At 48.7% G+C, this 120,119-nt stretch overlaps 1 protein-coding gene across 1 annotated transcript; it reads left to right on the forward strand.

Annotated features, from left to right (window-relative positions):
• Positions 1-19,601: 19,601 nt before the first annotated feature.
• NUDCD3 (NudC domain containing 3) lies at positions 19,602-95,513 on the forward strand. Its single transcript, XM_075346278.1, has 7 exons — positions 19,602-19,663; positions 27,774-27,974; positions 28,051-28,301; positions 71,588-71,723; positions 90,736-90,879; positions 92,602-92,790; positions 94,845-95,513. Exons 2-7 carry the CDS (start codon positions 27,783-27,785, stop codon positions 94,953-94,955), a joined length of 1,023 nt encoding a protein of 340 aa, XP_075202393.1. The 5' UTR covers positions 19,602-19,663; positions 27,774-27,782; the 3' UTR covers positions 94,956-95,513.
• Positions 95,514-120,119: the final 24,606 nt, after the last annotated feature.

The raw sequence follows: 120,119 nt of genomic DNA on the forward strand, positions 1-120,119 counted from the left end.
CACCTCAAAGTGCGGAAACCTGGTATCTGCCCTGGGTTGTTGGGGTTCCCCATCAACAGGTTGATGGGGTTTTCCATCATCCCTAGCCCAGGTCAAAGTAGGGTCTCGGAGTTGTGCAGTACCAAAATTGTCGCCCAAGACATTTAAGTCTGACAATTCGATGGCAATTCCTCTATTTTTCCTTAGCCATTACTTATACAGGAGTTGTCTCCCCTTCCTCAACTAGATTGGAGGTTACCACTACAGCCAGCACCTGCTCCTCAGGCTCACAAGACTTTTGCACCCCTTCTGTAGAACATTCCGTGGCCTTTACAGGCATTGACTCATGTTCTTTAGATGGCAAAACTGCTGGCCGTAGGGCCGAGAATAATGGAAAGATCCTACCAACTATCAGTTCATAGTGCAGATTTGCAACCACCCCATCTCATGGCATTGTCTCTCGGGAGGTGTATTTATTATCACTAGAGCTCTGGGAGTCTTTTAAGTCCCTGTGAATGCACAACACACCAAATTTCCAGCAGATGAGCTCGGCAGGTTGCACCAGGTTATCTCGCACCAAGATCACGAGGCCCCCTGAGTCCAGTAGGGCCACAGCCGGGATGTCCTTGACCTCAACACAACACAGATGTCCATCAGTGAGTTCTTCTGGATGTCACTTGCAGAAACCCTTTTAGCATGCAGAGATTGGCGTTAACCAAAGTTTGTGTCCATGGGCTCAGCAAGATGGGGGTAATCGGCTTTTACATGGCCCGGCTCCTAGCATCTCCAGCTGATTATGGGAGCCCATTCCCTCAAATAATACTTGAGTGGCTCTGCTCAACAGGTTGGGGGAGGGGACTTACAAGACCTTCATGTCACCCTCTCTGGAGTCCCTCCCTTGAGGTCCTTGGAAGCCCCATATTGCTTTATAAGGTCCACCATTTGGAGCACATTATTAGGAGATGCCTATCCAACCCAGCGTGGGTGGGGGAGGTTAAACTCCCACTAATGTACCCGATATACTGATGTATTCTACTGAACTGATGTACAATATAAGTGACCTTTTTATTTTCAGGGCTGCGGTGTAGTGTCACAAGACGAGTCATGGTTGGAAGATATCAGAGTAAAGGATCAGCATAAAGGTCTAATCAGATGGAGAATAAACAACCAAAAACAAATCAGATAAAACGTTGGCGGTAGGTTACTTGATGTAAAAATCAGGCAGCACATTGACACTTCACACAGTGTAAGGTGGCAGCAGGACAGGTCCAGGACGGGTAGTATGTATCACTGAGTTGGCAAGCCTCGGTGATGTAAGACTGGGTGAAGTTGGCTCCAGTATCTGTAGTGCTAAGAGGTGTTTTTTAATAGGTCTGGATTTTGAGTCTGGGATTTTGGAACGGCCACTAGGGGTGGGTGGGACTGGCCATTCCCTTAAAATCCAGTTCCCTGATTTGGAACAAGCGAAAAAAGGGAGTGCACCTTTCTCATTTGCTGTCTGTGAGTCATTTCCCATCCTCTCATCTTCTCTTTCTACTTTTTCCGTTTATTTTTTTAATACATTTTTATTTTTCTTGTTTTATTTTATCTCAATTTTATTTTATTTTCATTTTGTTTTATTGTGCGTAACTCACTCTGGTTCTTGTTTTTCTTCCTCTTTTCCCTTCTTTCCTTTCTTCTTTTTCTCCCTTTTAACTTTTTTCTTTTCTTTCTTTCTTTCCCTCCTTCTCAGTCAATTCTCATCTATCCTCCTTTCCCCTTTTTCAGGTCTTCTTCACTTCCCTTATTTCCTCTTTCTTCATTTTCTTTTTTCCTCTTCTCCTTGCTTTCCCTACTTTATATCTTTACTTTTTACTTTCCTCTTACTGGTACTCTCCCTCATTATTTTTTTAGGACATCATTCAGTACCTTATGCCCTCCATGTACTACACTAGAATCTACAAATTGCATACCAACCTATTGAATTGCATTTAAACTGTAAGTCTTGTCACCATGTTATAAAATACCATGTTGAATGTAGATGGTCTGAGGAGCACATTTCTTAATTAACGTAAAAAGACATAAATCCATGTGACACATTCATTCCTGCTTTGGATGTGTCAGAGGTCATCATAAGTTTGTATTCCCATAGTCTCCTGTCTCTCTGGGACTTGAAATTTCCTTTCAATACCAGCAATTTCATGTCCATGATGCTGTGGTCTGGGTTACAAAAATGTTTGGCCACAGGTAGATCTATCCTTTTTTTCTAATTGTGTGGCGTTGAGAATGGCCACAACAGTTTGTCCTCTTGCCATAGTGATAGTTCTGCTTCACATAACTTGTCTTATTTACTGCTTCATTCTATGTCCTGTTGTGTATAAATATATGACTCTTGAAATTTTGTTATACTGAGCCTAATGAAGAGACCTGAGTAATCCCGAAAGCTGCTGTGTATTACCATCTTTTCAGTTAGCCATTAAAAGGTATCAACCACTGAGGACTTTAGTTCTTTTAAACAATTTTTTAAGTTTAGTATATGCATTCACATACTGTATGTGTACTTTTTGTTTATTTGGGCGTTTCATTTTGTTTCATTAACAGTTATGTTCTGATGAAGGCTATGTTGTAATAGCCAAAATGTCGACTACTTGTGATTGCAAGAATAAAATTTTTCAAAATCTACTATTTGAGTGCTGAGTTCACTTCATGTAGAGAACCTCATAAGGCATACTTTAACCCTTGCCCTTTAGGACACCAAGGAATATGATAAACTCAAGGCAGTGATTATGGCTTTGTTTGGTGTAACCCTGGCATGACGGGTGCACCACTAGGCCTATCATGGGGACAAGCCTCCCCATTCACAAATGTTTATTCTCCTGCATTTGGTACAGAAATGTTGCAGCCAGAGACTTGTTCCCCAGACAAAATGGTGGAGAGCGTAATGATGCACCCGTTCATCCACTACCCTACTGGCACAGGCCAGTTCAATGTTGGGTAGCCCAGGGAAATCTGTGGCACCCTAGTGATCCACTTGCCAATGTATAGTTGCCCTCCTCACAGGGGGTGATGTTATGCCTGGAAGCAAGAAGGGGGTCTCCCACGCTAGGCAGCACCAGCAGTCAACATATTACTGACTCCAGGCCAGAAAGGGGGAGCTCAAGAACCCGGTTTAAGGGGAGCTCCCCTATACATTCTGGTCTGGGGGAGGGGTCAGACACATGGAAGAGGAGAGCAGAGCAGAATCAAGCAGATAGTCTCTGGAGAAAGAACCTGGGGACCGGAGCAGGAACAGAGCTCGCCTCAGAGCAGAGCGTTAGAGACAGGACGCCGGAGTCTTTGGTTGTTTGGGTACTGAAGTCCCAGCAGCTGAATCCGGAAGGCAAGAGACTGCATGTCTTCTGGCCACACAAAACACCCGAGGCACAACAGCATAGTAGAGCCCGGAGTCGCTACCAGAAGAGCCGCACCTCTAAAAGGCTCATGCAGCCTGACAACACCAGGAAGAGGGCCACAGCATAGCTTTAAGCAGCAGGTACCTACACAGGACAGGACATAAGGAAGGCCTCTGAACCCACCTGCCTATGTGGATCCCCAATTGCTTCCAGGCTGCCTGGACCTCCGTTACCATCCAAACTACTTTCCCTGGCCTGCACCATTCACTACCAAGTAAAAAGGTAAAGGAAACTACAGTCCCTGTGTCGTCCAGTTTTTGACTGTGTCTTCGGTCCTGCACTCCAACGTTAATTCCTCCATCATAGACTATAACGGTTGCCCTGGGGCCCTGCTCCACCTGTGGGGAACTGTACCATCATTGCTGCATCACCATCTGCCCCAGCGGTTCCATTCAGCAGCGTCAGCCATACATTGCCGAATACCACAGGTGGCGTCACGACTTATCCCCTGTAAATATCCCTCATTTAAACAACACCGACAGGGTCATGGAGTTGGGCCCTGCCGCCGTGACCTCCCAACAGAACCGGCTCGGTTCTGAGTGCCCCACGGCCCTGGTGGGCTTGTCAGATCCCTAAAAGGCAGATAATGTGGTGGGTCTGGTGGAGAGGTACCTGGCAGTCTAAAATTGCCTAGGTAGTCAATGGGGTTTACTGTCACCTCACTAGGGTTCCCAAAGGGGGGGGGGGGCTGATGCCCAAAAGAAAGAAACAAAATCATCACCTGTGGGATTTGCAAAGCCACGGGAAGGGTTGGAGCTGGGTTTAATCTTTGGACATTATCTATTGGAGGTGTCCAATTGTCCCATAACCTCAGGGCTAATGGACCACAAATCTGGCATTGCTACTACCTGACATAACCTGCCTGCACTGCTATTCCTCATCCTGGTGAGGGGCCTCAAGTGTGCCAAGTATCTGTCAACAGGGTGCAAGTGACTGGTTTCCTGGACTTTGGAACTTTGGTGACACTGACAAGGGCCACACTTCCACATCAGTTCATCACATGGAAGATGGTGGGCATCAGGTTCATCAATGGAGACGCCAAAAACGTTCCTGTGGTCCAGGTCGACATAGCACAGACTGTGGATCCGCATCCCACAAAGTGGGAGTGGTAAAAAACTTGCAGCCTATGATTATTGGACTTAACTTTCCTTTATTTTGAGACATGTAGGGGAAAGTGATGTCGTGAAGCCAATATTCCTGAGCTGGAAGTGTCCAGGGAAGTCTTTGGAATCACCCAATTCAGGAACTTAACTGAAAAAAGTAAATGAGCCAGGTAAAAGATCGCCTCATCATGGCACCAAAAGCATGTATATGTCCCTCATTATGGGCCCCTTCCTGGTATATATGTCCCCCATACTGCTGCTGTCCTAATGCATTAAAAAAAGAAAACATTCTACTTACCTTATTCTGCTCCCATGACGTGTGGCGTTCTCTTCTGTAGCCAGCACAGTGGCAGGCAGCTGACATTGACGTGCCTTCTATAGCACTGCATAGCGTCACTGCCATGCAACCGTAATACCTGCTACGCTGACCTCAGCTGCCAACCTCTGGATGGCAATGTGTACTGCGGAGCAAGGACCTGATGAGCTTCTGTGCTGCAATATACAGTTAGGTCCAGAAATATTTGGACAGTGACACAATTTTCGCGAGTTGGGCTCTGCATGCCACCACATTGGATTTGAAATGAAATCTCTACAACAGAATTCAAGTGCAGATTGTAACGTTTAATTTGAAGGTTTGAACAAAAATATCTGATAGAAATTGTAGGAATTGTACACATTTCTTTACAAACACTCCACATTTTAAGAGGTCAAAAGTAATTGGACAAATAAACCAAACCCAAACAAAATATTTTTATTTTCAATATTTTGTTGCAAATCCTTTGGAGGCTATCACTGCCTTAAGTCTGGAACCCATGGACATCACCAAACGCTGGGTTTCCTCCTTCTTAATGCTTTGCCAGGCCTTTACAGCCGCAGCCTTCAGGTCTTGCTTGTTTGTGGGTCTTTCCGTCTTAAGTCTGGATTTGAGCAAGTGAAATGCATGCTCAATTGGGTTAAGATCTGGTGATTGACTTGGCCATTGCAGAATGTTCCACTTTTTTGCACTCATGTACTCCTGGGTAGCTTTGGCTGTATGCTTGGGGTCATTGTCCATCTGTACTATGAAGCGCCGTCCGATCAACTTTGCGGCATTTGGCTGAATCTGGGCTGAAAGTATATCCCGATACACTTCAGAGTTCATCCGGCTACTCTTGTCTGCTGTTATGTCATCAATAAACACAAGTGACCCAGTGCCATTGAAAGCCATGCATGCCCATGCCATCACGTTGCCTCCACCATGTTTTACAGAGGATGTGGTGTGTCTTGGATCATGTGCCGTTCCCTTTCTTCTCCAAACTTTTTTCTTCCCATCATTCTGGTTCAGGTTGATCTTTGTCTCATCTGTCCATAGAATACTTTTCCAGAACTGAGCTGGCTTCATGAGGTGTTTTTCAGCAAATTTAACTCTGGCCTGTCTATTTTTGGAATTGATGAATGGTTTGCATCTAGATGTGAACCCTTTGTATTTACTTTCATGGAGTCTTCTCTTTACTGTTGACTTAGAGACAGATACACCTACTTCACTGAGAGTGTTCTGTACTTCAGTTGATGTTGTGAACGGGTTCTTCTTCACCAAAGAAAGTATGCGGCGATCATCCACCACTGTTGTCATCCGTGGACGCCCAGGCCTTTTTGAGTTCCCAAGCTCACCAGTCAATTTCTTTTTTCTCAGAATGTACCCGACTGTTGATTTTGCTACTCCAAGCATGTCTGCTATCTCTCTGATGGATTTTTTCTTTTTTTTCAGCCTCAGGATGTTCTGCTTCACCTCAATTGAGAGTTCCTTAAACCGCATGTTGTCTGGTCACAGCAACAGCTTCCAAATGCAAAACCACACACCTGTAATCAACCCCAGACCTTTTAACTACTTCATTGATTACAGGTTAACGAGGGAGACGCCTTCAGAGTTAATTGCAGCCCTTAGAGTCCCTTGTCCAATTACTTTTGGTCCCTTGAAAAAGAGGAGGCTATGTATTACAGAGCTATGATTCCTAAACCCTTTCTCCGATTTGGATGTGAAAACTCTCATATTGCAGCTGGGAGTGTGCACTTTCAGCCCATATTATATATATATATAATTGTATTTCTGAACATGTTTTTGTAAACAGCTAAAATACCAAAACTTGTGTCACTGTCCAAATATTTCTGGACCTAACTGTACTTTAACTGAATGTGCGTCCTCGGACACACATACAGCTGAAGTAGACGCTGTGGTTGGCTGGTCCCCCTCCCGCATGGGCCAGGTCACGGTCACATCCTCTGCAATCATAATGCCCTTACTTTTAACCCCACAATTAGTGGAAACTTGGAGAAAAGTAGATATACTGTATGTTTATAACTCTATTGGTGGACATAAATGAGTATAATTTGATTTTGATTTTTATGTACTGTTTTAGCCTTTTTAATATAAGGTAGGGTGGCGGCCCTATTATATACAAACTTGGCGACTCCCATAATGTTCAGAAGGTAAAGAAGAGACCTACATTCAAGGAAAACTTGGAAATCATTCAAAACTTCATAAAATATTTCTTCCATAAGAATAATGTGGAAGAAGCTTTCAGGGATTAAAAAAATGCCATATTTAGTCTAAAAAGTTGGCAAGTATGATTTATATAGTGCCATTTACTTAAAGGAGTTTCCTAAACAAAGTCTCCACAGAGTCTCCACCAATGTTACCGGTGTCTGTTAATGTCCGCAGCACTGACATCAAGTAAACAGGGCTGAAGTCAATAACCAGCAAGTTGACGGCACAAGTCGCTGAGCTCACAGTAACTGGCAGGCCAAGGTGGCAGCGAACACAAGACTATGGGCTCTTTTTTGTAGACTTCTTTGCCCAGGACCCAAAGAGTAAAACTTGTTTTAACTTGATGGTTGGCATGTATAAGCAGAATATAGAGTATTGCAAACATATAGCTTCAGACCTCTAAAATGACAATAATGTCATTTAAGGTCACTTTACACGCAGCGACATCGCTATTGATGTCGCTCGTGAAAGCACCCGCCCCCGTCGTTTGTGCGTCACGGGCAAATCGCTGCCCGTGGCGCACAATATCGCTTGGAAGCGTCACATGTACTTACCTTCCTAGCGATGTCGCTGTGGCCAGTAAACAACCTCTTTTTTAAGGGGGAGGTTCGTGAACCGTCACAGCGATGTCACACAGCAGCCTGCCAAACGGAGAGGAGGGGCGGAGACCAGCCGCATTTACGACATGCCCACCTCGTTGCCGGAGGACGCAGGAACGCTGTTGTTCGTTGTTCCTGGGTGTCACACGTAGCGATGTGTGCTGCCTCAGGAACGATGAACAACCTGCGTCCAGAACAAGGAACGATATTTGGGAAATGAACGACGTGTCAACGATCAACGATTAGGTGAGTATTTCTGATTGTTAACACTTGCTCATAGGTGTCACACGCAACGACGTCGCTAACGAGGCCCGATGTGTGTCACGAATTCTGTGACCCCAATGACACGACATATCGTTAGCGATAATGTTGCGTGTAAAGCCCCCTTTACAAGTAGCAAAAGGTAGAGAAAAGCAGAAAAACAACACAACTAGTGGCATCATAGACCAGGTATATAAATATCAAGACTTGTTATGAAGAAAATGCAAGAAATTATGTCATGAAAATAAAATAACAAAATTCCTTTTTAATTTTTAAAATGAACCTGTCACATGGATTGCATCTCAATACCACCACCATGTTATTTCAGTCTTTTAAAGGGAACTTGTCAGGTGCAATATGCAGCCAGAACCATGAGCAGTTGTGGGTGTATATTGCTAATCCCTGCCTAACTGTCCCAGCCTATAGTAGCATAGATAAAGACATTTTTAGAAAAAGTATTTCTAAAGATTTTTTATGATATGCTAAAAAGCACAGGGACTAGTCGCAAGGGTGTTATTTACCTTGGCTAGTCAGCCCTCTTAGCATGTTAGCAAGCCCCCTGTAGGAGTGCTAACATGCTAAGGGGGCCGACTAGCCAAGGGAAATAATGCCCTTGCGACTAGTCCCTGCGCTCGTTAGCATATCATAAAGGATCTTTAGAAATATTTTTTCTAAAGATCCCTTTATCTATGCTACCTACTATAGGATGGGACTGCTAGGCAGGGATTAGCAATATGCACCCAGAGCTGCTTGTGGTTTTGAGTGCATATTGCCCCTGATAGGTTGCCTTTAAGGCCTGTGCTACAAACAACCTTTTATAGAAGCTTTAAAAAGTCAATATAAAAAACTAATGTCACGCTGTGACTACTGAGGTTCTGCCAAGAATAAGGGAATTCCCAAGCGAGCGCCACAATAAATAGGGTACATCAGAAACACGATAAAAAGGTGGGCCATGGCGCTAGGGAGAGGAGAGCGGTGTCACCTCTAATGCTCACCTGAGGCTGATTCCTGTGCTTCCTAACGTCCCCATATGAGTCCTTTCACCCCATCGCTGATCATGCGCCTAGGCCTTGGACTCACCCTGGTTAGGGAGAAGGCTGGTTAGAGCACTATTCTCACCACTGGAATAATCCAACACAAGGGTAGAAAGACAGACAGGGGGAAATAGATACAAATAGAATACACTAGCAACTCCAATACAGCTAACACCACAGCTACGATTTTCACGAAATGTCAGCTTCTTCCGGAGACTTCCGCCTTCCAAAGTGGACAGCATAGATATCAGAATCTATAACCAACATCAGAAGTTAAGACACGTGACTATTTATAGTAAAGGGGAGTGGTCACAAAGAGCTGTACCTGAGATTAAGGCTCCAAAGGATAGCCAGATAGGAAAGAGTCCTTAACCCCTACAGCACCGAAAGAAAGCAAATACATTTTAGCATAGGATGCAGACCTGTGCACAATAAGGCGTTGTGACATTCTGGTCCCAGACTTGCCGGTTATCCCGCCAGGCAGGGCAAATCATGACAACAAACTGAAAAAATATCACATTTAGCTTTCAATAGTCATCTGGGCGGCCCCTGCTGATAAAAAGTCACACTATAGGACACTCATAGACACATCATGAAAACAATAGGCGTCATTCTATGTTGGACAGAATGATTGTTGACAGGAATCTTGTCACAGTTTATGCCCCTTTTCAGGTCACCCCTTCCATACCTTTTCCACTCCATTGAAAAAAAAAATACTTTCGAAGGATTCAGCACAGTCAAGGAGATCTCCCCTTTTTTGAAAGGCACCATGATGTTTCAGGAGCATTGTCAACCTTCAGTCGTTCCATCGGTATGGTAATAGAATAATGCCCAAACCATAACAGGAACCCTAGCTACATTTCTGATGCCTGCAATAATGCCCAGAGATGGTATTTTGCTGGCCTAGTTGGGTGGTTATCTATTTCTACAGATTTTAGAATCCCCTATGCCTTCACAGTATATTATAGGCTTTAACTCTATGCTATTTTCAAAACCAATAATAATATAGGTAATAAAAAAATAAAGGCAAAAACAGCATTGCCATCTACAGGCTACATACAATATTACAGATTTTTGGCAAATATAAAATACATGTTATATGAATTTTTCTAGACAAACAATTAAGTTCTGTTCATTATTTGCTATCCATCAGGTCATAAAAGATGCCCGATCCATCACAGATCCTGTTTCACACGTCTGACTTTCATAGGGAACGTATGGACTGTGATGTCTGGACAAGTTGCAGGTCTCCTGACCCAAAGTCAACAGACTCCTACGAGTCTGGTGAGCTCAGATCAGGGGACCCGTGACAGCTCTGGACAACATGGTCCATAATCGGACTGGGAATGTCAGACCCATACACCCAACAAAGGGCACTTAAGTAGAAGCATGTAATAGTGATTTCCTCATCTCAACTAATTTATTAAAATAAAAGCCAACTACAGTGGTGGGTATACCCCCATCCAAAAAGTCAATGTCTCAATAACTTGTCCTGTGGCCTTGAGCATCAATTACAGCTGACAACAACGTCTCCTGCTGGTCACAAGTGGAGTTACTGTCTGCGGAGGCATGGCATCCCACTCTTCTTGAAGGACGGCCCTTGGGTCATTGAAGTTCTGGGATACAGAGTTACGGCCGCTACACGGCAAATCAGCTGAGCGCATAGATTTCCTATAGGATTCAGGTCTGGTGAAAGTGCAGGCCACTCCATCTGAGGTACCCCAGTCTCCAGCAGCCATTTCCTAGCGATACGATCTCCATGAGTTGGAGTATTGTCATCCATGAAGATGAAATTAGGCCTGTGTTGTTCATGTAGAGGCACAATGACTGGATCAATGATGTTATTCCAGTAGTAGCGACTTGTCACTGTACCATTCCCAAAGTGTAGGGAAGTTTTGTATTGACTAGACACACCTGCCCACACTGTAACACCACCACCACCTAAGGTTCGTCTGGTGACAATAGTGGCTGATGCACAGGGCTCTTCTTGAGTCTCCAACATCGTTGGCAGCCATCATTTCTGCTCAGCATGAATTGACTTTGATTTTCAAATGTGAATAACACTGAGGCCCTCTGGTCTCTCGTCCAGCAAGACAAGGACGCCTTTGGCTGCTGATATGATCAGGTACCCTTGCTAGCCATCTAACACACAGACCACACTGATGTTAACTGTTTAGAATGGTCTGACGTGACACTTGGGTGCCTCTGACTTCCCTGAAGTTGTGTGGCATTCATCATCTGGTTCCAAAAGACATTGTTCACAATGAAGCAGTCATCAGTGTGGGATGTGGCCAAAGATTCTCTCTTATTGGATGGCATGGGGATTAGGAAGGACCAGGACAGCAGGATATGCAGGAAAGCAGGATATGCAGGACAGCAGGATATGCAGGACAGCAGGATATGCAGGAAAGCAGGATATGCAGGACAGCAGGATATGCAGGACAGCAGGATATGCAGGACAGCAGGATATGCAGGAAAGCAGGATATGCAGGACAGCAGGATATGCAGGACAGCAGGATATGCAGGACAGCAGGATTTGCAGGACAGCAGGATATGCAGGAAAGCAGGATATGCAGGACAGCAGGATATGCAGGACAGCAGGATATGCAGGACAGTAGGATATGCAGGACAGCAGGATATGCAGGACAGTAGGATATGCAGGACAGCAGGATATGCAGGACAGTAGGATATGCAGGACAGCAGGATATGCAGGACAGTAGGATATGCAGGACAGCAGGATTTGCAGGACAGCAGGATATGCAGGAAAGCAGGATATGCAGGACAGCAGGATATGCAGGACAGCAGGATATGCAGGACAGTAGGATATGCAGGACAGCAGGATATGCAGGACAGTAGGATATGCAGGATATGCAGGACATGCAGGACAGCAGGATATGCAGGACAGCAGGATATGCAGGACAGTAGGATATGCAGGACAGCAGGATATGCAGGACAGTAGGATATGCAGGAAAGCAGGATATGCAGGACAGCAGGACATGCAGGACAGCAGGATATGGAGGACAGCAGGATATGGAGGACAGCAGGACATGCAGGACAGCAGGATATGCAGGACAGCAGGATATGCAGGACAGCAGGACATGCAGGACAGCAGGATATGCAGGACAGCAGGACATGCAGGACAGCAGGATATGCAGGACAGCAGGACAGCAGGACATGCAGGACAGCAGGATATGCAGGACAGCAGGATATGCAAGACAGCAGGATATGCAGGACAGGAGGATATGCAGGACAGCAGGACATGCAGGACAGTAGGATATGCAGGACAGTAGGATATGCAGGACAGCAGGATATGCAGGATAGCAGGACATGCAGGACAGCAGGATATGCAGGACAGCAGGATATGCAGGACAGCAGGATATGCAGGACAGGAGGATATGCAGGACAGTAGGATATGCAGGACAGCAGGATATGCAGGACAGCAGGCAGACAAGCAGAGCAGGAAGCACCAGAAGACAGAGCCAGGAATTTAGACATACTCACATTCTGTAGATGTATAGTCAGTCCTGGGCTTGCAACAAACAAATTGTTAAAGGGAACCTGTCAACTTCCCCAGGCCTCACAAACCACCACAATGTAATTATTGCTATCTTTACACCCTTTATTACTAACAAGGCCCTTTTTCAGTTTTATTGATTACTGCATAGGCCAACAAAAACCACACTTTTACTGCAGTGGCTCTTTGCAAATATCTTCATCCCTGACAATGCACAGGTGTACGCTCGGCTTACATCGGCACACTGTGTTTGCCAAGAAGAGCAGCAGTGAAACGACTCAACCAAGCGTCTTGAATTCTCGCAACAAGTTGTGTCAGACATCACCGTTGCCTCCCTAGGCATGCGCAGTGCGCCAATTAGGTCGGGGTGCCTACACCCGGCTATTCGCGCATTGCCAGGGAGGCAGAGACTTGCAACAAGTTGGCGGTGAAGGCATTTTTGAAAATCATGTTACTCATGCCTATAGGGGTGTAATAACATGATTATTAGGACAGCTAGTTTAGGGAAATCAACTTCCACACTAGTCACCCACTAATTAACATATTGCCAACACAGTTATAAAGTTGTTTTTTTTTCCATATGCAATAATCAATAAGTCTATAAAAAGTGCTTTTATGAAGGTCATAGACATAACATTAAATACAGCACATGGTGGTAATTTTCGGAGCCTGGAGGAAGTTGTCAGGTTCCCTTTCAAGACAGAAGTGTTTGCTATCAGCAGAAAGATGGCCCTTGGCAGGGACAGAGGCAACGGTGATGAACAGGCTAACTGAAAACTTGCTCGTAGACAAGACACACACTCCTGCAGCAAGGTTTGTAGTGTGAACACCACCAGAGAACAACTTGTTATGCTTACAGCAGATGAAAGGTTAATAAGGAGGTCTGAGCCAGGAAGGAAATGTAAAAGGTTTTGGAGAAACAAAAAGGAGATTGCTGTAGAGATGATTTCCATCTGAGAATTGAACGGTGAGGTGAAGTCCAAAGATGACAGTAAAAGAACACAAATAAAGATGAGCGGAACCATTGAAGTTCGGTTCGGCAGGGTTAGCCGAACTTGAAATTAAGTCCGGTTTGGGACCCAAACTTGACCTGAACCCCAATGGGTTTGTTTTTATTTGGTGCACACTACATGCGATTACGCTGTTGTTACCCCCAGTGTGAGTCGATCAAACAATGCAAGTGGCTCGCATACACGAGCACAAGAGAAGTTCATATGGAAAACACCTGAATTCCGAACCCGAACTCAGTTTATTCATAAAAGTCCGAACACCAAACCTTGGGTTCACTCATCTCTAAACACAAAGCTTTCTTAATACTAAGGGGTACTTTACACGCTGCGACATCGCTACCGATATATCGTCGGGGTCATGTCGTTAGTAACGCACATCCGACGCCAGTAGCGACATCGCAGCGTGTGACACCAAGGAGCGACAATCAACGATCGCAAAATCGTTCTAAAACGGTGATCGTTGACACATCATTCATTTCCTTAATATCGCTGCTGCCACCGGTACGATGTTGTTCGTCGTTCCTGCGGCGTCACTCATCGCTATGTGTGACACCGCGGGAGCGATGAACATCTTCTTACCTGAGTCCACCGGCAATGTAGAAGGAAGAAGGTGGGCGGGATGTTACATCCCGCTCATCTCCGCCCCTCCACTTCTATTGGCCGGCCGCTTAGTGACGCCGCAGTAACGTCGCTATGACGCCGAACGCACCTCCCCCTTGAGGGAGGGATTGTTCGGCGGTCACAGCGACGTCGCTGACATGGTATGTGCATGTGACGCTGCTGTAGCGATAATGTTCGCTACGGCAGTGATCACCAAATGTCGCACATACGACGGGGGTGGGTGCTATCGCGCTCGACATTGCTAGCAATCGCTAGCAATGTTGCAGCGCGTAAAGTACCCCTAAGACACAGATAGCTGTCTTGGTCAACCTCAGAAAGCCTACGGTGATGATTTCACAGGAGTTACTCAGGGTACTTGAAAAACCCAGTGTGGAAAACCACAAAGGGTGAGGATTATAGGGGAAAGGAGCTGGACCTGGCCCTAGATCTGAGACAGACGGGTAGCATTTACTATATATTATCATAGCTCCCAACCGTCTCAATTACAGAAAGACTGTCCCGATTTTCAGACTCTGCCCCCTGTCCTGGCTGTGAGTTGTGATAAACAGCCGCTGTGAAGGTCCAGGCTATGAATCAATTGTCCATATAATAAGATCATCTGTGTTTGTATGATTATTGTTCAGATGCTGATGTACATACCAAGATGCGCCTCTGGAATGTGTCATTGAAACAAATTATGCTAGGCTGAGCAATGCAAGTATTCATATTATACTGAGAGAATTTATAATCCGTTGATTCTCACCAGCTAAGATGTATGGTCAGCAAGGTGTTAACAAAGATAATGAAGCCAAAATGTACAATGAACAAAGAAGTATTCAGTAGCTGGTTTGAACTGGTATTAGGAAGCCAGTAAGAGGCTAATGACGTACTATATGAACTCTGCTGTTTATCTCTGACCAATCAGGGACAATGTTGAACTGAATAACTGTGTGTATTTTATAATATACGGATTAGAGGAGCATTGAGCCTCTCCCGGATAGAGACACATCTCTGTGTGGTCATTTTCCCTCCTACATACATCTGCGCAGATTTGATTTGTACTCCAACTCTGTGACCCTGAAGACCCCTTAGCGGTCTCCCCCGACACCACCATGGCCCACTTTGCTCCTGGCCAAGCCCCCTCTTGCTGCCAGCCATGCCTCCCTCTGTCTGCCCCTTCTACCTAGGATCCTCACGTGAACAGTTCATCTCAACTTGTAGAGCGTGCACCACATCAAAAACTTCTGTCCTCCAGTGTTTGAGGTACTTTGAACCAGCAGCCAGATCGCCATGTGCCTGCAAAAGAAGGGAGCAGTGGTGATTACAGCACTTGTGTCTTCAACTCAAGGTCACTGTGTGCCTGCTGGAGACACAGCAGTGAAGAAGCAGACACAACCGGGCACTCAGAGAAAGCAGCCAGAACTAAACACTAGAGATTAGCAAACCTGTGAACGTTCGGTTCGGTGGGGTGAGGCAGGAATCTCTCTGCAGATAAATTAAATAAACAATTCTCCTCTTCTCTGGTCTCCCCAAGACTCAAGCTCGTGATTCCTTGTCCATAAGCAGCAGCTCTACCATTGAGCACCTGCCCAGATAGAGAGATGGGAGGATTTGCTAAACTTGACCTGTAGTGCAGGCATGGAACTCAGAAGCAGATTATACAGGTACATAGAGATACATCTGTACACAGCAGTGTATTTCTATGTCACTTATTCTAGAGGTTAAGAAATAATCAGATTGTTTTGTTCAGATAAAATTACTAATAAAAAACAAACAGAAAAAAATTCAAAAATGTGAATTTCTTTCTAATTGCAAAAGTGTAATTTTCTCTTATTGTGCATGTTCATGGGACTTGAATCACCAAAACCTCTACAATTGCAATTAAATGTTTGAGCCCCAGGATTTGATGACATCACAGGGAGGACTTTGTATATTTGAAGCTGCAGTGCAGGTGTGGTGCCCCTGAAGTTTCAGTCGCCACAGGGTACTGCACCTCACTTAAGGTGTGGTGCTCAACCCGGATCCAGAGGAGCTCGGTACCGGTTTCATCACTTACACAACTCAAATACACAACCAGGATGCCCTCCCTACTGGCGACCAGGCTAGGGTTGGGTCATAAGGCAGTCTCCAAACATGGGGGGCAGCCACCCACTAGTGACAGGGACTCGGGGGAGGAGCAGCCACTAGGGGGAGTTAGGAGCCGACACAACAGTTAGGGAGTTCTCTAGCAGGAGAGAAGCAGACGGTGTCACTGGTGGGACACAGGAGTTCATACGGTTGTCGAGGGGAGAGCTTCATTGCTCCCTAGGTACTGGCGCCACACAGGGTGCAGGACCCTAGGGAAAATCATTCTCCATGTTGGTTTTTCAGAATCTGCCAAGACGGGGAGATTGCAGGTCTCCCTGGCCAACACAGTGCCTGAAGCACAGTGCCATATAGGATCCAGGGCCTGGATCCAAGAGAGGCCCCATTGCGGAACCTCGGCACCTGAAAACGAGACGAGAGTTTTCACTCAACACGGACTGGGATCCCCAAGTAGCTTTAAGCCACTGGGATCCACCTTACACGGCGCTAGGAGGAAGGGCCCACCGACCACCACACAGGACTGACCTCCAAAGGAGTCCAGATTCGACGGGGCCCATCACAGCAGTGGCCAGTACTTCAGCGGCAGCAACCGGGTCACTTAAAGAACTGTAAGTAAAGACACCTGGAACCGCAGTTGCTGATTCGGACTCTTATTACCGGCGCTGACATCCCGTGCCTCGACGCCAACGGCCACTGCCATCACTACTTCCCCCCATCATCCTCCCCGGGGCCCGCTTCACCTGTGGGGAGCAATACCATCTTTGCTGCTACTACCATCCGCCCCAGAGAACAGAGACAGCAGCGGCGGCTAATCCCTGGCCGCGTACCACAGGTGATGTCATGACAATCATCCATCTCCTATCCCCCTTTTATTGTGGACACCTCGGGGCATGAAACCGGGCAGGCCACTGTGTCATCCCAGACCTCCGCACCGGCCCGGTGACGAGTAAACAGGTACGAGACCCGACCTGGACCCCCTGTCCCCTGGGTGCTACACAGGCCCTGACTCCACAGCCAGATTTTACTGGTACATAGAGATACATTGTACATTGCAGTGTATTTGTATGTCCCTATATTCTAGAGGAAGAAAGAGTCAGACAAACAGACAGGGAGAGAGAGAGAGAAATAGACAGACAGACAGGGAAAGAGACAGACAGACACAGAGACAGGCCAAAAACACACTGCCGCATAAAAAAAGTACGTGTGACACGGTCCGTTTTTCGGGTCCATGTTCCGTTTTTTTTGGGCCTTATTCCGGTACGTATGACATCTGTGTGATGGCGTATGCTATCCGTGTGTGCGTATGGAATGTCCGTGTGTGCGTGTGGAATGTCGGTGTATGTGTACGTGAAATGTCCGTGTGTGCGGTAAAATGTCGTTTGATACATACCCGCTGACAGCTGACAGATTGCACGATGAAAATGAACTCGGGTGAACTTCTCCCGACTTCATTGTCATACCGCGGCTCGGTCTGTGTCGCGTACTGATTAGCGGTCACCCGTGAAGGACTCACTGGTGACCGCTAATCCCCTGAGTGACTTAAGTGAGCAGCGCGCTTAGCGCTGCCATCACTCAGGTTACCCACGACTAGCTGGATCCTCCACCCGAGACCGCAACTCACCTGTGACTTAATCGCTGTCACTCGGGCGACTTGCTGTCACAGTTGGAGGATCCAGCGGTGGCCGCGAGTAACCTGAGTGACAGCACAGCTGATCGCGATACTCACCTCAGTTGCTGCGTGGAGCTGACAGGAGCGACGGTGCTCTTCTGCAGATCCTGTGACCTTCATGAAGCAGAGCTGGAAGCGACGCGGGACCTCCGTGGATTACGCCGGACATGGATGGGTATTTTGGGCATAATAAATTGGTGAACGAGGGAATTTATTATTGTTTTTTTATTTCATATAAAGGATTTTTTCACTGTGTGTGTTTATTTACTTTAACTTGCAGGTTAATCATTGGGGGTGTCTCATAGACACCTGCAATGATTAATCTTGGATTTATTGGCAGCTATGGGCTGCCATTAACTCCTTATTACCCCGATTGCCAACGCACCAGGGCAAATCGGGAAGAGCCGGGTAGAATCCAAGAACTGTCGCATCTATTGTATGCGGCAATTCCGGGCGGCTGCTGGCTGATATTGTTAGGCTGGGGGGCTCCCTATCCTGAGAATACCAGCCATCAGCCGTATGGCTTTATCTTGGCTGGTATCAAAATTGGGGGGGACCGCACGCAGTTTTTTTTAATTAATTATTTATTTATTTCACTGCACAGTATAGACCCGCCCACAGGCTGCTGTGATTGGGTGCAGTGAGACAGCTGTCACTCAACGTGGGGGCGTGTGTAACTGCAACCAATCATAGGCGCCTGTGGACGGGGGAAGCAGGGAATACGAGATTGATTAATGAGCGGCCGGCATTTTCAAATGAATTGAAGCCGCATATTTTCAGCACAGCTGTTCCTCGCCGCGCTGGTGATCGGGGATTGGTAAGTATGAGCCGGGTGAAGAAAAAGACCGAGCGCCAAAGTAAGTATGACCGAGAACAGCAGAAAAAAAGGTTAGTAGACTGACTTTAATAAAAAAAAAATAAAAAAATAGATCGCTCGTTTAAAAACGCACACGGACGAAACGTGCTGAACACGGACATACTCAGTGTGCCGTCCGTGCAGGCACGGACCCATAGACTATAGCGGGTCCGTGCCTGCGTGCTGACCGACAAAAACGGACATGTTGTCCGTGCGGGAAAACGCACACACGTACTTATCACACGGACACACGCCATTACCCATAGAATAACATGGGTCTCCGTTACGTGCAAAAACGTACCAAACACGTACCGGAGGCACGGATGTGTGTTGCGGGCCACAGACAGACAGACAGAGGGACTGATACAGAGACAGAGCGAGATAAACAGACACACAGATGGACAGACAGACATATATATATATACACGATTCTATGCATAGAACTACAAATATATATATATATATATACATATATATATATATATATATATATATATATATATATATAGATATATATATATATAGATATATATATATATATATATAGATAGATGCAAATACGTGTGTGTATATATACAATAAATATATATATATATATATACATATATATAGATAAGTGCAAATACGTGTGTGTATATATATATATATATATATATATATATATATATATATATACATATACACCCCACACACGCGCACACGCACAGGTGCATATACAGTATGTATATATATATCACACATATATTTATTGGCAGCATTTACATATCACTACACACCAAGATTTATCAGTCACCTTCGGCCGTAACACACGTAAATAAGTATCGGTATTATGGAAGGCGGCCGTAGAATTACATGCTTCCCTGTTTCCATAGCAACAGGCGCCATTATGGAACTGGGCAAATCGCATGCCTAGGTCACGCGGAAGCGGAAGTGTCTTTCAACCCGGAAGTTGTTGGTGCGGACACCGGAGAGTGAAAACAGTGGGTGACACATCCCATGTGAGTTGTTTGCGGTGTGTGGCGGGCTCTGGCCGCCGTATTTGGAGCTCTGCTCTTGTTAGATATCGGACGTGAGATGATGCCGTGTGATCACTGTTCTATCCCTGTGATAGGACCCGCTGCAGGGAGCAGTGTTGTCCCCGCAGGGTGGGAGAGTGGACTAGCTGTCCTTGGTATCCAATCAGATTGCAGTTTTTATTCTGCTAGCGGAGGTTAGAATATGTTAGCTGCCATCTGATTGGCTCAAATTTGTACTAGTTTCTATGTACTAGTGAGTACAAGCCTTAGCCCATATGATGCGACTTTTTGTTCCCCAGTATGTTTAGAAGCAAAGGTTTTTTATTTGTGACCTTTTTGTCTTCTCATGGCCACCTATTGATCTATTAGAAAAACTTACAGAAGACTATATATTAAAAGAGAAAAAAAAACAAAAACACAGACCTCATTAGATCTGTCACTTTCTGTTTATTTTGTGATGTGCCTTGACACCGCTGCAGCCAATCACTGGCCTCATGCTGTACATAATTGCATCATCATTGGGGCCAGTGATTTGCTGCAGTGCTCCTGTGTTTTTTTTGTTGCCACAAATAAGGTGACTGCAGACATTTATCAGTTGACTGCAGAACTTCTTTAAATTGATTTTTTTTTTTCAGTTTTTTTTTCCTAAAAACAAAGGAAGATGTGGAGGGTTTAGGAAATCCCAAGGTAACAAGTGAGATCTAAGGCTATGTGCCCACGGGACTCTGTATCTGCGGATTTTTCTGCATCAAAATCCGCAGCTTTCCCACGGAATCCGCACCTTTTCATAGGTGCGGATTTTTTTTTTTTTTTTCAATTGAATAGGCAAAATCCGCAACAATAATTGACATGCTGCAGATTTTTCCGCACGCAAATCCGCACGATTTCCGCTGCGGAAAAATCCGCAGCATGGGCACAGCATTTCCCAAATGCCATAGAAATGGCTGGGGAGTAGCTGCAGCATGGGCACATAGCCTAATAGGTATTACAGCAGTTGTGCTGATAGCACAGACATTTTCACAAGTAAGTGAATTCTTCCCACCAACATATAACCTGGTATAAGGATCTTCAGTATGAGGGGTCCTATTATGGAGTAAAGGCCGCTTTACACGCTGCGATATCTGTACCGCTATCGCGCGTTCCCGCCCCCATCAATTGTGCGACATGGGCAAATCGCTGCCCGTGACGCACAACATCGCCCAGACCCGTCACACGTACATACCTGCCTAGCGACATCGCTGTGACTGGCGAACCGCCTCCTTTCTAAGGGGGTGGTTCGTTCAGCATCACAGCAGCGTCACTGAACCACCGCCCAATAGAAGCGAAGGGGCGGAGATGAGCGGGACGTAACATCCCCCCCACCTCCTTCCTTCCTCATTGTGGCCGGGAGGCAGGTAAGGTGAGGTTCCTCGCTCCTGCGGTGTCACACGGAGCGATATGTGCTGCTGCAGTAACGATATTTGAGAATGGACCCCCATGTCACCGATGAGCGATTTTGCACGTTTTTGCGATAATGCAAAATCGCTCATAGGTGTCACACGCAACGGCATCGCTAATGCGGCCGGATGTGCGTCACCAATTCCGTGACCCCAACGACTTCGCATTAGCGATGACGTAGCGTGTAAAGCCCGCTTAAGAAAATCAAGAAGTAGAGAATTGGAAAAAAAAAATATGGGAAGAGGGGAGACTCCTTTTCAATGCAGAAGGTGCATAATTGTGACTCGCATTGGATCAGATGGTATAAAATAGAGTTTCAGGTCAACCACATATTGAATAGAGTCGGTCTGGGAACCCGAGAGCTGATTCCTGTTGCCTGAATGAGACACCGGATATGTCAGTTTAGCTGAGTATGTTTTACCCAGAATGTTTCAGAGACACCATACATACAGGAGTCGGCGTGGAATATGCTGCACAGGTGACTAGTCCAAGAGGCAGGTCTCCGACAGCATACCTCTGCCCACCTACCCAGGACTATAATGCTGGGAGAAGCTACCAGAGACTACTCTGTCCAGTGGCATGAATCCCAACCATATTTTGTGTGTGTTTTCCCTGAAACGCCAGGTTCACATTGCTATTGTACCTGCTGGTGAGCACATACAGTACATTCAGGAATTATGCACAAGACGCTGGCCACAGTCAGGAATGAGGTGCCCAACAGCGGCCACAGTCAGGAATGAGATGCCCAACAGCGGCCACAGTCAGGAATGAGGTGCCCAACAGTGGCCACAGTCAGGAATGAGGTGCCCAACAGCGGCCACAGTCAGGAATGAGGTGCCCAACAGTGGCCACAGTCAGGAATGAGGTGCCCAACAGTGGCCACAGTCAGGAATGAGGTGCCCAACAGTGGCCACAGTCAGGAATGAGGTGCCCAACAGTGGCCACAGTCAGGAATGAGGTGCCCAACAGTGGCCACAGTCAGGAATGAGGTGCCCAACAGTGGCCACAGTCAGGAATGAGGTGCCCAACAGTGGCCACAGTCAGGAATGAGGTGCCCAACAGTGGCCACAGTCAGGAATGAGGTGCCCAACAGTGGCCACAGTCAGGAATGAGGTGCCCAACAGTGGCCACAGTCAGGAATGAGGTGCCCAACAGTGGCCACAGTCAGGAATGAGGTGCCCAACAGTGGCCACAGTCAGGAATGAGGTGCCCAACAGTGGCCACAGTCAGGAATGAGGTGCCCAACAGTGGCCACAGTCAGGAATGAGGTGCCCAACAGTGGCCACAGTCAGGAATGAGGTGCCCAACAGTGGCCACAGTCAGGAATGAGGTGCCCAACAGTGGCCACAGTCAGGAATGAGGTGCCCAACAGTGGCCACAGTAAGGAATGAGATGCCCAACAGTGGCCACAGTCAGGAATGAGATGCCCAACAGTGGCCACAGTCAGGAATGAGATGCCCAACAGTGGCCACAGTCAGGAATGAGGTGCCCAACAGTGGCCACAGTCAGGAATGAGGTGCCCAACAGTGGCCACAGTCAGGAATGAGACGCCCAACAGTGGCCACAGTAAGGAATGAGACGCCCAACAGTGGCCACAGTCAGTAATGCGATGCCCAACAGTGGCCACAGGCAGGAGTGCGATGCCCAACAGTGGCCACAGGCAGGAATGCGATGCCCAACAGCGGCCACAGGCAGGATTGCGATGCCCAACAGCGGCCACAGGCAGGATTGCGATGCCCAACAGTGGCCACAGGCAGGAATGCGATGCCCAACAGTGGCCACAGGCAGGAATGCGATGCCCAACAGTGGCCACAGGCAGGAATGCGATGCCCAACAGTGGCCACAGGCAGGAATGCGATGCCCAACAGTGGCCACAGGCAGGAATGCGATGCCCAACAGTGGCCACAGGCAGGAATGCGATGCCCAACAGTGGCCACAGGCAGGAATGCGATGCCCAACAGTGGCCACAGGCAGGAATGCGATGCCCAACAGTGGCCACAGGCAGGAATGCGATGCCCAACAGTGGCCACAGGCAGGAATGCGATGCCCAACAGTGGCCACAGGCAGGAATGCGATGCCCAACAGTGGCCACAGGCAGGAATGCGATGCCCAACAGTGGCCACAGGCAGGAATGCGATGCCCAACAGTGGCCACAGGCAGGAATGCGATGCCCAACAGTGGCCACAGGCAGGAATGCGATGCCCAACAGTGGCCACAGGCAGGAATGCGATGCCCAACAGTGGCCACAGGCAGGAATGCGATGCCCAACAGTGGCCACAGGCAGGAATGCGATGCCCAACAGTGGCCACAGGCAGGAATGCGTTGCCCAACAGTGGCCACAGGCAGGAATGCGATGCCCAACAGCGGCCACAGGCAGGAATGCGATGCCCAACAGCGGCCACAGGCAGGAATGCGATGCCCAACAGCGGCCACAGGCAGGAATGCGATGCCCAACAGCGGCCACAGGCAGGAGTGCGATGCCCAACAGCGGCCACAGTCAGGAGTGCGATGCCCAACAGCGGCCACAGTCAGGAGTGAGATGCCCAACAGCGGCCACAGGCAGGTGTGCGATGCCCAACAGCGGCCACAGGCAGGTGTGCGATGCCCAACAGCGGCCACAGGCAGGTGTGCGATGCCCAACAGCGGCCACAGGCAGGTGTGCGATGCCCAACAGCGGCCACAGGCAGGAGTGCGATGCCCAACAGCGGCCACAGGCAGGAGTGCGATGCCCAACAGCGGCCACAGGCAGGAGTGCGATGCCCAACAGCGACCACAGGCAGGAGTGCGATGCCCAACAGTGGCCACAGGCAGGAGTGCGATGCCCAACAGTGGCCACAGGCAGGAATGCGATGCCCAACAGCGGCCACAGGCAGGAATGCGATGCCCAACAGCGGCCACAGGCAGGAATGCGATGCCCAACAGCGGCCACAGGCAGGATTGCGATGCCCAACAGCGGCCACAGTCAGGAGTGCGATGCCCAACAGCGGCCACAGTCAGGAGTGCGATGCCCAACAGCGGCCACAGTCAGGAGTGCGATGCCCAACAGCGGCCACAGTCAGGAGTGCGATGCCCAACAGCGGCCACAGTCAGGAGTGCGATGCCCAACAGCGGCCACAGTCAGGAGTGCGATGCCCAACAGCGGCCACAGTCAGGAGTGCGATGCCCAACAGCGGCCACAGGCAGGAGTGCGATGCCCAACAGCGGCCACAGGCAGGAGTGCGATGCCCAACAGCGGCCACAGGCAGGAGTGCGATGCCCAACAGCGGCCACAGGCAGGAGTGCGATGCCCAACAGCGGCCACAGGCAGGAGTGCGATGCCCAACAGCGGCCACAGGCAGGAGTGCGATGCCCAACAGCGGCCACAGGCAGGAGTGCGATGCCCAACAGCGGCCACAGGCAGGAGTGCGATGCCCAACAGCGGCCACAGGCAGGAGTGCGATGCCCAACAGCGGCCACAGGCAGGAGTGCGATGCCCAACAGCGGCCACAGTCAGGAGTGCGATGCCCAACAGCGGCCACAGTCAGGAGTGCGATGCCCAACAGCGGCCACAGTCAGGAGTGCGATGCCCAACAGCGGCCACAGTCAGGAGTGCGATGCCCAACAGCGGCCACAGTCAGGAGTGCGATGCCCAACAGCGGCCACAGTCAGGAGTGCGATGCCCAACAGCGGCCACAGTCAGGAGTGCGATGCCCAACAGCGGCCACAGTCAGGAGTGCGATGCCCAACAGCGGCCACAGTCAGGAGTGCGATGCCCAACAGCGGCCACAGGCAGGAGTGCGATGCCCAACAGCGGCCACAGGCAGGAGTGCGATGCCCAACAGCGGCCACAGGCAGGAGTGCGATGCCCAACAGCGGCCACAGGCAGGAGTGCGATGCCCAACAGCGGCCACAGGCAGGAGTGCGATGCCCAACAGCGGCCACAGGCAGGAGTGCGATGCCCAACAGCGGCCACAGGCAGGAGTGCGATGCCCAACAGCGGCCACAGGCAGGAGTGCGATGCCCAACAGCGGCCACAGGCAGGAGTGCGATGCCCAACAGCGGCCACAGGCAGGAGTGCGATGCCCAACAGCGGCCACAGGCAGGAGTGCGATGCCCAACAGCGGCCACAGGCAGGAGTGCGATGCCCAACAGCGGCCACAGGCAGGAGTGCGATGCCCAACAGCGGCCACAGGCAGGAGTGCGATGCCCAACAGCGGCCACAGGCAGGAGTGCGATGCCCAACAGCGGCCACAGGCAGGAGTGCGATGCCCAACAGCGGCCACAGGCAGGAGTGCGATGCCCAACAGCGGCCACAGGCAGGAGTGCGATGCCCAACAGCGGCCACAGGCAGGAGTGCGATGCCCAACAGCGGCCACAGGCAGGAGTGCGATGCCCAACAGCGGCCACAGGCAGGAGTGCGATGCCCAACAGCGGCCACAGGCAGGAGTGCGATGCCCAACAGCGGCCACAGGCAGGAGTGCGATGCCCAACAGCGGCCACAGGCAGGAGTGCGGTGCCCAACAGCGGCCACAGGCAGGAGTGCGGTGCCCAACAGCGGCCACAGGCAGGAGTGCGGTGCCCAACAGCGGCCACAGGCAGGAGTGCGGTGCCCAACAGCGGCCACAGGCAGGAGTGCGGTGCCCAACAGCGGCCACAGGCAGGAGTGCGGTGCCCAACAGCGGCCACAGGCAGGAGTGCGGTGCCCAACAGCGGCCACAGGCAGGAGTGCGGTGCCCAACAGCGGCCACAGGCAGGAGTGCGGTGCCCAACAGCGGCCACAGGCAGGAGTGCGGTGCCCAACAGCGGCCACAGGCAGGAGTGCGATGCCCAACAGCGGCCACAGGCAGGAGTGCGATGCCCAACAGCGGCCACAGGCAGGAGTGCGATGCCCAACAGCGGCCACAGGCAGGAGTGCGATGCCCAACAGTGGCCACAGGCAGGAGTGCGGTGCCCAACAGTGGCCACAGGCAGGAGTGCGGTGCCCAACAGTGGCCACAGGCAGGAGTGCGGTGCCCAACAGTGGCCACAGGCAGGAGTGCGGTGCCCAACAGTGGCCACAGGCAGGAGTGCGGTGCCCAACAGTGGCCACAGGCAGGAGTGCGGTGCCCAACAGTGGCCACAGGCAGGAGTGCGGTGCCCAACAGTGGCCACAGGCAGGAGTGCGGTGCCCAACAGTGGCCACAGGCAGGAGTGCGGTGCCCAACAGTGGCCACAGGCAGGAGTGCGGTGCCCAACAGTGGCCACAGGCAGGAGTGCGGTGCCCAACAGTGGCCACAGGCAGGAGTGCGGTGCCCAACAGTGGCCACAGGCAGGAGTGCGGTGCCCAACAGTGGCCACAGGCAGGAGTGCGGTGCCCAACAGTGGCCACAGGCAGGAGTGCGGTGCCCAACAGTGGCCACAGGCAGGAGTGCGGTGCCCAACAGTGGCCACAGGCAGGAGTGCGGTGCCCAACAGTGGCCACAGGCAGGAGTGCGGTGCCCAACAGTGGCCACAGGCAGGAGTGCGGTGCCCAACAGGGGCCACAGGCAGGAGTGCGGTGCCCAACAGGGGCCACAGGCAGGAGTGCGGTGCCCAACAGGGGCCACAGGCAGGAGTGCGGTGCCCAACAGGGGCCACAGGCAGGAGTGCGGTGCCCAACAGGGGCCACAGGCAGGAGTGCGGTGCCCAACAGGGGCCACAGGCAGGAGTGCGGTGCCCAACAGGGGCCACAGGCAGGGGTGCGGTGCCCAACAGGGGCCACAGGCAGGAGTGCGGTGCCCAACGGGCCACAGGCAGGAGTGCGGTGCCCAACAGGGGCCACAGGCAGGAGTGCGGTGCCCAACAGGGGCCACAGGCAATAGTGCGGTGCCCAACAGGGGCCAACAGTGGTCACAATCAGGATGCACACCGACTTATCCATCTACCATAGGGATTTGTTGTAAAGAAGGGTGGTATGCATTTGTTTGCAGCGTGCCTCTGTATAGGTAATTGCAGTCTGCTGAGCTTTCCTATATTGTTATAGTAAAAGGAGCATACCGACCAGACCGAGGAAAAAGCTTGCAATGTTTCCTGCAGGCTGCGTGCGCAGACACAGTGGACTCCTAGCCTAAACCATACCTGCCGGAAGTGATGGCATGACTGTCTGATACTCGCTGCCCGATTCCCACAGTCAAGTTTAGTAGCTTTTTGGATGCTGCGTAGTACAGTGCAAGCACAGGGAATGGGATTAATAGAAGTGCCCACTATGCTACTTTTTACCACTGTGTACACTGACTTGCGGTGCCCGTGTCCTATCCAAAGCATGTCAATTTTTCGTGCAGAAACGCTTTAGTTTCCTGCACTGGAGAACGCAGGCACAAAGTGAAAATATACTCTGTCCAGAATGCCACATAACGCTGATCATGGGCACGTACCCTAAAGATTGACCAGATGGCGTAGGCTGGCCTCTGCTTTCCTGCAGTCAGGGAAAAGATGGCGCAGGCTGACTTCTGCCTACCTGCAGTCAGAGAGAAGGTGGCGCAGGCTGACCTCTGCTTTCCTGCAGCCAAAGAAAAGATGGCGCAGGCTGGCTAGACTAGGAAGTAAAAGGATTTTGGCCTCAAAACACTGTCATGAAAGGGTTAAAGCGGCGTCATTACATCCTTAGCCTCCATTTACGTCGTTATCTCCAGACTGAACTCCTTGTGTCTCTTTGCAGTCTGCAGTGATGGAGCCGGAGCTGTCTGACCGCTATGACCACGCATTGCTGGGCATCCTCCAACACGTGGGAAACATCCAGGACTTTTTAAATGTTTACTTTGGATTCTTGTACCGGAAGACGGACTTTTACCGACTGCTTGTAGGCCCCCAGAACCGGATGGGATTCCCCCCAGGTACCGCACAAAACATGGTGCTGCAGGTGAGTAGCCGGTTATTATGGAGCGCATCGTCCTCTATGTAATCCTGGTAAAAACACATCCCCTATCATCTGTCAGGCATTCAAAAGCTACGAGCGTCTGGCCATGCAGGACCACGAGCAGAGGGTGCAGAGTTTCCAGGAAACGTTAAAAAAAAAGGTGGAAATGCTATCAGAGAGCAGCGACGCCCCAGGAGCGGCAGAAGAAGTGGTCCTAGAAGCATCAGCAGAAGCAAGTCCAGTAAATCCGGAAGAGCCTATTGTACCGGAACCACAAGAGACCGCCCAGGCCAGTGCAAGTAACACGGAGGACGCCGCTGCTGAACCCCAGTAAAGTACCACAATATATCATATTATACAATGTGTCCATATAGCCTGTATATAGTCTTCTATTCTATGTATATTTACTGCTCTTGATACTTAGAGGTTGTCCACTTTTTTACATTGATGGTATCCTTTGGATAGGTCATCAGTGTTTCATCGTCCGGGGTCTGACTCCCCGCGCCCCCGCCGATCAGATGTTCCTAGCCTCGGCGGCGGCGGCGGCAGCAGCTAGCTGGAAATGTTCCGTTCCGGAGCTGCTCAGTATTCTGATAGTGGCCGTGGCCGGGTACTGCACATCCACCTTCCATTCTAACATGTGCAGTACCCGGCTGCGGCCGCTATCAGAAGACTGAGCAGCTCCAGAACTGAGCATTTCTGGCTGCCTGCTGCTGCCATCACCTGGACCGGGAAAAGCTGATCGGCGGGGGTGCGGAGTGTCAGATACCATCAATGTAAAAAAAAAGTGGACAACCCCATAAAGTACAAGCCGCTTTACACGCTGCGATGTTGCTAGCGATTGCACCCGCCCCCGTCGTGCGTGCGTCACGGGCAAATCGCTGCCCGTGGCGAACAATATCGCTAGTACGCGTCACACGCACATACCTTCCTAACGACGTCGCTGTGGCCGCCGAACAAACTTTTTTTTTTTTTTTTTTTTAAGGGGGAGGTTTGTGCGGCGTCATAGGGACGTCACACAGCGGCCCGCCAAGAGAAGCGGAGGGGCGGAGAGCAGCGCATTAACGTCACTCCCACCTCGTTGCCGGAGGACGCAGGAACGCTGTTGTTCGTCGTTTCCGGGGTGTCACACGTAGCGATGTGTGCTGCCTCAGGAACGACAAACAACCTGCGTCCTAAAAGATCAACGATTTTTTTGGAAAGGAACGACGTGTCAACAATCAACGATTTTTCCCTTTTTTCGGATCGTTAGCGGTCGCACGTAGGTGTCACACGCAACAGCGTTGCTAACGACGCCGGATGTGCGTCACGAATTCCGTGACCCCAGCGATATCTCGTTAGCGATATCGTTGCATGTAACGGGGCCTTTAGACTAATAAAAGTGAACGGCAGATACATTGCCCCCCCCCCATCGTTTTAGTCTACACCACTTGCTACATGTTCTTTGAGGGATTATCCAGCATCCTTAGTTCCAAATTGGGAGGAGTCATGCCATGCTGACATCCTCCTGATGGATATTGACAAGTCAGACAGGTGGGGATAGATAGCAAGACCTGACCCACATATTCCCTTCCTGTTGCACCTGTCAATCAAATAGCACTGCATTGCTGGAACTTTACTTCCACATATTTCTGAAATAAAACATCCAATATCTGAATAAAACCTATGCTTACATTCAGCATCCTAGCACCAGTATAGCACTGGCTTTACTTTATATATGAAAATCCTGCTGGTTGGTTCCGTTTAAGTCTCCTCTTAGCCTTCATTTTTGGAAGCTAAACATTCCCAGATCTTTTAACCGTTCTTTATATGATATAGTTTGCAGTCCACTCACCATCTGGTAGCTCTTCTCTAAACTTGCTCCAGTATTCGTTCTCCTTTTTAAAATGTGGTGCCCAGAACTGGCCACAGTATTCCAAATTCTAAATGAGGTCTGTCCAAAGAGTAGTATGGGGGTAATTACTTCATGTGATCTAGACTCTATACTTCTCTTAATACATCCCAGAATTGCGTTTGCCTTTTTTGCTGCTGCGTCACACTGTTGACTCATGTGCAGTCTGTGATCTATTAGCATACCCAATTCTTTTTCACACGTGATGTTGCTTAGTTCTGTTCCTCCCATTCTGAAAATATTATCTTTGTTTTTCTTCCCCAGATGTAGAATTTTGCATTTCTCCCTATTAAATACCATTCTATAGGTCGCTGCCTATTGTTCCAGCTTATCTAGAGACTTCTGAATCCTTTCTCTGTCTTCTCTAGAATTAGCTTTCCCTCATAGCATTGCATCGTCTGCAAATTTGATTAGTTTCCTTACAGTTCCCTTATCTAGATCATTTATAAAAATGTTGACCAACACTGGGACCAACACAGAGCCTTGTGGTCCCCACTTGAAACACCCTACAAATTGGATGTACTACCAGTTATTACCACTCTTTGAATACAATCAATGAGCCAGTTATGAATCCACCTAACAGTAGCCTTGTCATTCCCATACTTGGTCAATCTAATGTATAAAGCTGAATTTGTGTATGTCCGGGATTGGCATCTGCACCGTTGCAGCTACAGCCACAAATTTTTTCACACTCGCACTTCTGGACCCCGAGAGCGTCATAGGCTATGTTTTGAGGGGAAATTTTAACCCTGCGCTTTACAGTTATTCACCAAAAAACCTGCCTCCATTAAAGCGAATGGAGCTGGAAGCCACAGTGCAGCCAGAACTTCAGAAGAATGCGCAGCCACGCCCTTAAATGGAATGTTGGCGTGTCACAATGCAGCCAGGCAAAGAGACAGACACAGACAGGGAAAGAGGCAGACACAGTCAGGGTAAGAGACAGACATAAAGAGACAGACTGACAGGGAAAGAGACTGAGACAGGGAAAGAGACTGAGACAGGGAAAGAGACTGAGACAGGGAAAGAGACTGAGACAGGGAAAGAGACTGAGACAGGGAAAGAGACTGAGACAGGGAAAGAGACTGAGACAGGGAAAGAGACTGAGACAGGGAAAGAGACTGAGACAGGGAAAGAGACTGAGACAGGGAAAGAGACTGAGACAGGGAAAGAGACTGAGACAGGGAAAGAGACTGAGACAGGGAAAGAGACTGAGACAGGGAAAGAGACTGAGACAGGGAAAGAGACTGAGACAGGGAAAGAGACTGAGACAGGGAAAGAGACTGAGACAGGGAAAGAGACTGAGACAGGGAAAGAGACTGAGACAGGGAAAGAGACAGACATAATTACATTTATATCTATTTGTTTTGTGTTTTTTGTGTGCAGAATACATTTTTGTTAATACATTCTGTTTTGTTAACAGCAGTTATTAACCCGGGCGAAGCCGGGTAGTTCAGCTAGTTTTTCAATATGGATGGTATGAGATACTTTATTAAATGCTTTGCTGAAGTCGAGATATACTATATCTACCACATTTCCCTGATCTACCCGGTCAGTGATTCCATCATAGAAGGAAATTAGATTAGTCTGGCATGACTTGTTTGCAAGGGGGGCATAATTTAGGGTGATGCAATCCAAGTTATGCATCCACATCTTAAACCTGTCTGCATTCCAAATCATGAGTCGTTTGTCAGCATGTATGCTATTCATCCACACGGGTCAGAGATGACCACGGATCTGGTTAGGAAATATGACTGCTGTAATTACGGAAGTTCAGATACATTTAAAGAAATCAGTTGGCTTGGAGCCAAGAATATGTAACACGTATTGGGTAAATGGCAAAAAGAGCTTATTCTGAGATATATACAGTACAGACCAAAAGTTTGGACACACCTCATTCAACGAGTTTTCTTTATTTTCATGACTCTGAAAATTGTAGATTCCCATTGAAGGCATCAAAACTATGAATAAACACATGTGGAATGAAATACTTAACAAAAAAAATGTGTGAAACAACTGAAAATATGTCTTATATTCTGGGTTCTTCAAAGTAGCCACCGTTTGCTTTGATTACTGCTTTGCACACTCTTGGCATTCTCTTGATGAGCTTCAAGAGGTAGTCACCGGAAATGGTTCTCACTTCACAGGTGTGCCCTGTCAGGTTTAATAAGTGAGATTTCTTGCCTTATAAATGGGGTTGGGACCATCAGTTGTGCAAAAGTCTGGTGGATACACAGCTGATAGTCCTACTGAATAGACTGTTAGCTGCTTTTTTCTTGCCAAAATACAAATTCTAAGTAAAGAAAAACGAGTGGCCATCATTACTTTAAGAAACGAAGGTCAGTCAGTCCGAAAAATTGGGAAAACTTTGAAAGTGTCCCCAAGTGCAGTGGCAAAAACCATCAAACACTACAAAGAAACTGGCTCACATGAGGACCACCCCAGGAAAGGAAGACCAAGATCACCTCTGCTGCGGAGGATAAGTTTATCCGAGTCACCAGCCTCAGAAATCACAGGTTAACAGCAGCTCAGATTAGAGACCAGGTCAATGCCACACAGAGTTCTAGCAGCAGACACATCTCTAGAACAACTGTTAAGAGGAGACTTTGTGCAGCAGGCCTTCATAGTAAAATAGCTGCTAGGAAACCACTGCTAAGGACAGGCAACAAGCAGAAGAGACTTGTTTGGGCTAAAGAACACAAGGAATGGACATTAGACCAGTGGAAATCTGTGCTTTGGTCTGATGAGTCCAAATTTGAGATCTTTAGATCCAACCACCGTGTCTTTGTGCAAAGCAGAAAAGGTGAACGGATGGACTCTACATGCCTGGTTCCCACCGTGAAGCATGGAGGAGGAGGTGTGATGGTGTGGGGGTGCTTTGCTGGTGACATTGTTAGGGATTTATTCAAAATTGAAGGCATACTGAACCAGCATGGCTACCACAGCATCTTGCAGCGGCATGCTATTCCATCCGGTTTGCGTTTAGTTGGATCATCATTTATTTTTCAACAGGACAATGACCCCAAACACCCTCCAGGCTGTGTAAGGGCTATTTGACTAAGAAGGAGAGTGATGGGGTGCTATGCAAGAGGACCTGGCCTCCACAGTCACCAGACCTGAACCCAATCGAGATGGTTTGGGGTGATCTGGACCGCAGAGTGAAGGCAAAAGGGCCAACAAGTGCTAAGCAGCTCTGGGAACTCCTTCAAGACTGTTGGAAGACCATTTCCGGTGACTACCTCTTGAAGCTCCCATTTGATTTATGGAGCATCCATTTTTGGAGCACTTATTGCGGACGCCATGCTGCATTTTCACAGCCCCTGAGGTGCCAACACAGCATAAAATTCCCACAAGTGATGCCACTTTGGAAATTATATGCTTTGAGGAATTTCTGTTGGAGGGGGGGGAAGCATTTTTTTTTTTTTTTCCAAACAATTTTTATTGGTTTTACAAGTTCTTTTCAATACCGTAGCAAAAGTAATATGTTTTACAAAAAACAAGAATTCAGCTGTCAATATGTACCATTGAAAGGGGTAAAATCCCCTCTCTATCTCAAATCACAATTCAGATTACATTGACAGATAATAAATCAGAATTAGAAAATCCGAACGTAACATACATGAAACAAACCCTTTAGCCCCTGTGCCATTCTTTAATATTTCTAATGTCAATGCCGTGCCTTGATGATGTCATACCATCTCGCCTTTGTCCCTCACCTGGGTCCCCGCTAGGTAGTCCTCAGCTTTCCCAAGCTATCCTGGATTTCATTTAGGAGGTACCACTCCGTATGCCTGAAAGGTGTCACTAAATGGTTTATTTCTTCCTGTTTGAAATAGACTTCTATAAAAGCTTTCCACCTCCCAAAAAACTTGGTTGTCATATTATCCTTGTCCCTTTCTGCTTCTAATTTCTCCAGCCTCAAAAGATTATGTAGTTCACCAATGACTTCCCCAGTGGATGATGCCTCCTCCTGTATCCAGTGCCTTAGGATGCATCTTTTAGCTATCATGGCTATGTCATGTATGATTGCAAATGTCTTTTTGTCCTGCGTGTTCAATCCCCCTCTGACTCCACCCTCTAAAAAATGGAAGATCCACACCATTAACTCTGGTTTGCAGGAAATTTTCCATGTTGTCTGAACTAAAGCTATGACTTGATTCCAGAACCTCTTTATTGAGCTGCATTCCCACAAACCATGCAGCATGTCTGTTTTTTCTTTGTGGCACTTAGGACACCGTGCCACTCTGCCCGGAATGTTGAAGCCCAAAACAGCCCTGTGTAATATCCTAAATTGGGTGTCTCTCCAGCTCTCGTTAGGCTACTTTCACACATCCGGTTTGAGCCCTGCGGCTCAATCCGGCTGTGAAAACTATGCAACGGATGCGGTGAAAACACCGCATCCTTTGCATCAGTTTTTACATGCGGCCGGTCCGGTTTTTTCCGGTTGCGGCATGCTACTGAGCATGCGCAGTGGAAAATACCGCATGCGGCGACCGGATGCGGTTTTTTCCGCATCGCGCCGCATCCGGCCTCCATAGGGATGCATTGAAAAATGCGCCGCAGCGGCCGGATGCGGCGCGATGCGGTGTTTTTTGCCGGAGCAAAAAACGTTGCAGGGTACGTTCGATCCGGCCGCCGCATCGGCTAAATCTGCCGCATGCGGCAAAAACCGGACCGAACGCAAGCCCCTGCGGCACAATACGGCACTAATGTAAGTCAATGCAATAAAAACCGCAATCGGCGTTACAAAAGCCGGTTGCGGTTTTTATGCACAACGCCGTATTGTGCCGCAGAGCACAAATCCGGATGTGTGAAAGTACCCTTAGTGACTTGTTTCCTCATCTGAACCCATCCTTTCAGTATGACCTCCACTACTTCTTGTCCTTTCAGTTGTTTTTCCCATGCTAGAAGTGTACGACTATCTTCCCTAGATATTAGCACACCTCTAAATATTCGGTATATTCGAGAAACGTTTACATTTGTTACACTACATCCCATAAGCTCGTCAATCATACTCTTGTTCAGTTCCCTTCCAATCTCACCAAGCTCTCTCATTATTCCATGCTTCAATTGTTCGTACTGAATAATGTGGAGGCCGTTGAGATTGTATTTATCAAGAACTTCCCGACCTATCATCCATCTTCTCTCTTCCACATTCATGACATCTATCATTCTCCTGATGCCCTTCTCTTTCCATTTGAGGAATAACTTATTCTCTCTCCCCTGGGGAAAGTTTGGTGATGCCCAAGGATTTAGGTATTTTGATACCTTCCATGAAAGTCCCAATTTCCGTCTAACCAATCTCCAGGCCAGCATAGTGTCTCGGAGTATAACAGAGTTTCTTATATGACCTTCAACCTTGGGCAGTGGGGAGTGTAGAATGGACGTCAGGTCCCATGGTTCTGCATACTTGAGTTCCGTTCCATAATCTGAGTGCCTGCTCGTTCCTCTAAGCCAGTCAATCACGTGTCTCATGATGCACACAATGTTATACCCTCTGACATCCGGGAAATTTATCCCTCCCTCCTCCACTGACTTCATCAGCGTGCGCAGTTTTATTCTGGGTTTCTTTCCCCTCCAAACAAAATCTGCATACGCTGAATTGAGTCTGTTAACATCCTTTAGTGTTATCAATAGAGGGATCGTTTGGAAGGGGTACAGCAGCCTAGGAAAGCTCATCATTTTTATGAGGTGACATCTTGCCAATAATGGTAGGGGTAGCCCCTTCCAGCCCCTCAACTGATTAATGATTTTTCTGATCAGTGGGCCATAGTTCAGTTTATAAATTGATTCCGCCGTCCTCCCTATATACACTCCCAGGTACTTTACTGATGAGTGAGCTATAGGGATCCCATTTACATGGCCCTCCCTTGGGTTTCCCCCAGTTGGTCCTTTACCTCCGCTCAGAAATAAGAGCTTGTATTTCTTTTTGTTTAACTTAAAGCCTGAAAAGGCACCAAATTTTTCAATCATGTCAAGTGTCCAGGGCAGGTCCGCAACAGGGTCCCCCATGTATAAAATCACGTCATCGGCGAAAAGCGCTAACTTCATCTCTATTCCCCTTATGTTGATCCCTTTAAAACTATTGTGACCCTGCAGCACTCTTGATAGGGGTTCAATTGCCAGGTTAAATAGTAAGGGGGATAGCGGGCATCCCTGTCTCGTCCCTTTCATCAGGGGAAACACGTCAGACAAAAATCCCGGGGTGTGAATCCTTGCTCCCGAGTTGGCATACAAATTGTTAATGTAAAGTCTCATCCTACCTAAGATCCCTGCGGCCTCCATCACCTTGTCCAACCAGCTCCAGTTAACATTATCGAACGCTTTCTCAGCGTCAAGTGTGACTAATGCAGGGCTTGCCCTTCCCTCCGTACGCCCCAGTCTAACCGCATCAACCACTAAAATCGTCTTTCTAATATTGGTCACTGCATTTCTCCCTTTTATAAACCCTATCTGGTGTTCTGAAATTAATCTAGGTAAGACTGTGGCCAATCTGTCAGCCATGATTTTAGACATTATTTTTAAGTCCTGGTTGATGAGCGAAATGGGTCTATAGCTCGAGGGGTCGTCCAGGTCTTTGGTTCCCTTAAGTATTAATTTAATGTATGCTATATTAGCAATTTTAGGGATTTCTGCTCCTCCCAGAATCGCATTAAAGACCGAAGTTAAATCCGGTGAAATCTGGTCCTTGAGAGCTTTATAAAATTCGCTATTAAAACCATCGGGCCCTGGCGCCTTGTTAGTGCTAAGTTCCCCAATTACTTTTGAAACCTCCTCCTCCGTAATGTCTGCATTTAGGGCTTCCCGTTCCTCCTCTGTTAAGCTAGGTAGTTGGGCTTGTCGTAACCACTCCGACTCGTCAGTCATGTCGTTCTGTCCTGGCCCGTACAACTTTCTGTAATATTCTCCCAGCACCTTATTAATTTCCTTGGGATCCGAAGTCACCCCCCCACCTTTCGTTTTCAATGTAGAGATTACCGTCATTTTTCTGTTACCCCTTGCTAGATTTGCCAACATCCTCCCCGCCTTATTACCAAATCTATGAAGATCCGCCTCTTTATGTGACCAAAATAATTGCTCCTTTTTTTTTGCCCACTCGTCAAAGTCTCTCTTGGCTGCCAACCACCTATCTTTTGCCATGCTAGATCTGTCCGTCAGATAATTAGTATACGCTAGTCGCACTGCCTCGCTGTGCAGGTTGTAGTTCACATTCGTCTTCCGTTTGACCATGGCCGCATACCCCACCAAGCGTCCTCTCAAGACCGCTTTCGCAGTTTCCCAAAATAATATCGGGGTCACCCTGTGGTCCTTGTTATCCTCTGAGAACTCCTCCCACCATTCTTTTATTGTCTTGCGAAAATTGTCCTGTCTAAGGAGAAACGACGGGAATCTCCAAATAAAATCTGATCCTCTCTTGAATTTCTCTCTAAGGCCCACTCTCACCGGGCTATGATCTGAGATCACCATACTCTCAATCGTGCAGTTTTGCACACCACTCGCAAGTTCCATAGACAACCAAATCTGGTCTATGCGAGACCAACTGTTGTGCGGGTGAGAGAAGTGAGTATATTCTCTATCATGTGGGTGGTTTAGTCTCCAGATGTCTTTTAAGCCTACATCCTCCAGTGAGACATCTCTGTGGATTGCACCTTTATCCCCGGATCCTGACTCACCCTCTCCCTTGCTTCTATCCTCCACCGAGTCTGGCACTGCATTGAAGTCCCCCGCCACTATGATGTTAGGTTCCCTGTCCGAGAGGATTATGGCTTTTATGGTGTCATGAAACTGATTCTGCTTCGAGTTTGGGCCATAGATATTATATATGCTGAGTGTTCCCGCTGGGCTATTGATTGCTGCCATCTTCCCTGGTCATCCGCTTCCTGAGCCACTACTTCATGTCTAAGCTGTTTGTTTATCAAAATCATTGTGCCCGCCTTCCTTCCTTGTGCCGCTGCCCCATATACTGAACCCACCCAATATTTTTTCATGCGAAAGAAACCTTCCCTCCCCAAGTGAGTTTCTTGTAGTAGGGCAATATCTGTTTTTAATCTTTTCAAGTGTCTTAATATCATCGCTCGTTTGTTAGGTGATCTTAGGCCCTTAACATTCCACGTTGTTAGTTGCACCATGTTTGTCTAGATAATTTGCTCTTATCAATACCGCCCTTCAGGTCCCCAACTGTGGGAGAGACACGACTATCATTATAGCCTTCACACGTGATTCCACCAGAATGGCATTTCTTTTCCCCAACTTGTATGTAAACTCTTAAACAACATATGTAAAGTACAAGTCCTACAACAATAGAACAAGTTATCCCTTTGAAGGGACTTTCGGCATTTTTTGCCATGCTAGTGACTTCCCTTCTTCCTGACCAAAATATGAGTCTCCCTAGTCACCCCCCTGATAGACAGGTTCAGTGCTCTATCCCCCGCGTAAAACACAACGGCCTGAAGCAATGGGCAAGAATTAAAACATTATGTTATAAGTGGTAAGACCTTACAGAGAGTTCATCTACTGGATTAGTCCTGGTTTTGTGGGACCTTCCTGCCAACCTGGTCGTACCCACTGTATTTGGATCTGTAAAGCAATCCACAGAGAGAGAAGAGAAGAACAGAGAAGGAGAGAGAGAAGAGCCGAGCAAAGAGAGAGAGAGAGAGAAGAACACAGCCGAGAAGCGAGAGAGAGAGAGAAAAAGCAGAGAGAAGAAGAGAGAGACGAAGAGCAGTACTAGGAAGAAGGAAAGAGAGGGAAAGCCGGGAAGGGCATAAAAGAGAGAGAGAGAAGAGAAACAACGAGGAGAGAAAAGAGAGGAAGGAAGGAAGAGGAGAGAAGAGAAAACACTCCGGAGACAATACAGAAGAGAGAAGGGAGGAGGCAGGGAAGACAAGAGAGAAGAAGAGGAAGAAGAGAGGAGAAAAAAAAAAAAAAAAAAAGGGGGGGGAGAGTAGGTCACTTGGTTAGTTCCCCCTCAGTCCCCCTCACGCTGGCTCATCCCTCTCGGCTCGGCCACCTTCTTTAATCAAGGGGGGCAGATAAGGACCAGTAGAGGTCAATTCAAGAGTCATAGTGTGTCTCGGCGGCTCTCAAGAACGCTGCTCCCCAGAGCCCTTCCCAGGGCCAGGCTGTTGGGCTGGGCTGCGACTCCCCTCTCCGCTGGTCTCGGGTTGTGTTTGCCTGCCGCGTCGATCATCTTCTCCTCCCGAACCTGTAGGGGAACCTTTTCTGTAGTTTCCTCCTCCATTAGATCTCCTCTCCTGTCCCTCCGTCCGGTTTCCGTTATGTTCTGACATGAGGATATTTTCCGCTTCCTTGTGATCTTTGTAGTATGAGAACGAGCCATTGGAGTTCCTGACCTTTAATATTGCCGGGTAAAGTAGTTGGCATTTTATTCTTTTATTGTACAGAAATGTACACAGTTTACTGAAGTCCTTCCTCCGTTTGGACACATCAACGGAATAGTCCCCAAAGATCAGCAGTCTATTTCCTTGGTATTGTAAAGGCCGTTTTCGTTCTCTAAAGGCTTTCAAAATTTCCTCTTTGTGCTTGTAGTCAAGGTATTTGACTATCACCTGTCTGGCTCTTGGAGGGGGTTTAGTGCTTGAATTTTGTCCTTCTCCTTTGCTTGCCTCTTGCTCTCTCAATGGTCCCACTCTGTGGGCCCTTTCCACTCTAAATTTCGCTTTTATACCCAGCGCCTGTGGTAGTTCCGCCTCACAAATGCTGTCCAGCTGTCCAAGTGTTACCGATTCTGGCAGCCCCACAATGCGAAGATTGTTTCGTCTCGATCTGTTTTCTAGGTCCTCAGGTATTCATTAGATTTTACAAGAGTTGCTATCTGTTCTTGCATGGTCAGGATTGCCTCCTCAGAATTAGAGATTCTCTGCTCTGTTTCTATAAGTCTATTTGAATGGTCAGTCAATTGCTTCTGCAATGGCGGCTAGTGAAGTTTGTACGGCTGCCTCAATGGCTATTTTTATGTCTTTGGACAGGTGAGATGCTACTTCTATTGCCAATTTTTTATAGTCCATATGGAACTCTTGTACATGCTTATTTTGGTCAGCAGGTGGTGCTGTTTTCTTGGATCTTCTTGTTTGTGTTGAGCCTCTGCCTTCCTCTGGTGTCTTGTAGAATTGAGATGGCAGTGTATCCTGTTGCTTTTTGCCTCCTTTACAAGGGGTGCCAGAGATTGAGCTCCTCCTGTGGTGAGGTTGTCCCTCTCTCTTCCCTCTGCTTCGCTGGGTTACTTTTTCCTCCAGCCCTCCTGTTCCTCCATAACCCCCCTCCATAACGCCAGCGTCTTCTTCTCCAGTCTCTCCCCCCACCTCCCCCTCGTCCTCCCACTGTGAGCTGCCCTCCTCCGACCCCTGCATCCACCTGTCTCCAGCTCCGCATTCCTCTGATTCTTCAGCCGCGTCCTCTGTTAATCTCCCGCTCCGACCCAGCTCCATCGCGTCTCTCCCCTGCACCTCTGGCTCCGCCCCCGGCTTGCTCGTCGGCGCCATATTCATTTCCTCCACTCCTCTCATGTCCGCAGCGTCGCCGCCTCTCCCGGTCCCCTCACCGCCGCTGGCGCTCCTCAGCAAGTACCGGTCCATTGCTGCCGACCTCCGCTTCCCAGCTGCGTCACTCTCGTCCCGGTCTCTGATGCGGGGGGGCTTCTGTGAGACTGCTTTTCCCAGGGGGTGGCAGGAGCTTCTCCTCTAAGCCTCCACCTCAGCCAGGACCGGAACCGGAAGTCGGAAGCATTTTAAACTAATATGTGATTGACGGAATTTTATAACATTGGACCAGGAAAATTAAAAATTGTATTTTTTCCACAAAAATGTTGCTCTATTCCCAGATTTATCATTTCTTCCAATGTTAAGGGGTACCCGTCACCAGATTTGTTCCCTATAAGCTGCGGCCACCACCAGTGAGCCCTCATACAGCATTGCAGAATACTATACAGTATGTCCACCCATATCCTGTTCACCACCATTAACTTGAGAATGGCGGCAGCTATAGGCATAGAAGTGGTGTCTAGGTATAGTAAGGTAGCCATGCGTTACGCAATGAAGCCACCTATAGCGCCACCTGGTGGAAAACAACAGAGTTAGCATTTTTATTTAAAAAATGGAGCGAGATACAGAAAAAAAAAAGTGAATTACAAAGTTTAAGGGCATCATCAATTCAATACGAATCGACACCTTGCATACAGAAATGCTATAATATGAAATTCATTAACCCCCAAAACATTGAATGCTGGTCACGCATATGGCGCTCATTTAACTTTGATGCTCAAAGTGTCCCCGTCAGCTGCAATGCACATCTGGACTCTGGACACCATACTGTATCTTGCTGCACGTTGTGCAGTATGGTAGGTGACACGTTTGCACAAGCATCTGTGATACGTCGTCGTAGGTCCTGCAATGTTGGTGGAGGGGTGGCATACACCTGCTGTTTGATGTGACCTCACAGAAAGAAGTCCAATGGGGTCAGGTCAGGTGAGCGTGGAGGCCACTCCACACAGCCACTATACCCAATGACTTGTAGGAAGGTCTCCATGAGGTATCGCTTCACGTCCGCAGCCTTGTGAGTTTTACACGTTCTAATCATAGCATTTCTGTATGCAAGGTGTCGATTCGTATTGAATTGATGATGCCCTACAACTTTGTAGTTCACTTTTTTTCTCTATTTCGTTCCGTTCTCGAAATAAAAATGCTAACTCCGTTGTTTTCCACCAGGTGGCGCTATAGGTGGCTTCATTGCGTAGCGCATGGCTACTTTACTATACCCAGACACCACTTCTATGCCTATAGCTGCCGCCGTTCTCAAGTTAATGGCGTTGGGCAGGATGTGGGTGGACACACTGTATATAAGAGCCCAGGCCGATCTGGGGGGGGGGGGGGTCCGGTCCCATTGGGGTCGCTGCTCTCCGGTCTGGCGCCGCCTCTATACGGCGATCGCGGTCCTCCTTCTTCTGAGGCCCGCATGCATGATGCGTCCTACGTCATCCACACTAGCCGGCATTGCGGTCCTGTGCAGGCGCACATTGATCTGCCTTGCTCAGGGCAGATCAAAGTATTATAGTGCGCATGTACGGGCGATATTTAACCTTTCCTCGTGCCTGCACATTACTGTACTTTGATCTGCCATCACCATGGCAGATCAAAGTGCGCCTGTGCAGGACCACAATGCCTTCCTGTGTGGATAATGTAGGATACGTCATCCATACTGGGCTGGGTAGAAGGAGGAAGGCAGACGCAGCAGAGAGGAGGCACCGGACCGGAAAGCAGCGACCCCAATGGGACCGGACTGCCCCCCCCCCCCCGCCCTTCCAGGTGAGTATAATAAAACTGCTTTTTTTGGAAATATCAAATCTGCCATTGTAGTGTCGAATACATTGTGCTGAGCTCATGATTCAGGAGAGGCGCACCCCATAAATTAAGTGCTCCAGCAATACTAAGCATGTGGATGCTATCTATGGTTTAGGCACATTGTGGTGCTCAGAAGAGAGAAGGGCATTTGGATTTTGGAGCTTTCAGTTGGGCCGATTCTCTTTTTTATAACCTTTGTGCTACCAGTAATATGGGGACCCCATAAAATGCCCATCACCTGAGTAAGGACCTGTTTTTTTATGGTTAGAGTTGCAGGTTTTATTGGTAGCATTTTGAGATAAATGTACTATAATGAGGCAGCAGAGTTTCTGTGGACTGTGTTCTGCATTGTTCATCCTTTCAGAGATGCACAAAACTGTGATCGGCTGCACTTTAGTACATGACTAAAATGACAAGCACCGTCAGATCATAGGCTAAAGCCACCCCAACCTCCTTATTATAGAGAATCTTCCATTGGGGGTTTGGTCCAGCACCCCTGACAACTATCGGCTCTCCGCGATCATGTTGCGGGATGCCGTTGGGGTGAGAGAGGCAGCCCCCTCTCCTACCTCAATCTTCTAAATGCTACCATCACTATTGTTTGTGGCCTCTAGGGTCAGCAATTTGCATATCAAACAGTTAAAGGGAAGCAAACATCAGGATTTTCGTCTATAAGGTGCAGCCAGTGCAGTGCTGGCACTATCAGGCACAGGCTGTACATACCATTAGTGGGCAGCTCGGGTGTTTGTGTGTGTGAAATCCAATTTTGTGAAGTTTAAAAATTCATCATGTTTTTGATTGACAGATGCACCTCTGCTGATAATATCCGGGCGGATTATGCACATGGATTCCTGCCCCCCTGCTCCCCCGCCGCCTGTTCCTCCCTCTTTCTGGCTCTATGCAAATTCTTCTATTCAGTAAAATGGCGTCGGAGTTGGGGCCTGCACATAGCGCTTATCTCCGGCGCCATGTTTTTGAAGCCTGCATTACCTAGTCTTCTGCCTGATAGGGCGGCGCATGCGCCCTTGCTTCTTCAGATCTCGTTGTGACCGCGGGAGCGCGCGCGGTCACAACAGGACTGGAGAACAGCTGATCTTACCCCGATTAGCTGCAGCAGACAATATCGTAGCAGACGTCTGCTGCAGCTAATCAGTAAGATCAGCTGTTCTCCAGTCCTGATGTGACCGCGCGCGCTCCCGCAGTCACAACGAGATCTGAAGAAGTGAGGGCACATGCGCCGCCATCTCAGGCACAAGACTAGGTACTGCGGGCTTCAGAAACATGGCGCCGGAGATAAGCACTATGTGCAGGCGCCAACTCCGACGCCATTTTACTGAATAGAAGAATTTGCATAGAGAGAGGGAGGAACAGGGGAGGGGGGGGATCATGTGCATAACCCGCCCGGATATTATCAGCAGAGGTGCAACTGTCAGTCAAAAATATGATGAATTTTTAAACTTCACAAACTTGGATTTCACAGCCTTAAACATCCGAGCTGCCCACTAATGGTGTATACAGCCTGTGCCTGATCGTGCCAGCACTGCACTGGCTGCACCTTATATGCAAAAATCCTGATGTTTGCTTCCCTTTAAGCCGAGCTCTTGGTGGCAATTGCTTATATCCAGCTCCTGTGCTACATAATCACCTAGATATACCCGTATGTCCATTTACAGGAAAGCACTGCAAAATAGGATGTATCAGTACGTCCAATGTCTGCAAGGGGTTAAAAGGCGCACACCTCTTAATGAATCAAGCGAGGCGTGAAGAGGCAAACGCCTCCTTATGCTTTGCCACAAATCTTATTTCAGTGCAGAACAGGAGTAAGATTTATGGCATAGCATGTGCCTGAGTTCGTCTTTTCCTGCCCAATTTGTCAGAGCTGGGTGAAAATGGTGTGAAAACAATTTTTTTTTTTTGGTGCAGCCTTGCGTTGTGCAAAAATTTAGCAACTTTTCCAAGCTTTTTACACCATTTTTTGGGTATTGAAGTTTCAATGAAATATTTAGGGCCATTGTGAGAACTGATTTTACTAATTAATAATAAAAGCCCCTTGATGTCTAATGACATCATATCATCAAAGATGGTGTAGACTGACTACAGTTTGGTTTGGCTATTAGTCATGTTTTAGAGGAGAAGTCCATACAATAGGTCATGAATATCAGATCATTGGGGTCATACACCTGGCAGCCACACGATCAGCTGTTTACAACTCCCTGTGATGGACAGTTGTACACAGTGTGCAAGAGCTGGAACAGCACAGCTCCGTACACAGTGTAATGACTGCACTGCGGTGCTAAAGCTCAGCTCCTATTAAAATACCGGTAAATAAGAGTTGAGCTGCGGCACCAAGACACAGAGTACGGAGCTTTGCTGATGCAGTTGTGTGCAAAGAACAATTCTAAGGGGTACTTTGCACGTTGCGACATCGCTACTGCGAAAGTGACGCACATCCGGCGCCAGTAACGACGTCGCAACGTGTAAAGCCTAGATGCACCGATAAACGATCGCAAAAGTGTCGTAAATCGGTTATCTGTGTAGCGTCGGTCATTTTCATAATGTCACACCAACAGGAGATACGATGCTGTTCCTCGTTCCTGCGGCAGCACACATCGCTGTGTGTGAAGCTGCAGGAGCGAGGAACATCTCCTTACCTGCCTCCACCGGCTATGCGGAAGGAAGGAGGTGGACGGGATGTTTACGTCCCGCTCATCTCCACCCCTCCGCTTCTATTGGCCGCCTGCCGTGTGACGTCGCTCTGACGCCGCACGACCTGCCCCCTTAGGAAGGAGGCGGTTTGCCGGCCAGAGCGACGTCGCAGGGCAGGTAAATGCGTGTGAAGCTGCCGTAGCGATAATGTTAGCTACGGCAGCTATCACATGATATCACATGTGCGACGGGGGCGGGTACTATCGCGCTCGGCATCTCAAGCATCGGCTAGCGATGTTGCAACGTGCAAAGTACCCCTAAGTATCAGTTTCCAAGTAGTGTACAATCCCTATAAAGGGAATCTGTCAACAGGTTTTTGTTATTTAATCTGAGACTAACATTAGTTAGGGGCAGAAAGCCTGATTTCAATGATATGTGACTTAAGCTGGTGTCACACACAGCGACAACGACAACGACGTCGCTGCTACGTCACCATTTTCTGTGACGTTGCAGCGACGTCCCGTCGCTGTCGCTGTGTGTGACATCCAGCAACGACCTGGCCCCTGCTGTGAGGTCGCCGGTCGTTGCTGAATGTCCAGCTTCATTTTTTGGTCGTCACTCTCCCGCTGTGACGCACACATCGCTGTGTGTGACAGCGAGAGAGCGACGAAATGAAGCGAGCAGGGAGCAGGAGCCAGCGTCTGGCAGCTGCGGTAAGCTGTAACCAGCGTAAACATCGGGTAACCAAGGGAAGACCTTTCCCTGGTTACCCGATATTTACCTTCGTTACCAGCCTCCGCCCTTGCTGCCAGTGCCGGCTCCTGCACTGTGCACATGTGGCTGCAGTACACATCGGGTAATTAACCTGATGTATACTGTAGCAAGGAGAGCAGGAAGCCAGCACAAAGCAGTGCGCGCGGCTCCCTGCTCTCTGCACATGTAGCTGCAGCACACATCGGGTTAATTAACCCGATGTGTACTGTACCTAGGAGAGCAAGGAGCCAGCGCTAAGCGCGGCTCCCTGCTCTCTGCACATGTAGCACAGCGACGTTATGATCGCTGCTTCTGCTGTGTTTGACAGCTAAGCAGCGATCATAACAGCGACTTACAAGGTCGCTGTTACGTCACCGAAAATGGTGACGTAACAGCGACGTCGTTGTCGCTGTTGCTTAGTGTGACACCAGCTTTACTTGGACTGTGTGCTGTAGTTTGCATACATCCAGTGTTTTATCAGCAAGACATTATCTCTTCCAGTCTAGAGAAAACAGGGATTCTAGTAAAACTGTACCAAGTAGTCCAGTAAGTGACACATCACTGGAATTTAGCTCTTTGCCCCTACATCATTCTGCTCTCAGATTACATAGCACAAACCTGCTGACAGTCGGCAGATATTGACATACAGTGCAGCTACCTATAGGTGGCACTGGATTTCTTCCTTTTGCAGGAGATCTTCTCAGAGATCATGCCTGTAAGATTTTCTACACCATCTGGATCTCTGCAAAGAAGAGATAGGTACCTTCCAAGAGCGATCTAGATGTTGGTTTGGATCCACACCAAGTTTTCTCCAGGGCACTGACTGAAGATATTCTGATCGGGACAAGAGCATCACATTTGTTGCAAAACTATTTCTTTTAGTATATTCATCCATGCTGACCTCCTTCTCGTATAGGACCGGGGAGTTGGTCTTAAATTCTCAATAACAGACAGTAAGGCTTTAATATTGATCCACATTATGAGCCGAGCCCTAATATCAGGTTATATATCCATATGTCATAGCATAGCCCCCTCTATTACAATATAGAGTAACCCATGAGAGCTACGGCTGTGTACACTATGGGGAAAAGCCAAGGAGATATTTGCAAGTCTTAGCCGTTTAGCATGCGGTGATGGAGTGTTTTAATATATGAAAGGCCAGAGTCCAGGGAGAAAGGTGAATTATTTTATGTCCGTTCATTAGAGAATAATGACTGTAGTGAAAAGCAGGAAAACATCCATACAGATAACACATTAAGGAGAAGACGTTCTAGAATCAATATGTTCCAAGACACCTTGTATCTGCGTGCCAAGTATATTGTATTCATTGTAAAAGGAACAAAGTCATCAAAAAGTGACCTATTGTTTATAGGGGTTGTCCTGTCTTCGGGTACTACTTGTGAATCCTCACAGTGCGCCCCACTCTGTGCTGTGAGGATTCTCTGGTGTCAGCCCCAGGTGCAGGCGGTCATGTGACCACAAGTATGCTATTTACGTATTTCTAGCCACATTCCAACTAGACATATCTGGCCTCGCCCATTTCATTTGCATCGATGAAAGCCACACATGTCTAGTTGGCATGTGACAGCATGTATGAAAATCGCCGGAACTGGAGAGTGTGCGCTCTGTGAGGAGTCACAAGTCTGCAGTAACCTACATTTGTACCACAAGGCCTAACAACCTCTATAAAGAACATGTCAAAAGGTGAGAAGGGGCCACTTTTGTGCTTATTTTACACCTGCTGATTACCTTTTTATTTTTAAAATCTACTGAGGAGGGAAATTACTGAGGGAAGGCGAAATAGGAGAAACTACTGAGCGGAGAAACAACTGAGGGGAGGTGAAATAGGAGAAACTACTGAGCGGAAAAACTACTGAGGGGAGGTGAAATAGGAGAAACTACTGAGGGGAGGTGAAATAGGAGAAACTACTGAGGGGAGGCGAAATAGGAGAAACTACTGAGGGGAGGCGAAATAGGAGAAACTACTGAGGGGAGGCGAGAAACTACTGAGGGGCGGCGAAATAGGAGAAACTACTGAGCAGAGAAACTACTGAGTGGAGATTAGAAACTACTGAGGGGCGGCAAAATAGGAGAAACTACTGAGCAGAGAAACTACTGAGGGTAGATGAGAAACTACTGAGGGGAGGCAAAATAGGAGAAACTACTGAGGGGAGATGAGAAACTACTGAGGGGCGGCGAAATAGGAGAAACTACTGAGCAGAGAAACTACTGAGGGGACATGAGAAACTCCTGAGGGGAGGAGAAATAGGAGAAACTACTGAGGGGAGGAGAAATAGGAGAAACTACTGAGGGGACATGAGAAACTCCTGAGGGGAGGAGAAATAGGAGAAACTACTGAGGGGAGGAGAAATAGGAGAAACTACTGAGGGGCGGCGAAATAGGAGAAACTACTGAGGGGCGGCGAAATAGGAGAAACTACTGAGGGGAGGCGAAATAGGAGAAACTACTGAGCGGAGGCGAAATAGGAGAAACTACTGAGGGGAGAAACTCCTGAGGGGAGATGAGAAACTCCTGATGGGAGGCGAAATAGGAGAAACTACTGAGCAGAGAAACTACTGAGTGGAGCGATTTAGGAGGGATCGTAAAAAAAGGAAAGGGGGTGGAGTCTGTCTATATATAAAGTCCAGTTTAAAGCCCAGACTAAGAGAAGATATCCAAGAGGGAAATGAAGAGGTGGAGTCTCTATGGGTGGAGATACAAGGAGGGAAAACTAATAAAATCCTCATAGGGGTTTGTTATAAGCCACCAAATATAACAGAAACCACTGAAAACTTATTATTGAAACAAATAGACAAAGCAGCAAATCACAATGAGGTGATTATTATGGGGGACTTCAACTACCCCGATATAGACTGGGAAACTGAAACCTGCGTATCGCAGAAAGGAAACCGGCTTCTGTCAGTAACTAAGGATAATTATCTGTCCCAACTTGTGCCGGGCCCAACTAGAGGGGCAGCCCTTCTGGACTTAATTTTAAGCAACAGGCCAGATAGAATAACAGACGTACGAGTGGATGGGCACCTAGGGAATAGTGACCACAATATAATACAATTCCACTTGTCCTTTAGTAAGGTGCCTTGGAGGGGGGTTACAAAAACGCTGAATTTCAGTAAAGCAAAGTTTGATCAGCTTAGAGAAGACCTTTGCCAAATTGATTGGGACAATGTCCTCAAAAATGGGAGCACAGAAAATAAGTGGGACATTTTTAAATCGGTATTAAACACCCACTGCGAGCGAGCCATACTATACGGAAATAAAAGGGCTAGGAACAGGAGAAAACCAATGTGGCTAAATAAGGTTGTAAAAGGGGCAATAAATAATAAGAACAAGGCATTTAAAAAGCTAAAACAAGAAGGCAGCGAAGAAGCATTAAAAATGTATAGAGAAAAAAATAAAATGTGTAAAAAACAAATATATTTAGCAAAAGTAGAAACTGAGAGACTCATTGCTAAGGAAAGCAAAACAAATCCCAAACTATTCTTTAATTATATAAACAGAAAAAAGATTAAAATTGATGGTGTTGGCCCTTTAAAGAATAATGAGGGTAAAATCATAGAAAGCGATGTGAGAAAAGCAAATGTTTTAAATACTTTTTCTCAACTGTGTTCACACAGGAAAAGCATATGCCAGGGGAAATGCAGAGTGATCATGTAAACGCTTCATTAAGTATGACCTGCCTAACCCAGGAAGAAGTGCAGAACCGACTTAGTAACATTAAAATTGACAAATCACCAGGCCCTGATGGCATTCACCCTCGGGTATTAAGGGAGTTAAGTAATGTGATAGACAGGCCTCTATTCCTTATATTTAAAGACTCTATAGAAACTGGGTCTGTTCCACTGGATTGGCGGCCAGCAAATGTGGTACCAATATTCAAAAAAGGGTGTAAAAGGGAACCTGGAAACTATAGGCCGGTAAGCTTAACATCTTTTGTGGGTAAAATGTTTGAAGGGTTTTTAAGGGATACTATTATGGAATGTCTCAATGTTAATAATTGTTTAACTCCATCAACATGGATTTATGAAGGATCGCTCCTGTCAAACTAACCTGATCAGCTTCTATGAGGATGTAAGCTCTCACATGGACCGAGGAGAATCATTGGATGTCATTTATCTCGACTTCGGTAAAGCATTTGACACTGTCCCACATAAAAGACTGCTAAGTAAAATGAGAAAGCTTGGGCTCGGGGAAAATGTGTGTAGATGGGTAGGTAGCTGGCTTAGTGGTAGAAAACAAAGAGTGGTTATTAATGGTGCATACTCAGATTGGGCCAGGGTTACTAGTGGGGTGCCACAGGGGTCTGTATTGGGCCCCCTACTATTTAATATATTTATTAATGATCTGGTGGATGGTTTACAGAGTAAAATATCAGTATTTGCAGATGATACAAAACTATGTAAGGTAGTTAACACAAAGGAGGACAGTTTGCAACTACAGATGGACTTGAGTAAATTGGAGAATTGGGCTGAAAAATGGCAAATGAGGTTTAACACAGATAAGTATAAGGTTATGCACATGGGAAGGAGAAACAGATGCTACGATTACTTACTAAATGGGAAACTGCTGGGGAAATCAGACATGGAAAAAGACTTAGGCATCTTAGTGAATAAGAATCTAAATTGGAGTGCCCAGTGTCAGGCAGCAGCCACCAAAGCAAATAGGGTGATGGGATGCATTAGAAGAGGTCTGGGGGCACGAGATGAAAACATCATTCTCCCTCTGTACAAATCACTCGTCAGACCACACTTGGAGTATTGTGTGAAATTTTGGGCGCCGGTGCTCAAGAAAGACATTACTGAACTTGAAAGGGTTCAGAGGCGGGCTACTAAAATAATAAATGGAGTGGGTGCATTACAATACACGGAAAGGTTATCAAAATTAGGTCTATTTACTCTAGAAAAGAGAAGACTTAGGGGAGACCTAATATATATGTGCAAATATATCAGAGGGCCATATAGAGATCTCTCCCATGATCTGTTTGTACCAAGGACTATGACAAGAACAAGGGGGCATTCTCTTCGATTGGAGGAAAGAAAATTCCTACATCAGCATAGAAGAGGGTTCTTCACGGTAAGAGCAGTGAGGCTCTGGAACTCTCTTCCTGAGGAAGTGGTGATGGCCAACTCACTGAATGAATTTAAGAGAGGAATGGATGCTTTTCTTGATAGCAAAAGTATAGAAGGTTATAAATAGAATAATCTTACAGGTAGATAGAAGAGCGACCAAGATTATTAGAGGAATGGGTGGGCTGCAACACCAAGACAGGTTATTAAACTTGGGGTTAGTTAGTTTGGAAAAACAAAGGCTTAGGGGGGATCTAATCACAATGTATAAATATATGAGGGGACAGTACAGAGACCTTTCCAAAGATCTCTTTACACCTAGGCCTGCGACTGGAACACGGGGGCATCCGCTACGTCTTGAGGAAAGAAGGTTTAATCATAATCACAGACGAGGATTCTTTACTGTACGAGCAGTGAGACTATGGAACTCTCTGCCGCATGATGTTGTAATGAGTGATTCACTGCTAACATTTAAGCAGAGCCTGGACGCCTTTCTTGAAAAATATAATATTACCAGTTATGTATATTAGATTTTATGACAGGGTATTGATCCAGGGAACTAGTCTGATTGCCGTATGTGGAGTCAGGAAGGAATTTTTTTCCCCATTGGAGCTTATTTGCCACATTGGGGTTTTTTTTTGCCTTCCTCTGGATCAACATGTTAGGCTACGGGTTGAACTAGATGGACTTAGAGTCTCCCTTCAACCTTAAAAACTATGATACTATGAGGGGAGAAACTACTGAGTGGAGGGGAGAGAAAACTACTGAGTGGTGGTGAGACACTACTAAGGAGAGGGGAAATAGGGGAAACTACTAAGGGGGGAGAAACTATGGCGGGGAGGGGAGATACTACTACTGAGGAGAGGGGTGACACTGTACTTGGGAGAGAACCTTACAGCACTTTGCCTTGTGTGGCTACTGTTCATACACAGGAGTCCCCTCCTATCTATATTGTTCCCTGCGGCTCTGCAGTCAGGTTTGGGGAGGTGAGGAGGGCTGTCAGAATGGCTCCCTCAGGCTGCTGATTCCTAATATGTGCAGGTCCTGTGTGTACTCTGCTTATGCAGATGTCATGTTTGTATAAGCAGGTGACAGTCATTCAGACTCTCCACATCACACTATGCTGTGTGAGCCAGAACTGGCTTTTGCGATATAATCCTAGCTAGCCTCATTCAGACACTCCATTGACTTACACTGTAAAAGTCACGCAGAGCGACCCGGAGAATATGGAGAGTGGTGATGTCACTGAGAAAAGGAGCAGAATGGCGCTGGACAGCGGAGGAGGCGGTGGTAGGTGAGTATAATACTATACTTGCACTACATTACGTGCATATATAAAGGTTTAAGGAAAAAAAAAGTTAATTGGAGCCTTCTTTAACCACTTAAATATAATAGCGATCATGGGGAGCTGATGAGTTCCCATACAGCCGATCAGCGTGTGGAAGGTCAGCTACATACAGAGCTTCATAGAACAGCACTTTCATTATACACTGAAATACTGAGGGATTGCAGTATAGAGGTTTTTACACTGTTTAAAAAATAAATACACACTACAGTTCAAAGGTTTGGAGTCACCCAGACAATTTTGTCTTTTCCATGAAAAATCCTACTTTCTGTATTGTTTCATTGGGGGACACAGGGCCATGGGTTATGCTGCTGTCACTAGGAGGCTGACACTAAGTAGACAGAAAAAGTTAGCTCCTCCCCAGCAGTATACACCCCGAGCCGGAGGCGGACTCAAATCAGTTTTTGCTTAGTGTCGTAGGAGGCTGATGTGGGCCGGCTGGGCCCCCCCTCAGCCACTTGATTTTTTGCGTATTTTTTTCATTTTTTCGCTCGTCGCTCTCATCCCTGTTGTACTTCTCTGTTTCTACAGGTGTCGTTATTTTTCTTCACTCATCCTTTCGCAGCCCTGTGGGTACCACTCCCCAGGGTCGCAGAGGCTTGAGACGTCGGGCCCTCTCCCCCGTCCATTTCCGTGGTACCACTCCCGGGTTGGCACGCGGGGCAGAACCTTCCTGGGCACCCCCTATTCACCCTGCGGTATCACCCCAAAGAGTGCAAGGGGCTCGGCAATAGGGACTGGACCTCCGCAGCGCGTCTGGACTTTATGATGGGGCCCGCAGCGCTGCTACATTTACAGAGGGGCTTCCACCCCCACCGGCGTCCATCTCCCTGCCTTCATTCTTCTCCCTGGTGCCCGCAGCCATTCCTTCGGTGTGCGGAGCACACAGGCACATGTGCAGAGCTCCACGCCTGCACACTGGACATCGCTGATGCGACGCCGCTGATATCAGGTAGGACACCCTCTCCTACCTTCTCCTCCTCGGGCAGCTGCAAAATTTAGGCCCCGGTCTTGGCCTAGTCGCCGGGCGCCCCGGCCACGTCCCATCGGGCGGCGGAGTGTACGCAGAGCTCCATGCCGGCATCCGGACATCGCTGCTGCGCCGCCGCTGTTCGCAGGTAGGACCGCCGGTCTCTACCTTCCCCTGCGCCGGCAGCTTCAAAATTTAGGCCCCGGCTTCGGCCCTGTCCCCGGCATCCCAGGCCCGCCTCCTGCCGCAGCGCTATTGGCCGCCGGCCGCTCCGTCTCCGCCCTCCGCTCAGCCCCAGGCATCACAGTGGGGGCGGTGGAGGTTTTTTCCCGCTCTCCTCGGCCCGCCTCCAGCCTCCTCAGCGTCCATTTTACAAAAAAGAAAAAAAAAGAGGGATTATGGCAGACTCCTGGTCTGCGGATTGCTGAGGCTGCAGCAACCCTTATATCAGGAAAAATAGACCCAAAACAGCCACAATCATTTAACGATAGTGGGTTTTTTTTTTATCATGGGTTGAGTTTTTTACAATATATGTAGATTGAGTTTTCTTATATGTAGATATATATATATTAACTCTTACAGGTACTTATTCGGGCACTTGGTTTGCATCAGAGATACACATCTCAATAGGGATGGTATATAGAGTTCTCAGAGCTTGAGATATTAGTTATTTTGGACTGGTAAGCTCAAGTTTGCGGTTCCCTCAATTGTGAATTCCCCCAAAATGATGTCAGATTAGTGTTTACAGCTACCGCAGCCCCTGGCACTGCACGCCCCTGTATCCCGCTCCTGCCGGCTGGTTAACGCCTTGTCTCAGGCCATAAATCCCCTCGCTGACGTCCCTCGGGTTGGTGCGCATGCGCTGTGTCCCCGGCCGACGCTCTGTCATACCATCCACAGGACTGGCGCAATTCCTCGGGGAGCTGAGTCCCGTACCAGGGACCTTTTCCTCTGCTCGAAGCGGACCCGCCAGGTCTCTTCTTCTGCGGCCCCCCAGGTTTCACCTTAATCCCCAGGTCCAGACTGCCTTTCCCCCGGTAGCCTTTCGACCTCTCGGGTGATGGCCCAGGCATTCCACCTCTGCTGGACTCCGAGCAGGACCCGGATGTTCGGCGCATGACGAATAGCCTGGTAGAAATGGTGAGTCAAGCCATAAAGGTACGGACAGCCCTCTTCTCTCCGTGCACACAGGTCTCCTTTAAGGCGTTTGGGGCGGACCCTGGATGTATTCAGGGGACATCCAGAGTTCGCCGAGTTACTGCGTGATCACAGACAACATCCCGACACGACGTTTGCCAGCGGTAAGTCTTGTCATTGTCATTATCCCTTCTCCAAAGGGCTCCGGAGAGAATGGGCATGCTACCCTGCAGCGACGAATGTGGCGGGCCCCTACGGTTTGCAGTGGACATCCAGAGTTCGCCGTGTGACTGAGTGATCACGGACAATACCCGGACACGACGTTTACCAGCGGTAGGTCCCTTTATTTGTCATTACCCCTTCTCCAAAGGGCTCCGAAAGGAAGGGGCACGCTACCCTGTAGTCGACCCGCCAGTGTTCCGCCTGGCTTCTCGTCCCTAACGTGACGCCCCTCAGGGACTCCGCGGACACCATACGCAGCGGACTACGTTCCATCTCTGCCGACCCAGAACTGGTTAACATCTTCGGTGAGTACCTTCTCATCACAGCCCTGGCGTCTGCCAGCTGCACGGCCTGAGCCTCTAGCAGCAGTGTGACCACCCGTCGAGACCTCTGACTCAGGATCTGGAATGCGGAGGCGACCTCTAAGGAGTCGCTGACTTCCCTTCCGCCCTTAAGTGAACGTCCCGTCGGAGATAGGCTAGTCCAGTTGATCCCCTAGGCTTAATGAGGGAAGAGTACATCTCTTCCCAGCATCGACCCAGACGCATCAAGATCGTCGCCTCACCGCTCGGTTCCAGTCCTTTCGCGCCGCAACCGTCAGGGCGCCTCTATCCCTCCAACAGTCCCTCCCCCTTGCGTTGCAATGGACCATTCCAGTTTTTTTTTTAAGAGCGCTTGCAGGGATCAGGGCGGCTGTCCATGCCCATCCTACACTACAGAGCTGTTAGGTTCACTCCGCCCAGAAACGACCTGGTGGTCCAGAGTTCTTCCTTCAAGGACACTCGTCTTGAGGTTTAGACCGTCATCGTCACTTTTTTGCTACTAGGGTAGCTGAGCTACCGGAAGGAGTCCTCTCAGACCCCGGGCCGGTGGATCATCCCTTTAGGCACGGAATTCGACACCGTCCAAGGGAAGTTACTCCCCACACAGGAGTAGTTTTTCTTCCCTGCACCGAGTCCCGCGTACCCTTTGCCATCCGCGCCCGGTTCCATCGGGTTTGGTATGCGAGTCCTCGGCAGTTGGTGGCGGTGATAGCGGCGGTACACTTTACCAGGTTTCATCTTTGGCCTTCCAGCGGACCCCACTGAAGAACGGAGACAGGTCTCTCCTTCCTATGGACCGCAGTTTCCATCTACGCTGGTGACCTGCCAATCCCTTCCTAGTGTACCAGTCTTCGCAACCGTCCTTTGGGAAGGTCCCCTCTCCTTCTCCTCTGGAGGATAGTATCAACCGTCACCAGTCTCCTATGCTAGGGTATGCTATTCCACCATCCCACAGCATGGTCCCGAGGGACACCCCCTAAAGTGTTGTCTCCCCTTCAACATTCTGGAAATCAGAGCCATCCGGTTAGCCCGGTTACGATTTCTTCACTGAGACGGGGTTGCCCAGTCAGGTTCCAGTCGGACCATGCCACAGCGGTGGCGTGCATCATCCACCAGGGAGGCGCAGGGAGTGTCATGGCAAGGGAAGAGGTCAAGAAGATCTTGCTCTGGGCCGGGTCCCTTCACTCTCTAATCTCGACAGTGCACATCACTAGCGTGGACGTTTTGGACGGCCGATTTTCTCGGCAGGAAAGGCCTCGCTTTAGGCAAATGGTTCCTCAACAGGGAAGTCACCAGCCAGATCTCCGGCGAAGGAAGACCTCCAGTCGTGGACCTATTGGCCTCCCGATCCAACTTTCAAGTCAACGGTGCATCGAGGGTGCCCCCTTCTCTGGACTAGGTGACGACGCCCTCGCCCGGTCGTGAAGCCAGTTCAGGCTCTCGTGCATCTTCCCACGGCTTCCCATGATCTCGAGGGTTCTCAAGATGGTTTGACGGGCTTACTAGTGGATCCCGGGTACTAGCTCACACAGGCCGGTTGGCAAGAAGGATGCAGACAATGATGAAGGCCGGGAAACCGGTTTCCTCGAAGATTTATTACCACATGTGAAGAGCTCCTCCGGTGGTGTGAGGAGCACATCTTCTCTTCTCTCCCTCTCTCTCTCCCTTCCTTCACTGCTGCCATTCTTGCAGTCAGATCTGGATGTGGCTCTCTCGCACGTCCCTCTAAGGGCCAGGTGTCGACTCGGTCATTTCGGTTTCAGAGACCTCTCACTTCTCGTCCCACGATCAAGGCTTTCACTCAGAGAAGCGTCCATCTGGTTCGGCGGCATCGCCGTCCACTAGAAACGTGGGACCTTAATCTAGCGATGGGTTCGCTTCAAGGCACCCTGTTTGGACCTTTCCGAGTTCTCCCTGCTCCCACCTGTTTTGATAGGTGGGCTCCTCGTGGCCGTCTCTTTTTTTTTTACAAAGGGCATCAGGGCGGACAGCCCTCTCTTGTCGTTTTTTTCCCCCCTTTTTCCGGGTCCTCCAGCAGGACAAGGGGGGTGCTCCGGGCACAACCCTACTTTTCTGTCCAAGGCAGCTCGCCGTTCCTTCCAGATAAGGAGATTGGGTTTCGGGTTCGGTCCTAGGGTCTTCTCTCAGCCTGAAAGGGGCCTAGTTCGTTCCTGAGCTGGTACGAGCCCTCAGTCATTTATGTCTTCAGGTCCGCACTTTCGGTTTACACCGACAGTCAGTTCACCCTTCCACCCGGTTCCAGGAGGTGCATGCCGGCGCCCAGGGCCAAGATTGCCACATGGATCCATTACGCCATATGTGATGCCTATCGCATGAAGGACGGACCGCCGCCGCATTCTACCGTCCAAGGGGAGCCTCTTGGATGATTGGACTTCAGACGTCGACCGACCATGCCCGCCGGGCCGCCACCTGGGCTAGTCGGAATACCTTTACTAGTTTCTACCAGGTTCACACCCAAGCTTCGGCAGAGGCCAGTCTTTGCGTAAGGTTTGCGGGCGGCAGTAGCACACCTGTAACAAGGTAGGTGCTTGTAGGTCTGGGTGAAGCCCGACAGGAGGAAGCGGTTTCCTGCCTATCTCCGGTGATGGTTCTCTTCCCACCCAGGGACTGCTTTTGGACGTCCCATGGTCCTGTGTCCCCCAATGAAATGATAGAAGGATTTTTGTGTACTCACCGTAAAATCTCTTTCTCTGAGTCTTCATTGGGGGACACAGCACCCACCCTGCTTGTGTTTTTTGTTACATATTACCTGCCGGTTGCCTCAGTGGCCATATTCCCAGGCCACTGGTCGCACGACTAATTGGTTATAGTTTTTACCTTGTCTTTTCTATGGTTGTTTGGTTCTCCTCCTACTGCTTGTGCACTAAACTGATTTGAGTCCGCCTCCGGCTCAGGGTGTATACTGCTGGGGAGGAGCTAACTTTTTCTGTCTACTTAGTGTCAGCCTCCTAGTGACAGTGTTATGGATGGGATTAAATGCATATTGAATCCATATTGAATATAATCAGGAAAATGCTGGACTAACAAAAATGGCCTTGTGATTTAGCTTCTTCTTTCTAAACCCACCCATGTCTGGAAATTGCAGACATGGGACTTTCCACTAAATCATAAGACGAGACATACTTTTATTTTAATACATGCTGAGTTAGCTTAATATAAGATTATGAAATGCATACATATATATATTACTCGATGTAAGCTGTTTTTGTAAGATTAACCAATAGGATTATAGTAGGCACCCTTGGCCCTCAGCCAAGGGTCTTTTGATATTATACCCTTTACTTCCCTTAATAAACTTAGAATTCTACATCCATCATGACTGGCTGTCTTTGATTTGTGTAGATATAGATATCGCATGCGATATAGGTCTTTAATAATAGATTTGGAATACAGGTGTCAAAGGGATAGATGCGTATCATATGAATGGCATCAACCTAAATTAAGGCTTTAACATTTGGCGCCCAACGTGGGGCCTAGCTGTGGCACACACAATACATGCTGACCTGTGGTTACTTGTCGCGGTGTACCTCAGCCACTCTAACCAGAGATTTGAGTCTGAATACCCGGTTTCCAGAGCAAGTTTGTCTTCATAGGTCATGTCTGTCATGTATCTTGCCCCTCTCATCAGTTCCCTCATCTGTATATCCCAGGTGTGGTGTGAAGGCTTGTTCACTATGTCTTTGAGCCAAAACTTTCCTGTCGCAGTAGGTACAGGTATGTCCCCATATGTGCTCAGTACATACAGTCCTTGGTCACCTTCAGAGGGATTCTCGATGTTTAAATACATAGTCATGCACCCATCTATTGGACAGTGAAGGTCTGTGTCTTCTCCATCTCCGATGCCCCTTTCTCCCCTGAATCTGCCTTTGGTCAGTGTCATGCGATCCAATAAGCTTTTCCCAAACCTGTCTTTGCGTTCTACAGCTTGAGTGGGCCTGGATCCCCAGTGTGCATTACCGGTGGTCCACCCTACAAAGGACCATTTTTCACAATTTGAACCCCATCCAGTTTCAGCAGTGGTTATACATATGTAATGTGTACCCCGGTGGTGTAGAAGATACTGGTTAGTGGGAGTAGGACATGGGATCACTATGTCGCAGTAGTCAAACTGATATGAGGTGGAGGGAACGGACACATTAAACCAGAAAGTAACCACCCCATTTTCTCTGGATATTGCCCCTTGGCCAGTCACCACCCCCAAGAAAATGGAATGTAACAGACTTAGGTAGAAGATGGGAGACAGCCGTCTCCTGCTCCCGGGTCCGGCATCTTTTTGCAGTGAGATGCGTGGATCCATGTGGGTCTTCCTTCAACTTTAACAGCGGTAGTAGTCGTCAGAAGGACCTGGAATGGTCCGTCGTATCTGGGCTCAAGGGTACGTCTGGTGAATTTCCTGATGAGGACCCAGTCACCTGGTTGGATCTGGTGTGAGCCTTCTAGGTCCTGAGGATCTGGAATGGAAGAGAAAACTCGAGAATGTACTTTAGTCAAATGTTTAGCCAGTTCCACAACAAACTTGGTCAGAGTATCGTACTGCAAGGACAGCTGTTGTGGAAAGTACAACCCTAATCTGGGTGCGCTACCAAACAAGATCTCATAGGGGCTCAGCTTGTGGGCTCCTGTTGGGGTGTGTCTGACACTGAACAATGCAAGGGGAAGACTCTCATGCCATGGCTTCCCTGTCTCCTGCGCTGCCTTAAGCATTTTTGCTTTCAGTGTCCCATTTAACCTCTCAACTTTCCCACTACTCTGAGGGTGATACGGGGTGTGTAGAGCCAATTCAGTACCCAAGGCCTGCCATATCTCTTTGGTCAAGTTAGCAGTAAAAGCAGGGCCCTGGTCACTTTCTATGGTCTCCGGGAGTCCATATCTGCACACTATCTCCGTGAGAAGTTTCTTCATCGTTGTCTTCGCGGATTGGTTCTTGACAGGAAACGCTTCTGGCCATCCGGAAAAGATATCTATCACCACCAAGACGTATTCGAACCCTCCTGAGTGAGGCATCTGGATGTGATCTATCTGTATGCGCTGGAAGGGGTACAACGGCTTGGGTGTACACTTCTGAGGCGTCTTCTCCGTTTTCCCAGGGTTGCATCGGGCGCAGACCAGACATCCCTTCGTGTAGTTTGCTGCTGCAGTGGAAAATCCAGGTGCGTGATAGTACTCTCTCACAAGATTGTGCATCTTCACTTTTGACTGATGTGTAATGCCATGGGCCCATCTGGCCACCATCGGGTAGAGAGCACGCGGAAGGCATGGTTTCCCTTTTTCCAGTATCAGATGCTTCTCATTCTGTACTGCTCCATCTTGGATCCATTTGTCTTTCTCTTCCTTCGAGGCCTGCTTCTGAAGAATGCGGACCATGTCTTCCCAAGACTTTCCATCTTTCCCCTCTTCTTGTTCTTCAGGATTGGTTAGGGAGCATAACTTGGTCACTTCAGTGACGAGTGCTTGTAGTGCTGCTTCTTTGGCTGTTCTGTCAGCGAGAGCATTTCCCAGTGCTTCCTTTGAGGTTCCCCCAGTGTGGGCCTTGACCTTAATCACCGCGACTGTATCTGGCAATAGCAAAGACTCCATCAGTTCTTTTACGGCCTTGTGGTGGCGTACAGGTGTTCCATTTGTGGTGATGAAGTCCCTCGCCTTCCATATTGGTCCATAATCGTGAGCGATTCCCCATGCATAGCGGGAGTCAGAGTAAATGTTCGCCTTCTTTCCAGCCGCCATCTTGCAGGCTTCTGTGAGAGCGCGTATCTCAGCTTCTTGAGCAGACAAGGATGCGGGTAACGCCTGTGTCATCATCACAGCATCTTCTGTTACCACCGCTATCCCCGTACGAAACTGCCCCTCTTTATCTGCATACCTTGATCCATCCACAAAGAGGGTTAAGTCAGGGTCTTCTAAGGGTGTATCTTTCACGGTATCGAATCCAGAGGTTTCCTGCCTCATGAGAGCAAGGCAATCATGCTGTGCTATGCCTGAGTCGACTACCTCTTCCACCAAGGTGTCAGAGGTGGGACACTCCCCCCATGGGAGAGGGAGGAGAGTAGCAGGGTTAAGGACCGCACACCGGGAGATGGTTACGTTGTCGGGAAGCAGCAGGGAGCACTGTAGCCGCAAGTGACGAGCGGAAGAGAGATGCTTCGGCTGAGTCTGTGCCAGGATGGCAGTGATGTCATGTGGAGCCTTGATCTTCAACTGATGACCTAGAACGATGTCAGAGGTCTTGTCCAACAGCAGGTGGGTTGCGAACACCGCTCTCATGCAGGATGGTGCTCCTCGGGCGACAGGATCCAGTCTGGCTGAGTAGTATCCAATGGGCCGCTGTCTTCCTCCGTGAGACTGGGTCAAAACCCCCGTAGCATGTCCTGCTTTCTCCATGACGAACAGGCTGAATGGTTTTTGATAGTCTGGCAAACCCAGGGCTGGAGAGGAAGATATGATATCTTTCAGCTTGTAGAATGCATCTATAGCCTCCTCTGTTAAACTGAATGGCTGAGTCTTCAAACATTCATATAAAGGTTCCATCAGCAGGGAGGCGTCTATTATCCACGCACGACAGTATGACGTCATCCCTAAGTAGGATTGCAGCTGAGTGTGATTTTGGGGAAGTGGTATTTGCTCAACGGCTGACTTCCTATCTGCTGTTAAATGTTTAGTTTGATGCGAGATGCAGTGTCCCAAGAACACGACTTTTTCCTGGCAGAATTGGAGTTTGTTTTTGGAAGCTTTACATCCATTCAGTGCAAGGAACTGTAGCAGGGAGATCGAGTTTTCTCGGGCTTCTTCCAGGGAATCACAGCAGAGGAGAAGATCATCGACATATTGAAGCAAGACCACATTAGGGTGAGTGATCTTCCATGGTTCTAATACATCAGTCATTGCTTGGCTGAACATGGATGGGCTGTTCTGGGCCCCTTGGGGCATCACTGTCCATGCATACTGCTGGCCCTCATGGGTAAAAGCAAAAAGATGTTGACAATCTGCACTTAATGGAACGCTGAAAAAAGCATTTGCTAGATCCACTACGGTAAAACAGGAAGCAGTAGATGGGATGCCAGCCAGCAGTGTATGTGGATTAGGCACCATTGGAGTGTCCAGCACTGTGGCTTCATTCACTGCACGCAAGTCTTGGACCATTCGGTAAGTAACCGGCTCTCCTTTCCTTGTTTTCTTCTTTACTGGAAACAACGGTGTATTGCAGGGAGATTTGGTTGGTATGATCGTTCCATTCTTGAGATAGCATTCTAACTGATGAGAGATAGCAGCAGACTGCTGAATTGAGAGTGGGTACTGTGGCTTGCGGGGGAGTAAGGCTCCTGGTTTAAGCTTCACCTCCACTGGTTGGACTGGCAGTCTTCCAACATCTTCTGGACCTTGTGACCAGAGTATATCAGGGACTTGTGATAGCCAGGTGTCAGAGGTGGGCTTCACATCTTCGGATGTACAGAAAAGACCGAACACTTGCGACACTTCTTCCTGATCCAGGGGGGTAGTTAAAGAGACAGTACCATCGTTGTTGAAAGAGATACGAGCATGTAGTTTCCTGAGCAGGTCTGTGCCTAAAAGATTCACTGGACATGTGTTGGATACCACAAGCTGTGAAAGCATGCTGTGTGTAGGTTGCAGGCTGAGATTCAAAGGACGTGTCATTGGAGTACTTCGGGTGGTTCCATCAATACCCACACATGGGACAACTTCATCTGTGAGACAATCTGGGTCAGGTAAATCTGCATACCTAATGACGCTTCTGGCTGCACCGGTATCCACCAAAAAGGGAATGGATTTCCCTTCTACTTCCACCTGTATGGTAGGAGTAGGACCGCTAGCTTGCTTGGGAGTATGATTGTATAGCAAGTTAAAAGACGGTGGTGGATCCAGCTTGCCAATCTCCTATTGGAGAGGTGGGGGAGGAGGTAGATCAGCTGATGATTGCTGCTGCTGGTCTGTGGGACCCCTCACGGGGGTGGACTTGGTGTCATTGTGCTGAAGTACTGTCCTGCAATATCTTCGTATATGACCAGTCTGTCCACACCTGTAGCATGTTCTACCTTTCTTGAGGTGTTGGAGCTCCTGGTTCTCCTTGGGCGACTGTGCAAGTAACACATTTGTACGTGGTGTAGACTTGGATACTGCCAGATTCATTTCAACACCTCTTGCTATCTGGAAGAGAGTATCTTGATCTTTTACCCTGTAATCAGGGGTTACTAGCTGCAGTTGTTTGCGTATGGGCTCTCGGAGACCAGAGACAAAGGATTGCACCCATGTCTGTGTATGGGCTTTTTCTCTATAACTGAACCCCAAATCTAAAAACAACTGATTCAGCCGATGATAGAACTTTTCAACTGTCTCTCCCTTTTCCTGGACCATGTCTTGTAGAGAGACAGACTGGTGTGTAAGACGTTCCTTTGCCCATTCACATAACCTGTGACAGAACTGTTCCCCCGACTCATATGTCTGCAAATAAGCTGGGGAAGCACCAAACCCCAATTCTAAACCCGACTCCATTACTGGCCAGAAGGAATCCCCAGCTTTAATTTGGGCGAGCCCATATAAATCAGAATATGTGGCAGAGTGAGTTTTCTGGATTTGGCACATCTTTCTATAGAAAGGCATCGGATGGGTATCAGGATCAGGAAGGGAATTTACTAAAACTGCCGCCTCCTGTGGCTTCCATGTCACATATTTGGGGCGTTCTTGTCTGTTTTCGGCACCAAGTCTGTAACTATCGTGATCATGGTGCGATGCCGTGTGTGGGCTGTCATCCTCAAATAAGGGCAGCACCTGTAGTTTTTCTCCATAGCTGGAGATTGTGGGTTTTGTCTCTACTGGGGACAGTTTTGGTGGTGGGGATGTATCAGCATCGTCATATTCCTGCTCCCCCTCGGTGCCGTCTGCTGCTCCAGCCACAAATAGGCCAGTGGCCTGGTGTCCTACATTTGTTGCTGAAGAGGAACTGGGTGCGGCCCGCCCTGCAATGGCGTCTGCAGAAGCTAGGGAGTAGTGATGTGTCGTTCGCGAACGAGCCGATTCTTTGAGCCGGCTCTTTGAAGTGAACGATATGAGCCGAATCATCAAAGTGAACGAGCCATAAAGAGCCGCTTTTTTTTTTTTTTTTCTCTGCTTCAGGGGGAAGCAGGAGATAAGGAGAAGAGTAAAGTAAACACAAGCTCTGGGCAGGAGCTGACATTTAAAGCTATACACACATAGTGGTTCTTCCTTAGTTCAGTGGGCACAATTGAGTACCAGGGAATGATGTGGTAGGGTTAAGTTTTTTTACTTTGGCTGGCACATATGGTAATGTGTAGGAGGAGAGGGGCTCAGCTTGTTTGCTGATAACAATGATCATCTTCTCTAGGTATTAGTCAGGGTTCAGGACCACTACAGTAAAGACCTGGCCAGTTTGTACAGTTTATACAGAAGTGTATACAGCTTCAATCATTGTATAGAGTTAGTAATAGAAGTCAGCACTTAGTGTCCAGTGTGTGCAGAGCACAGATGACCCCTGACATGTTCATTTAACCCTGTAAGGTTTTCTTTCTGGCATAAAAAAGAGAAAATCATTGATAATAAGCCATGTCTCCATTCCTTCAATGTTTAGTGGAAGCTGCTCTGTGTGTGTGTGTGTGAGTGTCTGTGCATGTGTGTGTGTGTGTGTGTGTGTGTGTGTGTGTGTGTGTGTGTGTGTGTGTGTGTGTGTGTGTGTGTGTGTGTGTGTGTGTGTGTGTGTGTGTGTGTGTCTGTGCGTGTGTGTGTTATTTTTTTTTTGTGACCACAATTGATATTTTTTTACTAGTTTGGTGACTACATACAACATATTCATTAGCCTCTATATGCATGTGTCTGTGGCGTTGTGGTGTCACAATTCTCGCAGTTAAGACTTTTTTTCTATTTCTGTTAACAAATCCTGGTATTTTTAGATGTAAATAGATCTGACATCTGCACACAACCCCTATACATTTGTTTTATGTGCAATACTACCTCAATGACATTTATTGTCACTTAACTGTTAAAAAAGTTGGTATGTAACTAGTGTTGCATTGCCATATTGTGTTCCACTTGCTGGGATTTGTAGTGCTGTGCACCACCAGCAGAAGTTGGACCCATGCTGTTAGCATTTAAACATTTCTGTTCCAGGTTGTGTTGAAATAAACTGATTTTGCTATTCAGTATCCTATGCTTCCATATTTTGGTGTGCGTACAGTATGTGTGTACAATGTGTGTGTGTATGTGTGTCCTTTGTGTTCAGTATGTACAGTGCGTGTGTGTGTGTACAGTGTGTGTGTGTACAATGTGTGTCCTTTGTGTTCAGTATGTACAGTGTGTGTGTGTACAGTGTGTGTGTGTGTACAATGTGTGTCCTTTGTGTTCAGTATGTACAGTATGTGTGTACAATGTGTGTGTGTATGTGTGTCCTTTGTGTTCAGTATGTACAGTGCGTGTGTGTGTGTACAGTGTGTGTGTGTACAATGTGTGTCCTTTGTGTTCAGTATGTACAGTGTGTGTGTACAGTGTGTGTGTGTACAATGTGTGTCCTTTGTGTTCAGTATGTACAGTGTGTGTGTGTGTACAGTGTGTGTGTGTACAATGTGTGTCCTTTGTGTTCAGTATGTACAGTGTGTGTGTGTACAGTGTGTGTGTGTGTACAATGTGTGTCCTTTGTGTTCAGTATGTACAGTGTGTGTGTGTACAGTGTGTGTGTGTGTACAATGTGTGTCCTTTGTGTTCAGTATGTACAGTGTGTGTGTGTACAGTGTGTGTGTGTGTGTGTGTGTGTACAATGTGTGTCCTTTGTGTTCAGTATGTACAGTGTGTGTATGTGTGTCCTTTGTGTTCAGTGTGTACAGTGTGTGTATGTGTGTCCTTTGTGTTCAGTATGTACAGTGTGTGTATGTGTGTCCTTTGTGTTTAGTGTGTACAGTGTGTGTATGTGTGTCCTTTGTGTTCAGTATGTACAGTGTGTGTATGTGTGTCCTTTGTGTTCAGTATGTACAGTGTGTGTATGTGTGTCCTTTGTGTTCAGTATGTACAGTGTGTGTATGTGTGTCCTTTGTGTTCAGTGTGTACAGTGTGTGTATGTGTGTCCTTTGTGTTCAGTGTGTACAGTGTGTGTATGTGTGTCCTTTGTGTTCAGTATGTACAGTGTGTGTATGTGTGTCCTTTGTGTTCAGTATGTACAGTGTGTGTATGTGTGTCCTTTGTGTTCAGTGTGTACAGTGTGTGTATGTGTGTCCTTTGTGTTCAGTATGTACAGTGTGTGTATGTGTGTCCTTTGTGTTCAGTATGTACAGTGTGTGTATGTGTGTCCTTTGTGTTCAGTGTGTACAGTTCGTGTATGTGTGTCCTTTGTGTTCAGTATGTACAGTGTGTGTATGTGTGTCCTTTGTGTTCAGTGTGTACAGTGTGTGTATGTGTGTCCTTTGTGTTCAGTGTGTACAGTTCGTGTATGTGTGTCCTTTGTGTTCAGTATGTACAGTGTGTGTATGTGTGTCCTTTGTGTTCAGTATGTACAGTGTGTGTATGTGTGTCCTTTGTGTTCAGTGTGTACAGTTCGTGTATGTGTGTCCTTTGTGTTCAGTGTGTACAGTGTGTGTATGTGTGTCCTTTGTGTTCAGTATGTACAGTGTGTGTATGTGTGTCCTTTGTGTTCAGTATGTACAGTGTGTGTATGTGTGTCCTTTGTGTTCAGTATGTACAGTGTGTGTGTACAGTGTGTGTATGTGTGTCCTTTGTGTTCAGTATGTACAGTGTGTGTGTACAGTGTGTGTATGTGTGTCCTTTGTGTTCAGTATGTACAGTGTGTGTGTACAGTGTGTGTATGTGTGTCCTTTGTGTTCAGTATGTACAGTGTGTGTATGTGTGTCCTTTGTGTTCAGTGTGTACAGTTCGTGTATGTGTGTCCTTTGTGTTCAGTGTGTACAGTGTGTGTATGTGTGTCCTTTGTGTTCAGTATGTACAGTGTGTGTATGTGTGTCCTTTGTGTTCAGTATGTACAGTGTGTGTATGTGTGTCCTTTGTGTTCAGTATGTACAGTGTGTGTATGTGTGTCCTTTGTGTTCAGTATGTACAGTGTGTGTATGTGTGTCCTTTGTGTTCAGTGTGTACAGTGTGTGTATGTGTGTCCTTTGTGTTCAGTGTGTACAGTGTGTGTATGTGTGTCCTTTGTGTTCAGTATGTACAGTGTGTGTATGTGTGTCCTTTGTGTTCAGTGTGTACAGTGTGTGTATGTGTGTCCTTTGTGTTCAGTATGTACAGTGTGTGTATGTGTGTCCTTTGTGTTCAGTATGTACAGTGTGTGTATGTGTGTCCTTTGTGTTCAGTATGTACAGTGTGTGTATGTGTGTCCTTTGTGTTCAGTGTGTACAGTGTGTGTATGTGTGTCCTTTGTGTTCAGTGTGTACAGTGTGTGTATGTGTGTCCTTTGTGTTCAGTATGTACAGTGTGTGTATGTGTGTCCTTTGTGTTCAGTATGTACAGTGTGTGTATGTGTGTCCTTTGTGTTCAGTATGTACAGTGTGTGTATGTGTGTCCTTTGTGTTCAGTGTGTACAGTTCGTGTATGTGTGTCCTTTGTGTTCAGTATGTACAGTGTGTGTATGTGTGTCCTTTGTGTTCAGTATGTACAGTGTGTGTATGTGTGTCCTTTGTGTTCAGTATGTACAGTGTGTGTGTGTACAGTGTGTGTATGTGTGTCCTTTGTGTTCAGTACGTACAGTGTGTGTGTACAGTGTGTGTATGTGTGTCCTTTGTGTTCAGTATGTACAGTGTGTGTGTTGCACATATAGTGACAGGCAGCACAGTAATTGCAACTCGCCTTTATTTTCAGGAATTATAATCTTTTGTAGGAGCGACACATATCAGAGCACTGACTAATGTAGAAAGGACATGTACAAAAAACAGCACATAAAAGAGGAGCGAGGGCCCTGTCCAGAAGAGCTGACAATCTGAGGAAACGGAAAAAATAATGCTAAAAACTTTTTACTGCTTCACTAGATACATACAAGGGTGTAGAATGAGGTTCCCAATGTACAGGGGAGGTTCTGTATCATCACAAGGTGTAGCAGAGGGTTTTTTTTTAAAAAAGAGCCGTTTTTTGAGCCGAAAGAGCCGATTCTTTTTGGTGAGCCGAGCCGAATGAGCCGGCTCATCAAAAAGAGCCGGACTGCCCATCACTACTAGGGAGGCCGGGACGAAGGGCATGCCTTCCCTAGTTACAACAGGAAACAGGGAGGTGGCCTTGTGTGGGCGGGGAGCCCCACACACTGCACAAGTTTCTCTCCAGTTAGGATTTTGGGTTTGACAAACTACACAAGTCCAACCCTCTGAGGATGACATATAGGGTGGTGGGCATTGCTTTCTAATGGGCTTGGCCACTTCCTGAGGAGCCATTTTCTGAGCTGGTGCAATATAGAAATATCTACCATCTCTATCCCATTCCTCTTTCCAGGCCAATCTTTTAACGTCCTTTGACGTTCTATACCATGCCTCAGCATCCATAAGGAGATCTTTATCTTTCAAGATCCCTCGCTTATTTGACAAAACATCTTTCCATTCCTGCTCCTCTAACCTGCCTTTTTTGGCAGTAATTCCTGCCACCTTCAAGAGCGACTTCATATTTTTGACATACTTCCTTCCTTCTCGTTCGCTTACTAATTCTTCTGAAGATAATCAAAAAATTGTGTAGATATAGATATCGCATGCGATATAGGTCTTTAATAATAGATTTGGAATACAGGTGTCAAAGGGATAGATGCGTATCATATGAATGGCATCAACCTAAATTAAGGCTTTAACAACAGCAGCATAACCCATGGTCCTGTGTCCCCCAATGAAGACTCAGAGAAAGAGATTTTACGGTGAGTACACAAAAATCCTTCTTTTATTTATCTGATGAGTTGCATAATGAATAGAAAATATAGTCCAGACATTGACGAGGTTAGAAATAATGATTTTTACTTGAAATAATAATTTTATCCTTCAAACTTTGCTTTCATCACAGAATGCTCCTTTGCAGCAATTCCAGCTTTGCAGACCTGGAGTGATAGCCTTCCTTATTCAAAATCCCTTTTACCTTGTACAAATCTCCCACTTTACCAACACCAAAGCAACCCCAGACCATCACATTACCTCCAGCATGCTTGACAGATGGCGTCACGCACTCTCCAGCATCTTTTCAGTAGTTCTGCATCTCACAAATGTTCTTCTGTGTGATCCAAACACCTCAAACTTCAATTCGTCTGTCCATAACACTTTTTTCCAATCTTCCTCTGTCCAATATCTGGGTTCTTTTGTCCATATTAATCTTTTCCTTTTATTAGCCGGTCTCAGATATGGCTTTTTCTTTGCCACTCTGCCCTGAAGGCCAGCATCCCGGAGTCGCCTTTTCACTGTAGATGTTGACACTGGCGTTTTGTGGGTACTATTTAATGAAGCTGCCAGCTGGGGGGACCTGTGAGGCGTCGATTTCTCAAACTAGAGACTGTAATGTACTTGTCTTGTTGCTCAGTTGTGCAGCGCGGCCTCCCACTTGTCTTTCTACTCTGGTTAGAGCCTGTTTGTGCTCTCCTCTAAAGGGAGTAGTACACATCGTTGTAGGAAATCTTCAGTTTCTTAGAAATTAAGGATATTCCATGTGAGAAATTGCTAAGAACAAGAATAGACTGTCGAGTTTCACATGAAAGTTCTCTTTTTCTGGCCATTTTGAGAGTTTAATGGAATCAACAACTGTAATGCTCCAGATTCTCAACTAGCTCAAAGGAAGGTCAGTTTTATAGCTTCTCTAATCAGCAAAACTGTTTTCAGCTGTGCTAACATACTTGCACATGGGTTTTCAATGGATTTCTAAACATCCATTAGCCTTCTAAAGCCTGCTTTACACGTTGCAATTTCACATACGATATCGTATGCGATTTGCAACGCCCCCATCGTATGTGCAACACGTTCAATTTGTTTAACGTGCCGCACATACGATTAACCCCCCGTCACACGTACTTACCTACCATACGACCTCGATGTGGGCGGCGAATGTCCACTTCCTGGAGTGGGAGGGACGTTTGGCGTCACATAGATGTCACGCGGCAGCGGAGGGGCGGATCTGAGCGGGACGTAAACATCCCGCCCACCTCTTTCCTTCCGCATTGTGGGCCGGGAGCCGCAGGAGGCAGGTGAGATGTGTTCATCGTTCCCGGGGTGTCACACACTGCGATGTGCACTACCCCGGGTACGATGAACAATCAGAACGACGTGCATGCGATGAACGTTTTTTCGTTCAATCGCAATTGCACGTTGCTGTCACACGCTACAACATACCTAACGGTGCCGGATGATCGTCACTTACGACGTGACCCCGCCGACACATTGTAAGATATCTTGTAGCGTGTAAAGCGGGCTTAACACAGCAAACACAATGTACCTTTAGAACACTGGAGTGGTGGTTGTTGGAAATGGGCCTCTATACATCTTTGTAGATATTGCATTAAAATCCAGACGTTTGCAGCTAGAATAGTCATTTACCGCATTAACAATGTATAGAGGGTATTTCTGTTTAATGTTAGCTTCATTGAAAAAAAAAAAAGTACTTTTCTTTCAAAAATAAGGAAATATCTGTGACCCTAAACTTTTGAACTGTAGTGTGTGTGTGTGTGTATATCTATATATAATATATATAATAATAAGTTTTATTTCTATAGCGCCAACATATTCCGCAGCGCTATACAATTCAGAGGGGACATGTACAGACAATATGAGACAATACAAAATAACAATATTAAGATACCAGGAGGAGTGAAGGCCCTGCTCGTAAGCTACAGTCTATGAGGAAATAGGGGAGGCGCAAAAGGTGATATCTATATCTGCACCCTTCTTTAGCTCTATAAGGCCAAAGCTGTCAGAGAAGAGGTGAAGGTGTAGATAGAGAGAAAACAAGTAGGTGGGAAGGTGCACGTGAATGTTTGGTCACATTCAAGAGTGTTTAGGCAGTCATTCTGTGCTAGCGCACTCCCTTTAAAGGGAATCTGTCAGCAGGTTTTTCTATATTATCTGTGAGCAGCATGTTGTGGGGTCTGAAATCATGACTTCAGCACTGTTTCACTTGCTGTCATTTTAATGATGGCACCGTTTTTTCTGCTACAGATCTAGCAGTGCTCAGAATGCTAAGCACTCCACCCTCTCCACTGATTGACAGCTCTATGTGTACACAGTACCTACACAGAAAGCTACTAATCTGTGATGAGGGTGGGGGTACACAGGGCAATTGACTGGGAAGTAGAAGACAACTGGTCCTGTACTGATAAGCTCTTGCTGATAAAACACTGATTATATTGAAACAGCAGCACACGGCCCATTAAGTAACACATCTCTGGAATCGGGGTCTGTGCTGCTGTCAGATTACACAGTGAAAACCTGCTTACAGATTCCCTATTATGTAGTTAGTCCGTCCTCCCAGCAATGTAGAGAGCTGGAGATCTGCACTACAAGATGTTATTGAAATTCTATCTTCATACTTTTATTTTTAAGTCTATTATTTCTAGTTGGCTCTTAATACACATTAGATGAAAGTCCAAATCTGATCATTTCAGTGGGACCGAGCAGCTATTTTATGTTTGCGTTTGTGCCAACCCCTTCCTCAACAGCAGATAATGGAGAAATAATGATTGGGCATACTGGATTTCCACATGTCCAATCCTTTGGGTGTTTCTCACTGCAGACTCCTGACCATAGCTTATTCTTCTATACCCATTGAAATGTAATGTGCAGCCTACAATGAGTGGGTATGGGCATGTGGGGGTCCCGTGCCTTGGTGTAGAGGTCGGGGAAGCGGTTATTCTTCCTATACACCTGGCCATGTCGCTGACTTTCTTTTTTGTTCTCCATCAGGAGCCAAGAGAACACCTCCCAGGCGGACTCTGACAGCTACAATGGCGCCGTGAGGGAGAACTACACGTGGTCGCAGGATTACTCTGACCTGGAAATAAAAGTGCCGGTGCCGAAGGACGTGGTGAAAGGCCGACAGGTGACTTGTGCTCTGCTGTCTCAGGTCTGAGGCTGACGTGTGCCCACGGCTCCCAGTAGAGGGAGATATAGACTAATAGAAAAACCAGACGGGAAATTGCTTTAAGCAGACACAAAGGATTTTGAGGCGTCTAAGTGGTTTTTATTCATCTGCAGATGAGAACCAGCACACGTCTCATCCTCTGTAGAAAAACCTTCACAACCTGCCCGCATCGTATTGTCTGGTGTAATAGAGCCGTATTCCCTTTTCACACACCGGCGCAGAATCGGTAGTGCCAACGTGCCAGTCATTTATAGGAGTAATTACCAGCCCCTGTGTCGGCTAACTCAGTGCCCCGTCAGCCGGAGACCCCACACACGGACTGCGCGATGAAGATCTCTATAACAGAGCTTTAAAGGGGTTGTCTAATAATGGATGAAATGTGGACAAAGGGAAGTAATGCTGAAAAAAACCAAAAAGATATGTGTTAAAGCCACTGTTGCACCGTTACTGCTTTCCAGCTTTCTATTTACGGGGCAGCGGTGACGTCCTATCTATAACCCATCACCGGCCTTAAAGGGAGACTGTCATTAGATTTGGCGGCTATAAGCAGTGGCCACCACCAGTGAGCTCTTATATACAGCATTCCAGAATATTGTATATAAGAGCCCCCAGGGTGCTCTGTAGAACATAAAAATCACCTTTATAATACTCACCTAGGGGTGGTCCGGTCCGTTGAGTGTTGCTGCTCTCCGGTCCAGTACCTCCTCTCTGCGGTCATCTCCGTTCTCCTCCTTCTAAGGCCCATGTGCATGATGCATCCTACGTCATGCACACTAGCCGGCATTGAGATCCTGCGCAGGCGCACTTTGATCTTCCCTGCTCAGAGCAGATCACCGTATTGTAGTGCGCATGCGCGGGCGATCTTTCACCTTTCAGCAGGGCAGATGAAAGTGCGCCTGCGCAGGAGCGCAATGCCGGCCTGTGTGTACGACGTAGACACGTCATCCATACTGGGAAGAAGAAGGACGGAGATCGCCGCAGAGAAGAAGCACCGGACCGGAGAGCAGAGACACCCATTGGACCGGACCGCCCTCTAGGTGAGTATTATCAAAAAGTGATTTTTACGTTATACACAGCGGCCTGGGCTCTTATATACGGTATTCTGGAATGCTATATATAAGGGCTCACTGGTGGTGGCCGCAGCTTATAGGGGACAAATCTGGTGACCAGTTACCTTTAACAGGAACGCCAAGTAAAATGGCACAAGACCACTGAGGTCTGTGTTTGCCAGCATTATAGAAGGGACATCACTGCCAGCGCTACATATAATAATTAGTGATGAGCGAGTACCAAAAAGCTCGGGTGCTCGAGGCTCGGGCCGAGCATCCCAAGATACTCGTGTACTCGGACCGAGCACCGAGCCCAATGTTATCCTATGGGAGACCCGAGTATTTTTCTGAAATGACCCCCGGCAGCATGTAGAAACCCTAAAAATGTCACAAAAGTCTCAGAAGAGTGCTCAAATGACATGGCAACAGCATGGGGAAGACCCCCTTGAAGCATTTATCACTCAAAAGTCACAGCTGTGAACAATTTTGTCTGAGTTTTACGCCATTTTTACGGACTCACCAGAAAACCTTCCAAAATGACACCAAAATGAATTTTCATGGCGGAAATGTTAAGGGCACATACCCAATAGTGAGATAGAGCTGGTGTATGTTACTTTCTTTGTCGCTCCATTGGGAGACCCAGACAATTGGGTGTATAGCTTCTGCCTCCGGAGGCCACACAAAGTATTACACTGAAAAGTGTAACCCCTCCCCTCTGCCTATACACCCTCCCGTGCATCACGGGCTCCTCAGTTTTATGCTTTGTGTGGAAGGAGGCACACATCCACTCATGCATTCCCATTTTAGTCAGCAGCAGCTGCTGATTTTATCGGATGGAAGAAAAGAGGGCCCCCGGCATGCTCCCTTCTCACCCCACTACGTCGGCGGTGCTGTTAAGGTTGAGGTACCCATTGCGGGTACAGAGGCTGGAGCCACATGCCGTTTTCCTTCACCATCCCTTAGAGGCTCTGGGAGAAGTGGGATCCTGACCGGTCATCCATTCACTGGGACCGGGCTCCCTCCGCAGCCCCTGTGGGAATCTGCCGGACAGGAGTCTATGTATCCTCAGGGACAGGGCCCTGCATCTAAAGGTACTCTGTGTCCCCATGGGGACTGTGCATGGAGCGCTTGTTTCACAGACGCTGCAGCAGCTGCTGGTTTGTGAAGACCGGGACTTCCGCGCCGACCGAGCCTGTTTGTTGGCCGCGGTATTAAATTTAGTCCCCGGCTTCATTGCGGCCTAGTACCATAACTCCCGCCCCCGGGCCTGCCAGTCAGGGGTAAGGGCGGGACGGTCGACCTGACGTCGGCAGTGAGGGCTGGAGCATACTTTAGGTTTCCCCCCCCCCCCTCACTGATCACTGTGGGGCCCCAGATTCCCGCACTTTACTAGTCGCCGCCCACGGCTCCCTCCTCCCCTGAGAGCTCCGGCAGCCATTTTTACACATTCTGCCGGTGGAGGATTTCAGGAACGAGCTCTGCAGCTCTGGGAGACCTAAGGCAGGGAATCTGGTGGACATACACTCCGCTTTGGGCGGTCGGTAAGCCACACCGGTCACCCGGTGCTGGTCCCCCTAGGGTGCCGGAGTATATATATATAATATATTTGTATATATTTTCTCTGTTCGGCCGGGTTGTTTACTTTTGGCTATATACCCTCAGTGATCACTCTCCTAGGAGACAACAGCATGTCGTCCACAAGGAGCAAGGGCGCTAAGGCAAAGGTTTTTTTTGCAACCTGTACCTCTTGTGGGGCTATGTTACCTGCGGGTTCCACCTACCCTCACTGTGAGCAATGCTCGACCCCTGTTGCACTTGCTCAGCCGGAGCCTCGGTCACTAGTGGGCCCCTCGGATCAGGCAGACCCTCCTGCTTCCACTGTCCAGGCGGCAGGGACAGAGTTTGCAGTTTTTGCTGAGAAACTCTCTGAGTCGCTTTCACAATCCATGGCTCAGTCTATGGACAAATGGTCTGCCAAGCTACTAGAAGCCTTGCAGTCCAGACCGGTCCTTACACAGGCCCCGGGCACTGTTGGATCATCGCCTCCAGGCCCCTCTCGGTCTGCGCCGCAGCGTGCTCCTGGGGTGGCCCCTAGGTCTCACGTGGAGGACTCCTGCACGGACCACAGTCCCAGACCGGCTAAGCGGGCTCGCTGGGAATCTTCCCCGACTTCCTCACGCTGCTCGGGGTCTCAGCTTGAGGACTCTCTGGAGGACGAGGCGGACGTCGCAGCTCAGGGCTCTGACCCTGACGTTGCCCTCAATCTTGATACACCTGAGGGGGACGCTTTAGTAAATGATCTTATATCGTCCATTAACCAGGTGCTGGATCTTTCTCCCCCACCTCCACCTATAGAGGAGTCGGCTTCGCAGCAGGAGAAACACCAGTTTAGGTTCCCAAACGTACACGGAGTGCGTTTTTTGATCACTCTAACTTCAGAGATGCTGTCCAGAAGCACAGAGCATTTCCGGACAAGCACTTTACTAAGCGCCTTAATGACACACGTTACCCCTTCCCCTCTGACGTAGTTAAGGGTTGGGCTCAATGTCCCAAGGGGGATCCTCCAGTCTCTAGACTGGCGGCTAGATCTGTAGTATCAGTTGCAGATGGCTCATCGCTCAAGGATGCCACTGACAGACAGATAGCGCTCATGGTGAAATCCATCTATGAAGCCACAGGCGCGTCTTTTGCCCCGGCCTTTGCAGCCGTGTGGGCACTCCAAGCTATCTCAGCTTGTCTGTCTGAGATTAATGCGGTCACACGTACCTCTGCTCCGCAAGTTGCGTCTTTGACTTCTCAGGCGTCGGCTTTTTCATCCTACGCCATGAACGCCGTCCTGGACTCTGCTAGCCGTACAGCGGTAGCATCCGCTAATTCGGTGGCAGTCCGCAGGGCCATGTGGCTACGCGAATGGAAGGCAGACTCTGCTTCCAAGAAGTTCTTAACCGGTTTGCCGTTTTCTGGCGACCGATTGTTTGGCGAACGATTGGATGAAATTATTAAGGAATCCAAGGGAAAGGACTCGTCCTTACCCCAGTCCAAACCGAAGAGACCTCAGCAACGGAAAATACAACCGAGGTTTCGGTCCTTTCGGCCCTCAGCCAAGTCCCAATCCTCCTCGTCCAACAGGCCGGAGAAGGGCCAGAGGAACTCCTATGAGTGGCGGTCCAAGTCACGCCCCCAAAAAACCGCCGGAGGCACTGCCTCCAAGGCGGCCTCCTCATGACTTTCGGCCTCCCCGAACCGCATCCTCGGTCGGTGGCAGGCTCTCCCGCTTTTGCGACGCCTGGTGGCCACATGTCCAAGACCGATGGGTGAGAGACATTCTGTCTCACGGTTACAGGATAGAGTTCAGCTCTCGTCCTCCGACTCGTTTCTTCAGAACATCTCCGCCCCCATCTCGGGCCGGCGCACTTTTTCAGGCTGTGGGCGTTCTGAAGACAGAAGGAGTGGTGATTCCCGTTCCCCCTCAGGAACATGGTCACGGCTTCTACTCCAACTTGTTCGTGGTGCCAAAGAAGGACGGATCATTCCGTCCCGTTCTGGACCTCAAACTGCTCAACAGGCATGTGAGCACCAGAAGGTTTCGGATGGAATCTCTCCGCTCGGTCATCGCTTCGATGTCACAAGGAGACTTCCTAGCATCAATCGACATCAAGGATGCTTATCTCCATGTGCCGATCGCACCCGAACATCAACGCTTCCTGCGTTTCGCCATCGGGGACGAACACCTTCAGTTCGTGGCACTGCCTTTCGGCCTGGCGACAGCCCCACGGGTCTTCACCAAGGTCATGGCATCCGTTGTGGCGGTCCTACACTCTCAGGGACACTCGGTGATCCCTTACTTAGACGATCTCCTAGTCAGGGCACCCTCCTGGGTGGCGTGTCAACACAGCCTGACCGTCGCTCTGGCGACTCTCCAGCAGTTCGGGTGGCTCATCAACTTCCCAAAGTCCAAGTTGACACCGACCCAATCACTGACTTACCTCGGGATGGAGTTTCATACTCACTCAGCGGTAGTCAAGCTACCGCTGGACAAACAGCTTTCGCTGCAGACAGGAGTGCAATCTCTTCTTCGGGGTCAGTCACACCCCTTGAGGCGCCTCATGCACTTCCTGGGGAAGATGGTGGCAGCAATGGAGGCAGTGCTCTTCGCGCAGTTCCATCTGCGCCCACTCCAATGGGACATTCTGCGCAAATGGGACAGGAGGTCGACGTCCCTCGACAGGAACGTCTCTCTTTCCCTTGCAACCAAGACGTCACTTCAGTGGTGGCTCCTTCCTAACTCTCTGTCGCAGGGAAAATCCTTCCTACCCCCAACCTGGGCTGTGGTCACGACGGACGCGAGCCTGTCAGGGTGGGGAGCGGTTTTTCTCCACCACAGGGCTCAGGGAACCTGGACTCCGATAGAGTCTTCCCTTCAGATCAATGTTCTGGAGATAAGGGCAGTGTATCTAGCCCTAAAGGCGTTCCATCGGTGGCTGGAGGGCAGGCAGATCCGCATACAGTCGGACAACGCCACGGCGGTCGCGTACATCAACCACCAGGGCGGCACGCGCAGCCGTCAAGCCTTCCAGGAAGTCCGGCGGATTCTGCTGTGGGTGGAAGCCACAGCCTCCACCATCTCCGCAGTTCACATCCCGGGCGTAGAAAACTGGGAAGCAGATTTTCTCAGTCGTCAGGGCATGGATGCGGGGGAATGGTCTCTTCACCCAGACGTGTTTCGAGAGATCTGTCGCCGCTGGGGAACGCCGGACGTCGATCTCATGGCGTCACGGCACAACAACAAGGTCCCGGCCTTCATGGCACGGTCTCAAGATCACAGAGCTCTGGCGGCGGACGCGTTAGTTCAGGATTGGTCGCAGTTTCGACTCCCTTATGTGTTTCCTCCTCTGGCGATGTTGCCCAGAGTGTTACGCAAGATCAGATCCGACTGTCGTCGCGCCATTCTCGTCGCTCCAGATTGGCCGAGGCGGTCGTGGTACCCGGATCTGTGGCATCTCACGGTGCGTCAGCCGTGGGCGCTTCCAGACCGCACAGACCTGCTGTCACAAGGGCCGTTTTTCCATCTGAATTCTGCGGCCCTCAACCTGACTGTGTGGCCATTGAGTCCTGGCTCCTAGCGTCGTCGGGTTTATCTCAATTACCTCACTCCGAAGAGTGTCGGAGCTTGCAGCGCTGTCATGCAAATCCCCTTTCCTGGTTTTTCACCAGGATAAGGTGGTTCTGCGTCCTGTCCCGGAGCTTCTCCCTAAGGTGGTATCTCCTTTTCATCTCAATCAGGATATCTCCTTACCGTCATTTTGCCCTCATCCAGTTCACCAGTGTGAAAAGGATTTGCATTCATTAGATCTAGTGAGAGCACTCCGGCTCTACGTGTCTCGCACGGCGCCCCTGCGCCGTTCAGATGCGCTCTTTGTCCTGGTCGCTGGCCAGCGTAAGGGTTCGCAGGCTTCCAAGTCAACCTTGGCTCGGTGGATCAAGGAACCGATTCTTGAAGCCTACCGTTCTTCGGGGCTTCCTCTTCCTTCGGGCCTGAAAGCCCATTCTACCAGAGCCGTGGGTGCGTCCTGGGCATTGCGACACCGGGTTACGGCTCAGCAGGTGTGTCAGGCAGCTACCTGGTCTAGTCGGCACACCTTCACAAAACACTATCAAGTGCATACCTATGCTTCGGCAGATGCCAGTCTAGGTAGGCGAGTCCTTCAGGCGGCGGTTGCCCACCTGTAGGAAGGGGTCGTTTTTCGGCTCTCTTTTATTGAGGTATTCTTTTACCCACCCAGGGACTGCTTTTGGACGTCCCAATTGTCTGGGTCTCCCAATGGAGCGACAAAGAAGAAGGGAATTTTGTTTACTTACCGTAAATTCCTTTTCTTCTAGCTCCTATTGGGAGACCCAGCACCCGCCCCTGTTCCCTTCGGGCTGGTTGTTCTTTTGTGTACACATGTTGTTCATGTTGAATTGTTCTTTTGGTTCATGGTTTCAGTTCTCCGAACATCCTTCGGATTGAATTTACCCCAGACCAATTTATAAGTTTCCTCCTTCCTGCTTTTGCACCAAAACTGAGGAGCCCGTGATGCACGGGAGGGTGTATAGGCAGAGGGGAGGGGTTACACTTTTCAGTGTAATACTTTGTGTGGCCTCCGGAGGCAGAAGCTATACACCCAATTGTCTGGGTCTCGTAATAGGAGCTAGAAGAAAAGGAATTTACGGTAAGTAAACAAAATTCCCTTTTTTTGAGATTACATGAAAGATTTTACGTGAAAACATTGTGTGTCACTCCGATGTCCAAAACGCACGTTTTGTGGTTTTTACTAGCGATGTCGGTCATTTTTTTTTTCATTCTATCTCCCTCAGTCCGTCGGTCGGTCTCTCTGTCTGTCGGTCGGTCTCTCTCTGTCTTGTCTCTCCCCCTCTCACAGTCTGTCGGTCAGTTTCCCCCCCTCTCTCATACTTACCATTCCCCGATCACTGCCGCGGCGCTGCACTGCTGTTCACTAAACTCCGGCGGCTTTTCCTCTTTTGAAAAAGCCGGCCGCTCATTAAACAATCTCGTATTCCCTGCTTTCCTGCTTTTCGGCGCCTATGATTGGTTGCAGTGAGACACGCCCCCACGCTGAGTGACAGGTGTCTCACTGCACCCAATCACAGCAGCCAGTGGGCGTGTGTATACTGTGCAGTGAAATAAATAATTAAATAATTTAAAAAACCGGCGTGCGGTCCCCCCAATTTTAATACCAGCCAGATATAGCCATACGGCTGAAGGCTGGTATTCTCAGGATGGTGAGCTCCACGTTATGGGGAGCCCCCCAGCCTAACAATATCAGTCAGCAGCCGCCCAGAATTGCCGCATACATTAGATGCGACAGTTCTGGGGCTGTACCCGGCTCTTCCCGATTTACCCTGGTGCGATGGCAAATCGGGGTAATAAGGAGTTATTGGCAGCCCATAGCTGCCACTAAATCCTAGATTAATCATGTCAGGCGTCTCCCCGAGAAACCTTCCATGATTAATCTGTAAATTACAGTAAATAAACACACACACCTGAAAAAATAATTTATTAGAAATAAAAAACACAAACCAATTCCCTCATAACCAATTTAATAAGCCCCAAAAAGCCCTCCATGTCCGGCGTAATCCACGGACTTCCAGCGTCGCTTCCAGCTGTGCTGCATGGGGGTGACAGGAGCAGCAGAAGACACCGCCGCTCCTGTCAGCTTCACACAGCAACTGAGGTGAGTAGCGCGATCAGCTGAGCTGTCACTAAGCTTATCCACGGCCACCGCTGGCCGTGAGTTACCTGACTGACAGCAGCTGATCGCGCTACTCACCTCAGTTGCTGTGTGAAGCTGACAGGAGCGGCTGTGTATTCTGCAGCTCCTGTCACCTGCATGCAGCAGAGCTGGAAGCGACGCTGGAGGTCCGTGGATTACGCTGGACATGGAGGGTTTTTTGGGGCTTATTAAATTGGTTACGAGGGAATTGGTTTGTGTTTTTTATTTCTAATAAATGATTTTTTCAGGTGTGTGTTTATTTACTGTAATTTACAGATTAATCATGGAGGGTATCTCGTGGAGACGCCTGACATGATTAATCTAGGATTTAGTGGCAGCTATGGGCTGCCATTAACTCCTTATTACCCCGATTTGCCAACGCATCAGGGCAAATCGGGAAGAGCCGGGTACAGTCCCAGAACTGTCGCATCTAATGTATGCGGCAATTCTGGGCGGCTGCTGACTGATATTGTTAGGCTGGGGGGCCTCCCCATAACGTGGGGCTCCCCATCCTGAGAATACCAGCCTTCAGCCGTATGGCTTTATCTGGCTAGTATTAAAATTGGGGGGGACCGCACGCCGGTTTCTTTAATTATTTAATTATTGATTTCACTGCACAGTATACACACGCCCACCGGCTGCTGTGATTGGGTGCAGTGAGACACCTGTCACTCAGCGTGGGGGCGTGTCTCACTGCAACCAATCATAGGCGCCTGTGGGCGAGGAAAGCAGGGAATACGAGATGGCTGTGTGCAGAGCACAGCGCGCCCGCCGGTATAAAGGCTCGGTCACGCTGTGCGGGCCGGCCACTCACTGCAATTCCACAACTAACAGGGCTGTGGAATTGCAGTGGTCTGCCAGCCAATCCCTGCATGAGAGCTGGCTCTCAAAAGAGCGCCAACATGCAGGGATGAAGACCACGAGTACAGCACGAGTATCGCGAAATTACTCTGTCCCCGCCGAGTAGCCCGAGTACAGTGATACTCGTGCGAGTACCGAGTAGTGACAAACATACTCGCTCATCACTAATAATAATCTTTATTTCTATAGCACCAACATATTCCGCAGCGCTTTACAGTTCAGAGGTTCATATAGAAACATAAGTAACAGTTATAGAAGATTCAACATTTAACACTAGAAGTCCCAGGAATTTCGAGCTCCATAGGGTTCCAATGGTAGAAATGTTAAATGACCCCTCTCTGGGACTTCTAGTGTTAAAACAAAAATGTAGATAACCTTTACAATCTACAATGGGTTGAGGTGGGGGGTGACATGAGGTTCAAGGGCTTATTTACAACGATGGTCCAGCCATCTCGAAAAAATGGGGGATAGATAAAGGCTGCATGAGCCAGTCACCAGACAATCTTTGTGATGTTTTTGGGAACAATGGAGTTTAAGGGAGAATTTTATTCTGGGAAATAGTGGACAGGATATATATGAATTGACTTTGATTAGGAAGTGTGATGGGCCACCCTAAAAAGATGTGTTTTTAGGGAGCATCTGAAGCTGAGTAAGTTGTGGATCGTCCTAGTGGGCTAGAGCATTCCAGAGGATTGGTGCAGCTCAGGAGAAGTCTTGGATCTGAGAGTGGGAGGTTCGGATTAGTGTGGATGTTAATCGAAGGTCGTAGAGAACGAGTTGGGTAATAGACAGATATGAGGGTGGAGATGTAGGGGGGTGCCACAGTGTGGAGAGCTTTATGGGTGAGAACAAGCAATTTGAATTGGCTCCTATGATATATGGGCAGCCAGTGCAATGACTGGCACAGAGCAGAGGCATCTGAGTAACGATTAGCCAGATAGATGACCCTGGCTGCAGCATTAAGCATATAAAATCTCAGTCAAGCATTATAGACGGGACATCACTGCTGTGGCCCGATGTATAAAAACCAACAGAGAGCAGTAAGGAGGCAGCAATGGAGCAGAACGGGCGTTAACTGGTAAGTAATGATTAGTTTGTTATTTTACAGCATTACCTCTCTATTTCCAATTTTTTTGTGACAACTCCCTTTAAAAAGAGCAGCCATAACTTTTTTGTTTTCACTCATGTGGCTGTTTGAGGTCCTTTTTTCTGAAGTTTTTTTGTTTGTTTTTTTTTTTACTCTTTTTATATTTAGATTTTTTTTATACATTTCTGTTTTACACTTTTACATGATTATTTTCTACTTGTAATTTATTACTACCGTGTTTTTCCAAAAGTAAGACACTCTTATATTTTTTTTGCCCCCCAAAAAAGCACTGGGGCTTATTTTTGGAGGAGGTCTTATTCTTGGAGAAACACGGTTGGAGGTAAGTTTACCCCCCCAAAAAAAGCAGACCCCCCCCCCCCTCCCCACTTCCCAGGAGACTTATACTCACCAGACCAGGACTTCTGCGTGGCTCCTAGGTCCTCCCTGTGATCTCCGGTCGGTGCTGCTAGCTGACATACTGACACACACAGCAGATCACACACACACACAGCCGATCGCAGATACACACAGCCGATCGCAGATACACACAGCCGATCGCAGGCACACACAGCCGATCACAGATACACACAGCCGATCGCAGATACACACAGCCGATCGCAGATACACACAGCCGATCGCAGACACACACAGCCGATCGCAGACACACACACAGCCGATCGCAGACACACACACACAGCCGATCGCAGACACACACAGCCGATCGCAGACACACACACAGCCGATCGCTGACACACACACAGCCGATCGCCGACACACACACACAGCCGATCGCCGACACACACACACAGCCGATCGCAGACACACACACACAGCCGATCGCAGACACACACACAGCCGATCGCAGACACACACACAGCCGATCGCCGACACACACACAGCCGATCGCCGACACACACACACAGCCGATCGCAGACACACACACACAGCCGATCGCAGACACACACACACAGCCGATCGCAGACACACACACACAGCCGATCGCAGACACGCACACAGCCGATCGCAGACACGCACACAGCCGATCGCAGACACGCACACAGCCGATCGCAGACACGCACACAGCCGATCGCAGACACGCACACAGCCGATCGCAGACACGCACACAGCCGATCGCAGACACGCACACAGCCGATCGCAGACACGCACACAGCCGATCGCAGACACGCACACAGCCGATCGCAGACACGCACACAGCCGATCGCAGACACGCACACAGCCGATCGCAGACACGCACACAGCCGATCGCAGACACGCACACAGCCGATCGCAGACACGCACACAGCCGATCGCAGACACGCACACAGCCGATCGCAGACACGCACACAGCCGATCGCAGACACGCACACAGCCGATCGCAGACACGCACACAGCCGATCGCAGACACGCACACAGCCGATCGCAGACACGCACACAGCCGATCGCAGACACGCACACAGCCGATCGCAGACACGCACACAGCCGATCGCAGACACGCACACAGCCGATCGCAGACACGCACACAGCCGATCGCAGACACGCACACAGCCGATCGCAGACACGCACACAGCCGATCGCAGACACACACACACACACACACACACACACACACACTGCAGATCACACACACACTGCAGATCACACACACACACACACACACACACACACTGCAGATCACACACACACACAGCCGATCGCCGCGCACACATCACATCACATCCAGCGCTTACGGCCGCAGGGAATGAGAGCAAGTCACGTGTCCGGCCGCAGGTCCTGTTCGTCGCGCTGCACCGCACTGCCTCTCAGGATTCTGCCGGCGAGAAGAGATCGGTGTCGCTGGATGAGGTGAGTGTGTATGCGATCCGATGTGTGTGTGTGATTTGATGTTTGCGTGTGATCCGATGTTTGTGTGTGCGATCTGATGTTTGTGTGTAAGATCTGGTGTGCGTGTGTGTGTGTGTGTGTGAGATCTGATGTGTGCGGGTGTGCGATCACTGCAGGTCCTGCCGCTCAGCATCGGGTGAGTGTAATTGCCGGGTGCCGCTGTCTATAATGAAGTGTCCTGTAGTATCTGTAACCTTTTTAGCTGCACGGACACTTCATTATAGATCCACGACTAGGGCTTATTTTCGCGGGAGGGCTTTTATTTAAGCCTTGCTCCGAAAATGCTGAAAATCCCTGCTAGGGCTTATTTTTGGGGGAGGTCTTATTTTTGAAAAAACACGGTATTCTTCTGTTTTGTTAATAAATTATTCACAGGCAACTCGTAAAGGGAACCTGTCAAGTGCAATATGCACCCAGAGCCACGAGCAGTTCTGGGTGCATATTGCTAATCCCTGCCTAACTGTCCCTATATCTAGTAGTAGCATAGGTAAAGAGATCTTTAGAAAAAGTATTTCTAAAGATCCTATATGATATGCTAATGAGCGCAGGGACTAGGCGCAAGGGCGTTAGTTCCCTCGACTAGTCCGCCCTCTTAGCACGGCTGCACACCCACAGGGGCGTGCTAACATGCTACTCAATGCAGTGTCATCAGTAGTGACACGCATGCCTGTCTCCGCTGTTCAGAAGTCCCCGACACTTCCCGTCATGCGCAGTATGAAGCCGGATGTACGCGTCCCGGCTTCAGCGAGGTCAAGTGCGCTTGACCGGAAGTGCCAGGGACTTCTGAACAGCGGACACATGTACATGCCTCACCGCTGATGACGCTGCATTGTGTAGCATGTTAGCACGCCCCCATATGCTAATGAGCACAGGGACTAGTCGCAAGGGCATTCGTTCCCTTGGCTAGTTGGCCCCCTTCGATGTTAGAATGCCCACACCTAACATGCTAAGAGGGCCGACTAGCCAAGGGAACTAACGCTCTTGCGACTAGTCCCTGCGCTCATTAGCATATGATAAAAGATCTGTAGAACTACTTTTTCTAAAGGTCTCTTTATCTATGCTAGTGTATACAGGGATGATTAGGCAGGGTTTAGCAATATGCACCCAGTACTGCTCGTGGTTATGGGTGCATATTGCACCTGACAGGTCCCCTTTAAGGTGCATTTGCATATTGGCATGCTTGTTTCCCAATATTTGTGCTGCCAATCGCGCAATGAACTAGCAAAACGCTCATTCATTAGGCAAAATGATCCTTTGGTTTGCCGAAGATATCATTGTTCTCAGCAGCACATCATACTGCGTAAAGAGGACTCTTGCGACCGAAAACAATGGCAGCCTATGTGCAGTGAGCGATCTATTACTGATTGATCTGTGTGCACATTATTATGCTGGCTACCTGGCCAAACAGGCTATTAAACGGGCAACGATCGACAAATATGTACCAAACTGTGGTCACTTAACCTCACCAATCACATAATGTAAAATCACCTTTAGTATCAGAGTTTGCTGTGGTCATCTCTGGGTCCTCAGGACAGACTACATTGGAGCCCTCCAATCACTGATTGCACCAATATTTAGAGCCGCCGGTATTAGGGATCTGTGTTTTTAGCCATTATTGGACCCAAATAGCCATCTTGTAGAAGTCTGCATCTTATAGCCGGGCGCTTTCATACTCATTTCTAGTTTGTAGTTAGTCTTGGATTTACCCGGTGCTGGTCACTCCATGTTAATAAGCCTTCTACTGTTGGGGATAGAGAAAATATACAAATATGAATCTATTGGATATAGCAATGCTAAAAGTCAATATCGACCCTTTATTAAGCCTTGCCACATGACTTAGGATAAGAAGCCAAATTAAAAACTTCATTGCAGATAGGAGTTTGCTCCTCTTCAATGCAAATCGGTATGTCTGATTTGGCTGGGTGATTGGCCTCTGACGTGAGTCTAAGGGGTAAATTTTCTACTTGTGAAAAGTGCCTAGATGGTGTAAGGAGACTTGTAGGCCATGCAATGCTCCTCTGGGAATTTAAATATGCAAATATTCTATTCAGAGTGGAAAAGGACAGGAACTCCAATGCCATCAATTGGAAATAACAATCCTAAAAGTCAATAACGAGCCTTGCCACATGACTTAGGATAAGTTTCAGCACGCTCCAAAATGAGAAACATGACACCTTACATAGAGAAAACACGAAAGTTGCCCATTATCAACATCAAATCTACTGTACAGCAAGCTAAGACTTGCCTACTTTGGACACATTATACGAACAGAGCAATCACTGGCGAAGGACATCATGGTCAAATGAATAGAAGGAACAAGGAGAACAGGAAGACCAGCAAGCTGACCCCGGTGGACCTATCTAGGCTTGCACAAGATCCCTCTTCCAACAGAGCGTTCATCCACCAAGTCGCCATGGCTCGAGATCACGGTGAAGGCCGTTAAGAAAATCTACTGCATAGGGTATTCCTTGTGTCCCACCGGAACAGGTTCCCCTTCAAAAGTTTGATTGGGGCTTCTATTGGCTGATTGTTCCTCTGTCAGCCATCTCTCCCACACACAGGAGTGCTCATTTTCTGCGGGAGAACAAAGATCAACAATCCAAAACTAAACATGCCCAATCGATATATCCAACAGCAATCAGTTGACCGGTGCCCCCATACACATTAGGGTGTATCGATATTGGCGGCCGACATTAGTCTAATGTGTGTGGAGGCCTTTACATGAGTCCATGGTCCCTCTAAACAGTTTTTAGCACCGGCCTCTAGTCACTTCTAAAAATGATTTTAGAGCAGGGGTGTCAAACTCGGCTGGGTATATGGGCCGCACATAGAAAAAAAATAATAAATAATTTGGGGGGCCGCATTCTTTTCTATACACTTTTGGATGTTTCTGAACACTTTTTAGTTATTTATTATAACAAATTTGCACTTTTTTGGAGATACTCCAAGCAGTGCACTGTGCTGACCGCGCTGCTGGTCTGTGCGACGCTGTTCTGGATCGGGTCGCGCTGCTGTTATGTTTGGAGCCGCTTCTTTCTGCTCTGTGCACGGCTGCTCCGTCCTGCTCGGATGCTCTGTGCACGGCTGCTCAGTTCTGCTTGGCTGCTCCATCACCAGCCCTGCACAGAGCAGAGCGACACCGGCCCCGCACGGAGCAGAGCGGCGTCGCCGGCCCCGCACGGAGCAGAGCGGCGTCGCCGGCCCCGCACGGAGCAGAGCGGCGTCGCCGGCCCCGCACGGAGCAGAGCGGCGTCGCCGGCCCCGCACGGAGCAGAGCGGCGTCGCCGGCCCCGCACGGAGCAGAGCGGCGTCGCCGGCCCCGCACGGAGCAGAGCGGCGTCGCCGGCCCCGCACGGAGCAGAGCGGCGGCGCCGGCCCCGCACGGAGCAGAGAGGCGTCGCCGGCCCCGCCTAGAGCAGCATCCGCAGTGAGTATCTGGGCCCCCCTCTATACTACTTGCAGTACTCCTGTGACCCCCGGTGCGTCTTATAAAACGAAAAATACGGTATATATATATATATATATATATATATATATATATAGATAGATAGATAGATAGATAGGTAGGTAGAGATATATATGTGTGTGTGTAAAACACATTTTTGATGGTAAAAAAGATGTCAAGCTTTATTTTATTTGTTTTTACATGTTACCCTTTTTGTAAGTAAAATACTTTTAAAATTAGCACCATATAGTAATTTTGACCAACATCTTGTAGTAATGGTCCCCCTTCTTGTAGTAATGTGCCCATCCTTGTCCTCATCCTGTAGTAATGTGCCCATCCTTGTCCCCACTCCTGAAGCTAGTTTCACACTTGCGTTGGACGGCTTCCGTAGCATTGTGTTGTGTGACGGATGCAACGGATCGTACAAAATGACGCAATCAGTTATAGTTTTTTTTTCTTGACTTTACGCATCTGGGCATGCGCAGTTGTGTAAAGACGGTTGCGTTAACGGAATCCATCAAATAACGGATTCTTACGGAATCCGCCACCATAGGCATCCATTATAAAAACAATGGACGCCGACGGAATCCTGCCGGTTGCGTTTTTTGACGCTCCGTCAAGCGCAATAATACTTACATGCAGCATTCCATCCGTCAGGCCGATGCAACGCAGCGTCGGCTGACTGATGCAATGCAAGGCCATTTGTTGCTATCCGTAGCTAATAGAAGTCTATGAGGAATAAAAGGGTTTCCTGTAACGGTTACCGTAATTCCTCAAGGAGGCGGATAGCAACGGAAGCCGTTCAATGCAAGTGTGAAACTAGCCTTAGTAATGTGTCTATTATTGTCACCTTTTACTAATGTGCCCATGTAGGTCCTCTTCTTGTAGTAGTGTCGTTTTTACTGGTCCTCTTCTTGTAGGAATGCCCCATCCTAGTCCTTTATTGTGCCATTCTTGACACACACACACACACACACACACACACACACACACACACACACACACCAAAAAAACCTAATCATTCTTCTCACTCGTTCTCTGTTCCCTCAATGTCCTCTTCCCTGCATCTTGCGGCCTGCAAGCAAGTGGACCCGGTAACGATCTTGGCCGGTGCAAGGGCCGAAGCCGTCAGTGCTTTATTTCAGATGAACGTTTTGCCGGCACTGCCAGTGTGCAGAGTCAAGCTTTTCTCTGCACCACTATTCTGATGGCAGCCGCCGGCCACTCACGTATGGCCGGCGGGTGCCATCAGAATGCGTATGGCTCAGCTGCTTCCCTCTGATTGGTCGTCAGCCAGCAAAATGTTCATCTGAAATAAAGCGCTGACATCTGCGGACCTCGTACCGGCCATGATCGTTATCGGGTCTACATGCCTGCGGCCGGAGGGACCGCATGCAGGCTGCGTGTTTGAGACCCCTGATTTAGAGTAACGTTTCTTCTTATGTACTATGAGACTAAATAGCAGGTAGTAAAGAGGGTGGACATTTGGTGTCTTTTTAATTTTGTCACCTTTTTTCCCTTCTATTGTATACTCCGCTGGAATACTTCACATATTACATTTTACATTGAACCGGAGATTCGTTGTAAATCCAGGAGCGTAGGCGGCAGGGCACAGGTAACAGAGGAAAAGGCTGTCTGGGGATCCTGCCCTCAGATGGAGCTGTTGTAACCTGATGCAGGCAGCAGCTTTCGTGTAGCCATTGGCGGGTTGCGGGTGGGTGCAGCTTTGGTATCAGCCGTATACAGCTATTCCTTAACCAAATTGCTCAGTTAACGAGGGCAATCTAATAAATGAGCGTCTGGCAGCAGCAGTGAAATACATCCCAACCTTTTCCGCCCTACTATTGTGGACAGCCTGCCTTCTGCGGACAGATTAGCAGGACGGACAGAGCAATTTATATATTTTTTTTCTTTTTATTATTCAATCGCGCCTGTTCATAAATTCCAATGATAAAACTTAGGGAATTATTGGGCATGCAGCTGCTTAATATAGAAGCATAGATTTGCCAATTTGCACCCTACGCTTTTAACCCGTGGAGATACTTAGCGAAGGAATATATTATGTAACAGAAAGTAGGAAATATCAGATGTCGGAAAAGACAGTGATACTTGATGAAGCAGAGTGACTCGCCATCTGTAGGTTGCATATTATGAGGCTCGTCAGCGGGAGGAGAATATGCTGCTACTAATCTTCTGAACGATGTCATTTGCATGCACCAATATAGATCTGTAATAATCAGATGTTCGGCAAAATCCTCTTTTCTTCTCATTTTTAGTGTATGTTTGACCATTTGACTGTCGAGTTCTGCAATATCCCTGTCTTATAAAAAAAAATATAAATCGCCATTTTGCATTCAGTGGTGCACACTTAAAACATTAGGGTTAAAGGGGTTGTCCCCATACTAAATTTTATTTCACTTCTTAGAAGAAAAAAAAACTATTACTCATTTAACAGACCTTTGCTATTTTTCTGCACCTCTGTTGCCCTTTTTCTGCACCTCTGTTGCCCTTTTTCTGCACCTCTGTTGCCCTTTTTCTGCACCTCTGTTGCCCTTTTTCTGCACCTCTGTTGCCCTTTTTCTGCACCTCTGTTGCCCTTTTTCTGCACCTCTGTTGCCCTTTTTCTGCACCTCTGTTGCCCTTTTTCTGCACCTCTGTTGCCCTTTTTCTGCACCTCTGTTGCCCTTTTTCTGCACCTCTGTTGCCCTTTTTCTGCACCTCTGTTGCCCTTTTTCTGCACCTCTGTTGCCCTTTTTTCTGCACCTCTGATGCCCTTTTTTCGTACCTCTAATGCCCCTTTTTTTGTGCACCTTTGATTCCCTTTTATTGTGGATCTCTGATGCCCTTTTTTTTTTCTGCACTTCTGATGCCCTTTTTTTTCCTGCACCTCTGATACCCTTTATCTGCACCTCTACTGTCCACTACCGGTTTCCTCACTTACACGTCCAGTAGGGGATATCATGTAACCTATAGCACTGATTGTCTGCAGTGGTAATGTGCTCTTTGAGCTAGAAGAGACATTCCCCTCGCAATCTCTCCTGACTAACGGCACTGCTGGAACCAGAGACCACTAATTGTCTGCATCGGTCGTGTGACATAGCCCACCAGAAGGGGTAGCACGGAAACCATTGTGGGATGTTGCGTGCGTGACTGCTGCAGCCAATCAGTGCTCCTTAGCTGCAGTAGTCATGTGACTTTTTTCCCTCCAAGAGGAAGTAAGGAGACCAGTGGGGGACATGGGCAGTGGTGCAGAGTATGTGTTTTTTTTATTTTAGGACCACCAGGGCCCATTTGTAAAGTAAGTGTAATGGAGAAACCTTTTAATACATTGAGGATATGCCCTCATTACTCGCTTTTCTATATACCCTCCCAGGTGTCGGTGGACCTGCGCAGCACATGTATCCGAGTGGCATTGAGAGACAGCCAAGGCGAGCGCGTCCTGATGGATGGAAACTTCACGCACAAAATAAATGCAGAGACCTCCCTGTGGAGCCTGGAACCGGGGAAATGCATCTCGGTAATAAGATAGATGATGCCGCACAAGTGGCACGTAACGCTTTCCCGCAGGCAGGTGTGAGTCCTCGGCATTACACGTTATAGATCCGCTCAGCTTATTGTGCTGTGTAACTCTGCAGCGGATCCAAGACCCCGGCTATTACTTTCCCATTTAATTATCTGGAATAGTTTAATACTTTAAGAGCACGGCATATTCATCTAAAAGGAAATAATCACTAGTGGGAGCAAACTGACCATGACATGGTTATTTACCTTTATCATTAGCTTTAGTGTGGTGCCACGTGCTGTTCATGTCCACCTAATGAGTGGAGTGCTGGTGGTCGCACATGCTCAGTCACTCTCACCTGACTCTGTGCTCACTGCACAGCAGCCAACTGAAATAACTTTCCCCCCTGCATCTCACAAAGGGGTAGAGGCAGTATATCTTAAGAAGTCTCCCTCTACAGGGGCAATAATAGCTGAATTTACTGTTAGCTGCAAGAGGGGGAAGGAGACAGAATAAAGAAGACTCCATCTGCAAGGGAAGTAAGAAGGGACTTTACTGTCAGCTGCAAGAGGGGGAAGGAGTAGAGGCAGTATCTCTAAAGAAGACTCCTACAGGGTAAGTAAGAAGGGGCTTTACTGTCAGCTGAAAGAGGGGGGAAAAGTAGAGGCAGTATATCTAAAGAAGACTCCTTGTACAGGGTAAGAAGGGACTTTACTGTCAGCTGCAAGAAGGGGAAGGAGTAGAGGCAGTATATCTAAAGACTACTACTACATGGGAAGTAAGAAGGGAGTTTACTGTCATGCTGCTTCTACTTCTTCCCCCTCTTGCAGCTGACAGTAAAGTCTCTTTTTACTTCTCCTGTATAAGGAGTCTTCTAGATATACTGCCTCTACTCCTTCCCCCTCTTGCAGCTATATTAAGAAGACTCCTTCTAAAGGGGAAGTAATTAGGGAGGGACTTTACTGTTAGCTGCAAGAGGGGGAAGGAGTAGAGGCAGTATATCTAAAGATGACTCCTTCTACAGGGGAAGTAAGAAGGGACTTTACACTCAGCAGCAAGAGGGGGAAGGAGTAGAGGCAGTATATCTAAGGACTCCCACAGGGGAAGTAAGAAGGGACTTTACTGTCAGCTGCAAGAGAGGAAGAAGTAGAGACGGTATATCTAAAGAAGACAACTTTTACAGAGTAGGTAAGAAGGGACTTTACTGTCAGCTGCAAGAGGGGGGGAGGAGTAGAGGCAGTATCTCTTAAGACTCCTACAGAGAAAGTAAGAATGGATCTTTGTCAGCTGCAAGAGGGGGAAGGAGACAGATTCTGCCCAGATTACAGGCCCAGCAGCACAGATTCACTCGGCAGCAACAAGGGGAATATATACTAACAAAAAGTTGTGGAATTGTAATTTTATATGTAATTTTTATACTAGAAACAAAGCAACATACTTTAAATCAGCCTTTTACGAATGTTTGGTGTAAGAATTGATTCCTGGGATAACCGTGGACTCCGCACTAGAGACTGGTGATCCACATTATGTCGTCCTGTGCCTTTGGTGAAGGCTGATGAGATCTGTAGTACCATAGATGGTCACCTAAAGCATGGATTATGGGATACTCTGTTTATTCCCCTTTAGCACGTTGCGACGATCACTTTGCTATCGCAGGTCACACACTATTCCGCCGGTTGGTATATAAGGGGATTACACATTACAGCAGTCATTTTGCACCTTGGCTTCTTCCCACAGATTAGTCTGAGTAAATGCGGGGAATACTGGTGGAACGCCGTATTAGAGGGCGAGGAGAAGATCGACATAGACAAGATCAACAAGGAGCGCAGCATGGCTACCGTGGACGACGATGAACACGCCGTGCTGGACAGGCTCACTTTTGACTATCACCAAAAGCTACAAGGGAAGCCACAGAGTCATGAGCTGGTACGTCGTAGCACTAGATAATTGATTGTCCTTCTTCACTATTGTTCATCACATACAGTTATAGGCTCATACTGACACAGACCATAGGATAAGGGCCCCAAATTTTTGCTTTTGGCAACACCTCTAGGTCCCTAAAGGGGAACAAAACTATTTTTTTAGATCTTTATGTTGCTTCTTACATCTCCAAAGATGGCCATACGCTGTAGGTGAACGTCAGCTGAACCCATGTGTTTGGGCAAAACCGCTTGACCGTGTAATGAGTGTGTCACCAGGTTTTTGCTCCCCCATCTGAGAGCAGCATAATGTAGAGGCAGAGACCCTGATTCCAGCGAGGTGTCACTTACCGAGTTGTTTGCTGTCATTTTGATATAATCAATGTTTTCTCTGCTACAGATCCAGCAGTTATACAGAGCTCATTAATATGCTGGACTACCTGACAGCACACCAAGTAGTCCTCTAATGATAATGTCATGCTAATTAAACTGTGATTTTATCAAAATTACACTAAGCAGCCCAGTAAGTGACACATCGTTGGAATCAGGGTCTCTGCGCCTACATTATGCTGCTCTCAGATTAGGTGGCAAAAACATGGTGACAAATTCCCTTTAAGAGGGAGAGGAAGCATCGGTCATGTTGGATTTTAATATGCTAGATAGAGGTGAGCAACTAGATATGCGCTGTCTGGACCTGGCACCCATTCCAGCCCGTTTTTGTAGAAGGTCCTCGCTTCTGTGCCCTGCATTTATAGGTGCCTCTGTCACTTACTAGGCCTTGGAACATTGTGATGTACAATGAGCGAATGAGTAGGCAACACGCAAAGAGGAAACTTTGTCAGGCTTGGTAAGAATGCCGAAAAGACTGGCTGCTATAGAGGACCGGACAGGACACCGGACCAGCGCAAATCAAATTGTTCATTTCTAGATCCTTTGTTTTCGGGAAGATACCTGGCTCCAGAAGTATCTGGCAGTTACTTATTGCCCCCTACCCATTGAGGACACATGCATGTCCTATTCTTGTGTATGGAGAGTCAGGAGCAAATGCTCTTGGCTGGACAACTATCTAAGAAGTATGGCCAGCTTTATATCCTCCAATTACCCCACACTGAATGGAAATCTAGTTTGCTACCATTATAGCATTCACACGAGTTATCAATCAGATTTCATAGGTGTGGCGACACAGGGGTCAGTGGGTGCTCTCGTCCGCTGGCCCGTCCGCGTTTAGATAGACAGCATGGCCCAGGGCTCATCCCAACTGAACGTCCGAACTCTTTACCTATGGGCAGAACACTATTCAGACAACACAGGGTGCGGGAACCACAATAATTAGACTTTATTGGATCCCCAACAGTCAAACGCATATAACACAAAACCATACAAATCACACAATGAAACATGCAACAGAGTCTCACCCTTCCGCTGGCTCACCAGGGATTAGAATATTCGGGCCTTCAGAGCTTCCAGAGCTACTTACTCCAAACCAGCAACACCCTGCTTTTGGCAGGCACCAACCAGGAACATGATAGTGACAAGTGTCCCTTTTTATATCTCCCGGGCACTCATCCCAGGGTATGGTGGTCTTACAGGATTGGTGGAATAAGGCTGTGCTCTTATTGGCTGCCATTCCAATCCGCATAGTTAATGCTCCTGAATAATCTCTTCTGAGTGAGGTAGACAGAGAGGCTGAGGGGATTTACATTAAATTAGCAATACACAACCTCCGACAATGGACGGCTCTGATGAGTCCGGTGGAAAACACTGACTTAACAAACACGAGTTACCACACAAAAGGGACCCATGTCTGGCCAAATTAAGAACATTAACCCCTGAAGGACGTTGACACCCCTGTGTCTTCACAATAGGGTTATAGACTAAGGGCTCGGTGATACAAAAGCAGCGGCTGCATTGCTTTACTAGGTAAATTTCACATTCAGGAACCTTGGAAAGCTGAATGACAATTACTCTGGGTAGTGTAAGTGCAGCCTCCTGTATGGCATTCATAGGAGTGGACCCTTTATTCTGTTGACCCTATAATTCTTATTCTTGTTCCCCTTACAGAAAGTCCATGACATGCTGAAGAAAGGATGGGATGCGGATGGCTCGCCATTCAAGGGACAGGCGTTCGACCCCTCCATGTTCAATATCTCTCCAGGTGCCGTGCAGTTCTGACACAGGAGCACGATCGAGTGCGCCCCTCCTGCGGTCAAAGTTTACACGGTCACGCCTGGGTGACCCTCGCCTTCCTCCATCATTACAATACACTTCCACCTATAGCAGTATATTTCCGCGCTTATTTATAATCTGTTTGATCTGGAGTTTTTAATGTCATTCTGTGGAACATTTTTCTTTCCCTTTTTTGTATTTCGAACCGGTGCAAATTTTCTGTCCATGTTTCCACTCTGATGACATTTCCAGCAGGGACATTAGTAAGACGGAGGCGGCCGTATTAGTCAGAACATGGTTTGTAGTAGTTTTCAGCTCACCCCAGGAAATTGAGCAAGTGTTATATAAAAATCCCAATAAAACCAAATGTACTGTGAGCACAAAATCGGTATTTTCCTGCATCCATAAAGGTGATCTGCAGGTAAGTGCTACCTAAAACATACGGCAGGCTAATTGGAAAATGAAATTAAAGGGAAGCAACCAGCAGGATTTTCATTTTTAAAGAAAGACCAGTGCTATACTGGCGCTAGGATGCTGAATGTAACCATAGCTTTTGTTCTGAGATTGGATGTCTTATTTCAGAAATATGTGCAAGTAAAGTTCCAGCAATGCACTGCTATTTGATTGACAGGTGCAACAGGAAGAAAATATGTAGGTCAGATCTTGCTATCTATTCTTGCCCCTGTCTGCCTGCCTGACCTTCCTCGCCCTGTCGCCTTCCAGCGTAGGCAGACAGACAGGAGCGGGAATAGATAGCCACATATTCCCTTCCTGTTGCACCTGTCAATCAAATAGCAGTGCATTGCTTGAATTTTACTTGCACATATTTCTGAAATAAAAAATCCAATCTCTAAACAAAAGCTATGCTTACATTCAGCATCCTAGCACCAGTATAGCACTGGCTTTACTTTATATAGGAAAATCCTGCTGTTTGGTTCCCTTTAAATTCTCCCTGCAGCTGCTCATGTCCAGTCATCGCAGGGCAGTAACCAGCCAGCAATCACTTCACTATCATCCTCGCATACATGCTGCACACACACTGTTTGTCAGGGAGCAGGGTCAGCAATTACAACGCCCCCCACACTGCCCCTATGACTGGAAGGGAGCGGCTGCAGAGAAACTATAACTTCATTTTCTACCTGTAGCCGCACTTATATCTAAACTGATGCACGTTTAACATAGTATATTTTAATCCAATCGTTTTTTACTAAAAACATTGTACATACATTTCAACAATTTTATATAATACACAGTCAAAAAGAAACCAAACGACCTTCTCCTTTGGAAACAACAAAAAAAAATGGCATGATAATGAAATAGTAAATGTTCTTCAATGCATATAACCCAGTCAGTGACAATACTAGTATCTAAATCCATTATTTACCTGCAGATTAACACTCTGGCTGCTCGTAAATACCGTGTTTTTGCTTACAGGTTTCCTTTAACATCTTGCTTTGATATGATGTGAGTTAAGCACCCCATCTGAAGTGCCCATATACACGCTATACTGCAAACCCGTGAAGACTTTTATAATTTCTTTTTCGCTCCTAATTGGGAGACCCAGACAGTGGGTGTATAGCTACTGCCTCTGGAGGCCGCACAAAGAACTACACTTAAAAGTGTAAGGCCCCTCCCCTTCTGGCTATACACCCTCCCGTAGGAGTACGGATTCCTCAGTTTTAGCTTTGTGCGCAAGGAGGTCAGACACGCACGCATAGCTCCATTGTTTTTAGTCAGCAGCAGCTGCTGACTATGTCGGATGGAAGAAAAGAGGGTCTATACAGACTCCCAGCATGCTCCCTTCTCACCCCACTTATGTCGGAGGTGTTTGTAAGGTTGAGGTACCCATTGCGGGTACGGCGGCAGGAGCCCACATGCTGATTCCTTCCCCATCCCTTTTTACAGGGCTCTGGGTGAAGTGGGATTTACCGGTCTCCAGGCACTGAGACCGTGCTCCATCTACAGCCCCTGGAGAAGATGCTGGATGGAGCGGAGTACATCAGGGACATGGCCCTGCTTCCTTAAGGTACTCTGTGTCCCCGTGCATTTGGCGCTCACACCGCAGCATGCTGGGTGTTGTAGTGCGCCGGGGGACATCAGCGCTGCGGCGCCTGTGCCATGGCCTCATTCAGCTTAGCTGAAGCAGGCACACTTATGGGAATCGGCCGCGCCGGCCGCTGGGGCTGCGGCACGGCTGGCACTTGTAGTGCGCCGGGGACTTCAGCGCGGCCTGCGCTTTTACGGCGGCCGCGCTGATAACTACAGTCCCCGGCTTTTGCGGCCTGCTTCCGTTCGTTCCCGCCCCCAGACCTGCCAGTCAGGAGAGGGGCGGGACGCTGCCCACGTCTAGGACTCGGTCGCGCCGGCCGCTGGAACAGCGGCGCGGCTGGCACTTGTAGTGCGCCGGGGACTTCAGCGCGGCCCGCGCTTTTACGGCGGCCGCGCTGATAACTCGAGTCCCCGGCTTTTGCGGCCTGCTTTCGTTCGTTCCCGCCCCCAGACCTGCCAGTCAGGAGAGGGGCGGGACGCTGGCCAGTGCATCAGCGCTGAGGGCTGGAGTCGTTTTTACATACTCCAGCCCTCACAGTCAGCACAGAGGGGACACTGTTCCCGCACTTTTGTTTGGGAACTCCCACGGACCGCCCCTCTCCACATAAGCCGGCAGCCATTCTTGCTGACACGCTGAGCTGCAGAGGGGAGCCGGGGAGACCCAGACAAGGCATTCTGCAGCCTCTTACCCGCTGTTCAGCGGGCGGTAAGCAGCCCTCAGGGCTCACCCCCTCTTGTGCTCGTAGTATTCTTAGTATTTTGTTGCTACAAATACTTAGTATTACATAGCGCTGGTCGCCCTTTGGCTATAGACTCTCTCACATGCAGAGAGCCAGCAGCATGTCGCCCGTAAAACGCAAGGGTGCCAAGGCACAGACATTATATGCTTCCTGCACCGCATGTGGGACTTTTCTACCGGCAGGCTCCACGGACCCCCATTGTGTGCAGTGCTCGGCCCCTGCGGCGCTTGCACAGTCGGGACCTCTGCTGGACGTGTCCCAGGGTGTACCACCTGTGAATGCTGTCCAGGTGACAGGAACTGAGTTTGCAGCTTTTGCTGACAGAATGTCTCTCACTATGTCACAAATTCTTGACACATTGCGAGCTAGGCCTGTACTTCAGACCACGGACACTGTGCATGTATTGCCCCCTGGTCCCCCTCAGCTCCTAGCTCCGGGACGGGCATCTACACCTCAGGGTGAAGACTCTGACTCGGACGATGGCCCCGGGCAGCCTAAGCGGGCTCGTTATGACGGGCCTTCACATTCATCTCAATGGTCTGGATCCCAGCGGGATGAATCTATGGGTGATGAGGCGGACGTAACTGATCAGGATTCTGATCCTGGGACCGCTCTCAATCTAGATACACCAGATGGTGACGCCATAGTTAATGATCTTATATTTAACATCAATAAGATGTTGAATATTTCCCCACCAGCTCCTCCTGTAGAGGAGTCAGCTTCGCAGCACGAGAGAATCCATTTCAGATACCCTAAGCGTACATTAAGCACTTTTCTGGACCACGCTGACTTCAGAGACGCAATCCAGAAACCCCACGCTTATCCTGAAAGGCGTTTTCCTAAACGACTTAAAGATACACGCTACCCTTTTCCCTCTGAAGTGGTCAAGGGTTGGACCCAGTGTCCAAAAGTGGATCCTCCAATTTCCAGGCTTGCAGCTAGATCCTTGGTTGCTGTTGAAGATGGAGCGGCACTTAAAGATGCCACTGACAGGCAGATGGAGCTCTGGCTGAAATCCATCTATGAAGCGATTGGAGCGTCATTAGCGCCTTCTTTTGCGGCCGTATGGGCGCTCCAAGCTATCACGGCCGGGCTTGCGCGAGTCGACTCAGTCACACGTGCATTTGCCCCGCAGGTAGCACCATTGACCTCGCAAATGGCGGCATTCGCGTCGTACGCGATTAATGCTGTTCTGGACGCTACAAGCCGCACGGCAGTGGCGTCAGCCAACTCAGTTGTTTTGCGTAGGGCTCTGTGGTTGAGACATTGGAAAGCAGATTCTCATTCCAAGAAGTGCTTAACCAATTTGCCTTTTTCTCGTGACCGATTGTTTGGAGAGCGTTTGGATGAAATCATCAAACACTCCAAGGGTAAGGACTCTTCCTTACCGCAACACAGACAAAACAAGCCCCAACAGAGGAGGGGTCAGTCTGGTTATCGGTCCTTTCGAGGACAGGGCAGGTCCCAATTCGCCTCGTCAAAAAAGACTCAAAAGGACCAGAGACGTTCAAATTCTTGGAGGTCTCAGTCACGCCCAAAAAGACCAGCCGGAGGAACCGTTGCCAAAACGACGTCCTCCTGACTTGCGGTCTCCGATGCCCACACCCGCGGTCGGTGGGAGGCTGTCCCACTTTGGCGACATTTGGCTAGCAAGCGTCAAGGACCGTTGGGTGAGAGATATTCTATCTCACGGGTACAGGATAGAGTTCCGTTCTCGTCCGCCAACTCGTTTCTTCCGAACTTCTCCACCACCAGACCGAGCCGATGCTCTGTTGCAGGCGGTGGCCGCTCTAAAGGCGGAAGGAGTGGTGACCTCCGTCCCTCTTCAGGAACAGGGTCACGGTTTTTACTCCAATCTGTTTGTGGTCCCAAAAAAGGACGGATCGTATCGTCCCGTCCTGGATCTGAAGTTGCTCAACAGACACGTAAAAGTCAGGAGGTTCCGGATGGAATCCCTACGCTCCGTCATAGCCTCAATGTCTCAGGGAGATTTTCTAGCATCAATAGACATCAAAGATGCGTATCTCCACGTGCCGATTGCACCAGAGCATCAGCGTTTCCTACGTTTCGTCATACACGACGAGCACCTACAGTTCGTAGCGTTACCCTTCGGTCTGGCAACAGCCCCCCGGGTCTTCACCAAAGTCATGGCAGCAGTAGTAGCTGTTCTGCACTCGCAGGGTCACTCGGTCATCCCGTATCTAGACGACCTGCTTATAAAGGCATCCTCTCAAGAAGCATGCCAACACAGTCTGAAGGTGGCGCTAGACACTCTCCAGACTTTCGGGTGGATTATCAACTTTCCAAAGTCTCATCTAACCCCGACCCAATCTCTGACTTATCTTGGCATGGAGTTTCATACTCTATCAGCGATAGTGAGGCTTCCACTGGACAAGCAGTGCTCGCTACGGACTGGAGTGCAATCTCTCCTTCAGAGCCAGTCGCACTCACTGAGGCGCCTCATGCATTTCCTAGGAAAGATGGTAGCAGCAATGGAGGCAGTCCCGTTCGCGCAGTTTCATCTGCGCCCTCTCCAATGGGACATTCTGCGCCAATGGGATGGGAAATCGACGTCCCTCGACAGGACTGTCTCCCTCTCTCAGACTGCCAAGGACTCTCTACGTTGGTGGCTTCTCCCCAACTCATTGTCACAGGGAAAGTCGTTCCTTCCCCCGTCCTGGGCAGTGGTCACGACAGATGCGAGCCTATCAGGGTGGGGAGCGGTGTTTCTCCACCACAGGGCTCAGGGGACGTGGACTCAGGAAGAGTCCACCTTGCAGATCAATGTTCTGGAAATCAGAGCAATCTATCTTGCCCTGCGAGCCTTCCAACAATGGCTGGTAGGCAAGCAGATTCGGATTCAGTCGGACAATTCCACGGCGGTGGCGTACATCAACCACCAAGGGGGAACACGCAGTCGCCAAGCTTTTCAAGAAGTCCAGCGGATTTTGACGTGGGTGGAAAGCAGAGCGTCCACCATATCTGCAGTTCACATCCCAGGCGTGGAAAACTGGGAAGCGGGAGTTGTTGCCACAATGAGACAGGCTAGAAAACCATCCTCAGCTAAGATCTATCACAGGACGTGGAAGATATTCTTAGCGTGGTGCTTGGCTCAAGGGTTTTCTCCCTGGCCATTTGCATTGCCAATTTTTCTTTCCTTCCTGCAGTCTGGGTTGGAAAAAGGTTTGTCCCTTAGCTCGCTTAAGGGTCAAGTCTCCGCGTTATCCGTATTCTTTCAGAAGCGCTTGGCACAGCTTTCTAAAGTACGCACGTTTCTCCAAGGAGTTTGTCATATCGTTCCTCCTTACAGACGGCCATTGGAACCCTGGGATCTGAACAAGGTTCTCCTTGCTCTTCAAAAGCCGCCTTTCGAGCCCTTGAAAGAGGTTCCCCTTTCTCGGCTTTCACAAAAGGTAGTTTTTCTTGTAGCGGTCACATCTCTTCGAAGAGTGTCCGAGCTGGCGGCGTTATCTTGCAAATCTCCCTTCCTGGTGTTTCACCAAGACAAGGTAGTACTGCGTCCAATTCCAGAGTTTTCTCCCAAGGTGGTTTCTTCCTTTCATCTCAATCAGGATATCACTTTGCCATCTTTGTGTCCGCATCCAGTTCACCAATTTGAAAAGGGTTTACATCTGTTGGACCTGGTGAGAGCACTCAGGATTTACATTTCTCGCACGGCGCCTCTACGCCGTTCGGATGCGCTCTTTGTCCTAGTCGCTGGTCAGCATAAGGGATCGCAAGCTTCCAAATCCACCCTGGCGCGGTGGATCAAGGAACCAATTCTTCACACATACCGTTCTGCTGGGCTTCAGATTCCATCTGGACTGAAGGCCCATTCTACCAGAGCCGTTGGTGCGTCCTGGGCGTTGAGGCATCAGGCTACGGCTCAGCAAGTGTGCCAGGCGGCTACTTGGTCGAGTCTGCACACGTTTACCAAACACTATCAAGTGCATACCTACGCTTCGGCAGACGCCAGCCTAGGTAGACGGGTCCTTCAGGCGGCGGTGGCCCACCTGTAGGAAGAGGCTGTATGACAGCCCGTTCATGTGGTATCTTTTTACCCACCCAGGGACTGCTTTTGGACGTCCCACTGTCTGGGTCTCCCAATTAGGAGCGAAAAAGAAGAAGGGAATTTTGTTTACTTACCGTAAATTCCTTTTCTTCTAGCTCCAATTGGGAGACCCAGCACCCGCCCTATCTGTTTTTAGGGTTTCGTTTTTTCGGGTGCACATGTTGTTCACGTTGTTTCTTAAGTTCTCCGATCTAGTTATCGGATTGAATTTGTTTTTGAAACTGTTATTGGCTTTCCTCCTTCTTGCTTTGGTACTAAAACTGAGGAATCCGTACTCCTACGGGAGGGTGTATAGCCAGAAGGGGAGGGGCCTTACACTTTTAAGTGTAGTTCTTTGTGCGGCCTCCAGAGGCAGTAGCTATACACCCACTGTCTGGGTCTCCCAATTGGAGCTAGAAGAAAAGGAATTTACGGTAAGTAAACAAAATTCCCTTCTTTTTAACCTGCTAGGGAAAAAAAATTGCAAAACTGACGGTTATTTTGGACGACTACTCAATTTCCTTTGCCTGTTTCATAAATTTACTACTTTTGTTGGACAGGAATATGATTTCACTATGATACTTTGCAAAATGTCTATGAACATCTGCTTCCCCCGCGGAATGACTAAGCCGAAGGCCGGGACCACACGGGGCACTAGTGCGATCCTCGCATGACACTCGGCTCACGCTGGCAGCACAGCAGAGCTGAGTGTCCATGCAACTGAGGTCCGTTCGTGCAAGCGGACCTCTGCTGCGGGGAGAAGGCCGGCACTGAGGAGGGGCAGGCCGGTGTTGCGGAGGGGAAGGAGGGATTTATCTCCCTCTCTCCTCCGTAGCCGGCTATTGCGATTCTTGCTCTGCAGTCACGGTACACCGGTGTAATACAAGTGCAGTGCAATTTTTCTCTCCCCATAGACTTGAATGGGTGCGAGAGGAAGAGTCTCGCATTACAGTCGCAGCATGCTACGATTGTTTTCTCGGTCCGATTAGGGCTGAGAAATCGCTCATGTGCGCTGACACACAGGGTAATATTGGTCCGAGTGGAATGCATTGTTTTATCGCACTCCACTCGCACCGTTTTTCTCGCCGTGTGTCTTAGGCCGAAAGGTGGGTTTACACCACCCCGACATGCAGCATTAATCGACCACTGGTCTGTAAATATTTACCAATCCGCGGTTGTTTAATAGTCAGACCCCACTGAATGACCTGTCTTCGATCGTTCAGTGTGCGGAGGCTGCCATTGTTCTCGACAGCTCAAGTTCTGTTTACACAGGACGATGTGCTTCCCAGAACGATGATTGTTTGCGCTGCACAAAAGCTCATTTCACCCGACGAACGAGCGTTGGGTGATTGTCAGCCTGTCTAGCCTGCAAGATGATCATGAAACAAGGCCTAGAGACTTTCCTTTATGATCTTGCTGTGCAAATGGACCCTAAGTTTGTGTTTTTTAGTCACTTGGGCACAGTATGAAGGGAGAGTCACGTGTTTTCTTGCACATTTGGACATGGAGCAAATTTTTGCATGTAAAATTTGTTGAAAGTCCACAGTAAATCTGGAACAAAGTCAGCCTGGAAAATGTGAAATTTCTGCTTTTGAAGAATATGACTTGTGGGAATCTTCTCTAGTTACCTATGAGCAGTAGGGTGGGATGATGATTGATCCAGGGCAGAAAATGTAGGTATCACAATTGTGCTACGAAATGTCACTATGAATCTTAGATCTGACTTCAGTTTTATTCTTATTCAATAAGTCTATGTTATGTGTGGCTACTGACCTCTCAATCCTGGCATGATCTGAAGAAGAGACTACCTTCGGCTTCTCCGGTGTTCCTTCTCCCCCTCTATTCTCCGCACATGGGTAAATCACTGGAGTCATTTTTTCTTTCGTAGAAAGCCGTTTACAGCTCATTTGGCCCTATGACGTTGTTTGCTCATATGATAACATTTCACATGTGGTAAAAATACGATGACAAGGATTATTAAAATTGTACTAGAGACTGCCATGGTAATAAAACGATAAAAATTCTGTTGCATATGGCAACCCTTGGGCTCTAAGATCTGGACCTTGTGTAGTTTTGTTTGGTCGTCCATGTTATTTTTTTTCTTCTTGCTTTTCCTTCCAGTTACCTTTAAGACCTACCGCAGGGGCGGAACGATTGCGGTCGCAGGAATCATGACCGCGACTGGGCCCAGGGGCCCAAGCCCCTGCTTTAGCAAGATGTGCGCCCGAGGCCACACATCCAGCTCAAGTGCATTGCGGTGCAGAGACCCGTCTGGGCCGTGCACTGCAATACACACTGCCGGCCAAACAGAAGCCGGCAGCTTTCAGTGGCGTCCCCGTGACTGAGAATGCGCATGACAATGACGTCATGTGTTGTCATAGCATGGACACATATGAAATCTGCCAGTCACTGTGAGCTAGCTATAGAGGAGGATGCTGCGCAACATGGGAACTAAGGAGGGTCAGTACAGTATATAGCAGGAGGTGGACAGTATATACCAGGAGGGGCCCATGAGGAGGACAGTATATACCAGGAGGGGCCCAGGAGAGGAACATATATACCAGGAGGGAGGATAGTGTATACCAGGATAGGGGACATATACACCAGGAATGAGACCAGGATGGGGTACATTAAAACAGGATTGGGGACATTACTACATAGATGGGGGGAAAGGCAACTTTTATGTCTTTATAGGTTTTAGAATACTAAATGTATACATACATATGACCAACATGCAGGGATGGATGGGGGCCCAGGTCCAAATTTAGCACCAAGGCCCATAGAACTCCATTGGACCTTTGGTTACATAACAGATTAATGTGTTACCAGTAGGCGGCTCTGCAAATTCGGTGTTCACTACTGTTCTGGCCTGTGAGACTGTTTACGCCAGATTTCGGTATCCGCAAAGTGTAACAGTATCCCTCTTCAAGAGTAGTCTCTGATGTGGGCTTAGGCTGTATCTCTGTCCTTGTACAGAGACGTAACATGATCTTTTGTCATGCAGAGGAACTAAGTGATAAAAAAAAATGGTAGCCTTTTTCAGCATATACCATGTTTCAGACTACAGGACTGTAATAAGAAAAATGTGATTTCTTTTTCAATTTTTCATGTTATTATATTAAAGAAAATCCTGAAATCTTGCAGTTTTCACTTTGACTGCTTAGTGTGATAACAGAGTGGCAGATTAATACTGATCTTATCATTGCTGGTAAGTTTTAGCCAGGGACGGTCCCCGTGCCGCTCTTGGATATTTAACCCCCTTAGTGCTGCAACCAATAGTGGTCACAGCATTTAGGGGCTGTAAGAGGGAGTGCGCTTGCTCTCCCATGCCATCGGGACCCCCGCAAAGTGATCATGTGGCCCCGATTGTTGCCATGGCAACCACAGTACGTTATGCCGACCAGGTTAGATAGATCTAGCAAGCGTCTTTGTACATGCCATGTTTGATGCTTGAGTCAGTGTCTCACTGTGTTAAGTATGTGTTGCAACTACATTATACCAGATATCAAACTAATAAAAGTTAATGTCAAATATAGGAACTAAGTAAAAAAGTAAAATAAATTTTATATATATATATATATATATATATATATATATATATATATATAACAAAAAGGGAAAAAATATTCTTTTGATATTGTCACATTTGGCGCAACCTCATCTATAAAACTGTCACAGTAGTTAAAGCGCATCAATCACCATTATTTTCCTATATAACCTAAACCCAGTGCCATCAAGCTGATTCTATATATACCTTTGCTTGTCAGCTCGGATGTATAGGTTTTGAAACACAATCAAGTAAAGTTTGTGAAATCATCAGCTTGTTGACTGACAGCAGCTGCTGATCAGCTGATAGCTGGGGGGGTATTCATAGTTATCCCCTCTCTCTGTTACTTATGCTAATTCTATTATACAATCGTTTTAGTTTGTGGCTAAAAGGATCTGTCGTGAGGTCATACCCACGGCCAACAAAAAAATGTTGCTTCCTGGTATCAGCTATGTTGTCTGAGGCTCTGCCCCTTCTGGTCACATGAGTATTACATCAGCACAGGTCATTTTAGTCACAAACTAATGTCTGACCAAACAGTACTTTTCCACCACATATTGGGTATCCCTGTACTCAGTAGAAATGGCACAACATTTTTTCCCATTACCCTTGTAAAAATGAAAATTAAAAAAAGATTTAAAAAAATGGGGTTAAACTAACATTTTTTTGGGGAAAAATGTGATTTTTTTTTTTTTATTTTCATGGCTCAACGTTCTAAATTTATGTGAAGCAACTCTGGGTCCAAAGTGCTCACCACACATCTAGATAAATTCCATGAGGGGTCTAGTTTCCAAAATGGGGTCACTTGTGGGGGGTTCCACTGTTTGGGCACCTCAGGGGCTCTGCAAATGCGACATGGTGTTGGCTAACGATTCCAGACAATTTTGTGTTCAAAAAGTCAAATGGTGCTCCTTCCCTTCCGAGCCCCGCTGTGAGCCCAAACAGTAGTTTCTTTTTCGCTCCTAATTGGGAGACCCAGACAGTGGGTGTATAGCTACTGCCTCTGGAGGCCGCACAAAGAACTACACTTAAAAGTGTAAGGCCCCTCCCCTTCTGGCTATACACCCTCCCGTAGGAGTACTTCCTCAGTTTTAGCTTTGTGCGCAAGGAGGTCAGACACGCACGCATAGCTCCATTGTTTTTAGTCAGCAGCAGCTGCTGACTATGTCGGATGGAAGAAAAGAGGGTCTATACAGACTCCCAGCATGCTCCCTTCTCACCCCACTTATGTCGGAGGTGTTTGTAAGGTTGAGGTACCCATTGCGGGTACGGCGGCAGGAGCCCACATGCTGATTCCTTCCCCATCCCTTTTTACAGGGCTCTGGGTGAAGTGGGATTTACCGGTCTCCAGGCACTGAGACCGTGCTCCATCTACAGCCCCTGGAGAAGATGCTGGATGGAGCGGAGTACATCAGGGACATGGCCCTGCTTCCTTAAGGTACTCTGTGTCCCCGTGCATTTGGCGCTCACACCGCAGCATGCTGGGTGTTGTAGTGCGCCGGGGGACATCAGCGCTGCGGCGCCTGTGCCATGGCCTCATTCAGCTTAGCTGAAGCAGGCACACTTATGGGAATCGGCCGCGCCGGCCGCTGGGACTGCGGCACGGCTGGCACTTGTAGTGCGCCGGGGACTTCAGCGCGGCCTGCGCTTTTACGGCGGCCGCGCTGATCACTACAGTCCCCGGCTTTTGCGGCCTGCTTCCGTTCGTTCCCGCCCCCAGACCTGCCAGTCAGGAGAGGGGCGGGACGCTGCCCACGTCTAGGACTCGGTCGCGCCGGCCGCTGGAACAGCGGCGCGGCTGGCACTTGTAGTGCGCCGGGGACTTCAGCGCGGCCCGCGCTTTTACGGCGGCCGCGCTGATAACTCGAGTCCCCGGCTTTTGCGGCCTGCTTTCGTTCGTTCCCGCCCCCAGACCTGCCAGTCAGGAGAGGGGCGGGACGCTGGCCAGTGCATCAGCGCTGAGGGCTGGAGTCGTTTTTACATACTCCAGCCCTCACAGTCAGCACAGAGGGGACACTGTTCCCGCACTTTTGTTTGGGAACTCCCACGGACCGCCCCTCTCCACATTAGCCGGCAGCCATTCTTGCTGACACGCTGAGCTGCAGAGGGGAGCCGGGGAGACCCAGACAAGGCATTCTGCAGCCTCTTACCCGCTGTTCAGCGGGCGGTAAGCAGCCCTCAGGGCTCACCCCCTCTTGTGCTCGTAGTATTCTTAGTATTTTGTTGCTACAAATACTTGGTATTACATAGCGCTGGTCGCCCTTTGGCTATAGACTCTCTCACATGCAGAGAGCCAGCAGCATGTCGCCCGTAAAACGCAAGGGTGCCAAGGCACAGACATTGTATGCTTCCTGCACCGCATGTGGGACTTTTCTACCGGCAGGCTCCACGGACCCCCATTGTGTGCAGTGCTCGGCCCCTGCGGCGCTTGCACAGTCGGGACCTCTGCTGGACGTGTCCCAGGGTGTACCACCTGTGAATGCTGTCCAGGTGACAGGAACTGAGTTTGCAGCTTTTGCTGACAGAATGTCTCTCACTATGTCACAAATTCTTGACACATTGCGAGCTAGGCCTGTACTTCAGACCACGGACACTGTGCATGTATTGCCCCCTGGTCCCCCTCAGCTCCTAGCTCCGGGACGGGCATCTACACCTCAGGGTGAAGACTCTGACTCGGACGATGGCCCCGGGCAGCCTAAGCGGGCTCGTTATGACGGGCCTTCACATTCATCTCAATGGTCTGGATCCCAGCGGGATGAATCTATGGGTGATGAGGCGGACGTAACTGATCAGGATTCTGATCCTGGGACCGCTCTCAATCTAGATACACCAGATGGTGACGCCATAGTTAATGATCTTATATTTAACATCAATAAGATGTTGAATATTTCCCCACCAGCTCCTCCTGTAGAGGAGTCAGCTTCGCAGCACGAGAGAATCCATTTCAGATACCCTAAGCGTACATTAAGCACTTTTCTGGACCACGCTGACTTCAGAGACGCAATCCAGAAACCCCACGCTTATCCTGAAAGGCGTTTTCCTAAACGACTTAAAGATACACGCTACCCTTTTCCCTCTGAAGTGGTCAAGGGTTGGACCCAGTGTCCAAAAGTGGATCCTCCAATTTCCAGGCTTGCAGCTAGATCCTTGGTTGCTGTTGAAGATGGAGCGGCACTTAAAGATGCCACTGACAGGCAGATGGAGCTCTGGCTGAAATCCATCTATGAAGCGATTGGAGCGTCATTAGCGCCTTCTTTTGCGGCCGTATGGGCACTCCAAGCTATCACGGCCGGGCTTGCGCGAGTCGACTCAGTCACACGTGCATTTGCCCCGCAGGTAGCGCCATTGACCTCGCAAATGGCGGCATTCGCGTCGTACGCGATTAATGCTGTTCTGGACGCTACAAGCCGCACGGCAGTGGCGTCAGCCAACACAGTTGTTTTGCGTAGGGCTCTGTGGTTGAGACATTGGAAAGCAGATTCTCATTCCAAGAAGTGCTTAACCAATTTGCCTTTTTCTCGTGACCGATTATTTGGAGAGCGTTTGGATGAAATCATCAAACACTCCAAGGGTAAGGACTCTTCCTTGCCACAACACAGACAAAACAAGCCCCAACAGAGGAGGGGTCAGTCTGGTTATCGGTCCTTTCGAGGACAGGGCAGGTCCCAATTCGCCTCGTCAAAAAAGACTCAAAAGGACCAGAGACGTTCAAATTCTTGGAGGTCTCAGTCACGCCCAAAAAGACCAGCCGGAGGAACCGTTGCCAAAACGACGTCCTCCTGACTTGCGGTCTCCGATGCCCACACCCGCGGTCGGGGGGAGGCTGTCCCACTTTGGCGACATTTGGCTAGCAAGCGTCAAGGACCGTTGGGTGAGAGATATTCTATCTCACGGGTACAGGATAGAGTTCAGTTCTCGTCCGCCAACTCGTTTCTTCCGAACTTCTCCACCACCAGACCGAGCCGATGCTCTGTTGCAGGCGGTGGCCGCTCTAAAGGCGGAAGGAGTGGTGACCTCCGTCCCTCTTCAGGAACAGGGTCACGGTTTTTACTCCAATCTGTTTGTGGTCCCAAAAAAGGACGGATCGTATCGTCCCGTCCTGGATCTGAAGTTGCTCAACAGACACGTAAAAGTCAGGAGGTTCCGGATGGAATCCCTACGCTCCGTCATAGCCTCAATGTCTCAGGGAGATTTTCTAGCATCAATAGACATCAAAGATGCGTATCTCCACGTGCCGATTGCACCAGAGCATCAGCGTTTCCTACGTTTCGTCATACACGACGAGCACCTACAGTTCGTAGCGTTACCCTTCGGTCTGGCAACAGCCCCCCGGGTCTTCACCAAAGTCATGGCAGCAGTAGTAGCTGTTCTGCACTCGCAGGGTCACTCGGTCATCCCGTATCTAGACGACCTGCTTATAAAGGCATCCTCTCAAGAAGCATGCCAACACAGTCTGAAGGTGGCGCTAGACACCCTCCAGACTTTCGGGTGGATTATCAACTTTCCAAAGTCTCATCTAACCCCGACCCAATCTCTGACTTATCTTGGCATGGAGTTTCATACTCTATCAGCGATAGTGAGGCTTCCACTGGACAAGCAGTGCTCGCTACGGACTGGAGTGCAATCTCTCCTTCAGAGCCAGTCGCACTCACTGAGGCGCCTCATGCATTTCCTAGGAAAAATGGTAGCAGCAATGGAGGCAGTCCCGTTCGCGCAGTTTCATCTGCGCCCTCTCCAATGGGACATTCTGCGCCAATGGGATGGGAAATCGACGTCCCTCGACAGGACTGTCTCCCTCTCTCAGACTGCCAAGGACTCTCTACGTTGGTGGCTTCTCCCCAACTCATTGTCACAGGGAAAGTCGTTCCTTCCCCCGTCCTGGGCAGTGGTCACGACAGATGCGAGCCTATCAGGGTGGGGAGCGGTGTTTCTCCACCACAGGGCTCAGGGAACGTGGACTCAGGAAGAGTCCACCTTGCAGATCAATGTTCTGGAAATCAGAGCAATCTATCTTGCCCTGCGAGCCTTCCAACAATGGCTGGAAGGCAAGCAGATTCGGATTCAGTCGGACAATTCCACGGCGGTGGCGTACATCAACCACCAAGGGGGAACACGCAGTCGCCAAGCTTTTCAAGAAGTCCAGCGGATTTTGACGTGGGTGGAAAGCAGAGCGTCCACCATATCTGCAGTTCACATCCCAGGCGTGGAAAACTGGGAAGCGGACTTTCTCAGTCGCCAGGGCATGGACGCAGGAGAATGGTCCCTTCACCCGGACGTGTTTCAACAGATCTGTTACCGCTGGGGGTCGCCGGACGTCGATCTGATGGCGTCACGACACAACAACAAGGTCCCAGTTTTCATGGCACGGTCTCACGATCACCGAGCGCTGGCGGCAGACGCCTTGGTTCAGGATTGGTCGCAGTTCCGACTCCCCTATGTGTTCCCACCTCTAGCATTGTTACCCAGAGTTCTCCGGAAAATCAAGTCCGACTGCCAGCGAGCCATACTCGTCGCTCCAAATTGGCCAAGAAGGTCGTGGTACCCGGATCTGTGGCATCTCACGGTAGGCCAACCGTGGGCACTACCAGACCGTCCAGATCTGCTGTCTCAAGGGCCGTTTTTCCATCTGAATTCTGCGGCCCTGAACCTGACTGTGTGGCCATTGAGTCCTGGATCCTAGCGGCCTCAGGTTTGTCTCAGGGAGTTGTTGCCACAATGAGACAGGCTAGAAAACCATCCTCAGCTAAGATCTATCACAGGACGTGGAAGATATTCTTAGCGTGGTGCTTGGCTCAAGGGTTTTCTCCCTGGCCATTTGCATTGCCAATTTTTCTTTCCTTCCTGCAGTCGGGGTTGGAAAAAGGTTTGTCCCTTAGCTCGCTTAAGGGTCAAGTCTCCGCGTTATCCGTATTCTTTCAGAAGCGCTTGGCACAGCTTTCTAAAGTACGCACGTTTCTCCAAGGAGTTTGTCATATCGTTCCTCCTTACAGACGGCCATTGGAACCCTGGGATCTGAACAAGGTTCTCCTTGCTCTTCAAAAGCCGCCTTTCGAGCCCTTGAAAGAGGTTCCCCTCTCTCGGCTTTCACAAAAGGTAGTTTTTCTTGTAGCGGTCACATCTCTTCGAAGAGTGTCCGAGCTGGCGGCGTTATCTTGCAAATCTCCCTTCCTGGTGTTTCACCAAGACAAGGTAGTACTGCGTCCAATTCCAGAGTTTTCTCCCAAGGTGGTTTCTTCCTTTCATCTCAATCAGGATATCATTTTGCCATCTTTGTGTCAGCATCCAGTTCACCAATTTGAAAAGGGTTTACATCTGTTGGACCTGGTGAGAGCACTCAGGATTTACATTTCTCGCACGGCGCCTCTACGCCGTTCGGATGCGCTCTTTGTCCTAGTCGCTGGTCAGCATAAGGGATCGCAAGCTTCCAAATCCACCCTGGCGCGGTGGATCAAGGAACCAATTCTTCACGCATACCGTTCTGCTGGGCTTCAGATTCCATCTGGACTGAAGGCCCATTCTACCAGAGCCGTTGGGGCGTCCTGGGCGTTGAGGCATCAGGCTACGGCTCAGCAAGTGTGCCAGGCGGCTACTTGGTCGAGTCTGCACACATTTACCAAACACTATCAAGTGCATACCTACGCTTCGGCAGACGCCAGCCTAGGTAGACGGGTCCTTCAGGCGGCGGTGGCCCACCTGTAGGAAGAGGCTGCATGACAGCCCGTTCATGTGGTATCTTTTTACCCACCCAGGGACTGCTTTTGGACGTCCCACTGTCTGGGTCTCCCAATTAGGAGCGAAAAAGAAGAAGGGAATTTTGTTTACTTACCGTAAATTCCTTTTCTTCTAGCTCCAATTGGGAGACCCAGCACCCGCCCTATCTGTTTTTAGGGTTTCGTTTTTTCGGGTGCACATGTTGTTCACGTTGTTTCTTAAGTTCTCCGATCTAGTTATCGGATTGAATTTGGTTTTGAAACTGTTATTGGCTTTCCTCCTTCTTGCTTTGGTACTAAAACTGAGGAAGTACTCCTACGGGAGGGTGTATAGCCAGAAGGGGAGGGGCCTTACACTTTTAAGTGTAGTTCTTTGTGCGGCCTCCAGAGGCAGTAGCTATACACCCACTGTCTGGGTCTCCCAATTGGAGCTAGAAGAAAAGGAATTTACGGTAAGTAAACAAAATTCCCTTCTTTCCACCACATATGGGGTCTCCGCGTACTCGGGACAAATTGCACAACAAATTTTATGGTGCAATTTCTCGTTACCCTTGTGAAAATAAATTATGGCTAAAGTAACATTTTTGTGGGAAAAAGTTACATTTTTACTTTTTCCTTCCACATTGCTTTAATTCATGTGAGGCATCTATCTGAAGGGAAAATAAACTTCTTGGATATGATTTTGAGCAGTGGGAGGGGTGCAGGTCTTAGAATGGTGTCACTTTTGGATATTTTCTGTCACATAGGGGTCGCAGAGTCAATTCAAATGTGATATGGTCCTTAAAAATGATTTTGTAAATTTTATTGGAAAAATGAGAAATTGCTCAAACTTTGAACCCTTCTAACTTCTATAAAAGAAAAAAATATTTCAAAAATTGTGCTTATATAAAGTAGACATGTGGGAAATGTCATTACCTATTTTGTGTGACATAACTCTCGGATTTAAGGGCAGAAAAATTAAAAGTTTGAAAATTGCAAAATTTTCAAACTTTTTGCTAAATTTCCAATATTTTCACAAATAAGCACAAAAAATATTGTCCTAAATTTACCACTATCATGAAGTACAATATGTCACAAGAGAACAGTCTCAGAATCACTGAGATCCTTTGAAGCGTTCTAGAGTTAAGGTCCAGTCACACTAAGCAACTTACCAGCGATCCCAACAACGATAGGGATCGCTGGTAAGTTGCTAGGAGGTTGCTGGTGAGCTGTCACACTGCGACGCTCCAGCGATCCCACCAGCAACCTGACCTGGCAGGGATCGCTGGAGCGTGGCTACACGAGTTGCTGGTGAGCTCACCAGCAACCAGTGACCAGCCCCCAGTCTCCTAGTTACAGCACACATCAGGTTAATTAACCCGATGTGTGCTGCAGCTAAATGTGCACAGAGCAGGGAGCAGCGCACAATGCTTAGCGCTGGCTCCTTGCTCTCCTAGTTACAGCACACATCGGGTTAATTACCTGATGTGTGCTGCAGCTAAATGTGCACAGAGCAGGGAGCAGCGCACAATGCTTAGTGCTGGCTCCTTGCTCTCCTAGTTACAGCACACATCGGGTTAATTACCTGATGTGTGCTGCAGCTACATGTGCACAGAGCAGGAGCCGGCACTGACAGTGAGAGCGGAGGAGGCTGGTATCAAAGGTAAATATCGGGTAACCAAGGACAGGGCTTCTTGGTTACCCGATGTTTACATTGGTTACCAGCCTCCGCAGAAGCTGGCTCCCTGCTCACTGCACATTAGTTGTTGCTGTCTCGCTGTCACACACAGCGATCTGTGCTTCACAGCAGGACAGCAACAACTAAAAAATGGCCCAGGACATTCAGCAACAACCAACGACCTCACAGCAGGGGCCAGGTTGTTGCTGGATGTCACACACAGCAACATCGCTAGCAACGTCACAAAAGTTGTTCGTTACCAGCGATGTTGCTAGCGATGTTGCTTAGTGTGACGGGGCCTTAAACCTTATAAAGTGACACTGGTCAGAATTGCAAAAATTGTCCCAGTCAGGAAGGTGAAAACCAGGCTCTGGGGTAAAGGGATTATTATAATTGGCATCAATGAGCCTTCTCTGAATCTTCAGTAGCAATGAGGTATTTATTTTACACATATATAATGCCAATCTACTCAACAGAAATTCTCCTTCACATCACTCCATGTCTCCATTGTAGTTCACAGTCTAAATTCCAGATAAACCTTAGGCAAACATGTTGCATATATCTGCACACCGGCTTCTGGCAGAGTTCCTAAAGATTGTTAGCCCATTCCTCCTGGGCATTGGCTTCCAGGTCTCTTAATATTTTTGGGTTTTTGTGCTGCAACTGCTTTCTTCAAATACCAGCAAAGGTATTTCATGATTTAGTACTAAAGTCATGTAACTAAAACATAGCCATTGTCAAGGTCGGGAATTTAGGGAAAACCCGCAAATTGGGTTCTTCAGGGTCACAGAGACTGAGTCCAAATCAATCTGCGCAGATGTATGTATGAGGAGTAATAACCACACAGAGACGTGTCTATTCGGGAGACGCTCAATGGTCTTCTGATTCGTAATTGTACAATACACACAGTTATTCAGTTCAACATTGTCCCTGATTGGTCAGAGATATCCAGCAATGTTCATACAGTACGTCATCAGCCTGTTTCTTGCTTACTGAATACTTACTGAATTGTAAAAGTGCTGCAAATATGCATGTGGTATCCACGACATGGAATTTTTTTTCCGTGGGACAATGCTATTACAATGATAGCATTTTAATATACTTTTATAAATGTTTCTAGAAAAATTGCTTGCACTTCCTAATCTCATAGTCTGAACAGGTGCATACTGAACATGACCTACAATATCTAAAATAGCAGTTGCACTCAAGTAAAGGGAAGGAGAAAAAACAAGAATGTAGATGGTGAGCATTGGAATATGAATCTGCATTACTGCCAAAAAAATATTTGTTTGAAAAATATGAGTTACCAAATAAAGGTGGCCAAACTTACTTGTACCCAGAAACCACGTCAAGGTGTAACTCTCATCTGGGTCCTACTCTAATTTCTATGCCTCTCTTGTCCAAACTGAACTTTTATATGGGCTAGAATAGAACTTGTCGGCAATTTTTCTAGTTTGTATTATGGAGTCTGTGCAATCCTCCCAGTTATTTCAGGTGTTTTAATTTCCCTTTTGCAGGTTCTGTTCTAGCCCATATAAAAGGTCAGTTTGGACAAGAGAGGCATAGAAATTAGAGTAGGACCCAGATGAGTTACACCTTCACGTGGTATCTTGGCACAAGTAAATTTGGCCCCCTTTATTTGCTAAGTAGCTCATTTTTCAAAAAAATATTTTCTTGGCAGTAATGCATATTCATATTCCAATGTTCACAATCTACATTCCTGTTTTCTTTGTCGCTCCTAATTGGGAGACCCAGACAATTGGGTGTATAGCTACTGCCTCCGGAGGCCACACAAAGTACTACACTTAAAAGTGTAAGGCCCCTCCCCTTCTGGCTATACACCCCCCCGTGGGATCACGGGCTCCTCAGTTTTATGCTTTGTGCGAAGGAGGCCAGACATCCACGCATAGCTCCACTGTTTAGTCAGCAGCAGCTGCTGACTATGTCGGATGGAAGAAAAGAGGGCCCATACGAGGGCCCCCAGCATGCTCCCTTCTCACCCCACTTTATGTCGGCGGTGTTTGTTAAGGTTGAGGTACCCATTGCGGGTACGGAGGCTGGAGCCCACATGCTGATCCTTCCCCATCCCCATTAGGGCTCTGGGTGAAGTGGGACTTTACCGGTCTCCGGGCACTGAGGCCGTGCTCCATCCACAGCCCCTGGAGGATCTGCTGGATACGGAGCGGAGTTTCCTCAGGGACAGGACCCTGCTCCATCAAGGTACTCCGTGTCCCCGTGCTTATCGCACGCACACTGCAGCATTGCTGGGTGTGTTAGTGCGCCGGGGTAAACAGCGCTGCTGCGCTTGTGCCGTTACTCACTACAGCTCTGCTGAGTGAGGTGACTTAGTACGATCGGCCGATCCGGCCGCGGGGGTCAGTTTTTACTGCGTCGCGGCTGGGATTTGTGGTGCGCCGGGGACTTCCGCGCTGGCCGTGCATATATGACGGCCGCGCTAGATTACTACAGTCCCCGGCTTTTGCGGCCTAGTTCGTATCGTTCCCGCCCCCAGACCTGCCAGTCAGGAGGAGGGCGGGACACTGTACAGACCAGCAGCGCTAAGAGCTGGAGTCTGTTTTACATACTCCAGCCCTCACACTAGGCACAGTGGGACGCAGTTTCCCGCACTTTTGTTTGTGACGCCCACGGTCCGCCCCTCTTCACAGGACGCCGGCAGCCATTCCTGCCTGCACGCTGAGCTGCAGAGGGGAGACGGGGAGACTCAGACAAGGGATTCTACGACCTCACACCCGCTTTTCAGCGGGCGGTAAGCAGCCCTCAAGGGCTCTCCCCCACTTGTGCCATAGTGTACTTTGTATTTTGTGCTGGTAATACTTTGCACTGTACAGTCGCTGGTGATTTTCTGCTATATACCCTCCTTAGATTTCTCAAGGAGACAACAGCATGTCGTCCGCAAAAAGCAAAAGTGCCAAGGCACGGACTTTATATGCTGCTTGTACCGCATGTGGGGCTACTCTACCGGCAGGTTCCACTGACCCCCATTGTGTGCAGTGCTCGGCCCCTGTGGCAATTGCTCAGCCGGGGCCGCTGCTAGAGGTGACCCAGGGAGAACCACCTGTGAATGCTGTCCAGGTGACAGGGACGGAGTTTGCAGCTTTTGCTGACAGATTGTCTATGACTATGTCTAAAATTCTTGAAACATTGCAGTCTAGACCAGTAACTCAGACCATGGGCACTGTGGATTCATTGCCCCCTTGTCCCCCTCAGCTGGACCACTTCCTAGCTCCGGGGGTGTCACATGCACCCCAGGGTGACGGCTCTGACTCGGACGACAGTCCCAGACAACCTAAGCGGGCTCGCTATGAGCGACCCTCAACTTCATCACACTGGTCAGGGTCCCAGCGGGACGACTCTCTGTGTGATGAGGCGGATGTAACTGATCAGGAGTCTGAGGCTGGGGCCGCTCTCAATCTAGATACCCCGGATGGTGACGCCATAGTGAATGATCTTATAGCGTCCATCAATAAGATGTTAGATATTTCTCCACCAGCTCCTCCTGCGGAGGAGGCAGCTTCACAGCATGAGAAATTCCATTTCAGGTATCCCAAGCGTAAATTAAGCACTTTTCTGGACCACTCTGACTTTAGAGACGCAATCCAGAAACACCACGCTTATCCAGATAAGCGTTTTTCCAAACGGCTTAAAGATACACGCTATCCTTTTCCCCCTGACGTGGTCAAGGGCTGGACACAGTGTCCCAAGGTGGACCCTCCAATCTCCAGGCTTGCAGCCAGATCTCTAGTTGCAGTGGAAGATGGGGCGGCACTTAAAGATGCCACTGACAGACAGATGGAGCTCTCGTTAAAATCCATCTATGAAGCGATTGGAGCGTCGTTGGCGCCAGCATTCGCAGCCGTATGGGCACTCCAAGCTATTTCAGCTGGGCTTACACAGGTCGACACGGTCACACGTACATCTGCTCCGCAGGTGGCACCCTTGACCTCTCAAATGTCTGCATTCGCGTCTTACGCGATTAATGCTGTCCTAGACTCTACGAGCCGTACGGCGGTGGCGTCAGCCAACTCCGTGGTTTTACGCAGAGCCCTGTGGTTGAGAGAATGGAAGGCAGATTCTTCTTCCAAGAAGTGCTTAACCAGTTTGCCTTTTTCTCGTGACCGATTGTTTGGTGAGCGTTTGGATGAAATCATTAAACACTCCAAGGGTAAGGATTCATCCTTACCTCAGCCCAGACAAAACAAACCCCAACAGAGGAGGGGACAGTCTGGTTTTCGGTCCTTTCGAGGCTCAGGCAGGTCCCAATTCTCCTCGTCCAAAAGGACTCAAAAGGATCAGAGGGGCTCAGATTCTTGGCGGACTCAATCACGCCCAAAAAAGCCAGCCGGAAGAACCGTTACCAAGACGGCTTCCTCATGACTCTCAGCCTCCTCTCTCCGCATCCTCGGTCGGTGGCAGGCTCTCCCGCTTTGGCGACATTTGGCTGTCACAGGTCAAAGACCGTTGGGTGAGAGACATTCTGTCTCACGGGTACAGGATAGAGTTCAGCTCTCGTCCTCCAACTCGCTTCTTCAGAACTTCTCCACCGCCCGACCGAGCCGATGCTCTGCTACAAGCGGTGTCCGCTCTAAAGGCGGAAGGAGTGGTGACTTCTGTTCCTCTTCAGGAACAAGGGCACGGTTTTTACTCCAATTTGTTTGTGGTGCCAAAGAAAGACGGGTCGTTCCGTCCCGTCCTGGATCTAAAGCTGCTCAACAAACACGTAAAGACCAGGAGGTTCCGGATGGAATCTCTCCGCTCCGTTATCGCCTCAATGTCTCAAGGAGATTTCCTAGCATCAATAGACATCAAGGATGCTTATCTCCACGTGCCAATTGCGCCAGAGCATCAGCGTTTTCTACGCTTCGTTATAGGAAGCGAACACCTGCAGTTCGTAGCTCTACCTTTCGGGCTGGCGACAGCCCCTCGGGTCTTCACCAAGGTCATGGCAGCAGTAGTAGCAGTCCTGCACTCGCAAGGTCACTCCGTGATCCCGTATTTGGACGATCTACTTATCAAGGCACCCTCTCAAGAGGCAGGCCAACACAGCCTGAACGTGGCACTGAAGACTCTCCAGAGTTTCGGGTGGATTATCAACTTTTCAAAGTCAAATCTAACCCCGACCCAATCACTAACATATCTTGGCATGGAGTTTCATACTCTCTCAGCGATAGTGAAACTTCCACTGGACAAACAGTGCTCGCTACAGATAGGGGTGCAATCTCTCCTTCAGGGCCAGTCGCACCCCTTGAGGCGCCTCATGCACTTCCTAGGGAAGATGGTAGCAGCAATGGAAGCAGTTCCTTTTGCGCAGTTTCATCTGCGTCCACTACAATGGGACATTCTCCGCCAATGGGACGGGAAGTCGACGTCCCTCGACAGGGAGGTCTCCCTCTCTCAGGCAGCCAAGGAATCTCTCCGGTGGTGGCTTCTTCCCACCTCATTGTCAAAAGGAAAGTCGTTCCTACCCCCATCCTGGGCGGTGGTCACGACAGATGCGAGTCTATCAGGGTGGGGAGCAGTGTTTCTCCACCACAGGGCTCAAGGTACGTGGACTCGGAAAGAGTCCACCCTTCAGATCAATGTTCTGGAGATCAGAGCAGTCTATCTTGCCCTACAAGCCTTCCAACAGTGGCTGGAAGGCAAGCAGATCCGAATTCAGTCGGACAACTCCACAGCGGTGGCATACATCAACCACCAAGGGGGAACACGCAGTCGGCAAGCCTTCCAGGAAGTCCGGCGGATTCTGACGTGGGTGGAAGACACGGCATCCACCATATCCGCAGTTCACATCCCAGGCGTAGAAAACTGGGAAGCAGACTTTCTCAGTCGCCAGGGCATGGACGCAGGGGAATGGTCTCTTCACCCGGACGTGTTTCAGGAGATCTGTCGCCGCTGGGGGATGCCGGACGTCGACCTGATGGCGTCACGGCACAACAACAAGGTCCCGGTTTTCATGGCACGGTCTCACGATCACCGAGCTCTGGCGGCAGACGCCTTAGTTCAAGATTGGTCGCAGTTCCGGCTACCGTATGTGTTCCCACCTCTGGCATTGTTGCCCAGAGTGCTCCGCAAAATCAGGTCCGACTGCCGCCGCGCCATTCTCGTCGCTCCAGACTGGCCAAGGAGGTCGTGGTACCCGGATCTGTGGCACCTCACGGTAGGCCATCCGTGGGCACTACCAGACCGTCCAGACTTGCTGTCTCAAGGGCCGTTTTTCCATCTGAATTCTGCGGCCCTGAACCTGACTGTGTGGCCATTGAGTCCTGGATCCTAGCGGCCTCAGGTTTATCTCATGAAGTGGTTGTCACCATGAGACAGGCTAGGAAGCCATCCTCCGCCAAGATCTACCACAGGACGTGGAGGATATTCCTATCTTGGTGCTCTGCTCAGGGAGTTTC

This window comes from Anomaloglossus baeobatrachus, chromosome 4, assembly GCF_048569485.1.
Source record: "Anomaloglossus baeobatrachus isolate aAnoBae1 chromosome 4, aAnoBae1.hap1, whole genome shotgun sequence".
Lineage (NCBI taxonomy): Eukaryota > Metazoa > Chordata > Amphibia > Anura > Aromobatidae > Anomaloglossus > Anomaloglossus baeobatrachus.

Coding starts and splice junctions, on each gene's coding strand:
- NUDCD3 (XM_075346278.1), top strand. CDS start 27,783: ATGGAGCCGGAGCTGTCTGACCGCTATGACCACGCATTGCTGGGCATC. Junction 71,724..90,735: donor ACGTGGTGAAAGGCCGACAG/GTGACTTGTGCT, acceptor ATACCCTCCCAG/GTGTCGGTGGACCTGCGCAG. Junction 92,791..94,844: donor AGCCACAGAGTCATGAGCTG/GTACGTCGTAGC, acceptor TTCCCCTTACAG/AAAGTCCATGACATGCTGAA.